The sequence below is a fragment of the Nipponia nippon genome, unplaced genomic scaffold, assembly GCF_047370975.1.
Source record: "Nipponia nippon isolate SJK-2023a ecotype South Korea unplaced genomic scaffold, ASM4737097v1 scaffold_62, whole genome shotgun sequence".
Lineage (NCBI taxonomy): Eukaryota > Metazoa > Chordata > Aves > Pelecaniformes > Threskiornithidae > Nipponia > Nipponia nippon.
Window position 1 is genome coordinate 144,156 of NW_028262383.1, and position 104,574 is coordinate 248,729.

The following is a 104,574-nucleotide window of genomic DNA, read 5'->3' on the forward strand; positions in this document are numbered from 1 at the left end:
CTATGTTTGGCAAGCTATTAGTCACTTACTGAGGATCTGTTGCGGCAAGGAATCTCTCAGTACTGAGGAGTAAGGGACCTCTGCAGCACGCGTAAACTTGAGAGGCGTCCCTACTCGAGGGGAGATCCTGTCGTGCAGGCCGCTGCCGTGCAGGAGAGCTCAAAGGGCTCTTGGGCAGCTCACTAAATATGGGGGTAAGATGATTGACTCAGTCGTATTTGCATACTGACCACAGATTTTAGTTTCTTCCAAATTTGACTTGAGTTGGACATTGACCAGCACTGTGGTTAGGTGGGCACATTGTTCAAATTAGCCCTTGGCTATTGTGTTGTTATCTGTTTCCCAAATCCACTTTGAGCCAGACGCGGCCATCACGACCAGATGCATCCATTACGACCACCACTGGTGGTTCTCGCTTGAGCAGGGTTACAGGAGATAAAGTCAGGTTGGGGGCGGGGGGCGCACAGTCATGCTCCACCCCGTGACTATGGTCAATTCATCATATTCTCACAGAGTGGTCGTACCGGTCACCTCTTGCCTCTGTGCCATAAATAGCATATTGAAAATTTATGCACTTACAGGTCCATCTACAGGTAAGTAGATAGTGAAGTATTGCTATTTGCTGGGTATTAGCTTGTATGTTTTGGGTGGCTGGAGCTGGGTTTTTTGTTTTATCGTGTACCACACCTTTATATACAATATGATCATAAGCAATAGACATATTAATGTTAGAGTTAGTAAAATCACAACTGGGTGAAGCATGAGACTAAAAACTCCCCTTGCTGTTGGTGACCATCCAAGAAGAGTTTCCCACCAATGGTGTTCTCCATCCTTCTTCACTCTTTCCAAGACATGGTGTCTCTCTTCTGTATCATGACGAACGGTGATTAGAGTTTTGTGTACATTGTTTCAGACACGTTCTAGCAGTCGACACGGGTCATCATGTTGTAGTGGTTTTTTCACCAATGTAAGATTCATTCCAATGGGGGTAGGCAATAAATCTTGACTCAATGTAGAATTAGATTGTAACAACTGATAAGACCTAACAGGAGCTGAATAATTAAAGTTGCATCCCACAACTTTAGCAAAGTTACAAACACAAATACTTGAGTGATTGCTTGTATCTACAGTAATGGTATCTACAAATATAAAATCACAAAGGGTTCTCATACAAACACATCCTTTCCCAAGATCTACCAGTACAGTTTCAGGGGTTTCATCAGGATGTATTTTAAGGTGACAAACATTTTGTTCAGTGTCAAGACTGTCTTGGGCTTTGATGGTGTTACTCTCACAAATAAATCCTTGTTGTACCTGTACAATGTACGCATTAACATCAAACAGTTTGCCACTTGTTTCTGTTTTGTTGGGCCCATGCTCTGTGTTCTAATGGATAGAGTATAACTCCATTGTGATTTAATCCTAGCGCAATGATTGGGTATACGGTGTAAATACCCACTTAATTCCTTCTTGTTTTGCCCAGTCTTGCACTTCCTTACATGAGAAGTGTGAGCCATTATCACTTCGGATAACATCAGGAGTAGGTAGATTTGAGAACCAAAATGATAGCCCTAGTGCTGTATTTTACCCATCAGCTTTCAGACACTTAGTTGCCATAAGCAAGCCAGAGACTACTTCCCGGCCCACACAGCATTAGAGTCTACATATATGATTTTTCCTCCATTCTGTGTTGCCAAAACGACTGCTCTTATTTCTCCTACTTGTGCACTGCCTTCACCTTCTTCTATTACTTGTTTGCCAGTGGTAATACCTAATGCAATGGCCTTATATTGCCATTTACCATTTATACTTTTTGCTGAAGCAGCCATAAACCAAATGTTTTCTGTTGGTGTACCCACAGTGAGGGGTGGTGCATCCAGAATGGGTGAAGATTTAAAAGGTCGTTGTAACACTAAAGGGTCTGTGTTTATGGGCATCTGTAGTTTGGAAACCTTAGTGTGTCCTTCAGTTAATTGCGTATTTTCTGCAACTCCTGTTAGGTAGGCATACCATTTTCTGATAGTGGGTTTTTGTCCCCTCTAGGATTGCTTCTAGTAAATTAAAAGGTCCTCTAGCTTGCACAGGTTGTCCCTGATTTATTTTCCCAACTTCTTTAACTGCTTGAACTAAAAATAAAATTCCCTTTTCCCATTCAGAGTATCTTTGTTCTATTTCTTTAAATGCAGTTGAGCTAAACAATAAAGGTCTTTTTTGGCCCATTGGGGCCAGTTTGGAACAGGTTATAGTAAGTAGCGTGTTCAGTGAAACCCCATTCAGCTATAATAGGGTCACGGGAATGTACTGGTCCCAGGGACTGATAAGTTTTTAATTCTTCAGTTAGAGTTTTGACCACCTCTTTATGTTCTAACTTCCACTCCCAGAGTTTGTCTTTCTGTAAGAGTGAGTATAATGGACAGGAAATGATAGAAAATCCAGATACGTGCTTCCTCCAACACCCTAAAGTTCCCATTAGTTGTTTTAACTCCTTCCTTGATTGGGGCATTTTCAGCTCTTCGATTTTTCTTAAGGTATCTGGAGGAATCACTGCACTGCCTGCTATCCACCAAATATACCTAAAAATTTTACCTCTCTACTTGGCCCTGGCATTTTCTGAGTGGGTTCTCAATTTCTGCTTTATCTAAAAAAAAACCAAAACACCAAATCACCAAGCCCTTCAGTTTCCTTTATATTTAGAAGATTTTGGTTTCTTTTGCAACAGCTGTGAACAGTTGCTCCATCATCCTCACCTGAGCCTCAAGGGCTCCTAGCCTCTGCTTGCCTCTTCAGAGCATTCCTCCAGTGTGTTGTGTATGTATGTACATGTATGTGCGTGGGTGGGGGTTTTTTGATCAGCCACACAGGTATATTCCCTAAAGCATCTGGCAGTTTGCATGATGGAAGTGCATGAGATAATTAAGAATTATTCTTTTTAAAGTATTCTTGCTCTGTCGGAGCATGCAGAGACACAGTTATGAAAGCCAAAGTTGAAATGGAATTGAATCTGGCCAGGGATGTCAAAGAGAGAAAGAAGGGCTTCTGTACGTACACAGGTGACAAAAGGCAGACTAGGGAAAATGTGGGCCCATTGCTGAATGAGTTGGGGGACCTGGTGACATAGCACATGGAAAAGGCTGATGTACTGCTGCCTTTGCCTTGGTCTTTACTAAAAAGACCAGGCTTCCGGAATCCCAAGCCCTAGAGATCAGGGCGAGAGTCGAGCAAGGATGGTGTATCCTTGGTGAAAGAAGATCAGGTCAGGGAATACCAGACATACATAAGTCCATGAACCCTGATGGGATGCCCCCATGAGGGCTGAGGGAGTTGGCTGATGTCATTGTGAAGCCACTCTCAATAATCTTTGAACGATCATGGTGATTGGGAGAGATGCTTGAGGACTGAAGGAAAGCAAATGCCCTCCTGCAAGAAGGAGGGCCCAGAGAACTACAGGCTGGTCAGCCTCACCTTGGTTCCTGGGAAGGTGATGGAGCAACTAAACCTGTGAACCATTTCCAGATACATGAAGAACATGAATGTGATCATCAGAAGTAGTCAGCATAGCTTCACCAAGAGGAAATCATGCTTCACCAACCTAATAATCTTCTGTGATAAAAGGACTGGTTTGGTAGATGAAGGAAGAGAAGTTAGACACGTCTTTCTTTGCCCTTGCTGCAAGGAAGGTGAATGGTATCCTGGGCTGCATTAGGAGAAGTATTGCCAGCAGGTCGAGGGATATGATCCTTCCCTCTACTCAGCACTGGTGAGGCTGCATCTGGAGAGCTGTGTCCAGTTCTGGGCTCCTCAGTGCAAGAGAGACATGGAGATACTGGAGAGAGTCCAGCAAATGACTACCAAGATGGTGAAGGGACTGGAGCACCTCACATATGAGGAAAGAGTGGGAGAGCTGGGACTGTTCAGCCTGGAGAAGAGAAGGCTCAGGGTGATCTTATCAATGCGTATCAACACCTGATGGAAGGAGTAAAGAAGATGGAGCCAGGCTCTTTCCAGTCGTGCCCAGTGCCAGGACCAGAGGCCATGGGCACAACCTGAAACACAGGAGGTTCTCTCTGAACACTAGGAAATGCTTTTTTACTGTGAGGGTGACTAAGCACTGGCACAGGTTGCCTTATGGATTCTCCCTCCCTAGAGGTATTCAAAAGCAGTCTGAACACAGTCCTGGGTAACTGGCTTTAGGTGATCCTACTTGAGCAGGGGACGGTTGGACCAGTTGACCTCCAGACGTCCCTTCCAACCCCAACTGTTTTGTGATTCTGTAATATTGTCTACCTTGATTTCAGAATGGCTTTTGATGCGGTCTTCCATAGGATCCTCATAGAGAAGCTGATTAAGTATTGGCTGGATGAGCAGACGGTGAGGTGGCTTGAAAACCGGCTGAACAGTCAGGCCCAGAAGGTGGTGATACATGGCACAAAGTCTAGTTGGAGGCCAATAACTAGAGATGTACCCCAGGGGTCAGTACTGGGTCCAGTCCTGTTCAACACTCACTATTTATCTGTATGATGGGGCCTCAGCAATTTTGCTGTTAACACAAAACTGGGAGGAGTGGCTGATACACCATAGAGTCATGAGGCCATCCAGAGGGACCTCAACAAACTAGAGAAATGGGCCAAATGGAACCTCATGAAGTTCAACAAGGGGAAGTGCAAAGTCCTGCACCTGGGGAGAAACAACCCCATCAAGGATGGGGGGATTAAGGCTGTGAATTGTTAAATAGATTAATAGATTAACTCAAAGCCAAATTCTATTCCACTGCTTGTTTTTCAACAAATCTTTCAAGATTGAGGACCTATCACCAAAGCTTAGACATCTGAAAGTTAGAGATCCACTGTAAGTTGTTCTTCAACTGATTCATCAGTGAATAGAAATCAAGGACCCTCTAGCCAGAGGGAGACCCCTTGCTGATGTCCTTTAGCTTGGTGTTAGTAGAGAAGGCAGCCTGTACATGACAAATTATTGTTTCTGCACAGCTTCAAAGCACAAACATGTGAGTTACTTATACCTGGTGGTACACTTTGAGGAGAAGTCATATCTGGCCCATTAAGAACCACATTTCTTCAAGAAAGAAGACTCAAAAGAGAAAAAGATGGAAAGAAACCATTAGCAATGCACAGCTCCAAGCAAATCCCAACCTAACATACCAACTCCTGAATGTTATGCAAACTCTGACATAACTTGCAAAGAACCTGACATCACTTTAAATGTCCTGAAAAAATCATGTTACAAGCACCTCCAGATAGCAATCATCCTGTATGAAGTAGTTAGTGAGACAACCGGGATGGCAGCGGGAAGTGCCTATGTTTTTCCTTCTTTTACAGAGGCAGTCTAGGACTGGTATTCAGTTATCTATACATAGCTGTAGAGAAACATTTTAGGCCCTATGGAGTGTCCCAGCTGGGCTCTAAATAGCATTCCAGAAGGATAAGAGATTATCTTAAGTTCTGGGTCACATCCACCATCCTGTGTTACAAGTAAGGTACTTTATATTGTAAAGCATTGCACTACAGACCTGTTTAGGCAATTGAATCCAGTCCCTATGCTGAAGACATGTAAGTTTGGAGGTCTCAGTGTGGAGTAAAATTCAAACTTAACTGCTTTTGCTAAGTGGAAAGATACACTGGCTACCCTCTGTTTTCTTTTTAGTGTTCATGCATAATAACAGGTCATAAATTGGGACTTTTCAATTGGCAGCAAAGGTATCTACATATATGGATCAAGTTTCACGTATAAAAGTTTGGCACCCATGTTCCTGACTGCTTCACTATGTTTTAGTTTAGCATGGTACGAAGAATTTAATTCAGCCCTTCTATCCATTTATCATAATCCTGTCATTTTATTTCCTCATCTTTTTTGCACTTTTTTTTTTTTTTTTGGTAAAGTGGTATGTGATGCACATGTTCTACCTTGCACACGCTCTAGCTGCACGATGGTTTTGGGATAAATTATACATTCTAACTGGAATATTGCTCTTCTAAAAGACTAGTGTAATATAGAGAACTCTTTCCCCTCACCCCTGCAATCATAGCACTACTTTTTGGTAAACAGCTATAGTATCCCATTACAATCTGTGCATCCCATTTCTGAGGTTTTTAACCTTTACCTTTTATGCCTAATCACATGAAAAATTAACAATTTTTGTTGATACCATCTTTCAGTAACACCTGCATCATATACTATTTTTAAAAGAACTGGGATTATGTATTCTGGAAATCTTGAAATTCTCAAGTAAATTACTTCCTCTCCTCTCCTCTCCTCTCCTCTCCTCTCCTCTCCTCTCCTCTCCTCTCCTCTCCTCTCCTCTCCTCTCCTCTCCTCTCCTCTCCTCTCCTCTCCTCTCCTCTCCTCTCCTCTCCTCTCCTCTCCTCTCCTCTCCTCTCCTCTCCTCTCCTCTCCTTGTGCTCTATCCTTTCAGGTCTTACCAGTGAAATTCAAGTCACAGCACTCAGTCTTACCTGTAAGGCCTGCCTGTCAGTCTCAGCTATTTTCAGTGGCATGCAGCCTCTCTGGATCCCACTGCTATTGGGATTCTAAGTGTGAAAGGACCGTAAAGACCTGGCCCGCTGTTCACAAATGGCCTGTGTACTTATCTCATGCATATAGCCCATCGATCTTCATCCTCTCAACCCTGATTTTCTCTCTGTTGACAGTAACAGGATTACCCCAGTTCTTTCAGTTGCTGATGTTGGCAGACATGGGCATATCCATGTAGGCTTGCGGGGGACACCTGTGCCTTACCTCTGTTGCTCCCTAGGGCTCTCAGCACCCTCAGTGGTTTTGGGTACTGTGGTGTCTCTCTGAGCCTCTGTCAAGTGGAATTGGAAAACTGGTCTCTGTTTTTATGGGCAGAGTACACCTTACATAAAAAAATCATAACGGTCTAATATAAGAATCATTATTACTCCAGATCTAATTATTACAGAAAAGGAAATAATCTATGCAGAAAAGGTTTCAATAATAGTAATAGACAGTATAGTTGAAATATATCCACACTTCCTAGATTTTGATCTTTTTTCTGGTGCTATGCTCACCTTCACACTGCTCCACTGGGTCCTCAGGTCAGTGGTTTCAGTCTGATGTTGTTGGTGAGGGTGTTACAGTAGGTCATCAGCATCTGGAATCCTTCTCCTGGAGGAGTGATGTTGATATTGTTAGTTTCTTCCTTCCTGTAGGAGTCATCTGGAGTCATTTTTCTATGTTTACTAACATGCTTTTAAGCTGTTCTCTTTCTTCACTTATCTGCAGCCTCCATGTTACATACAGATTTTCTGTATGTGTTCTGTTTTATGGATACTTGTTCTTTGTTCTCTTTGTTACCCCTGAAACCAGTTTTCTCGAGCTCTAGGTCTGCATTTCTTTATCTGGCCATTGGTGAATAGTTTATTACTGTCAGGTCTCATGTATCAAGCCTGTACCTCATCTCTTACCATCCTATGCCTATATTCCTCTACCCTTTCATGGGTCTTTCTACTTTCTGGCTCTCATACCCTTGGTCTATATAGTAGCTGTCTCCTAAGCTCTTGGTCCCTTCAGTTGCTAGTTCCCTGATGATCCTCAGTCACTCCAGTAGCCCATTTATACATTGTTTATCTTCCTTCTCTTCATTTTCCCATGCTTTTCCTCCCTGATCCACCCAGATCCCTCCCTTTACTCCACCTGTGGCCCTTTCCCTAAACAACCCTGTACAGAGCTCAAATTTTCTTTTTCATTCTCCAAATTTCTCCCCATGTGCACACATCCATAATAAGTTTTATACCCCTTTATTCAATAGTTCTTTGTTTGTATAGCACTTGGGAGATAGTTTCACCTGTGGAATCACCTCTGATGGTTTTTGGGTGGCTGAGTCAGATGAATGAGGTTGGTTGTATTCCACATATCATCATTGCTCCTCTCATCACTGCCTGTCTAAGTGAGTAACTGTTAGCCAGATATCCTAACACAAAACATCATACTGCCATGCAGTAACAGATTTTCATAAATCTTTTTAGAAAACTCTGATTTCAGTAAAATGATCGCCCCTAGTGGGATGGGGGGAGAATTCGAAGGGTAAAAATGCAAAAATCAAAAGATAAAACTTAAGGAAAACAGGCAGGTGTACCACAGTGAGATATACCAGGTACAAAAATCTCCTGTAGGGTGAGGAGTGTAGAGGTACCACTGTACAAGTCACTGGTTAGAAGTGGCTGGGATGACTATGTGTAGTGTCTGGTCATGCATGCTCAAGAAAGGTAATTCAGTAGGCCCTCCAGAGAAGGAGTGCTGGTTAAATAGTGTCAGTCCAGACAATCTCTGCTCTCAGTCTCTCAGTCTAGCAAATTTCTGCTCTCAATCTCTTGTCTACTAGCCTGATGGGAAGATAATGTTCAGTTATAATGTTCAGTTTCATCTCACCTAACATGACAAATGTTAGAATTGTCTCCCCAGCTCCATAAATACTTGACGTAGTCATTTACATAATTTTTACTTATCAATCCCAGATAACACAAAAGGGGCAAATGGAAACACTTGTAGATTGAAAAATAACGCGAGCATAACAGCAAGGAGGATCTATGATGCATCACATGTTGCCCCTTCTCTGTGAATGATGACTGTGCAGCCATTTATGTGGGTGAAGGTCCACGAATAATATTTTAACTCAGTTCAAGTGTTCTGTTCCTCTTCTTTGTTCCGGTTGCACACCAGGCTACCCTTGCTGACACCAATGTACTTATGATGTGCTCATGATTTACACCTTTTTATTTAATATTTTTACAGAGCCGTTTGTGATTGCCCCTAAATAGATATTGTGAGGTATCGAGAGAAATATACTTTTAACTGTCTATGTGCAGATGACCAGGGTTTTTTTTTTTGCCTGGTGAATAAAAAAGCCACAGCAAGGAGCAGTGGGAAGTTCTGATCCAGCTAGAACACATTTAACCAACAAGTACAATAAAAAAAAATAGTGAAGAAAGGATTTTTGGTAAAATCAAAACATTTTATTTAACTCATCATTAATGTTTTGATTTTATTTTTATATTTTTAATATTATTAGAATATTTTCTGGGTATTTTTTCCCTTTAAGGGAAGTAACTTTCAAAATAATAAAGAAAGGCCTTTCAAGAAGCAGAGGTAGGTTCATTTGGAAAATAAATCATAGAATCATAGAATATCTCAAGTCAGAAGGGAGCCATAAGTATAATGAAATCCAACTCCCTGCTCCTTGCAGGACCACCTAAAACTAAACCATATGACTGAGAGTTTTGTCCAGATGCTCCTTGAACTCTGACAAGCTTGGTGTTGTGACCACTTCTGTGGGGAGCCTGTTCCAGTGGCTGACCAGCCTCTCAGTGAAGAACCTTTTCCTAATGTCCTAATATTCCTGAACTTCCTCTGATGCAACTTCATTTTGTTTCCAGATGTCCTGTCACTAGCCACCAGAGAGAGGAGATCAGCACTACCCCTCTGTTGCCCACCTTGAGGAAGCTGTAGACTGTGATGAGGTCAACCCTCAACCTTCGCTTCTCTGGGCTGAACAAACCAAGTGACCTCAGCTGCTCCTTGTAAGTCTTGCCCTTGAGGCCTTTCACCATCTTGGTCACCCTCCTCTGCACACACTCTAGCAGTTTGATATCCTTCTTATACTGAGGCACCCAAAACTGCACGCAGTCCTTGAGGAGGGCCTGCTCCAATGCAGTGTAGAGTGGGACAATCACCTCCTTCAAATGGCTAGCTATGCTGTGCTTGATGCACCCCAGGCCGTGGCTGGCTCTTCTGGCTGCCAGGGCACACTGTTGACTCATACTCAACTTGCCATCAACTCAGCTCCCAGATCTCTTTCCGCAGGGCTGCTCTCCAGCCTCTCGTACCCCAGTCTGTATGTATAACCAGGATTACATCGTCGCAGTTTGTGATGGTGTGCTCCCCGCCCCCAACCTGACTTTTATTTCCCGTAACCCTGCTCAAGCGAGAACCACCAGTGGCGGTTGTAATGGATGTATCTGGTTATATATAAAAATATTTTAGGTTTCGATGTTTTAAACGGACGAACCTGGCACCTGACAAATAGCAGTGTGTGGTCCTTTGGCTTAAACATTGATCCCAACCCTGACAGAAATAGGGAGGCTACAGTGCATGTACTTCATGCAGCCCCTGCCCTCCCTGATTCAAAAATTACTAATGTACTGCAATATCCGATTTCTGCTGCAGCACGAAATGGAATTTCTGAAGTCATAGCTGATTTGGGGAAATGACACATTATTTCCAGAACCCGCTCAGTCACCTCTCTGGCCAGTGTGGAAACCAGATGGGAGGTCGTGTTTAACAATTGATTATTGGCACCTGAATGCTAATACAGCTCTGCTAACAGCTGCTGTCCCAAACACTGCAGACTTAACAGCTATTTTGCAAGCAGCTGCACACCCATGGATGGATGCACTAGATGTAAAAGGTATGTTATTTATGGTTCCCTTAAAGGAGGAGGATAAAGAGAAGTCTGCTTTCATTTTGGAGGGAGTACAATATACCTTTAACAGATTCCCACAGCAGTATAAACATTCACCAACAATTGCTTATGCTGCACTTGCTGAACTTTTGATTGTATCACTCCCTCAAGATGTGAAACTGTACCAATATATAGATGTTATTCTGATTGGAGGAACTTCCCCTGAGAGGGTGGGGGAAGCAGCACCAGCAGTATGACAAGCACTAGATAAAGCAGAAATTGAGAACCCACTCAGAAAATGCCAGGGCCAAGTAGAGAGGTAAAATTTTTAGGTATATTTGGTGGATAGCAGGCAGTGCAGTGATTCCTCCAGATACCTTAAGAAAAATCGAAGAGCTGAAAATGCCCCAATCAAGGAAGGAGTTAAAACAACTAATGGGAACTTTAGGGTGTTGGAGGAAGCACGTATCTGGATTTTCTATCATTTCCTGTCCATTATACTCACTCTTACAGAAAGACAAACTCTGGGAGTGGAAGTTAGAACATAAAGAGGTGGTCAAAACTCTAACTGAAGAATTAAAAACTTATCAGTCCCTGGGACCAGTACATTCCCGTGACCCTATTATAGCTGAATGGGGTTTCACTGAACACGCTACTTACTATAACCTGTTCCAAACTGGCCCCAATGGGCCAAAAAAGACCTTTATTGTTTAGCTCAACTGCATTTAAAGAAATAGAACAAAGATACTCTGAATGGGAAAAGGGAATTTTATTTTTAGTTCAAGCAGTTAAAGAAGTTGGGAAAATAAATCAGGGACAACCTGTGCAAGCTAGAGGACCTTTTAATTTACTAGAAGCAATCCTAGAGGGGACAAAAACCCACTATCAGAAAATGGTATGCCTACCTAACAGGAGTTGCAGAAAATACGCAATTAACTGAAGGACACACTAAGGTTTCCAAACTACAGATGCCCATAAACACAGACCCTTTAGTGTTACAACGACCTTTTAAATCTTCACCCATTCTGGATGCACCACCCCTCACTGTGGGTACACCAACAGAAAACATTTGGTTTATGGCTGCTTCAGCAAAAAGTATAAATGGTAAATGGCAATATAAGGCCATTGCATTAGGTATTACCACTGGCAAACAAGTAATAGAAGAAGGTGAAGGCAGTGCACAAGTAGGAGAAATAAGAGCAGTCGTTTTGGCAACACAGAATGGAGGAAAAATCATATATGTAGACTCTAATGCTGTGTGGGCCGGGAAGTAGTCTCTGGCTTGCTTATGGCAACTAAGTGTCTGAAAGCTGATGGGTAAAATACAGCACTAGGGCTATCATTTTGGTTCTCAAATCTACCTACTCCTGATGTTATCCGAAGTGATAATGGCTCACACTTCTCATGTAAGGAAGTGCAAGACTGGGCAAAACAAGAAGGAATTAAGTGGGTATTTACACCGTATACCCAATCATTGCGCTAGGATTAAATCACAATGGAGTTATACTCTATCCATTAGAACACAGAGCATGGGCCCAACAAAACAGAAACAAGTGGCAAACTGTTTGATGTTAATGCGTACATTGTACAGGTACAACAAGGATTTATTTGTGAGAGTAACACCATCAAAGCCCAAGACAGTCTTGACACTGAACAAAATGTTTGTCACCTTAAAATACATCCTGATGAAACCCCTGAAACTGTACTGGTAGATCTTGGGAAAGGATGTGTTTGTATGAGAACCCTTTGTGATTTTATATTTGTAGATACCATTACTGTAGATACAAGCAATCACTCAAGTATTTGTGTTTGTAACTTTGCTAAAGTTGTGGGATGCAACTTTAATTATTCAGCTCCTGTTAGGTCTTATCAGTTGTTACAATCTAATTCTACATTGAGTCAAGATTTATTGCCTACCCCCATTGGAATGAATCTTACATTGGTGAAAAAACCACTACAACATGATGACCCGTGTCGACTGCTAGAACGTGTCTGAAACAATGTACACAAAACTCTAATCACCGTTCGTCATGATACAGAAGAGAGACACCATGTCTTGGAAAGAGTGAAGAAGGATGGAGAACACCATTGGTGGGAAACTCTTCTTGGATGGTCACCAACAGCAAGGGGAGTTTTTAGTCTCATGCTTCACCCAGTTGTGATTTTACTAACTCTAACATTAATATGTCTATTGCTTATGATCATATTGTATATAAAGGTGTGGTACACGATAAAACAAAAAACCCAGCTCCAGCCACCCAAAACATACAAGCTAATACCCAGCAAATAGCAATACTTCACTATCTACTTACCTGTAGATGGACCTGTAAGTGCATAAATTTTCAATATGCTATTTATGGCACAGAGGCAAGAGGTGACCGGTACGACCACTCTGTGAGAATATGATGAATTGACCATAGTCACGGGGTGGAGCATGACTGTGCGCCCCCCGCCCCCAACCTGACTTTATCTCCTGTAACCCTGCTCAAGCGAGAACCACCAGTGGTGGTCGTAATGGATGCATCTGGTCGTGATGGCCGCGTCTGGCTCAAAGTGGATTTGGGAAACAGATAACAACACAATAGCCAAGGGCTAATTTGAACAATGTGCCCACCTAACCACAGTGCTGGTCAATGTCCAACTCAAGTCAAATTTGGAAGAAACTAAAATCTGTGGTCAGTATGCAAATACGACTGAGTCAATCATCTTACCCCCATATTTAGTGAGCTGCCCAAGAGCCCTTTGAGCTCTCCTGCACGGCAGCGGCCTGCACGACAGGATCTCCCCTCGAGTAGGGACGCCTCTCAAGTTTACGCGTGCTGCAGAGGTCCCTTACTCCTCAGTACTGAGAGATTCCTTGCCGCAACAGATCCTCAGTAAGTGACTAATAGCTTGCCAAACATAGTAAGCTTCACTAAGATTGTATCTTAGATTGATTGTGCACATATAATCCTTTAGACATAAACTGTTGACCAAGTCTGGGATTAGGACTGGATTCAGCCACACCTAGACTCCTCTGAGTAGGAGTTTAGAAAGCAAAGGGGTCCTCTCTGAACCTTGTGACTCAACGGGAGGGTCTCCCCGATGCGTCTGACTTACTTACCCTGTCCTCTATGCAGTAAATAATCAAGTGTACCTTATCATAGAATCGTAGAATAGTTTGGGTTGGAAGGGACCTTTAGAGGTCATCTAGTCCAACCCCCTGCAATGAGCAGGGACATCTTCAAGTAGATCAGGTTGCTCAGAGCCCCATCCAACCTGACCTTGAGTGTTTCCAGGGATGGGATATCTACCACCTCTCTGGGCGACCTGTTCCAGTGTTTCAGCACCTTCATCGTAAAAAATTTCTTCCTTGTATCTAGTCTAAATCTACACTCTTTCAGTTTAAAACCATTACCCCTTGTCCTGTCACAACAGGCTCTGCTAAAAAGTTTGTCCCCATCTTGCTTATAAGCCTCCTTTAAGTACTGAAAGGCTGCAATAAGGTCTCCCCAGAGCCTTCTCTTCTCCAGGCAGAATAACCCCAGCTCTCTCAGCCTTCCTAAATAGGAGAGGTGTTCCATCCCTCCATCCCAAATGGTCAGAGACCATTTTTTGTGGCCCTCCTCTGGACCTGCTCCAACAGGTCCATGTCTTTCCTGTGCTGAGGGCTCCAGAGCTGGACGCAGTACTCCAGGGCAGGTCTCATGACAGCAGAGTAGAGGGGGAGAATCACCTCCCTTGACCCGCTGGCCACGCTTCTTTTGATGCAGTCCAAGATACGGTTGGCCTTCTGGGATGCAAACGCACATTGTCGGCTCACATCCAGCTTTTCATCCACCAGTACCCCCAAGTCCTTCTCCACAGGGCTGCTCTCAATCCCTTCATTCCCCAGCCTGTATTGATACTGGGGATTGCCCCGACCCAGGTGCAGGACCTTTCACTTGGCCTTGTTAAACCTCATGAGGTTCTTGCAACTGAATCTTGTTAAACCACTGTCGCATTTACTATTAAACTTTGTTAAATCACTGGTTTATGTCAATAAACATATTGCTGCTTCTCTCTTATGAGTAAAGTGCATCACTCCATCCACGACACAGGTGGAGAATCCTGACCTTGCTCTTGCTAAATTTCATACGGTTGGTGATTGCCCACAGCTCTCTAGCCTATCCAGATCTCTCTGTAAGGCCTCTGTACCCTTGAGGGAGTCCACAGCTCCTCCTAGTTTTGTATCAATGAATGACCTAAATATTTATCTGGAAAAAAAGCTAGGATAAAATACTTAGTTTTTCTAACATCATTTAAGGAGAAGGAGACAAGCAAATAGTTGCCTCATTTGCTCGCAATTTGCTAATTTATTTATGTTAATGTATTTATCTCCCTCTTTACAACTCCATACTTTCTTGGTGATTTTGCTGCTCATAAAAAATAATATCTCAGTCCCTCCTCCACGAAGGAGGCATTCAGACAGAAATAAATAATGAAAACTGTTTAATTTAATATTAAAACAACCACATCATGTCTGAAAATCTAGAGCACAGAAATCCACCTCTTACCTAGTAAGGATTAATCTGTAACTAGTGGAGAGAAATAGATATTTTCTTGGCATTTATCTCATGGATGAGATGATAGATAATTCCTTTGGAATTTCTGTTTCTCTCCGTAATGACTACAAACAGTCAACAATTAATTAAAATATAAATGGCTACTCGTTAAGCATTTAAATCTTAACACATTAGTACCTCCAAAGGTGGAATGATTATACTAGCTCAGTAAGAAACAGATAACAATAGTTAAAGGGTAACAATGTCAAAAATTAAAACTCACTCATCAGTTGCTGGTCACTTCTAGTACAAGGCTGTTGTCCCCTCCTACAGGCTCCAAACAGCATCAGCTTCTTAGGTTAGCTGTGAAGGGCCAGTGAGTTACTGAAGCTTCAAACAAGAAAATTGCTTGAGAGAAAAACAGTGGGGTGGGCTCCTTGCAACACTTGCTCTGCTGATACTGCTGTCTTAGGTAGTTCCTGGCCTCGGGGTATAGGGTCTGAAGCTCTTGCTGCTGGGGTGATTCTCTTTTTTCTGTAGCAATGCTCTTTCACTACAGTAATTCACCAAGTAATGAAAGAGTTTCAGCTTTATACTTGCAGCACAGGTGAAGTCTGAGGTTAAGCTATTCGCTTTAGCTGGTTGTGTAAGAAGGCTTCATCTGCAGTGGACAGAAAGATGTTCCTTCATGGGCAATTTCATCTAAAGCATCTTAGACATTCATATTAGGCTGCACTGTGCCACTCCAAACAGGTAAGAAAGGGATTGGTGCCTATTGATGAAGGTAACTCAGCTATGGGGTTCTGTTAGTCCATCATCCTAAAGGCAGGAATCTAAATTTGAGCCTGCCTTTATAGTCAGCGGAGAGAATATACATCCAGGCTCTTAGACAAGAAAGAGGTCACTACAGCATTTAGATCTTAGAAAAGTAGGTCAGGTTGGTAGACAACTTAACTCCACGACACAGAGAGACAAAGATGTGTATTACCTGTAGTTTCTTTATGCACATGCTGCAGAAGGACAGCTGCCAAAGTAACTCAATGTGGCAGGATATTTTTACCCTTTAAATGCCAAAGGTCAGACTTAAAAAGATTGAAAAGAAGATTAAAAAGAAAAAGGCACTCTACTACAAATATAAAAGGACAATTATACAATTCCTGGTGTATTGGGTGTACGTGGCAAGGTTTCAGTAGCGGGGAACTGAAGCTCATGGAAAGCCCACGCTAGAGCAGGTTTATCCTGAGAGGCTGCAGACCCCAGAGAAGACCCACGCTGGAGCAAAGGTAAAGTGTGAGGAGGAAGGAGCAGCAGAGGTAAACTGTTATGAACTGATGGTAACCCCCCATTCCTGGTTGAGCCCAGGAAAAAGGGGAAGGTGTTTTAGTTTTGTCTTTGTTTCTCACCAGCCAATCTATTTTAACTGGCAATAAATTAAATTAATTTTCCACCATTGCTACTCAAGTATTTTTTAATGATCTCTTGAAAGTCTCTTCGGCTACTGGGAAATCAACATATGTCAAATTCCATTTTTTTCCCTAATATTGGTAAACTAGATAAGAAAAAAAAAAGATATTAAGAATAAGATAAAGTTATTACTGTTAACAGTTATATCACTTACTTGTACAACACTGAACATGTGGAAGGAAACTTTGCTTATACTATACTTAGACTGCTAGTATGTCCTAAAACATACTGCATATTTATATAGACCATGGATAACAAAAGATCACTTAACATATGATTTCATCATACCAAAAAGTATCTGCCTGGAGACCTGATCCTACTGGGAGCACATGAAAATTCAAATACCTCCACCCATTAGTTGTAGGAGCCTTTGGAAGCAGAGAGGAGATGCTGCCTCTTGCAGAGGAAAACAAAGGGATTTTTTTTTTCTTTTTTTCTCTCTATTCATAATTTCTCTTCCTCTCTGCCTTTCGAATTATTGCCCCTACTGAAGAGAGAGAGAGAAAACTCTCCAGTTTTAGTAACATAAGGTAACATTTCAATTTCTATTCCTCATTCTTAGTTGGTTCCTAAGGCAAAACCAAAACATAAGTGTGTTTCCATGGTTTATTTTTCTAATTGGAGCCTGGAGCTCCAATTATGATATATAAGAGGAATCTATCCCACCTACCTTTAGGCACTGGCAATGCAGATTTTTACATCTGAATTACTCACTCACCCCTCCGAGAGAAATAGGAGCCTCTGCGGCATCAGCGATTCGTATTATTTTAGATGTCTATGGTGGAGAAACATGAATGATACTGACAGTAGACTTGCTTATTTCTATTTTCTGTAGAAAACTTTGGCAACTGTAGCTGCCTATTTTGCTGATAAATATGTTGAGCAAATGAATCACAGTGTCTGTACTTTCTCCTCTCCTCATTTCTCTTTTGTCATTGCCAAGGAAAAGAAAAAAGGCATTTTCAGAAATCCTGAAATGCCAAAGACTCCAAAATCTTAAGCTACTTTATCATTATTAGTGACAAGGTTTGACTGCTGCCTAGGTAGCAAGAGTCTTCCTTCATCTGTGGATGGAAACCACAATTCCACTGGACATACGGCTATCTTCATGGGACTCTAAGCAATTTATTTCTCATTATTAGTTTGGAATTTTTGTTACACACATATATATATATATATATATATATATATACACGTATTTTCTCATCTCATGCACGTGAACCCTGAAGACAAAATGTTAATCTTTAGTTCTCTAAGAGTAAAACTGAACTCCATGATCTTGCGGGCCACATTATCTCAATCCCAATGGTGTAAACACAGAAAAAAAAAAAAAAAAAAGATTCTATTGTTCTCTTTATGTGTCTTTCAAAAATCAGCCAAGTATGTTTTGGCTGAAACAGTCCAGGAAGTTTCCCAGACACGTAATTCTGTTAGCAGATCTGATGAGACGATAAATTCCCAGAAAAAGGCGTAGATGCTGGCGAACACTTTTATGTGGGCAGCTGTTTGTATGCTGAGCATCTTTTTACTCTGCAGAGCTTGTCTTAAATGAAAACTCAGAATATGGGCTTTATACGATTTGATGAAACAAACGTAAGTGCATGAACGCTTTTATGAATTTAAACTTGTTTAGGTTTGGATTGTACTTTTGCAGGGTTAACAATGAAAAGAACATAGGTAGATCACTGCTGCTTGAGTCAAACCAGTAGGTGGAAAGCCACACGATCTCCGTATCACCTAGCTTAGAGCACCAGCAATTAAATGAATTTCAGTTAATTCCAGCTATCCAAAGATTTGGTCATTGTATACTCACTTCATTATTAATGATACCACCAAGCCTGGCATCCTTGGACGTCCATCTTAGAAGGAAAGAAATTGTGCTTCTGTCTTGTGCTGCGTTTCTCATCATTAAATATAAAGTGATTCTAAGATGACTGGCTCAAATTTAGATGTCTATAGACATTTAGATGCTGAAGTTAACTGGCAGACATCTGGCCCATCCAAAGTGAAATTCTCCTGTCTCATCATAGATGCCACTGTTACGCTAAGGTGACCTGCCCTTTGGAGGTATCCATTTCTTTCTGTATAAAATAAACACAGAATGGTTATTTGAAATTTGTATGTCTATCTTCTGTTCACCTAATTTAGAGAAGATGAATCCCAGCCTGTGACTGTTAAAGATGATCTTGTACAGATTCCCCAGCTGAGATTTTTTACACTGGGGTCACTCTCATATCCAATCCAAGTTTCGCCTCGTGTTTTAAACCCCATTTTACTTGCAACTGTAGCTATTTCTGAGACCACAAGTCTGTCCCAAGCTACTAATCCTTTTGTAGTGTAGGGGTTTTTTTTTTTTCCTCTCTTTTAGGATGGGACCCGTTGAGGAAATGAAGCCAGGAAACCAAACCGCCACTACTCACATCTTACTTTGGGGGTTTGCCTTCCATGGCAAGATGCAACTCCTGTTTTTCACGCTGATTTCCATCATGTTCCTGGCCATCTTGATAGGGAACTTTCTCATTGTTGTGATCACAACCATTGACCCTGTCCTACACATGCCCATGTACCACTTCCTAAAGAATCCTGCCTTGACAGAGACCTGCTACAGCCTGAGCATTGTCCCCAAGATGCTTGTGATTCTACTGGTGGAGACAAAAATTATTTCCTTCACAGCTTGTGCCTTGCAGCTCAACTGCATTGTTCTTTTTGTCACCTGTGAGTGTTTCCTCTTAGGTGCAATGGCTTATGACCGGCAAGCGGCAATATGCCATCCATTGCATGATGAACAGGGATCGCTGCTTCAAGATGGCCATTGGGTCTTGGCTGTGTGGTGTCCCTGTGACTCTGGACTTCACGACATGGTTATTCACCCTGCCCTTCTGTGGGAGAAATAAGGTCGATCATTTCTTTTGTGATGTTTCTCCTGTGTTGAAGCTGGCGGGTGCAGACACAGCCTTGCTTGAACTACTGATTTTTATTGCTATTGTCATAATAGTGATGATTCCCTCTTCTCTGATAGCCATCTCTTACCTTCGCATTATCCATGCTGTTCTTCAGATACCCTCGGCTGTGGGCCAGAGGCGAGCCTTTTCCACCTGTGCAGCTCACCTGGTGGTAGTGACTCTTTTCTACAGCACAGCTGGCATCACTCACCTGCGACCCAAGTCCAGCCTCTCATCCAGCATGAAGAAAACGGTTTCCCTGTCTCACGCAGTTGTCACCCCCATGCTCAACCCCATCATCTACGGCTTGAGGAATCAGGAAGTCAAGCAAAGCCTGAGCAGATGCATTGACAAGTGGTTACTTAGGAAGCAGATGGCCGGTTTTTGTCCATCCAGGTGATGGATCCCTTGTAGCTGCACAGAGCATAAGTGTTTCTCTAGTAAAAATATTAAATGGAATTTATGAATGAAGTGAAATGCCTTTCAAAAAGACCCACGCTACTTTAGCAATCCTTTGCTGTTAAATCCATAAAATATCTGGCCTTTTTTACTCGGTGTATTAGAACAAATTGTTGTTGTTGTACCTCTGGCCTCACAAACAAATAAGTAAACCTGACTCAGCGTAGGAATATTACAAAAGTGGATTATAAAATTCTTATCCTCCCCCATCATTCTACCTCTATGTCCACAAGTATATGATGTCTCTGGCTTGGGAAAAAAGAAGTTTGCTTTCCTCTCCATGAAAGCAAAAGTGATAGCCTGCAACTTCCCCCCTCAAAAAAAAAAAACAAACCCACAAACCACCTCAAAAATGAGTTGAGAAACGAGCTAGTACCTTGCGATTGGAGGGGAGGAGCTGTGTCTCCTGGAAGTGTCCTTCCTACTGATGGGAGAGACTGGGTTCAAGTCTAGACTTGATCTGACTTTTTTTCCTCTCAGAACAAAGATCTCTCCCAAACTAGCTAGTAACTTGCTCAGTTCAAAACAGAAAGGGTAAACTGAAACATTGCCAGCCAGCTGCAGTAGCTTTGTTGTAATTCATTCCCTTCTCATGTTGACTGAAAGAAAGCTATGGGAGAGGATTGTTTCTTAACTCATTGAACCTGATACTTTCTGTCTGATTCCTTTTCTGGCTTGCCAGATGGAGTGTTCATCAAAGCGAAATGTGACTTGCACTTTTTTTTCCTCTCTGCCTATTTCGATCTAACTTCAACCCCAATTCTGGTCTTGCTTGTATCTGAGCAGCATTTTCTCTTCCAATTTGTGTGATTAATACCTAATTTGCACAACTGTCTCTTAGACCAGAAGTAACAAAGGCACTCTACCACAAATACAAAAGGACAATTACACAACTCCTGGTGTATTGGGTGTATGTGGCGAGGTTTTGGTAGTGGGGAACAGCAGCTCATGGAAAGCCCACACTAGAGCAGGTTTATCCTGAAGGACTGCAGCCCCCAGAGAAGGCCCACACTGGAGCAGGGGAAAAGCGTGAGGAGGAAGGAGCAGCAGAGGCAAATGGTTATGAACTGACCACAACCCTCCATTCCTCATACCGCCTGCGCAGCTTGGGGCTGGGAGGAGGTAGAAGATTTGGGAATGAAGGAGTGAAGTTGAGCCTATGAAGAATAATGAGGGGTAGGGGGAAGGTGCTTTAGTTTTGTCTTTGTTTCTCACCATCCAATCTATTTTAATGGGCAATAAATTAAATTAGTTTTCCCCAAGTCAGTCTGTTTTGCCCGTGACGGTAATCAGTCAATGGTCTCCCAGTTCTTACCTCAGTTCAAGAGCTTTTTCATCTTATTTTCTCCTCCTGTCCTGTCCTGTGGAGGAGGGGGCATGAGAGAACAGCTAGGTGGGAGTCTGGCTGCAGTCCACGGTCGACCCACCACAGTAGTATGAGTTACAAGTGTTGGTAAGAGGGGATTTTGGGAATAAGAAACAGATAAAATGGGAAATAAAAAGAAAGGTATGGGGTAGAAGGATGAAATATTTTAATGCAGTGTGGGTTAGGTAGGCGGAAAGGTTTGAGTAGGCTATAGAGATGAAACAACGTGTGAATGGGATGGTCAGAGGATACTTCGACGTATCAGGTAATGTTGGACCTGAGCACGACGCAGATGGTATGGAATAAGGGGTGGAGATTGTACTGTGTCTGGCTGGGACGGAGCCAACTTTCTTCATAGCAGCCCCTATGGTGTGTGCTTTGCCTTTGTGGCTCAAACACACACATTTTGGCTGTTGCTGAATAGTGCTTGTACAGAGTCAAGTCTTGCTCTTCAGTCCCACCCCCCACAAAGACCAGTGGGGTGGGGGTAGGGAAGAGGCTGGTAGGGGGACACAGCCAGGACAGCTGACCCAAACTGCCCAAGGGGATATTCCGTACCATATGTTGTTTTGCTCAGCAATAAAAGCTCAGGGAATGCAGGAGGAAGGGGAAATGTTCATGGTTAAGGTGTTTGTCTTCACAAGCAACAGCTAGGCATGCTGAGCCCCTGCTTCCTAGGAAGTGGCTGGACATCTGCCTGACGACGGGAAATAGTGAATTAGTTCATTTTTTGCTTGTGTGTACAGCTTTTGCTCTCCTTATTGAACCTTATTATTATTACCTTGATCCACGAGTCTTTTCACTTCCCTTTGATTTTCTCCCCATGGGAGAGGGGAGTGGGCAAGAGGTAGGAGGCTTATACAGTTGCAGAAAAGAACAAACTGAGTCACTTGGCCTTTTGCAGTTAACCCACTCCCTCATACAAACAGTTTTCCACTTTTACTTCTGCGTTCAGTAAATACCTTGTGCTTGTATAAACACGTCTTCAGTTGAAACATATCCTCCCAATGCTCCTCCTTGTGGTGTTATGCTGGCATGGAGCCTGAAGTCACCGCATCCTGACACTTTGGTTCTCATTTGGACAGCGTGAATCTCTCCTCTGAACATATCGAGTAGTCATAGCCTATATGGTGAAAAAGTTTGAAGGCCTTTGGATATGTGGAAGGGCAGTGCCTGCTCCTTTAGAACTACGTGGTCAAGGACCTTTTTCGATGCAACAAGGGATGATGAGAAAGGGAGGAAGCAATGAACAAGAACTTACAGGGACACAAATCTGACCGACAAATGATAAGGGAGACAGTGCGGAGAACCCAACCTGGTCAATCAATGACCCAATGAAGGGGAAACAGGGAGGAACAAAGGGAAGGTAGACTGAAGAGGGTGTAAAATGGGCTGGTCACATGTAAAACGGGGCCAGTCAGAGCACTTGTCTGGCTGAGCCCCGTGCCTCATCTCCACAGTCTGTCCCATCATCTTATATCTTCTTTTTAAATCTTTTCTCAGCTACCGCTGGGCCCTGTGTGTCTGTGAGTGAAAATTTGTACCAGCTACTGGAGTCAGACTGGGGGTGTGGATGCCCTGCAGCCTGTGGTGTCAGCTACCGGAGCGAGTGAGGTCACAGAAGGAGAATAACCAAAACTGTCTTACTATTCGAGTGGTATGTAGGGCAGCCAAATCTCTGTATTGCTCCTACATTTTTGTGTGGGAGGCAGTTTTGCTTCAGAAAGGTGGTATCCTGGTATGGACCCCTTGGGGTGACTCCTGACTCCCCTGGCTCAAACAAGAAAGGAAGTACATAGAAGGCCTGATCAATCTGACTGACATCTATGATGAGATAACTGTCTGGACAGACATGGGAGGGCAGTTGATGTTGTATACCTTACTTTGAGCAAGGCCTTCAGTACAGTCTCCTACAGACGCCTTACATCTAAATTTGGAAGATATGCACTGGGCAAGTGGGTAATAATGTCAACGGTCAGGATTGCCAGGCTCAAATGGCTATGTGGTAAGAAGTCCTGCTAGCAGCTAGTTACTAGTGGTATTTCTCAGGGATCAGTACTGTGGCTACTACAGAGTTTAATTTCTTTATTGACAATCAGAATGATGGAATAGAGTGCACTCTCAGCATGTTTGCTGATGCTTCCAAACTGGAGGGAGTGGTGATGCATTGGAGGGAAGAGCTGTCTTCAGGAGGACATTGACAGGCCAGAAAAATGGTCTGACTGGAACCTCCTGAGGTTCGACAAAAGCAAATGAAAACTTGCACATCTGGGAAGAAAGGAACAATCCCATGTCACAGGGCAGGCCAGGGGATGTCGGGTCCTGCACTTGTGCCACAACAACCCCATGCAACGCTAACAGGCTTGGGGAAGAGTGGCTGGAGAGCTGCCTGGCGGAAAAGGACCTGGGGGTGTTGGTCGACAGCCGGCTGAATATGAGCCGGCAGTGTGCCCAGGTGGCCAAGGAGGCCAATGGCATCCTGGCTTGTATCAGGAATAGTGTGGCCAGCAGAACTAGGGAAGTGATCGTCCCCCTGTACTCGGTACTGGTGAGGCCGCACCTTCCATACTGTGTTCAGTTTTGGGCCCCTCACTACAAGAAGGACATCGAGGTGCTGGAGCGCGTCCAGAGGAGGGCAACGAAGCTGGTGAAGCGTCTAGAGCACATGTCTTATGAGGAGAGGCTGAGGGAACTGGGGTTGTTTAGTCTGGAGAAGAGGAAGCTGAGGGGAGACCTTATCGCTCTCTACAACTACCTGAAAGGAGGTTGTAGCGAGGTGGGGGTCGGTCTCTTCTCCCAAGTAACAAGCGATAGGACTAGAGGAAACAGCCTCAAGTTGCACCAGGGGAGGCTGAGATCGGATATTAGGAAAAACTTCTTCGCCGAAAGGGTGGTCAAGCATTGGAACAGGCTACCCAGGGAAGTGGTTGAGTCCCCATCCCTGGAGGTATTTCAAAGATGTGTAAATGTGGTGCTTAGGGACATGGTTTAGTGGTGGATTTGGCAGTGTTAGGTTAACAGTTGGACTTGATCTTAAAGGTCTTTTTCAACCTAAACGATTCTATGATTCTATGACTGCGTAGAAAGCAGGTTTGCAGAAAAAGCAGCTTTTGGGGGGTTTGGTGGGCAAGGAGTCAAATGTGTGCCAGCAGCATGTTCTTGCTTCAAGGAAGTCCAAGTGCATCTTGGGCTGCACTGGCAAGAGCACAGACAGCCGGTGGAGAGGATCAATCCTTCCCCTCTCTATGGCACTTCTGAGATCACATCTGGAAGAATGTACCCAACCTTGGACTGCCCAGTACTGGAAAGACATTGCCTAGTGGAGCAAGTCCAGTGGGGGAAAACAGGGACACCAGGGTGAGTAGTGGTCTGACACACTTCGAGGACCAGGAGGGGCTGGGAGACTGGGTTTCTTCATCCTTGTCCCTCCCTAGGGGAAGGAGATCATATTGCTATCTGCAACTACTTAGTGTGGGTGTGGATTTTTTTAGAGACAATGGGAGCAAGTATTTCTCAAAGGAGCGCAGTGATAAGACGCAAGGTGATGAGCCTAAGTCGGAACATGGGAAATTTGGATTAGATACTAGGGAATACTTTTTCACCTTTAGGGTATTCAGACTTGGAACAGGCCGCCCAGATTTGCCTAAATATTGTTGAAATTGTTGAAAACTTTACTGAACGAGACCCTATCCAGGTGGCCTGCTTTGAGCGGGGGAAGGACTGGAGACTGCAGAGGTTTCTTCCAACCTACCGTATTCTGTGTGTCTACAAAACTATGCTGAACATACTGGGTTTTCAAACCCGAGATCAGCCTGGAGCTGAGCTTCCAGGAGCTTTATAGAGGAAATGTTAAAGCCACCTTCCTAGAAAGAGGCATCTGTGTGATTCAAAAGTTCCTGTGGGATTTACACACCGACATCTGAACTACTTCGAGTAGAACTGGACATGTTACTTCTGTAAACAGTTATGGAAATTTTTCCACAGGATTGAAAATTAAGCTTGAGATGCAAATTTGGGATGTTTTTGACTACAAAGAGGCCAGAAACTCCTCCTTATCTGTGAAATGCCAACAAAAAAAACCCAACCAAAAACCAAACATCAGAAATCCTAACAGATCAGAATGGATGGAACACATACTTGGCTTCTCAAATTCTAATATTTGAAAGAGATTTAGGAAACGTTGCCTAAACGCTGCTCCAGTTCAGCTGAGGTTGCACGATTCATGCCTCTATTGCCAGGAGACTTTTTAGCCATCTCTGTGCACTGAGATGGAGATCTTTGTGTTTGCTTTTTTGTATGTGTGTTTTTTTGGACTTGTGGTTGTTGTTATTAGCTAGTCTCTGTGGGCTGCTTCATCCTGCTTGTCTTTGTTTGTCATGTTTTGCATGTGGCTCATCTATGCATTATGTTTAGGGAACACTTTGTTTGTTGCTCTGCAACTCACCATTGATTCGCAAATCTCATCTCAGGAGACTGACCAAAACAATAGGAAATTTACTTCCGGCATGATGTTGTTGGTATTTTGCACATTCTGGGCATGCTAAAAAGACTTTTTTCCCTCCTCTAACTAGGTCATCAGAGATTTATGGTATAGTTTGCAAAGCTTCCTGCTTACATCCTACCTGAATAACTACAAGCTCCTGAGAACTTGCGGGAGTCATTATCATCACAGGTGCAGATTAATCTCTCAGCTGGAAGCATGCCAGGTAGATATGGAAGAAAAACGGAGAACAGAAATTCTCAGTCTTTTAACTCTACAAAATAAGTTGTTTTGTCCTCAGCTTTGCTTTCTGGCTCACTATCAGAGCGCCCTACTACAATGAGAAAAGTGCCGGTTGATAGTGAGGTGAGGTTTGTGCAGGATTATCTTTTTTTTTTATTATGTAACTTAGTTGGAAAAATAGGCAAGCTTCAGCATGCAGTCTTTTCTTTGCATTTGTATTTAAGCAAGAGTCTTAAAATAAAAAAAAAGAAGATAGGGAGAACTATTTTCCTCGGACTGGATGTGTTAATCAGTTAATTGGAGAAACATTAGTCAGCATCTGTGAAACAGAAGGGGAGTGTTAGAAAGAGAAGGAATAGAAGAAAGGGATTAGATCACCTATGGTTGACTGAGAAAAACAGGCCAAATCAGAGGAGGTTGCGGAACACACCATAACGGGGTGATGTCTTTCCGCAGATGGATTTCAGTGAGGAGGACTTCGGTGCTTAAAGGTGGCAAATAACGTGTAAGAAACTGAAGCAGTTGTATTTCTCAGAGAATTGCATCTATACCTCTTCAAGTGCAGGTGACTGACTAAAATTTTGATAAGTCTATAATATTATCAAATCTAGTGTTTCCAATAGAGCTTGTTCAAAGATCAGAGTAAAAGTATTTTCAGAGAAATATGACCAGTTTTTTAGAGCAGACGCATATGTGTGTAAATTACCTTTAGGCTACATGCTCATGTTCTTTTATTATGAAACCAGTTTAGAAGTTGCCTGTTTGTTTACTGTTTTCATGCTGAAATAATAAGCTAAAGAAGTATGAGAAGAGAGTGACTGGGCTGGAGATATATCATAATGACTTTCAAAAATCACCTATTTTCAATAACATTATATGGTAAAGTGGAATGGACAAGAACAGCTGTGAAACTTATCTATATGTGTTTTAACCTCTTTACAAGAAATATTTTGGGAGTAATTATTATTTCATCAGTTGTATTCATCAATATTCATCATCACTGCATTGAATGTACAGAGAAAACTACTCATCTTGTAGAATTTGCAGTCTATATTGTAAGCTAGAAATACCTGTGCCTACCTGCCCTAGTGAAATAATCTCAGGACTTTGTTCTCTATGGGATATGGTTGGGACTTACCCATAGCAATAAACAAACTTACCTGAAACAGAAAAAAGTGAAAGCATGTGCTTAGTCATTTGCATTTTAGAAGACTAGCGATACTGACAGAACTGATCGTATTGTCTCAGTGGGGCAGTGTGATCAGCTTTCAGTGGGATGAGCCAATTTGTCTGGAACTTGCATCAGCTAACTCTCCTCCTGCAAATTCAGTCTTGCTCCATCACAGTGTTGTAGGAGGTGAAATGCTGGCTTTTGTCCCATTCATCTGCTGCTGCTCAACAGAAAGACATTCTTTAGGCGAAGTATACAGTCCAGTAACAAAAACAGTTTGTGACCACATGCTAAGGCATCCTTTTCCTTTATTCTCAGCAACACACAAAAGAAATGCTGATGATGGTATGGTACCTTGGAGCACCTTCTGGTGACTGTTGATAAAAACATGGAAGTTGTGCAATTTTTAAGATCAAAGAACTGTCTGGAAGACATGGTAACCATTAGAAATGTGAAAGTTGAAATTGGCTTAATGAAATGTAGGCACAATAGTAGAAAGAAAGCGTCAGGAGTGATTCACATTATGAGTTAGAAGTTTTATTGATGAGATCAAAGGTTGTAGCAGGAAGTTACAGATGAGCAGAATTGAAATATGAATGTGGCTGAAGGTGAAGAAGCAGCAATGTTTTACGTCTTACATATTCTGCTGTTATGCATAGATAGAAGTTTTTATTTTAATATTTTCCCCTTGGTAATATTTTACTCTTTTCTTTGTTCTAGACAGAAAGTAGAAGACTACATTAAAGTTCTCCTTGTCCATGCTAATTTCTTGAGTTTCTATGCAGCTTTTACATTTGATTACATGTGTTATGTTTTGCCCTTTTCTGCATTTGTTTGTATTAAAATAGCACAGAAGCAAACGAGTTTTGTAATGCTGTTACTCCTCACAACTGTGGAACCTTGATGTTTTGCCTTTGCTTCTTATTGTTCTAGCAATGCTGAACCAGACAGAGGTCAGTGAGTTCATCCTTTTGGGCCTCACCGATATCCAGGGGCTGCAGCACTTTTTCTTCATCTCCTTTCTGTTGCTCTACTTGACTGGTCTTCTGGGAAATGGTGCCATTGTGACCATGGTGATAGCTGAGCCCCGGCTCCACACCCCGATGTACTTCTTCCTGGGGAACTTGTCCTGCCTGGATACTTTCTACTGCACAGTCACTGTTCCCAAGATGTTGACTGGCTTTCTCTTTGGGCATCAGCCCATCTCTTTTGGTGGGTGCTTGGCCCAGCTCCACTTCTTCCACTTCCTGGGCAGTACTGAGGCTGTGCTCCTGGCCACCATGGCCTACGACCGCTATGTGGCCATTTGCAACCCTTTGCGCTACACCCTTGTCATGAGCCCACGGACTTGTCTGCTGCTGGCTGTGGCCAGCTGGTCCACTGGTTTTGTACATGCCATGGTGCACTCAGTCATGACCTCTCAACTGAGCTTCTGTGGCCACAACCACATTCATCACTTCTTCTGTGACATCAAGCCACTGTTGAACTTGGCTTGCAGTAGTACCAGCCTCAACATGGCCCTCCTCAATGTTGTCACCACGTCTATTGCTCTAGGCCCCTTCACTCTCATAGTCCTCTCCTATCTCTATATTATCTCCTTCCTCTTCTATGAAGTCCGGTCCCAGGAAGAAAGATGGAAGCCCTTCTCCACCTGCGCCTCCCACCTCACCGTTGTGGCACTGCTTTACATACCAGTGACCTTCAACTATACACCACCTGCCTCAGGAAGCTTCCCTAAGAGGGATGTGCAAGTGTCTCTCATGTACAGTGCTGTCACCCCAGCTCTGAACGCCTTGAATTACACTCTTAGGAACCAGCAGGTGAGATCTGCCCTGGAAAAAATGTTAGGGAGAAAACGCTTTCCTGGAGGAAAGTGACTAAAACAAGGACAAGGCTCAGAATGTGGTTACTCCACCTCTCGTATTTATAAGGAAAGAGGTCAAAAGGACACTGTATTGCAAGAGACTGAAGAACTACTGATTATCTCGTGTAGTTTAACACATTTAGAATTTAATTCCGTAGATCTAAATCAGAGGAGATATTCAAGGACTTGAGTCTTCTTCCATCATTTTAAGGTGCCTTATGGTACCCCATCTGGTCTCCATCTTCCAAGACAGAAGCATGTGTGTCTCTTGCACAATTTGAGGCATAGCTGACAGCCCCATGCAGTTGTCCTGGATAATCTATGGTATTAAATGACTACTTGACGGCTATGTTGAGGCAGCTGAATGACTCTCCTGTCATTCAGACCTTCTGTAGAGCTGAAGGGAGCTAGCATGTGTCACATTTTGGGTGGGCATAGCCTGAGAATGATATTGTCAACATTTGACTTGAGTCAGCCCTCTGGAGGAATCTGTTTCTTTCCATTAAGTATAAGGGGACCGTAGATTTAAATGTGAACTTAAAAATGGATGTGAGCTTGACCTCTACTAGCTTTAGCAGTGTGGCTTATCTTGCCTAGATTTATATACTTAAATGTATTTATGTGTCTAGCTACTTTTCCAGATTCACATTATGGTCAATGATGAAGCAATTGATTTGCATTTACACAGACTGCTGCAGACATGCTGAATGTCCTCAAAGCATCCTACCCAGACTTTGCCTGTGGATCCAGAACAGAACAGGCCTGTTGCAGGTCCTTTGTCGTACTTCATGCCTGTGAAGTATGGACATTTCTAGTAACACCAGATATCTACTTATACTTAGGCACTAAATCCCAATTTTAATGTGGGGTGCAGCGGTTTATAAGTGCTTCATTTTTAGGTGCTGTGGTTCTTTACACAGACATTCACCACCTTCAGTCGTAGCCTGGACTGCAGTTCCATGTTGAGTTAGATGAAAGGCATATGACATTCTCGGGCACTAGATGTGCTGTGTCTGCCTTTTGGATTAGTGAGGACAGAATAAAGGGGTGCTCTGAATTGTCTGCATAATGGCCTAGATGCAGAGAATGGGGGGCAAACTCCTGGCTGTAGGTATGATTTCTAGAGATGATACCTTGACCCAGTTGGCTATGCCTTTGCAATGCACAGATTTGAGAAAGCTTGACAATTCAGATCCATGCAATAGCATTAAGCATCTGACAGTGAGGCACTTAAAACAGTACTCACTATAAGAGCACAAATGTGATTTGGTTGCCTAAGAAAAGGCATCTATAGACATCATATAAGAGACTTGTGCGTCTTCCACCTGATGCTCTGGAAAGACACAGGAATCCCCTTGGTTCTGCTTCATATGTGCCAATCCTGTGGAACATGCAAGGTGTCAATATAAGATGTGAACAGGCTCCTGGATGTTGGCAACAGACCCTGAAGAGATCCAGGCTTAGATGACGGAAGCATCAAGTGAGGGAGAGGTTCCCCTGCCCTCATGCCGTCAGGCAGAGGGAGGGGACCCAAGAGAAGGAGAAGGATGGATGCGGATCCCAGCCCGGCGCAGCAGGCAAATCCTCTCCCGGCCAACCTCACCCCTTCAGGTGCCCTTACACAACAGGTATGAGGCTCTGGAACCTGAGGGCCCCGAGGATGAAGATACAGACAGGGATCCATCCAAAGGGTTGACTGGGGGAAAGCAGTCAGCCCCGCGCATTACAACGGCCATTGGCGAGAAAAAAAAGAAGGGTAATTGTCGTAGGTGACTCCCTTCTGAGGGGAACAGAGGGCCCGATATGCCGACTGGACCCATCCCATAGGGAAGTCTGTTGCCTCCCTGGGGCAAGGATAAGAACTATTACCAGGAAGCTCCCCAGGCTGGTGAGATCTTCTGATTATTATCCACTAGTGGTTGTTCAAGCCGGCAGTGATGAGGTAGCTGATAGTGGCATCAAGACAATCAAAAGGGACTTTAGAGAACTAGGGCGATTGCTTGAAGGATCAGGAGCACAGGTGGTGTTTTCCTCCATCCCATCAGTAGCCGAGAAGCATATGGAAAGGAACAGGAAGACCCACCTCATCAACACGTGGCTTGGAGGCTGGTGCCAGCGGCGGAACTTTGGGTTTTTCGACCATGGGGCAGTTTACATGGCACCAGGCCTGCTGGAGACAGATGGGGTTCACCTGTCGCAAAGGGGAAAAAGGATCCTGGCCCAGGAGTTAGCTGGCCTCATTGAGAGAGCTTTAAACTAGATGCGAAGGTGGAAGGGGATAAAACCAGGCTTGCTAGGGATGAGCCTAGGGGTAGCATGCCTGTGTTGGTGAAGAGATCTATAGCCCAACTGAAGTGCATTTACACCAATGCATGCAGCATGGGCAAGAAACAGGAGGCGCTGGAAGCCACTGTGCGGCAGGAAAACTATGATGTGGTCACCATCACGGAAACATGGTGGGATGACGCACATAACTGGAGTGCTGCAATGGATGGCTACAAGCTCTTTAGAAGGGACAGGCTAGGAAGGAGAGGTGGAGGGGTAGCCCTGTACGTTAGGGAGTGTTTTGACTGTCTAGAGCTCAACGACAGTAATGATAAGGTTGAGTGCTTATGTGTTAAGATCAGGGGGAAGGCTAACAAGGCAGATATCCTGGTGGGAGTCTGTTACAGACCACCCAACCAGGATGAGGAAACAGATGAAGTATTTTACAAGCGGTTGGCTGAAGTCTCACAACCCCTAGCCCCTGTTCTTGTGGGAGACTTCAATTTACCAGATATCTGCTGGAAATACAACACAGCAGAGAGGAAGCAGTCTAGGAGGTTCCTGGAGTGTGTCGGAGATAACTTCCTGACGCAGCTGGTAAGTGAGCCAACCAGGGGAGGTGCCGCGCTGGACCTGCTGTTTGCGAACAGAGAAGGCCTGGTGGGCGATGTGGTGGTCGGAGGCTGTCTTGGGCTCAGCGACCATGAAATGATAGAGTGTTCAATTCTAGGAGAGGTAAGGAAGGGGGTCAGCAAGACCGCTACCCTGAAATTTAGAAGGGCGGACTTTGGGCTGTTCAGGAGTCTGGTTAGCAGAGTCCCTTGGGAGCCCGTCCTGAAGGGCAAAGGAGTCCAAGAAGGCTGGACGTTATTCAAGGAGGAAATCTCAAAGGCGCAGGAGCAGGCCGTCCCCATGTGCCGCAAGTTGAGCAGATGGGGGAGAAGACCAACCTGGCTGAACAGAGAGCTTTGGCTAGAACTCAGGAAAAAAAGGAGAGCTTACCGCCTTTGGAAGAAGGGGCAGGCGACTCAGAGGGACTACAAGGATGTTGTGAGGATATGCAGGGAGAAGATCAGAAAGGCGAAGGCGCAGCTGGAACTTAAACTGGCCACCGCCGTTAAAGACTACAAAAAAAGTTTTTATAAATATTTTAGTGACAAAAGGAGGGCCAGGGAGAATCTCCCTCCTTTGTTGGATGCAGAAGGTAACCTTGCCACGAAGGATGAGGAGAAGGCAGAGGTACTTAATGCCTTCTTTGCCTCAGTCTTTAATAGTCAAGCTAGTCATCCTTGGGTTTTTCAGGCCCCTGAGCTGGGAGATGGAGATAGGATGCAGAGTGAAGTCCCAGTTGTCGAAGAGGTGGCAGTCACTGACCTGCTCCTCCACCTGCATGCGCACAAGTCCATGGGGCCAGATGGGATCCATGCAAGGATACTGAGGGAGCTGGCAGAGGAGCTGGCCAAGCGACTCTCCATCATTTATCAGCAGTCCTGGTCAACCGGGGAGGTCCCGGATGACTGGAAGCTAGTAAATGTGACGCCCCTCTACAAGAAGGGTCGGAAGGAGGATCCCGGGAACTACAGGCCTGTGAGCCTGACCTGGGTGCCGGGGAAGGTCATGGAGCAGGTCATCTTGAGTGCCATTATGCAGCAAGTGCGGGACAATTGGGGGATCAGACCCAGCCAGCATGGGTTTATGAAAGCAGTCCCTGGCCCTGTTTCACTAACCTGGTCTCCTTCTATGACAAGGTGACCCGCTTAGTGGATGAGGGGAAGGCTGTGGATGTTGTCTACGTGGACTTTAGTAAGGCCTTTGACACTGTCTCCCACAGCATTCTCCTGGAGAAGCTGGCTGCACACGGCTTGGATGGGTGCTCCCTGCGCGGGGTTAAAAACTGGCTGGACGGCCGAGCCCAGAGAGTGGTGGTGAATGGAGTCAAATCCAGTTGGCGGCCGGTCACGAGCGGTGTTCCCCAGGGCTCAGTACTGGGGCTGGTCCTGTTCAATATCTTCATTGATGATCTGGATGAGGGTATTGAGTGCACCCTCAGTAAGTTTGCAGATGACACCAAGCTGGGTGGAAGTGTCGATCTGCTGGAGGATAGGAAGGCCCTGCAGAGGGACCTGGACAGGCTGGACTGATGAGCCAGGGCCAACTGCATGAGATTCAACAAGGCTAAGTGCCGGGTCACTTCGGTGCACTTCGGTCACAACAATCCCATGCAATGCTACAGGCCAGGGGAGGAGTGGCTGGAGAGCTGCCTGGTAGAAAAGGACCTGGGGGTGCTGGTCGACAGCTGCCTAAACATGAGCCAGCAGTGTGCCCAGGTGGCCAAGAGGGCCAATGGCATCCTGGCCTGTATCAAGAATAGCGTGGCCAGCAGGACCAGGGAGGTGATAGTGCCCCTGTACTCGGCATTGGTGAGGCCGCACCTCGAGTACTGTGTTCCGTTTTGGGCCCCTCACTGCCAGAAGGATATCGAGGTGCTGGAGCGTGTCCAGAGAAGGGCAACAAAGTTGGTGAAGGGTCTAGAGCACATGTCTTATGAGGAGCGGCTGAGGGAACTGGGGTTGTTTAGTCTGGAGAAGAGGAGGCTGAGGGGAGACCTTCTCGCTCTCTACAACTACCTGAAAGGAGGTTGTAGCGAGGTGGGGGTCGGTCTCTTCTCCCTAGTAACAAGTGATAGGACCAGAGGAAACGGCCTCAAGCTGCGCCAGGGGAGGTTTAGGTTAGACATTAGGAAAAACTTCTTCACCGAAAGGGTGGTCAAGCATTGGAACAGGCTACCCAGGGAAGTGGTTGAGTCTCCATCCCTAGATGTATTTAAAGAACGGATAGATACGGTGCTTGAAGACATGGTATAGATGGACTTGGCAGTGAAAGGTTGACGGTTGGACTCGATGATCGTAAGGGTCTTTTCCAACCTTGACGATTCTATGATTCTATGATTCCTTCCTGGTGATGGTGGTGGCTTTGCCCGGGAGAGGCGGTTGGTGCCAGGCCTGTACTTGGCTCCTGGCACAGCATCTGGTCTGGTCACTACATGGTGGGAAGGAAGGGCTCGGCGCTGCTGAGCTCCTCCAAAGCCCTGCAACACCCAGGGCTCCTAACGGGCTGCAGGAGGCCCCTGCAGGAGTGCTATGCCTTCCTGCAAATGTTGCTGGAGATGAGAGTGGGTAGTTTTTGCCCATCTACCCTGTGCCTCTCCCCTGTGGGCATGCAAAGGAAGCCCTGGAAGTTTTCCCAGGCTTTGGCTCCCAGCAGACACCTTCATCTGACTCACATCTCAGCCCAGTGGGGCTCCCAACAGCCTGCAAGGCCAGAGGCATATGGACAAGCCACTCTTTTGCTTCCCAAGGCCTGCCCTCAGCCAGAATGACCTGAGGAAGGGCTTTCCAACTTCTGCAGAGAACAACAGCCCCGCTGGTCCCATACCGCAAAACCAGAACCTGCAGAAAGGCCAAGGAGGAAGGAGGCAAATGTCTGGACAGGAAGGACTCAGCCCAGTGGAGCTTCCAGCATCTTTGAGATTTATTGCTGCCTGTAACCCACGTGTGCACAGCCATCCAGGGGAGCAGCCCTGCTGGAAACCATCTAGTAGGGGCTGGACCCCTGACAAGGAGAACTGGGGGCATGGGGCAGATCTGGTCTTCAGGGCCAACCCCGGCATGTTCTGATACCACCTTTTGCATGTTCCCTCTTCTTGATAAACATGTGCACAGGAAGACCCCTTCTGTGGCTCATACTTCCTGATCACGGTCCTTCTGGAAAAAGCCACCAGTTCCTGCGCAATCTGCAGTGGGATGACATAGGGATGTCTCTCTCTTGGAGAGACATGGCTGGGCTGTTCTGCTGGATTATCTCAGGAAAAGGACTGACACCTGCCCGATGACACCATGGCGGTGACATCCTTACTCCCAATTGCCCCTCTTCCCACTGGTGCTGGTTGTATTTGCAGGTGAGGAACTGCCAGTTCAGGTAAAATTTCTTGGTCGAAATCCTGCTGGTCAATGCCACATCCTAGATTGGCACCTACAGAATGTGCCACTGGGCCTGAAAGAGGGAAGGATGCATCTCAGGAGCTCTCCAGCTTCGGGAGCAGAGGGCAGAGGGGCTCCCAGGTGACTAACGAGAGGGAAAAGTTGCCGCAGTCTCCAAAAAAGGGGAAAAAGGACTACCTGGGGAACGAAGGAAAGGTGATGATAAACTGGAGCAAGTTCAGCGGAGGATCCGTAGGATAGTCAGGGGGCGGGGGCTCTGGCCTTGTGAGGAGAAGCTGAGGACCCAAGGTGTGCTTAGCTGGGAGAAGAAAAGGCTTTGCGGGGATCTAATAGGAGCCTCCCAGTGCCTACAAGGAGGCTATTGAGATGGCTGGGGGATGAGAGCCGACGGTCAGAAATTGAACGGGCAGTTTGTGACTGGCTAGAGGAACAAAAAGGATCACCCAGAGGGTGCCTAAGCAAGGGAACAGGGGTCCAGAGAGGCTGTGAAATGTCTGTCCTCAAGGTATTTTACGACCCGAGAGGACAAAGCGCCCATCAGCTGGTGTGAGCCCGCTTGAAGCACTCTCTGGCTCCCTGAAAGGCCTTCCCAGGCAGAAGGGTTGATTGGAGTGTAAAGTGGTGACAGGGAGAGAGAGGATTTTGTGGGTGCATGTTTGAAGATTATCCAAGAGCATGCAGAAGATTATCCAAGGCATGCAGAATGCGAGTTCAGTAGGGGAGAGTGGAAATGTGGGAAGCCTCCAGCCATGTTTCATCTTCTAAGCCTCCCTAGCTAGGGGTGGCAGCTGGGGCATGCAGCAAGAGAGAACAGGCTGTCAGGAGTGGGACTCGAACCCACGCCTCCCTGTGAGACTGCAACCTGAATGCAGCGCCTTAGACCGCTCGGCCATCCTGACGTGCTGCTGCTCTTGGCGTTGCCGTTGCCGTTGCCGTTGCCGCTGCTGCTGCCGCTGCCGCTGCTGCCTCTGCCACTCCTCCCCCCGCAGCTGCCAGAGCCAGCCCAGCTCAGCCAGCCTCCTCCGGGCACTGCTGCAGGGGGAGCTGGCTCCAGGGAGCACCCTTGCCCTGCTCCCACCAAGGGCTGCTGACAGGCAACCGCAGCTCCTACACGCACTTCCGACCACCCAGTACCCAGCACTCTTTTTGTTCCTTCCTCCTCTCTCTGTCTGGTGCTTTCTGCCCTTTCTGGAATATGTTTTCACAGAGGGGCCACAGCCGTTGCTGATGGCTCAGCTGTGTTGTGCGGTGGGTCCACTGTGGAGCTGGAACTGGCTGTGTCCGACACAGGGCAGCCCCTTACCTTGTCTCACAGAGGCCAACCTGCAGCACCCCCTAACCCCTCCACTTCCAAAACCTTGCCATATGGAGCCGACACAACGTCCACTGGGAATACCATAGGGCATAACACTGAGCTAGCACAGGTCTCCCTGTGCCCCAGACGGAGGCGCATTCACGCTGTCCCAGGCTAACGTGTGCTGGCATAATGTGCCCTTTGGTCGAATTTAAAAGGCACAGCAACTAGCCTGGATTTCTTCTTAGGCACCGGATATGTCCATATCTTGTACACTTGCCTAGTGTACATCAGCTCGGCAATCGGTGAGTGAAAAGCAGGCAATGCTAGGGTAACGATTCTCTACCCTGTCGTATAATGTGCAAGTAGGCCAGGTGGATCATTTCTAGCAGAGGTTTCTTGGCCTATATAACTTGGTTGGATATGAGCATCTGCCACATGCCATGCTGCATGCCCACAAGTAATTTGCTTTGCAGGACTCTAGCCGTTACCCGTTCCTGGGCTGACAGCCGTTTCTTGACCCCGTCATACCCGCCTGCTCTCAGGCAGACCTGTGGCTGGCTGTCAGGACCAGCCAACCCTACCCGTGTGCCCAGAAGCACATCTGGAAAGGCAGCCCCCACTCACCACATACAGGGAAGAGGCAGCTTTTGACAGCGTCATTCCCCGTGGGTTCTCGTATTGCTCTGTGATTGCCTGACGACCATTTTGGACACCGTCATGCCCGCATGTTCTCAGTTCTCCCTCCGATGGGCTGTCCACTTCCTTTGGACCAAGAAGTGTTCGGATATAAAAAGATACACCATGCAGCGGTATCCACTATGGAATGAACGGAAGCACCTAGCGCAACCTATGTTCTTGTGGACGGCCCATCGCCTGCAGAGCCAGAGGTGACCTCACAGTCGACATCCAAGCCATCTTCTGGCCTCTGGCCCATCAGGTACTCAGATAGCAGGGAGCTCCCTTGCAGATAGATACCCATGCCGTCCTCCTGCCGCCAGCTCGTGAAGCACTCAGACAAGGAGGACTTCTGGAAGAGGCCACTCTCGATCGTCTTTGAAGGGTCATGGCAATTGAAAGGTCATGGCCTGGCAAGAGAAGGAGCAATTCATTCTGGAGCTCCATCACGGGTGCTCTCCATGCCACAAACTTCACAGACGGCTCGGTGTTGTGGAGGCAGCTGGAACCAGCTCTGTCTGACACAGGGCAGCCCCTTACCTCTTCTCACAGAGGCCACCCTGCAGCACCCCCTCTCCCCTCCACTACCAGCACCTAGCCACATGTAGCCAATACGGTGCCCATTGGGCATACCTGCTCAGCCCTGCTCCTGGCTGGACCTGCGCGTGGGCAAGGCAGCAAAGAGACTAGGATGGAGAAAACCCCCAGGTGGTCAAGCTGATCGCACTGGTGTTTGCCAAAATAGCACCAGCCTTGTCCTTCTCCCCACCTGCAGATCCCTGGAGGTTGTGCTTGTGGCTGGGAAGTTGGGATTGAGCTGCCTGATGGGAAGGGAGAAACACCTGTGTCTCCAGGCCGCTCACTGCCTTTTGGGGAGAGCTCCGCCTGCTGCTCCACACCCACCCGCCTGCCTTGCTGAGGGGCACTTTGGGAGTGCTGGCTCCTCAGAAGGCAAAGGAGAAAGAAGGCAGCAGCGGCAGAGAGAAGGAGCTGAGGGAACAGGAGGCCTATGGGCATGGGTGCCCAGAGGGCTGCAGCAGTGCAGGTTAAAACTTGCTGGGAGAGGCAGCAGCTGCCAGGCGCAGGGGAAAAAGAGCAATTAGCAGAGGATGGTTTCGATCCATCGACTTCTGGGTTATGGGCCCAGCACGCTTCCGCTGCGCCACTCTGCTCCCCCCAGCGCCTTGGCTGGGACCTCCCGCAGCCCTGCCTGATGCTCCCTGGCACTGCCAGCACTCCTGCCTCCTTCCCTTCCTCTTACCTGTGACCTCACCTGCGCAGGAAAATTGTCTCCCTGGAAACTTTGCCTGCTTGGGGCCTGTGGTGGGTAGCTCAAGGGTCTTGCTTTGTCCTTCTCCCCACACCTCCTGCGCAGAACCCTGCAGGGGGACTTCCTCTTTGACCACCCGGGCTGGCTCTGCAGGCGCTGAAGGGAACCGCCGGCGCGAGAGGGCAGCCCTGTTGCTTTGCAGGGCGGAGAGGAGCTGCTCTCCAGCGAGCTCATGAGGGCTGCAACCTGTCACGTCCCACCTGGGGGAAGAGGGCGAGTGACTAAGATTCGCAAATCCTCTCGGTGTGGATTAAGGTGAGCCAACACTCAAGGTCCGTACGCAAACACCAGCTTTAATGGAAAGCTTCTACAGAAACAAGTATCGAGTACGAATATTGGATGCTCGCCAGCCCTCTCGCAATTATATCTACCCCGGCTATGCGGCTAAGCTATGCAGCTTTATGGAAAATTGAGGTAGGCCGTGCAGTACTTCACGACAATTTAACCACCTTAACAGCTTAACAACCTTAGGAGAGGTGAAAGAGAGAGGGGGAGAGAGAGAGAGAAAGAGGAAAGAAGAGGAGAATCACCGGTCCTGGATGCAGCGCTGGACCTGCCAACGGGGGTATTCGCTCCCTATTTATAGATTTCCGTCTCGGGACCTCTGGAACCTTCTCTCGTCCCAGTTCCAGGAGTGGTAGAGATACCAGTCGAATTCAGAGGGGCAACCAGTCAAACCAAGAGGAGTGATACCGGGTCCCTCCCCCAGGCCCCATGTGTGGGGAGAAATAAGACACTTCATAGACCGCGGGGGGTGGGGCCGAGGCAAGACCGTCCCACCTTCGCAGGACTCCCTCCCTCAGCCCCACTCCTGGTACTGTCCGGTCCTGCAGTCCTAGCGACCGCTGCTCTACGTTGTGGTTTTAGCAGCCGTTGAGCACCAAGGCTGTTTGAGACATCTCGTTGTTTTGCACTAGCGGATCTCTACACCACCCTGCTTGGCAATTCAGCTACTAAGAAGAAATGGATCAAACAACATCCTGTTTCTGACTTTCTGACTTTTCTGCCCCTGCCACAGAATCATAGAATCATCACAGATCATCAATGAAGATGTTGAACAGGACTGGCCCCAGTACTCGTCTTCATGTCCTGCTAGCAGTGAGCCTGAGCATGAATTCCCAACTGGTGCATGTGTACACACACGCACACACACACAGACACACAGAGCCACAAATGGATCAATACGGACAGAAGGACACTATCTTTACAGGTCTCCATGTAACACAGACAGCATGAACGTGGATCTCCACCAACAGAAAAATCCTCTTCGTGAGTTTCTCTGTCTACCAGACCTTTTGTCTCCCCAGTTTTGGTCTGCCAGGACCTTGGTCTTTTCACTGTCTGCCATCCAGAGTCCCAGTCCGTCCAGTAGCTGGATTGCAGACTTCCGGTCTCTCCAGTATCTTGCTCCCTGACACAAGTCTCTATAATTTTGGCCCCTAAACTTCCGTCACTCCAGAATCTGGCTTTCAGGCCTCTTGTCCTCCAGAGGCTCGTTACCAAACTACTCACATATATGCCCATGCACACACAGAAGGGACAATCTTGAGGCAGGACACAGAAAGGAAAATAGTTTAATAAAAAGGTGGGACAGATTGTGGTAACCAGGTGCGGTGGTTGGCCAGACAAGTGTACTGACCAACAGCCTGCTTATGCATGAGCAGTCCCTTTTATCTCCTTTTCTCTTCATTTTCCCATGCTTGATATCTTTCTTTATCTTCCTTTGGCCTTTTCCCTAAAAACCCTGCAACATCTCAAATTCTTTTGTTTAAGCCCAAATTTTCCCTCCACCCCAGGCTTCCTACAGTAAAGTCTATACTACTTTATGCAGTAGACCCTTTTATTTTGCCTAGCACTTGATAGAGATTAATCTGTTGAATCCCCTTAGTAGGTTTCTGTACCAGTGACAACGGCTCAGTCATTCACCTTTTAGGGGTGACTGATTTGGATGGATCAGGTTGTCAGCATTCGCCACCCTGTCATTGTTCCTCTGATCACTGTCTGCGTCCATTCTGAACAGTCGTTAGCCAGATATCCTCACGGTGTGCTTATCAGTTCCAGTTTATCATAGCTTGTCCTTGCACTTGGAGAGAACAGATGGATCTGGAGACCTTAGAGATACCAATTTTTTTCACAGAGGAGAGCTTTTTTCAGTGCTCTTTTCACTTCCTGGTTCCTCAGACAGTAAATGAAGGGGTTTAGGATGGGCGTGACAATAGTATACACAGCTGACACAAGCCGATTCAGGTCAAAAGGGTCGATCTTCTTGGGCCGGGCATGCATGAAGAGGGTGGCTGAGAAGAAAATGGTGACCACAGTTAGGTGGGAAGAACACGTGGAGGAGGCTTTCTTCTTACTCTGGGTATTGGGGATGTGCAGGATTGTCATGATGATTACTAGGTAGGCGACAATAGTGATGAAGAGGGGAACAAGCAGTACGAATAAGGCCAACACAAAGTCCACCAGCTCTGCCAGTGGCACATCAGTGCAGGCGAGGTTCAGCACAGGGCTAATAGCACAGAAAAAACGGTTGACAACATGGGGACCACAAAACTTCAACTGAGAGGTGAAGGAAATCTTGATCAAAGACACAGTGAACCCGCTGAACCAGGAGACAACTACCAGCTATGTGCACATTTGGTAAGTCATCGTGACCGGATAGTACAATGGTTGACAGATGGCCACATAGCGATTGTACGCCATTGCAGAGAGAAGGACACGCTCAGTGCACATGAAGGAGCTGAAGAAAAACAGTTGGGTCATGCGTCCTACAAAGGAAATACTCCTGATACTGGAGAGACCGGAAGTCTGCAATCCAGCTACTGGACGGACTGGGACTCTGGATGGCAGACAGTGAAAAGACCAAGGTCCTGGCAGACCAAAACTGGGGAGACAAAAGGTCTGGTAGACAGAGAAACTCACGAAGAGGATTTTTCTGTTGGTGGAGATCCACGTTCATGCTGTCTGTGTTACATGGAGACCTGTAAAGATAGTGTCCTTCTGTCCGTATTGATCCATTTGTGGCTCTGTGTGTCTGTGTGTGTGTGCGTGTGTGTACACATGCACCAGTTGGGAATTCATGCTCAGGCTCACTGCTAGCAGGACATGAAGACGAGTACTGGGGCCAGTCCTGTTCAACATCTTCATTGATGATCTGGATGAGGGGATCGCGGGCACCCTCAGTAAGTTTGCAGATGACACCAAGCTGGGTGGAAGTGTCGACCTGCTGGAGGATAGGAAGGCCCTGCAGAGGGACCTGGACAGGCTTGAGGGTTGGGCCGGGGCCAACCGTATGAGGTTCAACAAGGCTGAGTGCCAGGTCCTGCACTTCGGTCACAACAATCCCATGCAACGCTACAGGCCAGGGGAGGAGTGGCTGGAGAGCTGCCTGGCGGAAAAGGACCTGGGGGTGCTGGTCGACAGCCGCCTGAACATGAGCCAGCAGTGTGCCCAGGTGGCCAAGAGGGCCAATGGCATCCTGGCCTGTATCAGGAATAGTGTGACCAGCAGGACCAGGGAAGTGATAGTGCCCCTGTACTCGGCATTGGTGAGGCCGCACCTCGAGTACTGTGTTCCGTTTTGGGCCCCTCACTACAAGAAGGACATCGAGGTGCTGGAGCGTGTCCAGAGGAGGGCAACGAAGCTGGTGAAGCGTCTAGAGCACATGTCTTATGAGGAGAGGCTGAGGGAACCGGGGTTGTTTAGTCTGGAGAAGAGGAGGCTGAGGGGAGACCTTCTCGCTCTCTACAACTACCTGAAAGGAGGTTGTAGCGAGGTGGGGGTCGGTCTCTTCTCCCTAGTAACGAGTGATAGGACGAGAAGAAACGGCCTCAAGCTGCGCCAGGGGAGGTTTAGGTTAGACATTAGGAAAAACTTCTTCACCGAAAGGGTGGTCAAGCATTGGAACAGGCTACCCAGGGAAGTGGTTGAGTCTCCATCCCTGGAGGTATTTAAAGACCGGATAGACGTGGTGCTCGAGGACACGGTATAGTGATGGACTTGGCAGTGACAGGTTAACGGTTAGACTCGATGATCGTAAGGGTCTTTTCCAACCTTAACGATTCTATGATTCTGTGGCAGGGATTGCAACAGAAAGTCAGAAACAGGATGTTGTTTGATCCGTTTCTTCTTATTACTATTCTTTCCTGAAAAAACTCTTTTAATGCTTACTTTGATGTGATTATGCAGATTGCCTAAGCTAACAGAAGTTGATAAGAATATTGCCCTAAGTGAAAGAGCAAGAGTGGAATTCAGGTGTCCACATGAGAACCACTACATCTGAGTCAGTGCTCTACAACAAAACAGCAACAAAATAACAAGGCTAACATAAACATCACCAGTAATAGAAAAATCTCTTGCTTTCATCTGTCACGATGGCAAAATCATAGAAAGGCTGGCTGTTGAGGACCATAGGGAGCTGGCTGTCCAGATCTTATTGCAGTTAAATGAGAGTAAATTATCCCGGAGAGGATCCTTCTTTCGTAGCGTCTGGTGACTAATATCTAGTCAGTTCAGTTGTCTGTGATTAATGACGGAGTTGGGCACCTCTTGATAATGAGTCAGCCCGTCTCAAGACAGATGTGTCAAGCAGTTGGAAGAGAACACACCAAGCAAGGGTCTGCTTCTGGATGATTTAAGGAAAATCCTGGATTTAATCCAGGATATGGTCATGTTAGGTGGCATGTAAACCCCGTTCATGAACTTCTCAACTATTTCAATGGTGTTTTATAAAGGAATGTTTAAGAAGTCAGCCACCTGTGGTCAATATCCAGGCACTAGAATTTCTGTGACGTTATTTAATTTTTTCTTCGCAAGCTGAAATAAATTATTTGACTTTCTCCTTTCCCTAGGAAATGGTCCATCAGTATAGTTTTAACATTACCTTATAACAATCTACCAATTCTTGTAAATTTTCCCACTTCAAAAAAAAAAAAAAATAGTATGGTCCACATTCAAACTGTTTCAACGGGCAAAAATAGCGATAGAGGATGAGCAGCTCTTACTTTCCAACAACTTCAGGATCACAGTTCCGAGACACCTGAATCCAAAAGGCTAGATGCTTAGCTTATCTAGCTCTCACTAATGCCGTTGAAAATTTAACCAAAGATTTAGTAAGCAACTAGAATGAAGACGAGCATAGGAATTAGGGTTGTGATTCATCAGAATGTCCTATAAATGGCTTCTACTTGTATGCCTATTCCTGTACTAGTCATCTACGTTTCCCTTGTTATTACTGGACCTGCACCCTTGATGCAGCGTATGTCATCCTAAGGCAGGTGTCAGTAGGTCAGATGAACTGCCTGTTTCTTTGCATTGACTGAAAGGGCAACATCCAAGGCAAGCATCTAAAGCTTAGTCAGACAAATCCTATCTAGGGATTGGAATTTTTGTTTAACTTTTAACTGTCCCGTGTTCTGCTTTCTTTTTGCCTGGTCTGTTTAATCTCCGAGGCTCAGCTCTACACTTCTCCGCGTGGAGGAGAACACCACTCAGGTCCACATGTTCCTCTTGCTAGGATTCCCAGCCCTAATGGATTTGCATGTATTGTTCTCCATAATATTTCTGCTGACCTACATTGTAACTCTTTTGGAGAACGTGGTCATCATTGCCCTGATCAAGACAAACTGTGCGCGCTACAAACCCATGTATTTTTTTCCTTGGTCCCCTCTCCTTCATTGAGGGCTGGTGCCCCTCAATCACTATCCCTAAACTCTTGGCAAATTTCATTGCTGAAGACAGGAGTATTTCCTTTGTAGGACGCATGACCCAACTGTTTTTCTTCAGCTCCTTCATGTGCACTGAGCGTGTCCTTCTCTCTGCAATGGCGTACAATCGCTATGTGGCCATCTGTCAACCATTGTACTATCCGGTCACGATGACTTACCAAATGTGCACATAGTTGTCTCCTGGTTCAGCGGGTTCACTGTGTCTTTGATCAAGATTTCCTTCACCTCTCAGTTGAAGTTTTGTGGTCCCCATGTTGTCAACCGTTTTTTCTGTGCTATTAGCCCTGTGCTGAACCTCGCCTGCACTGATGTGCCACTGGCAGAGCTGGTGGACTTTGTGTTGGCCTTATTCGTACTGCTTGTTCCCCTCTTCATCACTATTGTCGCCTACCTAGTAATCATCATGACAATCCTGCACATCCCCAATACCCAGAGTAAGAAGAAAGCCTCCTCCACGTGTTCTTCCCACCTAACTGTGGTCACCATTTTCTTCTCAGCCACCCTCTTCATGCATGCCCGGCCCAAGAAGATCGACCCTTTTGACCTGAATCGGCTTGTGTCAGCTGTGTATACTATTGTCACGCCCATCCTAAACCCCTTCATTTACTGTCTGAGGAACCAGGAAGTGAAAAGAGCACTGAAAAAAGCTCTCCTCTGTGAAAAAAATTGGTATCTCTAAGGTCTCCAGATCCATCTGTTCTCTCCAAGTGCAAGGACAAGCTATGATAAACTGGAACTGATAAGCACACCGTGAGGATATCTGGCTAACGACTGTTCAGAATGGACGCAGACAGTGATCAGAGGAACAATGACAGGGTGGCGAATGCTGACAACCTGATCCATCCAAATCAGTCACCCCTAAAAGGTGAATGACTGAGCCGTTGTCACTGGTACAGAAACCTACTAAGGGGATTCAACAGATTAATCTCTATCAAGTGCTAGGCAAAATAAAAGGGTCTACTGCATAAAGTAGTATAGACTTTACTGTAGGAAGCCTGGGGTGGAGGGAAAATTTGGGCTTAAACAAAAGAATTTGAGATGTTGCAGGGTTTTTAGGGAAAAGGCCAAAGGAAGATAAAGAAAGATATCAAGCATGGGAAAATGAAGAGAAAAGGAGATAAAAGGGACTGGTCATGCATAAGCAGGCTGTTGGTCAGTACACTTGTCTGGCCAACCACCGCACCTGGTTACCACAATCTGTCCCACCTTTTTATTAAACTATTTTCCTTTCTGTGTCCTGCCTCAAGATTGTCCCTTCTGTGTGTGCATGGGCATATATGTGAGTAGTTTGGTAACGAGCCTCTGGAGGACAAGAGGCCTGAAAGCCAGATTCTGGAGTGACGGAAGTTTAGGGGCCAAAATTATAGAGACTTGTGTCAGGGAGCAAGATACTGGAGAGACCGGAAGTCTGCAATCCAGCTACTGGACGGACTGGGACTCTGGATGGCAGACAGTGAAAAGACCAAGGTCCTGGCAGACCAAAACTGGGGAGACAAAAGGTCTGGTAGACAGAGAAACTCACGAAGAGGATTTTTCTGTTGGTGGAGATCCACGTTCATGCTGTCTGTGTTACATGGAGACCTGTAAAGATAGTGTCCTTCTGTCCGTATTGATCCATTTGTGGCTCTGTGTGTCTGTGTGTGTGTGCGTGTGTGTACACATGCACCAGTTGGGAATTCATGCTCAGGCTCACTGCTAGCAGGACATGAAGACGAGTACTGGGGCCAGTCCTGTTCAACATCTTCATTGATGATCTGGATGAGGGGATCGCGGGCACCCTCAGTAAGTTTGCAGATGACACCAAGCTGGGTGGAAGTGTCGACCTGCTGGAGGATAGGAAGGCCCTGCAGAGGGACCTGGACAGGCTTGAGGGTTGGGCCGGGGCCAACCGTATGAGGTTCAACAAGGCTGAGTGCCAGGTCCTGCACTTCGGTCACAACAATCCCATGCAACGCTACAGGCCAGGGGAGGAGTGGCTGGAGAGCTGCCTGGCGGAAAAGGACCTGGGGGTGCTGGTCGACAGCCGCCTGAACATGAGCCAGCAGTGTGCCCAGGTGGCCAAGAGGGCCAATGGCATCCTGGCCTGTATCAGGAATAGTGTGACCAGCAGGACCAGGGAAGTGATAGTGCCCCTGTACTCGGCATTGGTGAGGCCGCACCTCGAGTACTGTGTTCCGTTTTGGGCCCCTCACTACAAGAAGGACATCGAGGTGCTGGAGCGTGTCCAGAGGAGGGCAACGAAGCTGGTGAAGCGTCTAGAGCACATGTCTTATGAGGAGAGGCTGAGGGAACCGGGGTTGTTTAGTCTGGAGAAGAGGAGGCTGAGGGGAGACCTTCTCGCTCTCTACAACTACCTGAAAGGAGGTTGTAGCGAGGTGGGGGTCGGTCTCTTCTCCCTAGTAACGAGTGATAGGACGAGAAGAAACGGCCTCAAGCTGCGCCAGGGGAGGTTTAGGTTAGACATTAGGAAAAACTTCTTCACCGAAAGGGTGGTCAAGCATTGGAACAGGCTACCCAGGGAAGTGGTTGAGTCTCCATCCCTGGAGGTATTTAAAGACCGGATAGACGTGGTGCTCGAGGACACGGTATAGTGATGGACTTGGCAGTGACAGGTTAACGGTTAGACTCGATGATCGTAAGGGTCTTTTCCAACCTTAACGATTCTATGATTCTGTGGCAGGGATTGCAACAGAAAGTCAGAAACAGGATGTTGTTTGATCCGTTTCTTCTTATTACTATTCTTTCCTGAAAAAACTCTTTTAATGCTTACTTTGATGTGATTATGCAGATTGCCTAAGCTAACAGAAGTTGATAAGAATATTGCCCTAAGTGAAAGAGCAAGAGTGGAATTCAGGTGTCCACATGAGAACCACTACATCTGAGTCAGTGCTCTACAACAAAACAGCAACAAAATAACAAGGCTAACATAAACATCACCAGTAATAGAAAAATCTCTTGCTTTCATCTGTCACGATGGCAAAATCATAGAAAGGCTGGCTGTTGAGGACCATAGGGAGCTGGCTGTCCAGATCTTATTGCAGTTAAATGAGAGTAAATTATCCCGGAGAGGATCCTTCTTTCGTAGCGTCTGGTGACTAATATCTAGTCAGTTCAGTTGTCTGTGATTAATGACGGAGTTGGGCACCTCTTGATAATGAGTCAGCCCGTCTCAAGACAGATGTGTCAAGCAGTTGGAAGAGAACACACCAAGCAAGGGTCTGCTTCTGGATGATTTAAGGAAAATCCTGGATTTAATCCAGGATATGGTCATGTTAGGTGGCATGTAAACCCCGTTCATGAACTTCTCAACTATTTCAATGGTGTTTTATAAAGGAATGTTTAAGAAGTCAGCCACCTGTGGTCAATATCCAGGCACTAGAATTTCTGTGACGTTATTTAATTTTTTCTTCGCAAGCTGAAATAAATTATTTGACTTTCTCCTTTCCCTAGGAAATGGTCCATCAGTATAGTTTTAACATTACCTTATAACAATCTACCAATTCTTGTAAATTTTCCCACTTCAAAAAAAAAAAATAGTATGGTCCACATTCAAACTGTTTCAACGGGCAAAAATAGCGATAGAGGATGAGCAGCTCTTACTTTCCAACAACTTCAGGATCACAGTTCCGAGACACCTGAATCCAAAAGGCTAGATGCTTAGCTTATCTAGCTCTCACTAATGCCGTTGAAAATTTAACCAAAGATTTAGTAAGCAACTAGAATGAAGACGAGCATAGGAATTAGGGTTGTGATTCATCAGAATGTCCTATAAATGGCTTCTACTTGTATGCCTATTCCTGTACTAGTCATCTACGTTTCCCTTGTTATTACTGGACCTGCACCCTTGATGCAGCGTATGTCATCCTAAGGCAGGTGTCAGTAGGTCAGATGAACTGCCTGTTTCTTTGCATTGACTGAAAGGGCAACATCCAAGGCAAGCATCTAAAGCTTAGTCAGACAAATCCTATCTAGGGATTGGAATTTTTGTTTAACTTTTAACTGTCCCGTGTTCTGCTTTCTTTTTGCCTGGTCTGTTTAATCTCCGAGGCTCAGCTCTACACTTCTCCGCGTGGAGGAGAACACCACTCAGGTCCACATGTTCCTCTTGCTAGGATTCCCAGCCCTAATGGATTTGCATGTATTGTTCTCCATAATATTTCTGCTGACCTACATTGTAACTCTTTTGGAGAACGTGGTCATCATTGCCCTGATCAAGACAAACTGTGCGCGCTACAAACCCATGTATTTTTTTCCTTGGTCCCCTCTCCTTCATTGAGGGCTGGTGCCCCTCAATCACTATCCCTAAACTCTTGGCAAATTTCATTGCTGAAGACAGGAGTATTTCCTTTGTAGGACGCATGACCCAACTGTTTTTCTTCAGCTCCTTCATGTGCACTGAGCGTGTCCTTCTCTCTGCAATGGCGTACAATCGCTATGTGGCCATCTGTCAACCATTGTACTATCCGGTCACGATGACTTACCAAATGTGCACATAGTTGTCTCCTGGTTCAGCGGGTTCACTGTGTCTTTGATCAAGATTTCCTTCACCTCTCAGTTGAAGTTTTGTGGTCCCCATGTTGTCAACCGTTTTTTCTGTGCTATTAGCCCTGTGCTGAACCTCGCCTGCACTGATGTGCCACTGGCAGAGCTGGTGGACTTTGTGTTGGCCTTATTCGTACTGCTTGTTCCCCTCTTCATCACTATTGTCGCCTACCTAGTAATCATCATGACAATCCTGCACATCCCCAATACCCAGAGTAAGAAGAAAGCCTCCTCCACGTGTTCTTCCCACCTAACTGTGGTCACCATTTTCTTCTCAGCCACCCTCTTCATGCATGCCCGGCCCAAGAAGATCGACCCTTTTGACCTGAATCGGCTTGTGTCAGCTGTGTATACTATTGTCACGCCCATCCTAAACCCCTTCATTTACTGTCTGAGGAACCAGGAAGTGAAAAGAGCACTGAAAAAAGCTCTCCTCTGTGAAAAAAATTGGTATCTCTAAGGTCTCCAGATCCATCTGTTCTCTCCAAGTGCAAGGACAAGCTATGATAAACTGGAACTGATAAGCACACCGTGAGGATATCTGGCTAACGACTGTTCAGAATGGACGCAGACAGTGATCAGAGGAACAATGACAGGGTGGCGAATGCTGACAACCTGATCCATCCAAATCAGTCACCCCTAAAAGGTGAATGACTGAGCCGTTGTCACTGGTACAGAAACCTACTAAGGGGATTCAACAGATTAATCTCTATCAAGTGCTAGGCAAAATAAAAGGGTCTACTGCATAAAGTAGTATAGACTTTACTGTAGGAAGCCTGGGGTGGAGGGAAAATTTGGGCTTAAACAAAAGAATTTGAGATGTTGCAGGGTTTTTAGGGAAAAGGCCAAAGGAAGATAAAGAAAGATATCAAGCATGGGAAAATGAAGAGAAAAGGAGATAAAAGGGACTGCTCATGCATAAGCAGGCTGTTGGTCAGTACACTTGTCTGGCCAACCACCGCACCTGGTTACCACAATCTGTCCCACCTTTTTATTAAACTATTTTCCTTTCTGTGTCCTGCCTCAAGATTGTCCCTTCTGTGTGTGCATGGGCATATATGTGAGTAGTTTGGTAACGAGCCTCTGGAGGACAAGAGGCCTGAAAGCCAGATTCTGGAGTGACGGAAGTTTAGGGGCCAAAATTATAGAGACTTGTGTCAGGGAGCAAGATACTGGAGAGACCGGAAGTCTGCAATCCAGCTACTGGACGGACTGGGACTCTGGATGGCAGACAGTGAAAAGACCAAGGTCCTGGCAGACCAAAACTGGGGAGACAAAAGGTCTGGTAGACAGAGAAACTCACGAAGAGGATTTTTCTGTTGGTGGAGATCCACGTTCATGCTGTCTGTGTTACATGGAGACCTGTAAAGATAGTGTCCTTCTGTCCGTATTGATCCATTTGTGGCTCTGTGTGTCTGTGTGTGTGTGCGTGTGTGTACACATGCACCAGTTGGGAATTCATGCTCAGGCTCACTGCTAGCAGGACATGAAGACGAGTACTGGGGCCAGTCCTGTTCAACATCTTCATTGATGATCTGGATGAGGGGATCGCGGGCACCCTCAGTAAGTTTGCAGATGACACCAAGCTGGGTGGAAGTGTCGACCTGCTGGAGGATAGGAAGGCCCTGCAGAGGGACCTGGACAGGCTTGAGGGTTGGGCCGGGGCCAACCGTATGAGGTTCAACAAGGCTGAGTGCCAGGTCCTGCACTTCGGTCACAACAATCCCATGCAACGCTACAGGCCAGGGGAGGAGTGGCTGGAGAGCTGCCTGGCGGAAAAGGACCTGGGGGTGCTGGTCGACAGCCGCCTGAACATGAGCCAGCAGTGTGCCCAGGTGGCCAAGAGGGCCAATGGCATCCTGGCCTGTATCAGGAATAGTGTGACCAGCAGGACCAGGGAAGTGATAGTGCCCCTGTACTCGGCATTGGTGAGGCCGCACCTCGAGTACTGTGTTCCGTTTTGGGCCCCTCACTACAAGAAGGACATCGAGGTGCTGGAGCGTGTCCAGAGGAGGGCAACGAAGCTGGTGAAGCGTCTAGAGCACATGTCTTATGAGGAGAGGCTGAGGGAACCGGGGTTGTTTAGTCTGGAGAAGAGGAGGCTGAGGGGAGACCTTCTCGCTCTCTACAACTACCTGAAAGGAGGTTGTAGCGAGGTGGGGGTCGGTCTCTTCTCCCTAGTAACGAGTGATAGGACGAGAAGAAACGGCCTCAAGCTGCGCCAGGGGAGGTTTAGGTTAGACATTAGGAAAAACTTCTTCACCGAAAGGGTGGTCAAGCATTGGAACAGGCTACCCAGGGAAGTGGTTGAGTCTCCATCCCTGGAGGTATTTAAAGACCGGATAGACGTGGTGCTCGAGGACACGGTATAGTGATGGACTTGGCAGTGACAGGTTAACGGTTAGACTCGATGATCGTAAGGGTCTTTTCCAACCTTAACGATTCTATGATTCTGTGGCAGGGATTGCAACAGAAAGTCAGAAACAGGATGTTGTTTGATCCGTTTCTTCTTATTACTATTCTTTCCTGAAAAAACTCTTTTAATGCTTACTTTGATGTGATTATGCAGATTGCCTAAGCTAACAGAAGTTGATAAGAATATTGCCCTAAGTGAAAGAGCAAGAGTGGAATTCAGGTGTCCACATGAGAACCACTACATCTGAGTCAGTGCTCTACAACAAAACAGCAACAAAATAACAAGGCTAACATAAACATCACCAGTAATAGAAAAATCTCTTGCTTTCATCTGTCACGATGGCAAAATCATAGAAAGGCTGGCTGTTGAGGACCATAGGGAGCTGGCTGTCCAGATCTTATTGCAGTTAAATGAGAGTAAATTATCCCGGAGAGGATCCTTCTTTCGTAGCGTCTGGTGACTAATATCTAGTCAGTTCAGTTGTCTGTGATTAATGACGGAGTTGGGCACCTCTTGATAATGAGTCAGCCCGTCTCAAGACAGATGTGTCAAGCAGTTGGAAGAGAACACACCAAGCAAGGGTCTGCTTCTGGATGATTTAAGGAAAATCCTGGATTTAATCCAGGATATGGTCATGTTAGGTGGCATGTAAACCCCGTTCATGAACTTCTCAACTATTTCAATGGTGTTTTATAAAGGAATGTTTAAGAAGTCAGCCACCTGTGGTCAATATCCAGGCACTAGAATTTCTGTGACGTTATTTAATTTTTTCTTCGCAAGCTGAAATAAATTATTTGACTTTCTCCTTTCCCTAGGAAATGGTCCATCAGTATAGTTTTAACATTACCTTATAACAATCTACCAATTCTTGTAAATTTTCCCACTTCAAAAAAAAAAATAGTATGGTCCACATTCAAACTGTTTCAACGGGCAAAAATAGCGATAGAGGATGAGCAGCTCTTACTTTCCAACAACTTCAGGATCACAGTTCCGAGACACCTGAATCCAAAAGGCTAGATGCTTAGCTTATCTAGCTCTCACTAATGCCGTTGAAAATTTAACCAAAGATTTAGTAAGCAACTAGAATGAAGACGAGCATAGGAATTAGGGTTGTGATTCATCAGAATGTCCTATAAATGGCTTCTACTTGTATGCCTATTCCTGTACTAGTCATCTACGTTTCCCTTGTTATTACTGGACCTGCACCCTTGATGCAGCGTATGTCATCCTAAGGCAGGTGTCAGTAGGTCAGATGAACTGCCTGTTTCTTTGCATTGACTGAAAGGGCAACATCCAAGGCAAGCATCTAAAGCTTAGTCAGACAAATCCTATCTAGGGATTGGAATTTTTGTTTAACTTTTAACTGTCCCGTGTTCTGCTTTCTTTTTGCCTGGTCTGTTTAATCTCCGAGGCTCAGCTCTACACTTCTCCGCGTGGAGGAGAACACCACTCAGGTCCACATGTTCCTCTTGCTAGGATTCCCAGCCCTAATGGATTTGCATGTATTGTTCTCCATAATATTTCTGCTGACCTACATTGTAACTCTTTTGGAGAACGTGGTCATCATTGCCCTGATCAAGACAAACTGTGCGCGCTACAAACCCATGTATTTTTTTCCTTGGTCCCCTCTCCTTCATTGAGGGCTGGTGCCCCTCAATCACTATCCCTAAACTCTTGGCAAATTTCATTGCTGAAGACAGGAGTATTTCCTTTGTAGGACGCATGACCCAACTGTTTTTCTTCAGCTCCTTCATGTGCACTGAGCGTGTCCTTCTCTCTGCAATGGCGTACAATCGCTATGTGGCCATCTGTCAACCATTGTACTATCCGGTCACGATGACTTACCAAATGTGCACATAGTTGTCTCCTGGTTCAGCGGGTTCACTGTGTCTTTGATCAAGATTTCCTTCACCTCTCAGTTGAAGTTTTGTGGTCCCCATGTTGTCAACCGTTTTTTCTGTGCTATTAGCCCTGTGCTGAACCTCGCCTGCACTGATGTGCCACTGGCAGAGCTGGTGGACTTTGTGTTGGCCTTATTCGTACTGCTTGTTCCCCTCTTCATCACTATTGTCGCCTACCTAGTAATCATCATGACAATCCTGCACATCCCCAATACCCAGAGTAAGAAGAAAGCCTCCTCCACGTGTTCTTCCCACCTAACTGTGGTCACCATTTTCTTCTCAGCCACCCTCTTCATGCATGCCCGGCCCAAGAAGATCGACCCTTTTGACCTGAATCGGCTTGTGTCAGCTGTGTATACTATTGTCACGCCCATCCTAAACCCCTTCATTTACTGTCTGAGGAACCAGGAAGTGAAAAGAGCACTGAAAAAAGCTCTCCTCTGTGAAAAAAATTGGTATCTCTAAGGTCTCCAGATCCATCTGTTCTCTCCAAGTGCAAGGACAAGCTATGATAAACTGGAACTGATAAGCACACCGTGAGGATATCTGGCTAACGACTGTTCAGAATGGACGCAGACAGTGATCAGAGGAACAATGACAGGGTGGCGAATGCTGACAACCTGATCCATCCAAATCAGTCACCCCTAAAAGGTGAATGACTGAGCCGTTGTCACTGGTACAGAAACCTACTAAGGGGATTCAACAGATTAATCTCTATCAAGTGCTAGGCAAAATAAAAGGGTCTACTGCATAAAGTAGTATAGACTTTACTGTAGGAAGCCTGGGGTGGAGGGAAAATTTGGGCTTAAACAAAAGAATTTGAGATGTTGCAGGGTTTTTAGGGAAAAGGCCAAAGGAAGATAAAGAAAGATATCAAGCATGGGAAAATGAAGAGAAAAGGAGATAAAAGGGACTGGTCATGCATAAGCAGGCTGTTGGTCAGTACACTTGTCTGGCCAACCACCGCACCTGGTTACCACAATCTGTCCCACCTTTTTATTAAACTATTTTCCTTTCTGTGTCCTGCCTCAAGATTGTCCCTTCTGTGTGTGCATGGGCATATATGTGAGTAGTTTGGTAACGAGCCTCTGGAGGACAAGAGGCCTGAAAGCCAGATTCTGGAGTGACGGAAGTTTAGGGGCCAAAATTATAGAGACTTGTGTCAGGGAGCAAGATACTGGAGAGACCGGAAGTCTGCAATCCAGCTACTGGACGGACTGGGACTCTGGATGGCAGACAGTGAAAAGACCAAGGTCCTGGCAGACCAAAACTGGGGAGACAAAAGGTCTGGTAGACAGAGAAACTCACGAAGAGGATTTTTCTGTTGGTGGAGATCCACGTTCATGCTGTCTGTGTTACATGGAGACCTGTAAAGATAGTGTCCTTCTGTCCGTATTGATCCATTTGTGGCTCTGTGTGTCTGTGTGTGTGTGCGTGTGTGTACACATGCACCAGTTGGGAATTCATGCTCAGGCTCACTGCTAGCAGGACATGAAGACGAGTACTGGGGCCAGTCCTGTTCAACATCTTCATTGATGATCTGGATGAGGGGATCGCGGGCACCCTCAGTAAGTTTGCAGATGACACCAAGCTGGGTGGAAGTGTCGACCTGCTGGAGGATAGGAAGGCCCTGCAGAGGGACCTGGACAGGCTTGAGGGTTGGGCCGGGGCCAACCGTATGAGGTTCAACAAGGCTGAGTGCCAGGTCCTGCACTTCGGTCACAACAATCCCATGCAACGCTACAGGCCAGGGGAGGAGTGGCTGGAGAGCTGCCTGGCGGAAAAGGACCTGGGGGTGCTGGTCGACAGCCGCCTGAACATGAGCCAGCAGTGTGCCCAGGTGGCCAAGAGGGCCAATGGCATCCTGGCCTGTATCAGGAATAGTGTGACCAGCAGGACCAGGGAAGTGATAGTGCCCCTGTACTCGGCATTGGTGAGGCCGCACCTCGAGTACTGTGTTCCGTTTTGGGCCCCTCACTACAAGAAGGACATCGAGGTGCTGGAGCGTGTCCAGAGGAGGGCAACGAAGCTGGTGAAGCGTCTAGAGCACATGTCTTATGAGGAGAGGCTGAGGGAACCGGGGTTGTTTAGTCTGGAGAAGAGGAGGCTGAGGGGAGACCTTCTCGCTCTCTACAACTACCTGAAAGGAGGTTGTAGCGAGGTGGGGGTCGGTCTCTTCTCCCTAGTAACGAGTGATAGGACGAGAAGAAACGGCCTCAAGCTGCGCCAGGGGAGGTTTAGGTTAGACATTAGGAAAAACTTCTTCACCGAAAGGGTGGTCAAGCATTGGAACAGGCTACCCAGGGAAGTGGTTGAGTCTCCATCCCTGGAGGTATTTAAAGACCGGATAGACGTGGTGCTCGAGGACACGGTATAGTGATGGACTTGGCAGTGACAGGTTAACGGTTAGACTCGATGATCGTAAGGGTCTTTTCCAACCTTAACGATTCTATGATTCTGTGGCAGGGATTGCAACAGAAAGTCAGAAACAGGATGTTGTTTGATCCGTTTCTTCTTATTACTATTCTTTCCTGAAAAAACTCTTTTAATGCTTACTTTGATGTGATTATGCAGATTGCCTAAGCTAACAGAAGTTGATAAGAATATTGCCCTAAGTGAAAGAGCAAGAGTGGAATTCAGGTGTCCACATGAGAACCACTACATCTGAGTCAGTGCTCTACAACAAAACAGCAACAAAATAACAAGGCTAACATAAACATCACCAGTAATAGAAAAATCTCTTGCTTTCATCTGTCACGATGGCAAAATCATAGAAAGGCTGGCTGTTGAGGACCATAGGGAGCTGGCTGTCCAGATCTTATTGCAGTTAAATGAGAGTAAATTATCCCGGAGAGGATCCTTCTTTCGTAGCGTCTGGTGACTAATATCTAGTCAGTTCAGTTGTCTGTGATTAATGACGGAGTTGGGCACCTCTTGATAATGAGTCAGCCCGTCTCAAGACAGATGTGTCAAGCAGTTGGAAGAGAACACACCAAGCAAGGGTCTGCTTCTGGATGATTTAAGGAAAATCCTGGATTTAATCCAGGATATGGTCATGTTAGGTGGCATGTAAACCCCGTTCATGAACTTCTCAACTATTTCAATGGTGTTTTATAAAGGAATGTTTAAGAAGTCAGCCACCTGTGGTCAATATCCAGGCACTAGAATTTCTGTGACGTTATTTAATTTTTCTTCGCAAGCTGAAATAAATTATTTGACTTTCTCCTTTCCCTAGGAAATGGTCCATCAGTATAGTTTTAACATTACCTTATAACAATCTACCAATTCTTGTAAATTTTCCCACTTCAAAAAAAAAAAAATAGTATGGTCCACATTCAAACTGTTTCAACGGGCAAAAATAGCGATAGAGGATGAGCAGCTCTTACTTTCCAACAACTTCAGGATCACAGTTCCGAGACACCTGAATCCAAAAGGCTAGATGCTTAGCTTATCTAGCTCTCACTAATGCCGTTGAAAATTTAACCAAAGATTTAGTAAGCAACTAGAATGAAGACGAGCATAGGAATTAGGGTTGTGATTCATCAGAATGTCCTATAAATGGCTTCTACTTGTATGCCTATTCCTGTACTAGTCATCTACGTTTCCCTTGTTATTACTGGACCTGCACCCTTGATGCAGCGTATGTCATCCTAAGGCAGGTGTCAGTAGGTCAGATGAACTGCCTGTTTCTTTGCATTGACTGAAAGGGCAACATCCAAGGCAAGCATCTAAAGCTTAGTCAGACAAATCCTATCTAGGGATTGGAATTTTTGTTTAACTTTTAACTGTCCCGTGTTCTGCTTTCTTTTTGCCTGGTCTGTTTAATCTCCGAGGCTCAGCTCTACACTTCTCCGCGTGGAGGAGAACACCACTCAGGTCCACATGTTCCTCTTGCTAGGATTCCCAGCCCTAATGGATTTGCATGTATTGTTCTCCATAATATTTCTGCTGACCTACATTGTAACTCTTTTGGAGAACGTGGTCATCATTGCCCTGATCAAGACAAACTGTGCGCGCTACAAACCCATGTATTTTTTTCCTTGGTCCCCTCTCCTTCATTGAGGGCTGGTGCCCCTCAATCACTATCCCTAAACTCTTGGCAAATTTCATTGCTGAAGACAGGAGTATTTCCTTTGTAGGACGCATGACCCAACTGTTTTTCTTCAGCTCCTTCATGTGCACTGAGCGTGTCCTTCTCTCTGCAATGGCGTACAATCGCTATGTGGCCATCTGTCAACCATTGTACTATCCGGTCACGATGACTTACCAAATGTGCACATAGTTGTCTCCTGGTTCAGCGGGTTCACTGTGTCTTTGATCAAGATTTCCTTCACCTCTCAGTTGAAGTTTTGTGGTCCCCATGTTGTCAACCGTTTTTTCTGTGCTATTAGCCCTGTGCTGAACCTCGCCTGCACTGATGTGCCACTGGCAGAGCTGGTGGACTTTGTGTTGGCCTTATTCGTACTGCTTGTTCCCCTCTTCATCACTATTGTCGCCTACCTAGTAATCATCATGACAATCCTGCACATCCCCAATACCCAGAGTAAGAAGAAAGCCTCCTCCACGTGTTCTTCCCACCTAACTGTGGTCACCATTTTCTTCTCAGCCACCCTCTTCATGCATGCCCGGCCCAAGAAGATCGACCCTTTTGACCTGAATCGGCTTGTGTCAGCTGTGTATACTATTGTCACGCCCATCCTAAACCCCTTCATTTACTGTCTGAGGAACCAGGAAGTGAAAAGAGCACTGAAAAAAGCTCTCCTCTGTGAAAAAAATTGGTATCTCTAAGGTCTCCAGATCCATCTGTTCTCTCCAAGTGCAAGGACAAGCTATGATAAACTGGAACTGATAAGCACACCGTGAGGATATCTGGCTAACGACTGTTCAGAATGGACGCAGACAGTGATCAGAGGAACAATGACAGGGTGGCGAATGCTGACAACCTGATCCATCCAAATCAGTCACCCCTAAAAGGTGAATGACTGAGCCGTTGTCACTGGTACAGAAACCTACTAAGGGGATTCAACAGATTAATCTCTATCAAGTGCTAGGCAAAATAAAAGGGTCTACTGCATAAAGTAGTATAGACTTTACTGTAGGAAGCCTGGGGTGGAGGGAAAATTTGGGCTTAAACAAAAGAATTTGAGATGTTGCAGGGTTTTTAGGGAAAAGGCCAAAGGAAGATAAAGAAAGATATCAAGCATGGGAAAATGAAGAGAAAAGGAGATAAAAGGGACTGCTCATGCATAAGCAGGCTGTTGGTCAGTACACTTGTCTGGCCAACCACCGCACCTGGTTACCACAATCTGTCCCACCTTTTTATTAAACTATTTTCCTTTCTGTGTCCTGCCTCAAGATTGTCCCTTCTGTGTGTGCATGGGCATATATGTGAGTAGTTTGGTAACGAGCCTCTGGAGGACAAGAGGCCTGAAAGCCAGATTCTGGAGTGACGGAAGTTTAGGGGCCAAAATTATAGAGACTTGTGTCAGGGAGCAAGATACTGGAGAGACCGGAAGTCTGCAATCCAGCTACTGGACGGACTGGGACTCTGGATGGCAGACAGTGAAAAGACCAAGGTCCTGGCAGACCAAAACTGGGGAGACAAAAGGTCTGGTAGACAGAGAAACTCACGAAGAGGATTTTTCTGTTGGTGGAGATCCACGTTCATGCTGTCTGTGTTACATGGAGACCTGTAAAGATAGTGTCCTTCTGTCCGTATTGATCCATTTGTGGCTCTGTGTGTCTGTGTGTGTGTGCGTGTGTGTACACATGCACCAGTTGGGAATTCATGCTCAGGCTCACTGCTAGCAGGACATGAAGACGAGTACTGGGGCCAGTCCTGTTCAACATCTTCATTGATGATCTGGATGAGGGGATCGCGGGCACCCTCAGTAAGTTTGCAGATGACACCAAGCTGGGTGGAAGTGTCGACCTGCTGGAGGATAGGAAGGCCCTGCAGAGGGACCTGGACAGGCTTGAGGGTTGGGCCGGGGCCAACCGTATGAGGTTCAACAAGGCTGAGTGCCAGGTCCTGCACTTCGGTCACAACAATCCCATGCAACGCTACAGGCCAGGGGAGGAGTGGCTGGAGAGCTGCCTGGCGGAAAAGGACCTGGGGGTGCTGGTCGACAGCCGCCTGAACATGAGCCAGCAGTGTGCCCAGGTGGCCAAGAGGGCCAATGGCATCCTGGCCTGTATCAGGAATAGTGTGACCAGCAGGACCAGGGAAGTGATAGTGCCCCTGTACTCGGCATTGGTGAGGCCGCACCTCGAGTACTGTGTTCCGTTTTGGGCCCCTCACTACAAGAAGGACATCGAGGTGCTGGAGCGTGTCCAGAGGAGGGCAACGAAGCTGGTGAAGCGTCTAGAGCACATGTCTTATGAGGAGAGGCTGAGGGAACCGGGGTTGTTTAGTCTGGAGAAGAGGAGGCTGAGGGGAGACCTTCTCGCTCTCTACAACTACCTGAAAGGAGGTTGTAGCGAGGTGGGGGTCGGTCTCTTCTCCCTAGTAACGAGTGATAGGACGAGAAGAAACGGCCTCAAGCTGCGCCAGGGGAGGTTTAGGTTAGACATTAGGAAAAACTTCTTCACCGAAAGGGTGGTCAAGCATTGGAACAGGCTACCCAGGGAAGTGGTTGAGTCTCCATCCCTGGAGGTATTTAAAGACCGGATAGACGTGGTGCTCGAGGACACGGTATAGTGATGGACTTGGCAGTGACAGGTTAACGGTTAGACTCGATGATCGTAAGGGTCTTTTCCAACCTTAACGATTCTATGATTCTGTGGCAGGGATTGCAACAGAAAGTCAGAAACAGGATGTTGTTTGATCCGTTTCTTCTTATTACTATTCTTTCCTGAAAAAACTCTTTTAATGCTTACTTTGATGTGATTATGCAGATTGCCTAAGCTAACAGAAGTTGATAAGAATATTGCCCTAAGTGAAAGAGCAAGAGTGGAATTCAGGTGTCCACATGAGAACCACTACATCTGAGTCAGTGCTCTACAACAAAACAGCAACAAAATAACAAGGCTAACATAAACATCACCAGTAATAGAAAAATCTCTTGCTTTCATCTGTCACGATGGCAAAATCATAGAAAGGCTGGCTGTTGAGGACCATAGGGAGCTGGCTGTCCAGATCTTATTGCAGTTAAATGAGAGTAAATTATCCCGGAGAGGATCCTTCTTTCGTAGCGTCTGGTGACTAATATCTAGTCAGTTCAGTTGTCTGTGATTAATGACGGAGTTGGGCACCTCTTGATAATGAGTCAGCCCGTCTCAAGACAGATGTGTCAAGCAGTTGGAAGAGAACACACCAAGCAAGGGTCTGCTTCTGGATGATTTAAGGAAAATCCTGGATTTAATCCAGGATATGGTCATGTTAGGTGGCATGTAAACCCCGTTCATGAACTTCTCAACTATTTCAATGGTGTTTTATAAAGGAATGTTTAAGAAGTCAGCCACCTGTGGTCAATATCCAGGCACTAGAATTTCTGTGACGTTATTTAATTTTTTCTTCGCAAGCTGAAATAAATTATTTGACTTTCTCCTTTCCCTAGGAAATGGTCCATCAGTATAGTTTTAACATTACCTTATAACAATCTACCAATTCTTGTAAATTTTCCCACTTCAAAAAAAAAAAAATAGTATGGTCCACATTCAAACTGTTTCAACGGGCAAAAATAGCGATAGAGGATGAGCAGCTCTTACTTTCCAACAACTTCAGGATCACAGTTCCGAGACACCTGAATCCAAAAGGCTAGATGCTTAGCTTATCTAGCTCTCACTAATGCCGTTGAAAATTTAACCAAAGATTTAGTAAGCAACTAGAATGAAGACGAGCATAGGAATTAGGGTTGTGATTCATCAGAATGTCCTATAAATGGCTTCTACTTGTATGCCTATTCCTGTACTAGTCATCTACGTTTCCCTTGTTATTACTGGACCTGCACCCTTGATGCAGCGTATGTCATCCTAAGGCAGGTGTCAGTAGGTCAGATGAACTGCCTGTTTCTTTGCATTGACTGAAAGGGCAACATCCAAGGCAAGCATCTAAAGCTTAGTCAGACAAATCCTATCTAGGGATTGGAATTTTTGTTTAACTTTTAACTGTCCCGTGTTCTGCTTTCTTTTTGCCTGGTCTGTTTAATCTCCGAGGCTCAGCTCTACACTTCTCCGCGTGGAGGAGAACACCACTCAGGTCCACATGTTCCTCTTGCTAGGATTCCCAGCCCTAATGGATTTGCATGTATTGTTCTCCATAATATTTCTGCTGACCTACATTGTAACTCTTTTGGAGAACGTGGTCATCATTGCCCTGATCAAGACAAACTGTGCGCGCTACAAACCCATGTATTTTTTTCCTTGGTCCCCTCTCCTTCATTGAGGGCTGGTGCCCCTCAATCACTATCCCTAAACTCTTGGCAAATTTCATTGCTGAAGACAGGAGTATTTCCTTTGTAGGACGCATGACCCAACTGTTTTTCTTCAGCTCCTTCATGTGCACTGAGCGTGTCCTTCTCTCTGCAATGGCGTACAATCGCTATGTGGCCATCTGTCAACCATTGTACTATCCGGTCACGATGACTTACCAAATGTGCACATAGTTGTCTCCTGGTTCAGCGGGTTCACTGTGTCTTTGATCAAGATTTCCTTCACCTCTCAGTTGAAGTTTTGTGGTCCCCATGTTGTCAACCGTTTTTTCTGTGCTATTAGCCCTGTGCTGAACCTCGCCTGCACTGATGTGCCACTGGCAGAGCTGGTGGACTTTGTGTTGGCCTTATTCGTACTGCTTGTTCCCCTCTTCATCACTATTGTCGCCTACCTAGTAATCATCATGACAATCCTGCACATCCCCAATACCCAGAGTAAGAAGAAAGCCTCCTCCACGTGTTCTTCCCACCTAACTGTGGTCACCATTTTCTTCTCAGCCACCCTCTTCATGCATGCCCGGCCCAAGAAGATCGACCCTTTTGACCTGAATCGGCTTGTGTCAGCTGTGTATACTATTGTCACGCCCATCCTAAACCCCTTCATTTACTGTCTGAGGAACCAGGAAGTGAAAAGAGCACTGAAAAAAGCTCTCCTCTGTGAAAAAAATTGGTATCTCTAAGGTCTCCAGATCCATCTGTTCTCTCCAAGTGCAAGGACAAGCTATGATAAACTGGAACTGATAAGCACACCGTGAGGATATCTGGCTAACGACTGTTCAGAATGGACGCAGACAGTGATCAGAGGAACAATGACAGGGTGGCGAATGCTGACAACCTGATCCATCCAAATCAGTCACCCCTAAAAGGTGAATGACTGAGCCGTTGTCACTGGTACAGAAACCTACTAAGGGGATTCAACAGATTAATCTCTATCAAGTGCTAGGCAAAATAAAAGGGTCTACTGCATAAAGTAGTATAGACTTTACTGTAGGAAGCCTGGGGTGGAGGGAAAATTTGGGCTTAAACAAAAGAATTTGAGATGTTGCAGGGTTTTTAGGGAAAAGGCCAAAGGAAGATAAAGAAAGATATCAAGCATGGGAAAATGAAGAGAAAAGGAGATAAAAGGGACTGCTCATGCATAAGCAGGCTGTTGGTCAGTACACTTGTCTGGCCAACCACCGCACCTGGTTACCACAATCTGTCCCACCTTTTTATTAAACTATTTTCCTTTCTGTGTCCTGCCTCAAGATTGTCCCTTCTGTGTGTGCATGGGCATATATGTGAGTAGTTTGGTAACGAGCCTCTGGAGGACAAGAGGCCTGAAAGCCAGATTCTGGAGTGACGGAAGTTTAGGGGCCAAAATTATAGAGACTTGTGTCAGGGAGCAAGATACTGGAGAGACCGGAAGTCTGCAATCCAGCTACTGGACGGACTGGGACTCTGGATGGCAGACAGTGAAAAGACCAAGGTCCTGGCAGACCAAAACTGGGGAGACAAAAGGTCTGGTAGACAGAGAAACTCACGAAGAGGATTTTTCTGTTGGTGGAGATCCACGTTCATGCTGTCTGTGTTACATGGAGACCTGTAAAGATAGTGTCCTTCTGTCCGTATTGATCCATTTGTGGCTCTGTGTGTCTGTGTGTGTGTGCGTGTGTGTACACATGCACCAGTTGGGAATTCATGCTCAGGCTCACTGCTAGCAGGACATGAAGACGAGTACTGGGGCCAGTCCTGTTCAACATCTTCATTGATGATCTGGATGAGGGGATCGCGGGCACCCTCAGTAAGTTTGCAGATGACACCAAGCTGGGTGGAAGTGTCGACCTGCTGGAGGATAGGAAGGCCCTGCAGAGGGACCTGGACAGGCTTGAGGGTTGGGCCGGGGCCAACCGTATGAGGTTCAACAAGGCTGAGTGCCAGGTCCTGCACTTCGGTCACAACAATCCCATGCAACGCTACAGGCCAGGGGAGGAGTGGCTGGAGAGCTGCCTGGCGGAAAAGGACCTGGGGGTGCTGGTCGACAGCCGCCTGAACATGAGCCAGCAGTGTGCCCAGGTGGCCAAGAGGGCCAATGGCATCCTGGCCTGTATCAGGAATAGTGTGACCAGCAGGACCAGGGAAGTGATAGTGCCCCTGTACTCGGCATTGGTGAGGCCGCACCTCGAGTACTGTGTTCCGTTTTGGGCCCCTCACTACAAGAAGGACATCGAGGTGCTGGAGCGTGTCCAGAGGAGGGCAACGAAGCTGGTGAAGCGTCTAGAGCACATGTCTTATGAGGAGAGGCTGAGGGAACCGGGGTTGTTTAGTCTGGAGAAGAGGAGGCTGAGGGGAGACCTTCTCGCTCTCTACAACTACCTGAAAGGAGGTTGTAGCGAGGTGGGGGTCGGTCTCTTCTCCCTAGTAACGAGTGATAGGACGAGAAGAAACGGCCTCAAGCTGCGCCAGGGGAGGTTTAGGTTAGACATTAGGAAAAACTTCTTCACCGAAAGGGTGGTCAAGCATTGGAACAGGCTACCCAGGGAAGTGGTTGAGTCTCCATCCCTGGAGGTATTTAAAGACCGGATAGACGTGGTGCTCGAGGACACGGTATAGTGATGGACTTGGCAGTGACAGGTTAACGGTTAGACTCGATGATCGTAAGGGTCTTTTCCAACCTTAACGATTCTATGATTCTGTGGCAGGGATTGCAACAGAAAGTCAGAAACAGGATGTTGTTTGATCCGTTTCTTCTTATTACTATTCTTTCCTGAAAAAACTCTTTTAATGCTTACTTTGATGTGATTATGCAGATTGCCTAAGCTAACAGAAGTTGATAAGAATATTGCCCTAAGTGAAAGAGCAAGAGTGGAATTCAGGTGTCCACATGAGAACCACTACATCTGAGTCAGTGCTCTACAACAAAACAGCAACAAAATAACAAGGCTAACATAAACATCACCAGTAATAGAAAAATCTCTTGCTTTCATCTGTCACGATGGCAAAATCATAGAAAGGCTGGCTGTTGAGGACCATAGGGAGCTGGCTGTCCAGATCTTATTGCAGTTAAATGAGAGTAAATTATCCCGGAGAGGATCCTTCTTTCGTAGCGTCTGGTGACTAATATCTAGTCAGTTCAGTTGTCTGTGATTAATGACGGAGTTGGGCACCTCTTGATAATGAGTCAGCCCGTCTCAAGACAGATGTGTCAAGCAGTTGGAAGAGAACACACCAAGCAAGGGTCTGCTTCTGGATGATTTAAGGAAAATCCTGGATTTAATCCAGGATATGGTCATGTTAGGTGGCATGTAAACCCCGTTCATGAACTTCTCAACTATTTCAATGGTGTTTTATAAAGGAATGTTTAAGAAGTCAGCCACCTGTGGTCAATATCCAGGCACTAGAATTTCTGTGACGTTATTTAATTTTTCTTCGCAAGCTGAAATAAATTATTTGACTTTCTCCTTTCCCTAGGAAATGGTCCATCAGTATAGTTTTAACATTACCTTATAACAATCTACCAATTCTTGTAAATTTTCCCACTTCAAAAAAAAAAAAAGTAGTATGGTCCACATTCAAACTGTTTCAACGGGCAAAAATAGCGATAGAGGATGAGCAGCTCTTACTTTCCAACAACTTCAGGATCACAGTTCCGAGACACCTGAATCCAAAAGGCTAGATGCTTAGCTTATCTAGCTCTCACTAATGCCGTTGAAAATTTAACCAAAGATTTAGTAAGCAACTAGAATGAAGACGAGCATAGGAATTAGGGTTGTGATTCATCAGAATGTCCTATAAATGGCTTCTACTTGTATGCCTATTCCTGTACTAGTCATCTACGTTTCCCTTGTTATTACTGGACCTGCACCCTTGATGCAGCGTATGTCATCCTAAGGCAGGTGTCAGTAGGTCAGATGAACTGCCTGTTTCTTTGCATTGACTGAAAGGGCAACATCCAAGGCAAGCATCTAAAGCTTAGTCAGACAAATCCTATCTAGGGATTGGAATTTTTGTTTAACTTTTAACTGTCCCGTGTTCTGCTTTCTTTTTGCCTGGTCTGTTTAATCTCCGAGGCTCAGCTCTACACTTCTCCGCGTGGAGGAGAACACCACTCAGGTCCACATGTTCCTCTTGCTAGGATTCCCAGCCCTAATGGATTTGCATGTATTGTTCTCCATAATATTTCTGCTGACCTACATTGTAACTCTTTTGGAGAACGTGGTCATCATTGCCCTGATCAAGACAAACTGTGCGCGCTACAAACCCATGTATTTTTTTCCTTGGTCCCCTCTCCTTCATTGAGGGCTGGTGCCCCTCAATCACTATCCCTAAACTCTTGGCAAATTTCATTGCTGAAGACAGGAGTATTTCCTTTGTAGGACGCATGACCCAACTGTTTTTCTTCAGCTCCTTCATGTGCACTGAGCGTGTCCTTCTCTCTGCAATGGCGTACAATCGCTATGTGGCCATCTGTCAACCATTGTACTATCCGGTCACGATGACTTACCAAATGTGCACATAGTTGTCTCCTGGTTCAGCGGGTTCACTGTGTCTTTGATCAAGATTTCCTTCACCTCTCAGTTGAAGTTTTGTGGTCCCCATGTTGTCAACCGTTTTTTCTGTGCTATTAGCCCTGTGCTGAACCTCGCCTGCACTGATGTGCCACTGGCAGAGCTGGTGGACTTTGTGTTGGCCTTATTCGTACTGCTTGTTCCCCTCTTCATCACTATTGTCGCCTACCTAGTAATCATCATGACAATCCTGCACATCCCCAATACCCAGAGTAAGAAGAAAGCCTCCTCCACGTGTTCTTCCCACCTAACTGTGGTCACCATTTTCTTCTCAGCCACCCTCTTCATGCATGCCCGGCCCAAGAAGATCGACCCTTTTGACCTGAATCGGCTTGTGTCAGCTGTGTATACTATTGTCACGCCCATCCTAAACCCCTTCATTTACTGTCTGAGGAACCAGGAAGTGAAAAGAGCACTGAAAAAAGCTCTCCTCTGTGAAAAAAATTGGTATCTCTAAGGTCTCCAGATCCATCTGTTCTCTCCAAGTGCAAGGACAAGCTATGATAAACTGGAACTGATAAGCACACCGTGAGGATATCTGGCTAACGACTGTTCAGAATGGACGCAGACAGTGATCAGAGGAACAATGACAGGGTGGCGAATGCTGACAACCTGATCCATCCAAATCAGTCACCCCTAAAAGGTGAATGACTGAGCCGTTGTCACTGGTACAGAAACCTACTAAGGGGATTCAACAGATTAATCTCTATCAAGTGCTAGGCAAAATAAAAGGGTCTACTGCATAAAGTAGTATAGACTTTACTGTAGGAAGCCTGGGGTGGAGGGAAAATTTGGGCTTAAACAAAAGAATTTGAGATGTTGCAGGGTTTTTAGGGAAAAGGCCAAAGGAAGATAAAGAAAGATATCAAGCATGGGAAAATGAAGAGAAAAGGAGATAAAAGGGACTGGTCATGCATAAGCAGGCTGTTGGTCAGTACACTTGTCTGGCCAACCACCGCACCTGGTTACCACAATCTGTCCCACCTTTTTATTAAACTATTTTCCTTTCTGTGTCCTGCCTCAAGATTGTCCCTTCTGTGTGTGCATGGGCATATATGTGAGTAGTTTGGTAACGAGCCTCTGGAGGACAAGAGGCCTGAAAGCCAGATTCTGGAGTGACGGAAGTTTAGGGGCCAAAATTATAGAGACTTGTGTCAGGGAGCAAGATACTGGAGAGACCGGAAGTCTGCAATCCAGCTACTGGACGGACTGGGACTCTGGATGGCAGACAGTGAAAAGACCAAGGTCCTGGCAGACCAAAACTGGGGAGACAAAAGGTCTGGTAGACAGAGAAACTCACGAAGAGGATTTTTCTGTTGGTGGAGATCCACGTTCATGCTGTCTGTGTTACATGGAGACCTGTAAAGATAGTGTCCTTCTGTCCGTATTGATCCATTTGTGGCTCTGTGTGTCTGTGTGTGTGTGCGTGTGTGTACACATGCACCAGTTGGGAATTCATGCTCAGGCTCACTGCTAGCAGGACATGAAGACGAGTACTGGGGCCAGTCCTGTTCAACATCTTCATTGATGATCTGGATGAGGGGATCGCGGGCACCCTCAGTAAGTTTGCAGATGACACCAAGCTGGGTGGAAGTGTCGACCTGCTGGAGGATAGGAAGGCCCTGCAGAGGGACCTGGACAGGCTTGAGGGTTGGGCCGGGGCCAACCGTATGAGGTTCAACAAGGCTGAGTGCCAGGTCCTGCACTTCGGTCACAACAATCCCATGCAACGCTACAGGCCAGGGGAGGAGTGGCTGGAGAGCTGCCTGGCGGAAAAGGACCTGGGGGTGCTGGTCGACAGCCGCCTGAACATGAGCCAGCAGTGTGCCCAGGTGGCCAAGAGGGCCAATGGCATCCTGGCCTGTATCAGGAATAGTGTGACCAGCAGGACCAGGGAAGTGATAGTGCCCCTGTACTCGGCATTGGTGAGGCCGCACCTCGAGTACTGTGTTCCATTTTGGGCCCCTCACTACAAGAAGGACATCGAGGTGCTGGAGCGTGTCCAGAGGAGGGCAACGAAGCTGGTGAAGCGTCTAGAGCACATGTCTTATGAGGAGAGGCTGAGGGAACCGGGGTTGTTTAGTCTGGAGAAGAGGAGGCTGAGGGGAGACCTTCTCGCTCTCTACAACTACCTGAAAGGAGGTTGTAGCGAGGTGGGGGTCGGTCTCTTCTCCCTAGTAACGAGTGATAGGACGAGAAGAAACGGCCTCAAGCTGCGCCAGGGGAGGTTTAGGTTAGACATTAGGAAAAACTTCTTCACCGAAAGGGTGGTCAAGCATTGGAACAGGCTACCCAGGGAAGTGGTTGAGTCTCCATCCCTGGAGGTATTTAAAGACCGGATAGACGTGGTGCTCGAGGACACGGTATAGTGATGGACTTGGCAGTGACAGGTTAACGGTTAGACTCGATGATCGTAAGGGTCTTTTCCAACCTTAACGATTCTATGATTCTGTGGCAGGGATTGCAACAGAAAGTCAGAAACAGGATGTTGTTTGATCCGTTTCTTCTTATTACTATTCTTTCCTGAAAAAACTCTTTTAATGCTTACTTTGATGTGATTATGCAGATTGCCTAAGCTAACAGAAGTTGATAAGAATATTGCCCTAAGTGAAAGAGCAAGAGTGGAATTCAGGTGTCCACATGAGAACCACTACATCTGAGTCAGTGCTCTACAACAAAACAGCAACAAAATAACAAGGCTAACATAAACATCACCAGTAATAGAAAAATCTCTTGCTTTCATCTGTCACGATGGCAAAATCATAGAAAGGCTGGCTGTTGAGGACCATAGGGAGCTGGCTGTCCAGATCTTATTGCAGTTAAATGAGAGTAAATTATCCCGGAGAGGATCCTTCTTTCGTAGCGTCTGGTGACTAATATCTAGTCAGTTCAGTTGTCTGTGATTAATGACGGAGTTGGGCACCTCTTGATAATGAGTCAGCCCGTCTCAAGACAGATGTGTCAAGCAGTTGGAAGAGAACACACCAAGCAAGGGTCTGCTTCTGGATGATTTAAGGAAAATCCTGGATTTAATCCAGGATATGGTCATGTTAGGTGGCATGTAAACCCCGTTCATGAACTTCTCAACTATTTCAATGGTGTTTTATAAAGGAATGTTTAAGAAGTCAGCCACCTGTGGTCAATATCCAGGCACTAGAATTTCTGTGACGTTATTTAATTTTCCTTCGCAAGCTGAAATAAATTATTTGACTTTCTCCTTTCCCTAGGAAATGGTCCATCAGTATAGTTTTAACATTACCTTATAACAATCTACCAATTCTTGTAAATTTTCCCACTTCAAAAAAAAAAAATAGTATGGTCCACATTCAAACTGTTTCAACGGGCAAAAATAGCGATAGAGGATGAGCAGCTCTTACTTTCCAACAACTTCAGGATCACAGTTCCGAGACACCTGAATCCAAAAGGCTAGATGCTTAGCTTATCTAGCTCTCACTAATGCCGTTGAAAATTTAACCAAAGATTTAGTAAGCAACTAGAATGAAGACGAGCATAGGAATTAGGGTTGTGATTCATCAGAATGTCCTATAAATGGCTTCTACTTGTATGCCTATTCCTGTACTAGTCATCTACGTTTCCCTTGTTATTACTGGACCTGCACCCTTGATGCAGCGTATGTCATCCTAAGGCAGGTGTCAGTAGGTCAGATGAACTGCCTGTTTCTTTGCATTGACTGAAAGGGCAACATCCAAGGCAAGCATCTAAAGCTTAGTCAGACAAATCCTATCTAGGGATTGGAATTTTTGTTTAACTTTTAACTGTCCCGTGTTCTGCTTTCTTTTTGCCTGGTCTGTTTAATCTCCGAGGCTCAGCTCTACACTTCTCCGCGTGGAGGAGAACACCACTCAGGTCCACATGTTCCTCTTGCTAGGATTCCCAGCCCTAATGGATTTGCATGTATTGTTCTCCATAATATTTCTGCTGACCTACATTGTAACTCTTTTGGAGAACGTGGTCATCATTGCCCTGATCAAGACAAACTGTGCGCGCTACAAACCCATGTATTTTTTTCCTTGGTCCCCTCTCCTTCATTGAGGGCTGGTGCCCCTCAATCACTATCCCTAAACTCTTGGCAAATTTCATTGCTGAAGACAGGAGTATTTCCTTTGTAGGACGCATGACCCAACTGTTTTTCTTCAGCTCCTTCATGTGCACTGAGCGTGTCCTTCTCTCTGCAATGGCGTACAATCGCTATGTGGCCATCTGTCAACCATTGTACTATCCGGTCACGATGACTTACCAAATGTGCACATAGTTGTCTCCTGGTTCAGCGGGTTCACTGTGTCTTTGATCAAGATTTCCTTCACCTCTCAGTTGAAGTTTTGTGGTCCCCATGTTGTCAACCGTTTTTTCTGTGCTATTAGCCCTGTGCTGAACCTCGCCTGCACTGATGTGCCACTGGCAGAGCTGGTGGACTTTGTGTTGGCCTTATTCGTACTGCTTGTTCCCCTCTTCATCACTATTGTCGCCTACCTAGTAATCATCATGACAATCCTGCACATCCCCAATACCCAGAGTAAGAAGAAAGCCTCCTCCACGTGTTCTTCCCACCTAACTGTGGTCACCATTTTCTTCTCAGCCACCCTCTTCATGCATGCCCGGCCCAAGAAGATCGACCCTTTTGACCTGAATCGGCTTGTGTCAGCTGTGTATACTATTGTCACGCCCATCCTAAACCCCTTCATTTACTGTCTGAGGAACCAGGAAGTGAAAAGAGCACTGAAAAAAGCTCTCCTCTGTGAAAAAAATTGGTATCTCTAAGGTCTCCAGATCCATCTGTTCTCTCCAAGTGCAAGGACAAGCTATGATAAACTGGAACTGATAAGCACACCGTGAGGATATCTGGCTAACGACTGTTCAGAATGGACGCAGACAGTGATCAGAGGAACAATGACAGGGTGGCGAATGCTGACAACCTGATCCATCCAAATCAGTCACCCCTAAAAGGTGAATGACTGAGCCGTTGTCACTGGTACAGAAACCTACTAAGGGGATTCAACAGATTAATCTCTATCAAGTGCTAGGCAAAATAAAAGGGTCTACTGCATAAAGTAGTATAGACTTTACTGTAGGAAGCCTGGGGTGGAGGGAAAATTTGGGCTTAAACAAAAGAATTTGAGATGTTGCAGGGTTTTTAGGGAAAAGGCCAAAGGAAGATAAAGAAAGATATCAAGCATGGGAAAATGAAGAGAAAAGGAGATAAAAGGGACTGGTCATGCATAAGCAGGCTGTTGGTCAGTACACTTGTCTGGCCAACCACCGCACCTGGTTACCACAATCTGTCCCACCTTTTTATTAAACTATTTTCCTTTCTGTGTCCTGCCTCAAGATTGTCCCTTCTGTGTGTGCATGGGCATATATGTGAGTAGTTTGGTAACGAGCCTCTGGAGGACAAGAGGCCTGAAAGCCAGATTCTGGAGTGACGGAAGTTTAGGGGCCAAAATTATAGAGACTTGTGTCAGGGAGCAAGATACTGGAGAGACCGGAAGTCTGCAATCCAGCTACTGGACGGACTGGGACTCTGGATGGCAGACAGTGAAAAGACCAAGGTCCTGGCAGACCAAAACTGGGGAGACAAAAGGTCTGGTAGACAGAGAAACTCACGAAGAGGATTTTTCTGTTGGTGGAGATCCACGTTCATGCTGTCTGTGTTACATGGAGACCTGTAAAGATAGTGTCCTTCTGTCCGTATTGATCCATTTGTGGCTCTGTGTGTCTGTGTGTGTGTGCGTGTGTGTACACATGCACCAGTTGGGAATTCATGCTCAGGCTCACTGCTAGCAGGACATGAAGACGAGTACTGGGGCCAGTCCTGTTCAACATCTTCATTGATGATCTGGATGAGGGGATCGCGGGCACCCTCAGTAAGTTTGCAGATGACACCAAGCTGGGTGGAAGTGTCGACCTGCTGGAGGATAGGAAGGCCCTGCAGAGGGACCTGGACAGGCTTGAGGGTTGGGCCGGGGCCAACCGTATGAGGTTCAACAAGGCTGAGTGCCAGGTCCTGCACTTCGGTCACAACAATCCCATGCAACGCTACAGGCCAGGGGAGGAGTGGCTGGAGAGCTGCCTGGCGGAAAAGGACCTGGGGGTGCTGGTCGACAGCCGCCTGAACATGAGCCAGCAGTGTGCCCAGGTGGCCAAGAGGGCCAATGGCATCCTGGCCTGTATCAGGAATAGTGTGACCAGCAGGACCAGGGAAGTGATAGTGCCCCTGTACTCGGCATTGGTGAGGCCGCACCTCGAGTACTGTGTTCCATTTTGGGCCCCTCACTACAAGAAGGACATCGAGGTGCTGGAGCGTGTCCAGAGGAGGGCAACGAAGCTGGTGAAGCGTCTAGAGCACATGTCTTATGAGGAGAGGCTGAGGGAACCGGGGTTGTTTAGTCTGGAGAAGAGGAGGCTGAGGGGAGACCTTCTCGCTCTCTACAACTACCTGAAAGGAGGTTGTAGCGAGGTGGGGGTCGGTCTCTTCTCCCTAGTAACGAGTGATAGGACGAGAAGAAACGGCCTCAAGCTGCGCCAGGGGAGGTTTAGGTTAGACATTAGGAAAAACTTCTTCACCGAAAGGGTGGTCAAGCATTGGAACAGGCTACCCAGGGAAGTGGTTGAGTCTCCATCCCTGGAGGTATTTAAAGACCGGATAGACGTGGTGCTCGAGGACACGGTATAGTGATGGACTTGGCAGTGACAGGTTAACGGTTAGACTCGATGATCGTAAGGGTCTTTTCCAACCTTAACGATTCTATGATTCTGTGGCAGGGATTGCAACAGAAAGTCAGAAACAGGATGTTGTTTGATCCGTTTCTTCTTATTACTATTCTTTCCTGAAAAAACTCTTTTAATGCTTACTTTGATGTGATTATGCAGATTGCCTAAGCTAACAGAAGTTGATAAGAATATTGCCCTAAGTGAAAGAGCAAGAGTGGAATTCAGGTGTCCACATGAGAACCACTACATCTGAGTCAGTGCTCTACAACAAAACAGCAACAAAATAACAAGGCTAACATAAACATCACCAGTAATAGAAAAATCTCTTGCTTTCATCTGTCACGATGGCAAAATCATAGAAAGGCTGGCTGTTGAGGACCATAGGGAGCTGGCTGTCCAGATCTTATTGCAGTTAAATGAGAGTAAATTATCCCGGAGAGGATCCTTCTTTCGTAGCGTCTGGTGACTAATATCTAGTCAGTTCAGTTGTCTGTGATTAATGACGGAGTTGGGCACCTCTTGATAATGAGTCAGCCCGTCTCAAGACAGATGTGTCAAGCAGTTGGAAGAGAACACACCAAGCAAGGGTCTGCTTCTGGATGATTTAAGGAAAATCCTGGATTTAATCCAGGATATGGTCATGTTAGGTGGCATGTAAACCCCGTTCATGAACTTCTCAACTATTTCAATGGTGTTTTATAAAGGAATGTTTAAGAAGTCAGCCACCTGTGGTCAATATCCAGGCACTAGAATTTCTGTGACGTTATTTAATTTTTTTTCGCCAGCTGAACTAAATTATTTGACTTTCTCCCTTCCCTAGGAAATGGTCCATCAGTATAGTTTTAACATTACCTTATAACAATCTACCAATTCTTGTAAATTTTCCCACTTCAAAAAAAAAAAAAATAGTATGGTCCACATTCAAACTGTTTCAACGGGCAAAAATAGCGATAGAGGATGAGCAGCTCTTACTTTCCAACAACTTCAGGATCACAGTTCCGAGACACCTGAATCCAAAAGGCTAGATGCTTAGCTTATCTAGCTCTCACTAATGCCGTTGAAAATTTAACCAAAGATTTAGTAAGCAACTAGAATGAAGACGAGCATAGGAATTAGGGTTGTGATTCATCAGAATGTCCTATAAATGGCTTCTACTTGTATGCCTATTCCTGTACTAGTCATCTACGTTTCCCTTGTTATTACTGGACCTGCACCCTTGATGCAGCGTATGTCATCCTAAGGCAGGTGTCAGTAGGTCAGATGAACTGCCTGTTTCTTTGCATTGACTGAAAGGGCAACATCCAAGGCAAGCATCTAAAGCTTAGTCAGACAAATCCTATCTAGGGATTGGAATTTTTGTTTAACTTTTAACTGTCCCGTGTTCTGCTTTCTTTTTGCCTGGTCTGTTTAATCTCCGAGGCTCAGCTCTACACTTCTCCGCGTGGAGGAGAACACCACTCAGGTCCACATGTTCCTCTTGCTAGGATTCCCAGCCCTAATGGATTTGCATGTATTGTTCTCCATAATATTTCTGCTGACCTACATTGTAACTCTTTTGGAGAACGTGGTCATCATTGCCCTGATCAAGACAAACTGTGCGCGCTACAAACCCATGTATTTTTTTCCTTGGTCCCCTCTCCTTCATTGAGGGCTGGTGCCCCTCAATCACTATCCCTAAACTCTTGGCAAATTTCATTGCTGAAGACAGGAGTATTTCCTTTGTAGGACGCATGACCCAACTGTTTTTCTTCAGCTCCTTCATGTGCACTGAGCGTGTCCTTCTCTCTGCAATGGCGTACAATCGCTATGTGGCCATCTGTCAACCATTGTACTATCCGGTCACGATGACTTACCAAATGTGCACATAGTTGTCTCCTGGTTCAGCGGGTTCACTGTGTCTTTGATCAAGATTTCCTTCACCTCTCAGTTGAAGTTTTGTGGTCCCCATGTTGTCAACCGTTTTTTCTGTGCTATTAGCCCTGTGCTGAACCTCGCCTGCACTGATGTGCCACTGGCAGAGCTGGTGGACTTTGTGTTGGCCTTATTCGTACTGCTTGTTCCCCTCTTCATCACTATTGTCGCCTACCTAGTAATCATCATGACAATCCTGCACATCCCCAATACCCAGAGTAAGAAGAAAGCCTCCTCCACGTGTTCTTCCCACCTAACTGTGGTCACCATTTTCTTCTCAGCCACCCTCTTCATGCATGCCCGGCCCAAGAAGATCGACCCTTTTGACCTGAATCGGCTTGTGTCAGCTGTGTATACTATTGTCACGCCCATCCTAAACCCCTTCATTTACTGTCTGAGGAACCAGGAAGTGAAAAGAGCACTGAAAAAAGCTCTCCTCTGTGAAAAAAATTGGTATCTCTAAGGTCTCCAGATCCATCTGTTCTCTCCAAGTGCAAGGACAAGCTATGATAAACTGGAACTGATAAGCACACCGTGAGGATATCTGGCTAACGACTGTTCAGAATGGACGCAGACAGTGATCAGAGGAACAATGACAGGGTGGCGAATGCTGACAACCTGATCCATCCAAATCAGTCACCCCTAAAAGGTGAATGACTGAGCCGTTGTCACTGGTACAGAAACCTACTAAGGGGATTCAACAGATTAATCTCTATCAAGTGCTAGGCAAAATAAAAGGGTCTACTGCATAAAGTAGTATAGACTTTACTGTAGGAAGCCTGGGGTGGAGGGAAAATTTGGGCTTAAACAAAAGAATTTGAGATGTTGCAGGGTTTTTAGGGAAAAGGCCAAAGGAAGATAAAGAAAGATATCAAGCATGGGAAAATGAAGAGAAAAGGAGATAAAAGGGACTGGTCATGCATAAGCAGGCTGTTGGTCAGTACACTTGTCTGGCCAACCACCGCACCTGGTTACCACAATCTGTCCCACCTTTTTATTAAACTATTTTCCTTTCTGTGTCCTGCCTCAAGATTGTCCCTTCTGTGTGTGCATGGGCATATATGTGAGTAGTTTGGTAACGAGCCTCTGGAGGACAAGAGGCCTGAAAGCCAGATTCTGGAGTGACGGAAGTTTAGGGGCCAAAATTATAGAGACTTGTGTCAGGGAGCAAGATACTGGAGAGACCGGAAGTCTGCAATCCAGCTACTGGACGGACTGGGACTCTGGATGGCAGACAGTGAAAAGACCAAGGTCCTGGCAGACCAAAACTGGGGAGACAAAAGGTCTGGTAGACAGAGAAACTCACGAAGAGGATTTTTCTGTTGGTGGAGATCCACGTTCATGCTGTCTGTGTTACATGGAGACCTGTAAAGATAGTGTCCTTCTGTCCGTATTGATCCATTTGTGGCTCTGTGTGTCTGTGTGTGTGTGCGTGTGTGTACACATGCACCAGTTGGGAATTCATGCTCAGGCTCACTGCTAGCAGGACATGAAGACGAGTACTGGGGCCAGTCCTGTTCAACATCTTCATTGATGATCTGGATGAGGGGATCGCGGGCACCCTCAGTAAGTTTGCAGATGACACCAAGCTGGGTGGAAGTGTCGACCTGCTGGAGGATAGGAAGGCCCTGCAGAGGGACCTGGACAGGCTTGAGGGTTGGGCCGGGGCCAACCGTATGAGGTTCAACAAGGCTGAGTGCCAGGTCCTGCACTTCGGTCACAACAATCCCATGCAACGCTACAGGCCAGGGGAGGAGTGGCTGGAGAGCTGCCTGGCGGAAAAGGACCTGGGGGTGCTGGTCGACAGCCGCCTGAACATGAGCCAGCAGTGTGCCCAGGTGGCCAAGAGGGCCAATGGCATCCTGGCCTGTATCAGGAATAGTGTGACCAGCAGGACCAGGGAAGTGATAGTGCCCCTGTACTCGGCATTGGTGAGGCCGCACCTCGAGTACTGTGTTCCGTTTTGGGCCCCTCACTACAAGAAGGACATCGAGGTGCTGGAGCGTGTCCAGAGGAGGGCAACGAAGCTGGTGAAGCGTCTAGAGCACATGTCTTATGAGGAGAGGCTGAGGGAACCGGGGTTGTTTAGTCTGGAGAAGAGGAGGCTGAGGGGAGACCTTCTCGCTCTCTACAACTACCTGAAAGGAGGTTGCAGAGAGGTGGGGGTCGGTCTCTTCTCCCTAGTAACGAGTGATAGGACGAGAAGAAATGGCCTCAAGCTGCGCCAGGGGAGGTTTAGGTTAGACATTAGGAAAAACTTCTTCACCGAAAGGGTGGTCAAGCATTGGAACAGGCTACCCAGGGAAGTGGTTGAGTCTCCATCCCTGGAGGTATTTAAAGACCGGATAGACGTGGTGCTCGAGGACACGGTATAGTGATGGACTTGGCAGTGACAGGTTAACGGTTAGACTCGATGATCGTAAGGGTCTTTTCCAACCTTAACGATTCTATGATTCTGTGGCAGGGATTGCAACAGAAAGTCAGAAACAGGATGTTGTTTGATCCGTTTCTTCTTATTACTATTCTTTCCTGAAAAAACTCTTTTAATGCTTACTTTGATGTGATTATGCAGATTGCCTAAGCTAACAGAAGTTGATAAGAATATTGCCCTAAGTGAAAGAGCAAGAGTGGAATTCAGGTGTCCACATGAGAACCACTACATCTGAGTCAGTGCTCTACAACAAAACAGCAACAAAATAACAAGGCTAACATAAACATCACCAGTAATAGAAAAATCTCTTGCTTTCATCTGTCACGATGGCAAAATCATAGAAAGGCTGGCTGTTGAGGACCATAGGGAGCTGGCTGTCCAGATCTTATTGCAGTTAAATGAGAGTAAATTATCCCGGAGAGGATCCTTCTTTCGTAGCGTCTGGTGACTAATATCTAGTCAGTTCAGTTGTCTGTGATTAATGACGGAGTTGGGCACCTCTTGATAATGAGTCAGCCCGTCTCAAGACAGATGTGTCAAGCAGTTGGAAGAGAACACACCAAGCAAGGGTCTGCTTCTGGATGATTTAAGGAAAATCCTGGATTTAATCCAGGATATGGTCATGTTAGGTGGCATGTAAACCCCGTTCATGAACTTCTCAACTATTTCAATGGTGTTTTATAAAGGAATGTTTAAGAAGTCAGCCACCTGTGGTCAATATCCAGGCACTAGAATTTCTGTGACGTTATTTAATTTTTTCTTCGCAAGCTGAAATAAATTATTTGACTTTCTCCTTTCCCTAGGAAATGGTCCATCAGTATAGTTTTAACATTACCTTATAACAATCTACCAATTCTTGTAAATTTTCCCACTTCAAAAAAAAAAAATAGTATGGTCCACATTCAAACTGTTTCAACGGGCAAAAATAGCGATAGAGGATGAGCAGCTCTTACTTTCCAACAACTTCAGGATCACAGTTCCGAGACACCTGAATCCAAAAGGCTAGATGCTTAGCTTATCTAGCTCTCACTAATGCCGTTGAAAATTTAACCAAAGATTTAGTAAGCAACTAGAATGAAGACGAGCATAGGAATTAGGGTTGTGATTCATCAGAATGTCCTATAAATGGCTTCTACTTGTATGCCTATTCCTGTACTAGTCATCTACGTTTCCCTTGTTATTACTGGACCTGCACCCTTGATGCAGCGTATGTCATCCTAAGGCAGGTGTCAGTAGGTCAGATGAACTGCCTGTTTCTTTGCATTGACTGAAAGGGCAACATCCAAGGCAAGCATCTAAAGCTTAGTCAGACAAATCCTATCTAGGGATTGGAATTTTTGTTTAACTTTTAACTGTCCCGTGTTCTGCTTTCTTTTTGCCTGGTCTGTTTAATCTCCGAGGCTCAGCTCTACACTTCTCCGCGTGGAGGAGAACACCACTCAGGTCCACATGTTCCTCTTGCTAGGATTCCCAGCCCTAATGGATTTGCATGTATTGTTCTCCATAATATTTCTGCTGACCTACATTGTAACTCTTTTGGAGAACGTGGTCATCATTGCCCTGATCAAGACAAACTGTGCGCGCTACAAACCCATGTATTTTTTTCCTTGGTCCCCTCTCCTTCATTGAGGGCTGGTGCCCCTCAATCACTATCCCTAAACTCTTGGCAAATTTCATTGCTGAAGACAGGAGTATTTCCTTTGTAGGACGCATGACCCAACTGTTTTTCTTCAGCTCCTTCATGTGCACTGAGCGTGTCCTTCTCTCTGCAATGGCGTACAATCGCTATGTGGCCATCTGTCAACCATTGTACTATCCGGTCACGATGACTTACCAAATGTGCACATAGTTGTCTCCTGGTTCAGCGGGTTCACTGTGTCTTTGATCAAGATTTCCTTCACCTCTCAGTTGAAGTTTTGTGGTCCCCATGTTGTCAACCGTTTTTTCTGTGCTATTAGCCCTGTGCTGAACCTCGCCTGCACTGATGTGCCACTGGCAGAGCTGGTGGACTTTGTGTTGGCCTTATTCGTACTGCTTGTTCCCCTCTTCATCACTATTGTCGCCTACCTAGTAATCATCATGACAATCCTGCACATCCCCAATACCCAGAGTAAGAAGAAAGCCTCCTCCACGTGTTCTTCCCACCTAACTGTGGTCACCATTTTCTTCTCAGCCACCCTCTTCATGCATGCCCGGCCCAAGAAGATCGACCCTTTTGACCTGAATCGGCTTGTGTCAGCTGTGTATACTATTGTCACGCCCATCCTAAACCCCTTCATTTACTGTCTGAGGAACCAGGAAGTGAAAAGAGCACTGAAAAAAGCTCTCCTCTGTGAAAAAAATTGGTATCTCTAAGGTCTCCAGATCCATCTGTTCTCTCCAAGTGCAAGGACAAGCTATGATAAACTGGAACTGATAAGCACACCGTGAGGATATCTGGCTAACGACTGTTCAGAATGGACGCAGACAGTGATCAGAGGAACAATGACAGGGTGGCGAATGCTGACAACCTGATCCATCCAAATCAGTCACCCCTAAAAGGTGAATGACTGAGCCGTTGTCACTGGTACAGAAACCTACTAAGGGGATTCAACAGATTAATCTCTATCAAGTGCTAGGCAAAATAAAAGGGTCTACTGCATAAAGTAGTATAGACTTTACTGTAGGAAGCCTGGGGTGGAGGGAAAATTTGGGCTTAAACAAAAGAATTTGAGATGTTGCAGGGTTTTTAGGGAAAAGGCCAAAGGAAGATAAAGAAAGATATCAAGCATGGGAAAATGAAGAGAAAAGGAGATAAAAGGGACTGGTCATGCATAAGCAGGCTGTTGGTCAGTACACTTGTCTGGCCAACCACCGCACCTGGTTACCACAATCTGTCCCACCTTTTTATTAAACTATTTTCCTTTCTGTGTCCTGCCTCAAGATTGTCCCTTCTGTGTGTGCATGGGCATATATGTGAGTAGTTTGGTAACGAGCCTCTGGAGGACAAGAGGCCTGAAAGCCAGATTCTGGAGTGACGGAAGTTTAGGGGCCAAAATTATAGAGACTTGTGTCAGGGAGCAAGATACTGGAGAGACCGGAAGTCTGCAATCCAGCTACTGGACGGACTGGGACTCTGGATGGCAGACAGTGAAAAGACCAAGGTCCTGGCAGACCAAAACTGGGGAGACAAAAGGTCTGGTAGACAGAGAAACTCACGAAGAGGATTTTTCTGTTGGTGGAGATCCACGTTCATGCTGTCTGTGTTACATGGAGACCTGTAAAGATAGTGTCCTTCTGTCCGTATTGATCCATTTGTGGCTCTGTGTGTCTGTGTGTGTGTGCGTGTGTGTACACATGCACCAGTTGGGAATTCATGCTCAGGCTCACTGCTAGCAGGACATGAAGACGAGTACTGGGGCCAGTCCTGTTCAACATCTTCATTGATGATCTGGATGAGGGGATCGCGGGCACCCTCAGTAAGTTTGCAGATGACACCAAGCTGGGTGGAAGTGTCGACCTGCTGGAGGATAGGAAGGCCCTGCAGAGGGACCTGGACAGGCTTGAGGGTTGGGCCGGGGCCAACCGTATGAGGTTCAACAAGGCTGAGTGCCAGGTCCTGCACTTCGGTCACAACAATCCCATGCAACGCTACAGGCCAGGGGAGGAGTGGCTGGAGAGCTGCCTGGCGGAAAAGGACCTGGGGGTGCTGGTCGACAGCCGCCTGAACATGAGCCAGCAGTGTGCCCAGGTGGCCAAGAGGGCCAATGGCATCCTGGCCTGTATCAGGAATAGTGTGACCAGCAGGACCAGGGAAGTGATAGTGCCCCTGTACTCGGCATTGGTGAGGCCGCACCTCGAGTACTGTGTTCCATTTTGGGCCCCTCACTACAAGAAGGACATCGAGGTGCTGGAGCGTGTCCAGAGGAGGGCAACGAAGCTGGTGAAGCGTCTAGAGCACATGTCTTATGAGGAGAGGCTGAGGGAACCGGGGTTGTTTAGTCTGGAGAAGAGGAGGCTGAGGGGAGACCTTCTCGCTCTCTACAACTACCTGAAAGGAGGTTGCAGAGAGGTGGGGATGGGTCTCTTCTCCCTAGTAACGAGTGATAGGACGAGAAGAAATGGCCTCAAGCTGCGCCAGGGGAGGCTGAGATCGGATATTAGGAAAAACTTCTTTGCCAAAAGGGTGGTCAAGCATTGGAACAGTCTGCCCAGGGAAGTGGTTGAGTCCCCATCCCTGGACGTATTTCAAAGATGTGTAGATGTGGTGCTTAGGGACAGGGTTTAGTGGTGGATTTAGCAGTGTTAGGTTAACGGTTGGACTTGATGATCTTAAAGCTCTTTTTCTACCTAAGTAATTCTATGATTCTATGAACATGACTTGTCTATTCCAGAGGCAGCTAGTTGTAAAGAACTTTGCCAAAGTGCGTCTTGCATATCCACCAAAAACTTTGGTATTTAATTTAGACAGCTGTGTAGTGTATCTCTAAAGCCAATGAGCAGCCACAACAAAATAGGAAAGTACTTTGGAGAATTCATTACACTGAATTCCAGATGTAGGCTTCAAATCAGTATGAAAATCAGGGCTTTAAGATATGTTTCCACCTGTGACTCTGTCTGCAGTTGCTTGTCAACTCTTTCAAGCTACCTGAAAGTTACAATGGGATCAGTCTTCCGTGAGACTTCTGTTGCTTACCAAGGGGATGAGAGGCAAAGTCTAGTTTACTAATTCAGAAAAGTTTATTTAATTCACTTGGGCTATCTATGGCATAGGTGTTCGTATCCGGCCCTCAACCCCCATTTTTTTGGACTAGATAAAGTCAGTACAATGAGCACAACCTGGAATAAGATTCATCTCCTCCTAGAGAAGACATGATTTGATCATCTAATTTCACCCTAAAAGTACTTTTTTCTGACAGTTGCATATTAAGAGATATTAACTTAGATGTAAACATCTACACAGCGAATATTTAAAGTTTTTTGATATCAGTGCCACTGCTAATTTTAATCTAGCTAAAAACAGCCCAAATAACCCTTTTTTAGTCTAAACCAAGCATACAATTTATGCCTTGACCCATCTCATTGTAATACGGGGAGAAGAGAAATTCCTTAGAAATGCCTCTCCATTCACTATAAAAGACGATGGGTACTTTAGATAATGATATCCAAGCAGTGATTCTGGTGCCCAAGGGGAGTCATCTTGTGCCATTCAGAGTGCCCTAGGGCATCACTGACATCAGTACAGGGTTGATAAACATGACACAGATCCTAGAAGACATCTGCAGGATCCCTTAATGTATCTGAACTAGCACCACACACCTGTGTTTAGGCAGTTATTTCTGCCTTTTTGTAGAGATGCCTACACTCTAGATGGTAAGAATTTCATAAGGGGTAGCTAAAACTTAAGGGTTGAAGTGTAAGCTGCTCATGAATATTGGCTTGTATTCTCAGCTACAAATACTGGATATGCAAGCTCTGAGCTAGTCATCTTGTCTGCCTTTACAGTCAGTGGATATAAAGAGTAGCTCTGACCTGTATGGTGTATGGAGCAGCAGAACAGACCAGAGAAGCCTGTTTCTCACCAATGGTCATAAAGGGAGCCCAGGGAACCAGCATAGCTCAGAGGCTGAACTTTTAGATGTAAGGCTAGGCCTTGTGAACCCTGGTTTCAGTCACCTTTCTGTTGACACGGGAAAACAATGCAGTGGATTGAATATTTCACACCACTTAAGTATATAATGGGATATGTTAGGAAGGAGGAAGAACTGTTATAGTGTAAAATGTGAAATGAAGGAGGGCAGTGAGGACTGGGAAAGGTGTGACTGTAGTACACAATGGCAACATAGGGTACCAGCATCTAAGGAGGGCAGAATGGGCACCTTTTCTGTAGAAAACAACAGCATACTAAACTTAGATTATTAGGATTATTAGGTAGCACAGTAAGTGGTGAGGAATATTAGTGCAGTGGGCTAAGGGGCCAAACTAGCACCCAGCTGCTCCCTCACTTCCCCACCCTCAGTGAGAGGGGAAGGGGAGAAAAATAGGATGAGAAAACAGATGAGAAAAGTCATGGGTGGAGATAAATACAGGGAGATGGCTTATCAATTAACAGTGTGGGCAAAACAGGCTCAGGCTGGGGAAAATTAATTAATTATTGCCAAAGAAAATAGATTCAGGTAGTGAGAAACAAAGATAACCGTTAAACACCACATTTCATCCCTACTTTCTCAGGCTCAACTTCACTTCTTCACTGCAGGCTCCTCTACTCCTGGCCTCAAGCAGTGCTAGGGAGCTGGCAGGCTAGGGTCAGTACATAACAACTTCGCTCTGCTGCTCGTTCCCTCTCATTTTTCCTCTTCTCTGGCTTGGGTCCTCCATGGGCTGCAGTTCCTTCAGGAATATTCATCTGCTTTGATGTGGGTCCTCCATGTGTTGCAGGGAATATCTGCTTGGGTATCATGGAGCACCTTCTCCTTCCACCTCTGATCTTGGTGTTCCCTCTGTTCTCTCTCATTCTTTTGTTCATGCCTTTTCTCTCTGTCTGGCATTTTCTGCTCTTTCTGGAACATGTTTTCACAAAGGCACACTCAGTTGTGTCCTGCGGTGGATCCACAGCGCAGCCCCGGCCTCTCCTCAGAGGAGACCCTGCAACCAAAACCTGGACATGTATTCCCAATACTGTTAGAAATAACGATGATCTGCAGGCAATATAGGAGGGAATTTAGTTTAAATTAATATTTCTCATACTAATTTTACCGTACCTAAGGAGATCACAAGTCAGCTTTCTAAGTTTATGACTCATACCTAGGATCTTTCTGCAGCCCTTGGAAAGAAATAAGCACCTCCAAAGAGTGACTTACCCATCCTTTGCTCAGGAGCTTGCAGGGCTCATTGACAGGGCTTTAAACTAGATTTGAAGGGGGAGGGGGGGTTTGATATAAGGTTTGCCTGTGACAAGGGGTGGGATGGCATGCCATGGTTAGAAGGTAGTGGGGGATGAGATGCTAGCGGGGGCCCTTAGCCTGTTGATCTGAGGTGTGCTGGAGACACTGCAGCACAGTCGAATTCTTACGGGGATGAGTGTGGCGCTCTTGAGGTAATAGGAGCCAAGACGGAAATATCAGAGAAATTCCTCAAGGGAACAAAGGGGCGTTCCTTGTTGAAGAATTTTCACCAGAAATTGGATATCTCTGGATTTGCTTTATTAACAACTCAGAGTTGGGCCATCACCTCAGTGAGTGGCAACTAAGTGTTACAGTTGTCACCTTATATATATTTCTATAACAATTACATGATTATCAAAGTCCACCTAAGGTTTCCACTGCGTTCTCAATTCTTAATTCTTCTGGGCAGCAGAAATTTCTTGATTTTCCATCAGTAAACCAGTTCTTTGCGTTCCGTTTCAGTACTTGTTCATTGACCACGTAGACCACTTCAACCACTGGTCCAATGCAAGTTCATAAAAGTCATTTATTTCCCTTCTATGTCTAGTTTCACAATTTTCTATTTAAAACAGTCTTTAAATTCTAAGAATCTGACCTCTTAACTTATATTATAAATGCTCACCTTAATCTTATTCTTATCTAATGTCTACATCAGTTAAAATGTCTTAATCAGGTGTTCAACTATTCATCTTTTCTTACTACATCTATCTTTATCTACTGATTAACTCAGCTGGTGATTAATCCAGTCATGGGATAGGGCTATACAGGGACAAAATGAGCAGTATAGCATGGGCTTAGATTAATATAAAACACCTGCAGTTATACAATTCATGTAATTTATCTTTTCTAAATTACCCTGTGCAATAATATTAAAGGCCTCAATTAACTATTTGCTAACATTCCTCTAAGAAGGTGACACAGACGACAGCCCAGCTGAAGAGCCTCTCTACCAATGCATGCAGCATGGGCAACAAACAGGAGGAGCTGGAAGCTACCATGCTGCTAGAAAGTTATGACCTAGTTGCCATCACTGAAACTTGGTGGGATGAATCCCATGACTGGAGTTCAGCTACCAAAGGCTACAGGCTGCTCAGAAGGGACAGGCGAGGTGGGAGGGGTGGAGGCGTTGCCCTCTATGTCAAGAAATGGCTAGAGTGTGAAGAAGTGTCCCTGAAGAATAGCCGTGAGCAGGTTGAAAGTTTATGGGTAAGAATTAGAGATCGAGGCAACACAGGGAACCTTGCGGTTGGGGTCTACCACAGGCCACCTGATCAAGGGGAGCCTATTGATGAAGACCTTTTTCTTCAGCTACAGGAAGCTTTGCGCTCACAAGCTCTTGTCCTGATGGGGGATTTCAACCACCCTGACATCTGCTGGGAAAGTAACATGGCAGGTGGCAAGCAATCTAGGGGACTCCTAGAGTGCATGGAGGACAACTTCCTAAGCCAGGTAATAGATAGCCCTACCAGAGGGGGGTTGCAGTACTGGACGTGGTGGTCACCAATGTAACTGAGCTCATTGATAACATCAGGATTGGAGGCAACCTTGGCTACAGTGATCATGCACTGGTAGAGTTCACAGTCTAGAGAGATAAGAGTTGGGTGAAGAGTATAGTCAGGACTGTGAATTTTAGGAAAGCAAACTTCCAGCTTTTCAAGGAGTTAATCAACAGGACCCCCTGGGAAATGGCCCTCAGGAAGAAGGGAGCAGAACAGAGATGGCAGGTCTTCAAGGATGCTTTCCATAGGGCACAAGAGCTCTCAATCCCTAGGTGCAGGAAATCGGGCAAGAAAGGGAAGAGGCTGGCATGGCTGAGCCATGACCTGTGGGTCAAACTAAAGGGCAAGAAGAGAATGCACAGGCAGTGGAAGAAGGGACTGGTATCTTGGGAAGAGTACAGGGACACTGCCCAGTTGTGTAAGGATGGGATCAGGAAGGCTAAACCTCGGCTGGACCTGAACCTGACGAGGGATGCAAAGAATAATAAGAAGGGCTTCTACAGACATGTTAACCAGAAAAGGAAGGTTAAAGAAAGCGTACCCCCTCTGATAAGCAAAAGTGGTGAGCTGGTAACAATGGATGAGGAGAAGGCCGAGGTACTCAACAACTTTTTTGCCCCAGTCTTCACTGGCAACTTCTCTTCCCACACCTCTTGAGTGGATGCACCACAAGGCAGGGACTGGGGGAGCAAAGTCCCTCCCAGTGTAAGGGAAGATCAGGTTCACAACCACCTGAGGAGCCTGAACGTACATAAGTCCATGAGTCCCGATAAGATGCATCCCAGAGTCCTGAGGGAATTAGCCAATGTAGTTGCTAAGACACTCTCTGTGATATTTGAAAAGTCATGGCAGTCAGGTGAAGTCCTGGGGACTGGAAAAAGGGAAATATTGCAGCCATTTTTAAAAAGGGTAAAAAGGAGGAGCCTGGGAGCCACCGACCTGTCAGCCTCACTTATGCCTGGGAAGATCATGAAACAGATCCTCCTAGAAGCTATGGTAAGGCACATGGAGGACAGGGAGGTGATTTGGGACAGCCAGCATGGTTTCACCAAGGGCAAGTCCTGCCTGACTAACCTAGTGGCCTTCTATGATGGAGTAACTACATCAGTGGATGAAGGAAGACCTAAAGATGTCATCTATCTGGACATGTGTGAGGCCTTTGACACGGTCCCCCACAATATCCTTCTCTCTAAATTGGAAGGATATGGATTTGATGGGGCGGCTGTTTGGTGGATAAGGAATTGGCTAGATTGTCACATCCAGAGTGTAGTGGTCAATGGCTTGATGTCCAGATGGAGACCAGTGATGAGTGGTGTCCCTCAGGGTTCCATACTGGTGCCAGTGCTGTTCAATATCTTCATTAATGACATAGACAGTGGGATTGAGTGCACCCTCAGCAATTTTGCAGATGGCACCAAGCTGAGTGGTGTGGTTGATACTCTAGAGGGAAGAGAAGCCATCCAGAGGGACCTTGACAGTCTAGAGAGGTGGGCCCATGTGAACTTCATGAGGTTCAACAAGGCCAAGTGCAAGGTCCTGCACTTGGGTCAGGGCAATCCCAAACATGGATACAGGCTGGGCCATGAGTGGATTGAGAGCAGCCCTGAGGAGAAGGACTTGGGGTACTGAGAGATGAAAAGCTGGACATGAGCCAGCAATGTGCTCTCACGGCCCAGAAAGCCAATCATATCCTGGGCTGCATCAAAAGAAGTGTGGCCAGCAGATCAAGGGAGGTAATTCTCCCACTCTGCTCTGTTCTGGTGAGACTACACCTGGAGTACTGTGTCCAGCTCTGGGGTCCTCAGTACAGGAAGGACATGGACCTGTTGGAGCAGGTCCAGAGGAGGGCCACAAAAATGATCAGAGGGATGGAACACCTCTGCTATGAGGAAAGGCTGAAAGAGCTAGGGTTGTTCAGCCTGGAGAAGAGAAGGCTGCAGGGAGACCTTATTGTAGCCTTTCAATACTTAAAGGGGGCTTATAAGAAAGATGGGGACAAACTTTTTAGCAGGGCCAATAGCAATAGGACAAGGGGTAATGGTTTTAAACTAAAAGAGGGTAGATTCAGACTAGATATAAGGAAGAAGTTTTTTATACTGAAGATGCTGAAACGCTGGAACAGGTCGCCCAGAGAGGTGGTAGATGCTCCATCCTTGGAAACATTCAAGGATAGGATGGATGGGGCTCTGAGCAACCTGATCTAGTTGTAGATGTCCCTGCCAGTTGCGGGGGGGGATGGACCAGATGACCTTTAAAGGTCCCTTCCATCCCATTCTATGATTCTATGATTCTATGATCCTGACTGAGTCACATATCTGGGAACTGGATAAATCACATATGGAAGAGGTGTTTGTGGCTTTCCACTGACTTCTGAGGAACCCCATGCTCCTGGCTTTGGCACTACTTTCCTTTCTCAGGTGACTAAACTTAGCAGAAAAGGTGGCCACACCTGGCACCTATAGTGCTCAGGTTGCTTCTGATCCCCAACTAATTGGTGAAGGGACAGTGGCACTACTGATGGGTTTAGAATGAGGAGCTCCCTATCTCTGTCCACAAGGGACCCAAAACACCTGCCACAGATTACATTACAAACTTTTAGCTCTCAAATTTAGGTGAAGTTTGACCCATGTTGTACTATAGTGAGTAAAGTTTCATGTCACTAATTTAGACACACAAGTGATGCCTGAAAGTCTAATTCATACTATCAATCTTCAGAAGAGATGAATGTTCTCTTCTTGGAAAAGCCCTTTTCTTTCCATGAGCTTTAAAGGTAGCCCTAGCTACTGTTGTGAACACAGACACCAACCCTTAATTTTCAGATTCCTCTCTGAACCACTACAGCGGTACACATGTCCTTATTATCTTTGTCCCAAGGGAAGCATTGCCAGCATCGACACTGCTAAAGGAAGCTCCTAAGGAAGCAGTACCCGACCTCTGGACTTGTAGTGCAGCCTGGCTCTCACCTACACTGCCACAAACTCCCTCTGGCATGGGCAGACAGAGCACAAGCATTCCATGACACAGGAGAAGCACTGGGACATTCATGACATCTTCACAAGGAAGGCAGAAATGACCTGTGCCCTAGGAGACACCTACAGGCTTTCAGAGCAGTAGTAGGCACAGTCCAGGGAAGCATCCCCACAGCACCTAAACGACACTGTAGCATCATTCCTGCCTACATTCAGGCAGCTGAATCCTGCCACACCACATGAGAATTGGCCAGGGTCCTCTTCTGTGCCCCATGTGGCCATTTGCCCCATGTGTCTGTAGCCATAAGACATATTTTTTTCTTCTTGTGGCTTTTGATTTCTAAGTGGCTGAAATAATATGAAAACATGACAAAGCTGTTTTGAGTTTAATCAATATTATTTTGAGGTGTTTACATTTTGGTTTTACAGGGTTTTTTGAGGAAGTCCAAAAAAACATATTTTTTTTCCCCAAGCAACCACGCAGCTCCACTTGTGACTAGGCAAATTGCTACATCAGTGACCATCAGTGCTGTGGAAACCACCTCCGATGCTTTATATTTTTATAGTCTGGCCCCCAAAAAAAGCCCCACAAAGCATAGCTCTTGATATGTCATTTATATTAACCCATAAATTCCTGGACTTCTTTCCCCAGGGCTCTTCTGACCTCTTTTTTTCTTAAGGTGTAGATAAATGGATTCACCATGGGTGTCACCACAGTGTAGAAGACAGAGAACAACTTGTTAAAAGCTGTGAGGTTGTAAGTTTTTGGTAATATGTAGACAAGGATGAGAGTTGAATAGAAAACAGTGACCACAGGGAGGTGAGAGAAGCATGTGGAAAATGCCTTTTGCCTCTCTGTAGCTGAAGGGATTCTCAGGGTGGTGATGGTGATTAAAATATAGGATGCTCCAGTGACAAGAAAGGGCAGCATAGTACATGTAGCAGACATCAAAGATGTTACAGCTTCTATCAGAAAAGTGTCACTGCAGGAGTATTTTATCACAGAGGTGAATTCACAGAAGAAATGGTCAATCTCACTGAGATCACAGTACACCATTTGTGACATCAACAGTGTGATAACAAAGCTGATCATAAAAACACTTACCCAGGCTCCTACAGCCAGTGCTATGCAAAGCTTATGATTCATTAAGGTAACATAATGTAAAGGTTTGCATACTGCTAAGTATCAATCATAAGACATCACTGCCAGGAGATAACACTCTGCCTCAACTAGAAAAGCAAATATGAAAAACTGTGTCATGCAGCTGCTGTAGGAAATACTTCTGCTGCCTGTCAGAAAGCTGGCCAGCAGCCTGGGCAGGATGTTGGAGCTATAGCGTGTCTCCAAGCAGATCAAGTTACTGAGGAAGAAGTACATTGGGGTGTGGAGATGCTGATTAGCCACCACCGACACAAGGATGAGCATGTTCCCCATCTTTGTGACCATGTAGATCACCAGGAAGAGCAGGAAGAGAGCAACCTGAAGGTCAGGTAAATAGCCAAATCCCAGGAGGATTAATTCTGTAATATAGGTTTGGGTTTGCTTTTCTGTAGCTGACATCATGCTGAACCTTGGCGAAAGCAAATACTAAAATGTAGTATAAAAATTAAAAAATTGTTTTCCATGCGTGGCTGTAAAGATACACTATTCAACTTAATTCTTGGATCCAATCTGTATGTCCTGATAACTTATTTGAAATTCCAACTCTTAAAGCATTTAAGCAATATTTTCTATGAAAAAACAGATCATCTTATCTCAGTTTCAATCACTGTGGGTATGCCTCAGGGACAAGACAGTTTTCTTCTTTTCTAAGAAGTATGGATGATTACATGCCTTTTTTTTGACTCAGTGACCTGGCTTGTTTCCCTGTCTTGTAGAAGCATACCCTAATTCTTAATTTTTTTGCTGTAGATATACATTTATATACTTATGCTCCTTTGCAGATCACCCAGCTACGCTAACATGGGGAAAGATGTTCAAAACTACCTACACCTAAACTATGGAATTAGCTTGCGGTCACATGAGATTATTTTCTGCAACCAGACACTCTTCACACAAGTTTTCTTATGTTCTGCATCTTGGGTGACCCCGTGGATTCACAAGGTAGGGAAATTTTAAGCATAGGGAAGACTGTCTATGCAGTTTGTTCAATGTCTCATCACTTAATATTGGGACATTCGGATAAAGCTGTGACTGGCATAATAAAAATCATGTCAGTAACTGATGAGCCTTACAGTTCAGCACACAGGCAATTATTTCCAATGACAGAAAAACACAGAAAGCCAGAAATTAATCTTATCATCATTTCTTCATTCACTTTCTTCCCAAGTCTGCGCACACTACTTTGTCAGGCTTACCTCCATGGTAGCCCATTACAGACTTGGGTCTCTCAGACACCTGCCCACATCACGTTGTGGGATGCAGCACAGATTCTGCAGGCTGTCTTCTCTTTTCATCATCTTTATATGAAAGCCAAGAGCTTTCCAGGTGTTTGCTTTGTCTTTAATAAATCTCCATATGTACTGGAGCCAAGATGAACTCAGAAGTCCCTTGTAAGTCATTATATGCTCTTGAGTATGAACACAAAATCTCCTTTGATAGTTTTACTAATGGAAATTTTAAATAGTTTATTGATTGGGTGGAACCTTCCCAATAACATTCTTGATTAAAGTTTATAATATGTTAATACTGCACTGAAATTTACTAATAAATTTTGCTTTCTCCATCCCACACACATATCATTTCCAATTATATTCCATTTTCCAAAGGCACCTAGATACCTCATGAGCATGCTGTGAGTTGGGTATCTGTTATACTGAATAAGAGGGGACTGTACCACAATCCACTTGAATGGTGTCTTTACAACATGTGTTTATGCAGGCACTCATGTATGGCATGAAGGCATGCAGTACCATTTCAGAGAACAACTTCTGCTGGGCCAAACCAAAACTGGTGCTTTCCACAGCTGGATTTCTGATCTGAAGCAGATGATGAGGCTAACTACTGTGTCAATATTGCCTGAGTTCCCTCACAGGAGGACCTGAAGCAAAGCTCCAGAAAGAAGAAGAGAAACATGGAAATAGGTGTGCTATGAGGATTATAAGAGGGACCAGCACCTGAGATTCTGACTATTTCTGGATATCTAGAATCAAGTAGATACTCAGTGTAGCATTCTCAGTGAAGAGAAACAGACACTTTTGAGAGTTTCCACAGGCTTTTCAGGTGACAGTTTTGCTATTGGAAGACTGACACTGCCCCTTCCCTCTTCACTTTCCAGATGGAATTTGTAAATAACCACCTGAGGCTAGGTACAAATTAATAGTGTGTGAATTGATTTTATGAAGGCATTCTGGCACCAAGAACAGATATCTGTCTTCTAGTGTGTCCTGTCCTCCAAACTAAAGCCTCTAGATAACACTCACACACAGAGACCACGGCAATGATGTAGCTGAGACTATCTCGTTAAACATAAGCATTTTATTTCTATTGTGGAACTGACAGAGCAGCTACTTGGTGGGAAACTAAGGGTATCCCATGTGAAAGCCAACAGGTAGATTTTGTATTTTTGAGACAAATTTATTCCATCTCATGTTAGCAATCAAAATGGATGACATTCAGTCTCTGCAGTTCAGCTAGGGCCAGCTCTGCACCTGCACAGGCCAACGTCACTGTGATAGAAATTGATATTTCAGGTTGTTTTGACTACACTCCCACCTAGCGGTGTTTGCATAATACAACTTCCCCTTCTACTTTTTTGGGCCTTCACTTTTTTCATGTTGTCTTTGAATTTCTCTATGATGTTCTTATTTTTTTTTCTTTTTGAGGCTCACCAAGCTGATGCAAAGTTGTGCCTTGCCAAGACATATTTATTCATCAAGCTGTTTCTGTCTGGTCTTGGACACTAAGAAGTCTGAACCTTGACTAACATATTACAACCTACCTGGCCTTGTTAAATGCAAGCTAGGAAGCTGAGATTAAAAAACAGGATCTGGAACAATCATCTCACTTATTTGTGATACCACAGCTAGGAACACCATCAACCTGGAGAAAAAGAAGATCAAGCAGCATCTCCAGAGGATGACTAAAATAGCTGGCACTCGTTTAGCTGCCTGGCATTGAATCCAAGCCCTAATCAGTTTTTGACTTCAACACATCTTTAGAATCCAGTGCTGACTTGATAGCAATGATGATCATCATAGTAATCTTTTACTCAGTTGTCATCCTATCTATCCATCTATTATATCCTATATAATTCCATCCAGGCCCAAAAGTAATCATAACGTAGGCTAAGAAAATAATGGTGATGATGATGATGATGATGATGATGATGATGACAACAACAACAACAACAACAACAACAACAACAACAACAATAATAATAATAATAATAATAATAATAATTCCAATCAGAGTGTGCAGGAAAACAACAGTTATTTATATGCATATGAGGTTGATGACAAGAACTTCTCCAAGGCTTTTTTTTGCTTGATTATACCCTGGGGTGTTTCACAAATCTCAGCTCTGAAAAGGATTTTAAGGGTTGAGGTGAAGAGAGGAACACTCTCTACCTGACAGAATGAAAAAGAATAGTTGGTCTATTCAGTTGCCTAAAAAAAAAAAAAAGGAAAATATGGAAATTACTGGGGGGAAAGGTCTTTGCCAAAAAAGGAGCTGTTATTCTTGTTTTTTTTTCATGAGAAAAATCAAGCTTTTAAAGAAAATAAAGATGGATACAAAACCTTGAGAAGTGAAAGATTTTTTAATTGAATTTCAATATTCTTGTGGTTTCAGGTAAGAAAGACTGTTGGTCCAAAAGGTTTGTTGATTGACACAGAAATAAAAACACTTCCAACATTTTCAGTTGTCAAATATTGGCAAATTGGCTAAAAATTGGGGTTTTCAATGAACAAGATTTTAAAGGAAAATTTAAAATTAGATCCGTGGGAAGAAATGTGTAAGTCTTATAAAGTTATGCTATCTTAAGTGGTCCAGATATAAATTATTGGATGGATGTCCTTATATGGCCTTCACTGCTATAGTGTCTGGTCACCTCTCTATAGTGCCTAAATGTGGTTAGCAACACCAAAAAAGGGGTGCAGTCTGCATGGCAGAAGCTGACTTCTGAGCTAATATCCAAACTCCTGCTATTGACAATGGAAAGAAACAGTTTCCTTAGAAGATTTAGCTCATACAAAGTAGATTTATAAAGCATATTGGATGGATTACAGCCCAAAGCACTCACTTCTCTTTGTAGACTATAAGAGGTGTCTGAGGTGAGTGTTTTAGATGCAGATGTTCCAAGTTAGGTGGCATTAATCCCACTGAAGATGGTTCAAATATGTGCTGTTAAATTGGAGTGCTAGGTCTGGGAAGACATTGGGCTGGGAAAAAAACCACCAAAGTTGTGTTTGTAATGGAGGATGTGTTTAGGGAACCCCAGGGGTGAAGACTGTCCCTCCCTATCTGTGAAGGGTCATGGGTGGAATTTGTGTTGCCAGGTGCATGGGCTTGAAAAATGCACTGCCAATACGTCTCCCAACTCCATGCACATCTGGATAAAAACAGACGTGACAAGAAGAGTCTATAGAGAAGAAAAAAGAAGTGGATTTTCTGTTCAGTTCCTTTGCTGGTATAGCCTTACCCACAGTATTGTGTCTAGCTTTGGACACTGATTTTTTTTTTTTAATATATTTTTCTACTAAACAAATCCAGAAAAGATCAGCCAAAGCCTCAGGAGTTTTGGAAAACGGGATTTGTAAGTGTCGAGGACTGTTATGGAACCAGAATTGTCTCGACATTGCCGTTCTACCGCCATCTTCTGGCTTCGTCATCCAGGCCCTGACGAAACCACCACAGGACGCTTGCGCAAAGACCAGGGCATGAAAGGCAGGACCATGAACTGCACGTACGGCTGCGCAGAGACCAGGGCGCAAAAAGCAGAAGCGCAAACTGCACGTACGCAGACCTGTTCTGCGCATGTGCGTGGCCCGATAAAAGGACCGTGTGCGCCTTTTGAGGCCCTCTTTTTTTTCTTCTCCTCCTACCTTGCGTGCTCCTTGGAAGCTGCTCCTGCGGACACAGAGGCTGGACTGACTGGACCTTTGATCAACAGGATAACGCCGGACTTGGAGTGGCGGTAGCTATTTCCCCTATGTGGCCCTCACCTGCCTGAGCACACTCTCTCTTTTTTCTCTCACCTGCTCTTTCACTCATTTTTTTCTCTCTCTCTTTCTCTCTTTTTTTCCCCCTGGCTCCCTACCCGGTCCTCACCCGTTCGTTCACCAAAATAAAGTCAAAAGGTTGTATGGCATTTGACCTCGTTTGTGTCTTAATCTCGTCCTTGGGATCGTATCGAAACCTGACCCGACATTGGATCGGGATGGTAAGGAAACCTAAAGAATAAGGTGATTCAGTACACCTTAGAGGAAAACAAAAAAAAGAGCACTATGACAAGCAGTAGGATTTACCTAATCTGTATTTTTCTGATTAAGGGTCTGGCAATTAAACTCTCTCTGAGTTTTCAGTGATAAGAAATAGGTACTTCCACAAGATGATTCATCCTGCCTGTTTTAGGTGAATTAAACTCCTTAAATCTGGAATCCTTCATTCTACCCATTGACAAGACTGAAGGATGAGATAACTGGAAGGTGTTTTTGTGTATGTTTGGGGGTTTTTTTGGCAGGGCGAACATATGCTGAGGATGGTATAGATGTTCTTCATACTTATTTTCATTGGTGGAAGTTAGCTTCTTTTTCAGCCTCTTTCAATTAAGAAAAATGTCTGCATTAATGGTCATGCTACATACTTATATATAGTGAATATAAAATATGCATCAGTACATATTAGCAATCGAAATATGGCTATATTACTATTGGAGCAATCAGACTAAATACTTCTTTTTTTCACAACAGAAGGGAATATGGCAAAACTTGTGATGGCATCTAATGAAAGAAGTTGATTTTTGAATTTGCTTGCACAGATTGGAAACATGTTAGAAAGTACCCTTGTGCCAGAGAAGCAGCACAGGAATTACTTCAGTTTCAAGTGCTCTTCTCAGTATGTGGAGTAATAAGTAATGTCACTCTTAGCATGTGAGAAATCTTTACAGAAATCAGGTGACAGGTCTGATAATGCAAAGACTTTTTTACTCTTTCCTTCTCTAAGCGAAGAAACTTTCATCATTTCAGTGTGTCCTGGTTTCAGCCGGGATAGAGTTGATTTTTTTCTTCCTAGCAGCTGGTATAGTGCTGTGTTTTGGATTTAGGATGAGAATAATGTTGGTAACACAGTGACATTTTAGTTGTTGCTAAGTAGTGCTTACACTAGTCAAGGACTTTTTAGCTTCCCATGCTCTGCCCAGTGCACAAGAAGCTGGGAGGGGGCACAGCCAGGACAGCTGACCCAGAGTGGCCAAAGGGCTATTCCATACCATATGACATCATGCTCAGTATATAAACTGGGGGGAGTTGGCCGGGGGGCAGCGATCACTGCTCAGGAACGGGCTGGGCATCGGTCGGCAGGTAGTGAGCAATTGCATCGTGTATCACTTGCTTTGCATATTATTATTATTACTACTACTACTATTACTATTCTACTTCATTTTACTTCAATTATTAAATTGTTCTTATCTCAACCCATGAGCTTTCTGACTTTCACCCTTCTAATTCTCTCCCCCATCCCACTGGGGTGGGGGGAGTGAGCGAGTGGCTGTGTGGTGCTTAGTTGCCAGCTGCAGTTAAACCACAACAGAGTCTTAACTGTTGAGGTCTTCACTGATGCTAACATTTACTGTTTTATCACTAGAACAAAAGTTATGACAAAGCAAGAGTGGAAAAACAAAACGGTGGTTATGGCGTTCGTCCTCCTGGGATTTGGGAATGGCCCTCAACTGGATTCTCTTCTCTTCCTGATGTTTCTGTCAATCTACATTGTGACCATAACTGGAAACTTCTTCATCATTGTCCTGATGGTGGCTAATCAGCACCTTCACACCCCAATGTACTTCTTCCTGGGCAATTTGGCCTGCTTGGAAATTTGCTACAGCTCAAATATCTTGCCAAGGATGTTGCTTCTCTACCTGGGTGGAGACAGAAGTATTTCAGTCAACAGATGTTTTACACAATACTATTTCTTTGGTTGCTTGGCAGCTGCAGAGTGCTATCTCCTTGCCGTGATGTCCTATGATAGGTACCTAGCAGTGTGCAAACCCCTGCACTATCCATCCGATATGAACAGCAAGCTCTGTCTCCAGCTGGGTGCTGCATCTTGGATAAGTGGCTTTCTATCTAATGCTATACTAACATTCCTGATTGAAAATTTAGATTTCTGTGGGCCTAATGAAATTGAACATTTTTTTCTGTGACTCATTCCCAGTGATAAAACTCTCCTGTAGTGACACTCCTGTGGTGGACTTGTCACTTCTGTTGTGGCAGGTGTGTGCTCACTGCCTCCATTTCTGTTGACCTTCTCGTCCTATCTCTACATCATTATCATGGTCATGAGAATTCCTTCTGCCACTGGAAGAAAAAAGGCCTTTTCCACTTGCTCCTCACATCTTATTGTGGTGATTCTTTTTTATTAGTCAATATTAACTGCTTATGTACTTCCTTGTCACGATACCCAAATACCTCCAAACAAAGCCTTCTCTGTTTTTTATACCATTCTCACTCCCTTGGTCAATCCTCTTATCTACAGTCTGCGAAACAAAGAAGTCAAGGAAGCTCTGTGAAAACAGACAAGTAAATTGCTGGCTTTCAGAAGGCTGCTTTCTATTAAAAAAAAGGGGGTAATAATCCTTAATGAGTTGCAGGTTCAGACACAATTACATGGCATGTGAATATAGTTAGTTTGTATAAAGCTTAGAAATCTGTAAATCTTAAAAACAAATAAGCAGAAAAACTAAACAGGTAAATAATCTTGCTATTAGTTGGGGAGTGGTATGGAGAAAGAACATGAATATATAGTGAACACTGTAAAGTAAGCAAAGTAAATCCATTAATGTCATTGTATATGTATTATCGCATATGGTATCTTCTTGCCTGCCTGCTTGCTTTCTTTTTTGTCACTACAGCCAAAATTCAGTTCAGAATCAGTTGAAATTCAATTTATAGCAGATAGACCATTTCTTTATTAATGTTATGTTCTGGATTACTCTTAGTTTTTACACCTATGGTGTAGATGTCTACATCCAAGATAGTTATCTGGACTCCCTTGATTGCAAATGAAGAGTGAGAAACATTGCTTGAACATGGTTCCTCTGATCTATTTTGAATGTCTGGTTTTGGATAATATAAACCATGTTCTAGAAGGGCTCAGTTCAATACACTAAAGAACTGCTAGCTCATACAGAAGAACACACAATGTAGACATCCACTCTAAAATTAATTAAATACTATCCATATTTGGACTGACAATTAAAACCTTAAAGTGAAAGCAAAACTCCCACAACAACTTCCAAAGAGGAATGCCCACTCTGTTGACATTTGGTGGAGAGGAGGGGAGATAAATGGAAAGCATCATCTTTACCAAGCTGAAATTAGTTCATTTTGCGTGTGTACTTTTATTTTCCTTGATAACAATTAGTAAATAGGACAAGCTGTTTAGAAATCTTCTGTAGGTTCTGGAATTGTGATTACTATGTGTGTTCTTATATTTAGCATGGTTAAAAAAATAGAAGAAATAGTGGTTAGCAAAGCTTCACATTTCACTAAAGTGTCTAGCAGTGCAATAAGCAGCGGAGAAGAGACAGCATAGGAACAGGGGTGGCCATTCACAGTAAGGAAATACAGCTTTTGAAAGAGGTTAGCAGAGCAAGAAATGGCTAACGGGAAACATCCCTGGAGTCTGGAGGAGGGAACGACTGGAGAGGGGATTAGCAAAAATAGGAAGGAATAGGTACCACTAGCCACACAAAGCTGTATGAGACAGGAAAAGCTTTCTCATGCCTTGGCTAAGTTTAGGCAGTTAGAGCTCCAAACTCAAGAATACACATCTATTTGTCCCATAGCATATATCTACAACAGGCCAAATTAACCAGGCCCAGAAATGTCTGAAGTGCTTTATTTACTATAATGGATATCCATTAACACTTTGCAATACAAACTGTCCATGTGTGTTAGTCACCTAGTTTCCCAACATAATCACTAAATGGCAAAAAGCATTTCTACATTGTGACTTACCTGGACATTTTGGACTTTTGAGGCTCCAGTGAATTACACCTTGGAAGTGTCTGTTCCTCTCCTTTGATTGTAGGGCAAGTGACTCTACAACAAGCTCGGATGTAGAAATTTAGGACTCAAACCACTTGACAAACACAGGCCTTCAGTGCCATTTGAGACACCCATCTTAGCTGGGCTCCAGTAATGTTCCAGAAAGACAGGTCACCTGTGGATCTTGATCATATTTGCCTGTCTTAAGCAGATATCTTGGATACTCTAGAGCATTTTAAAAGTCACTTGATATGTCAACAACAATTAAACCACTGGATTACAGATGTCTGAAGTTAGCTATGGTGCATCTCTCTTTGACTTGCTACCAGGTTTCCTTTATCTTGCATAAAATACTTTGTTCAATGTGGGTATAGGACACTTTTCAAAAACACTAGTTTTGGAAACCTCACACTGAATTTCTAATTTTTCTGAAGAGCTGTAGTTCAAGTAGGATCCATTTCACCTGAATTTGTCCATTCATCTACAGAGTTTTTAGCGAAATGACATGCTGCTACTACCTGCCTGATAATAAAAAGAGATAGACATCTTCAGAAAGTGATATACCCATCCTCAGATAGATGTCTAAAACAAATGGTCTGATTTGGTTTGGGGTTTCTTTCTCTCCATCAAGACAGACTTGATTAATAATTCAAACAAGGCATCTAGTAAATGGTGTTTTCCTCCTCCCATTACCTTCAAATGGAGAATCACACTTTGCTTCTTAAACTTTATTGTAAATTTAAATTTTAACCTAATTATACTTAACTTGATTGCTACTATTCATGTAAGATTAAAAAAAAATAAAGACGTTAAATTTCATTCATTTAGATTGTTCACAGTCTGCTACAATCCTAAGGGAGATATTTTGTCTTCTGAGTATACTTGGTAATGAATCCAGAGAGGGGTTCCTATCTCAGAGAGCAATGTAAGACAGCATGTCGTTCAGAACAGCTGAACCTCACTCTTTCTTGAGGATCCTACAGGAAACTATTCACAGTCCTGAAGTGTTGCCCAAAAGGCAGAAAAAGGTATCCCAGTATCTGAAATCATGAACAAAGGCATCATATCAGAAACTCTGGATTGCTTCTCATGAAAATTGAGGTATACCAATATTTTCTATACTATTTGGTAATGAAAATTGGCAAGAAAAATGCTTGTTAGTATAGATAGCTCAAGAAAAAGAAGTAATTTAATGTTTTTAAAAGGTAGAAGAGAATGCATCTGAGAATTCCAGATGTATGCCATGTACACAGTGATGTCTGAGCTATATGTTAAGACTTTCATGGAAATGTAAGAGATTTAAGTACTTCTAGCAATTAGCTTATTTTAGATTACTTCTGAAGAATGAACAAAAATAACATTTGAGAGTTGTTGTTTCTATTCATAGATTGTAAGGGAAATGTAAATTAATATCTCAGCTGCTGATGTTTGCCATATGGCTGTTTGCAGAAACAATACAAAAGCTTTTCTTGATCATTCAAGAAAATATTTCACCTGTAAAAATACGGATTTTTTTTTTTTTTAAAACTCCTCCTTGCTCTGAAATGGGTCTTTTTTTAAAGAAACAAAGTAGTTGCACAGTTTGGGAAAGGCAGGTGCTACCCACAACAGAGGCCAAGCAAGTTACAGAGTACTTCAGTAAACTGAACCCACCCAAACCCATGGATGCATCGTAAGGTACTGAGGGAAGTGGCTGATGCCATTGCAAGACTGCTATTTGTCAACTTTGACAAACCGGAGTAGGTTCTCAGTGACAGAGAAAAAGCAAATATGCCTGTCTTCAAGAAGGCCAAGAAGATTTGAGGAATGTCAGCCTTACCTCAGCCTCGAGGAAGAATATGGAGCAAACCCTCCTGGAAGCCACGTCCAGGCACATGAAGGGCAGGAAAAGTTGTGTAACAGCAGAGATTTACTGAAAACACATCATGCCTGACTGACCTGACACCTTTCCATGATGAGATGACTGGCTCAGAGTGGGTGAGGGCAGTGTGGTGGATGTCATTTAATGACTTCAGCAATTCTTGACATAGTAGCCTTGTAGCCAAACTAGGAAGATCTAATCTGGATGGGACAACATTAGGACAGTCTGGACCATCAAGGCTTTACCATGTAGTGGTCAACAATCTGAGTCTAGCTGGTAGCTGGTTATAAGAGAGATTCTTCATGGGCTGATACTGGGACTAATGCTGTTTCACATATACATCAGTGACTGGGAACATGTGATGGAGACCATTCTCAGGAGTTTCCAGATGACAGAAATTTGGGGACAGGGGAAGAGGGCCATACACAGGAGCTTCATGAAGTTCAAGACTTTATGGCTACGGTACAAAAGGTAGCATAGGTATAGACTGGGACTGACCATCTGAGGAGCAGCTCTGCAGAAAAGAATTTGGGATTCCTGGTGAATGGCAAGCTGGACATGAGCCAGCAGTGTGTCCCTGCATTGGAGAGGAGTAACCATCTAGCCAGCCATGTTAGCAAGAGCTAGCCAGTTGGTCAAAGGAACACACCCATTCCCCTCTGCTTGGCACTTGTGAGGCCATCTATGGAGAAAGGTGTCCCATTTCGGGATCCCTCTATACAAGAGATTGATAAATAGAAGAGGGTCCAGAAGAGGACCACTAAGATGATCAGAGGGAACACAGGTCAAGATGGTAACATATATAACAATGCAGACTTGTAACTTCACTTTACTGTGAAGGAACACAGGAAGGCCAACCAGTGTTGATAATCAAAGTGCAGGTTGGAGGGTGCCTTAACTGCAAACTGTCAGGGAGGACCTTTCCCAGCTAATACTGCTTTCTGCAATGCATGTAGCTGCTCCTTTCTGTGCTAATGAATGGCGCCCCCACATAGTGACACCAATAAAGATAACTGAATTAAGTGAGAAATACAATCAAGATTTCTGACTTACTTTTGTAGCTAGTGTAAAGACATGTAAACTGAGATGGCAATTCAACTGTTTACCTCAAATATGGTTATCTACATCATGAATATCTAAATACAGACAGGTAGATTGCAGATGGTCTACAAGAGGAAAGTCTATTACAATACTGAATTCATAAGCAGTTGTCCAGTGACACTGAATAAAGAACAATAGTTTAAAAAAAATATTTAAAAATACAAGCTGTGTTGTTTCTCTTTCACATTGAAGCTGTTGAAGCACCGGGCTCAGAAACGAGACTTACTTCACCTTTCAGGGGTTCTCCCACCTCACCGCTCTTCAGGTCTTCCTCTTTGAGGGAATTCTTCTGATGTTCCTAATCACGATGACAGGGAACTTTCTCATCATCGTAGTTGCAACCACTGACCCTGCCTTGCACACCCCCATGTACTATTTTCTCAAAAACCTGGCTTTAGTTGAAATTTGCTTTACACTAAACATAGTGCCCAAGATGCTTGTTGATTTGTTGTTGGAGAGAAAGGTCATCACCTTCTCTGCCTGTGCCCTACAACTTTACTTTGTCGTATTCTTCATCACTTCTGAGTGTTTCCTCTTGGGTGCCATGGCATATGACTGATATGTGGCTATATGTCATCACTTGCACTACACCATAACAATGAACAGGAGAGTGTGTCTTCATATGGTGGTAGCATGCTGGATTGCTGGTATTCCACTTTCTGTAGGACTCACTGGTTGGCTATTTAGCTACCCTTTTTGTGGCTCAAAGGAGAGTGAACATTTCTTTTGTGATATCACTCCTGTTCTGGATCTGGTCTGTTCAGACACATAGTTATTCAAGCTTCTTGTGTTCATTGCTACTGTTGTAATTGTTTTGATCCCATTTATCTTGATAGCAGCCTCTTATATCTGGATAATCCATACCATCCTCCAAATGCAATCTGCCGAAGGAAGATGCAAAGCTTTTTTCACCTGCATTGCTCACCTGGCAGTGGTGACGCTGTTTTACTGCACAACTGGCTTGATACATTTAAAGCCAAAGTCCAGTTTCTTGGCAAGCAGCAGGAAATTGGTGGCTCTTTTTTACACAGTAGTAACTCCTATGCTGAACCCAATTATCTACAGCTTATGAAACAAAGAAGTAAAGCATGCTCTGAGATGGACATTTGGGAGAAGACAATTCTTCAGCAAGGTGCCTCTGCCTAGATAGTCTCACTGATTTTCTGAAAATTGTTCATACTTGAAAGGTTAAAAAATCAAAGAATTAATGCATTCCTCAAAGTCTGTAAATGGTTTGGACATTTTAGCTTTTGTTGGAAAATACTGAGAAATGTCCATAATCTGTATAATGAATAAATGAATATATTTAATGTAACTGTCCAAAATATTACAGAAACTACAGAAATAAGCCATAAAATCTGTACATTAACTACAAAATGTTTAGGCCTTTTTCCCTTCTTCTACCCAATGCTTAGCTTTTAAGCAAGTCTAAAATAAATCACGGCCATAGGAACACATGACTCCAGCATACATACACCTAACTTGTAGCAAAATTCCAGAAAAGTTAGGAAAAAAAAGTTGCGCATATTTTCAGGAAAAATACAACAGCAGATTTCTGGCATATTGATATAGTTCATCCCATGTTAATCAGTTCCTCCCACCAGAACGTAAAAAGTAAGGAGAGAGGTTCAGTTGACTGGATATAGGAATGGGATTCAGTTCAAGATTATAACACCTGACTGTAGGTATCTATACATAAGTCAGCACCTACATGCCCAGCAAAGTCAATGACAATGTAGTCAATACAATCAGCAGCATTTAAGGAGTGAACAACTGAGAGGAGCTTTCTTTGGCTGCTTGAACACAGATAACTAGCGCTGCTGGAAATGTCCTACATCATCTTATTTTGGTTCCAGTGCAAAAAGGTTTGATTTTCCTGTAAGCCTGTGTTATATCTGCCAACTCAAATGCAACAGATAACCCAAGGGACTGCAGGCAGCCAAGGATGTTTCAAGTCACACCTATATTGCAGCTTAGTCAAGATGTGCACAGTGGTGTACCCAGAGACCCTCCAGCCATACCAGAAGAGTGTCAGGAAGCTGAATCCAGGGTCCCTGGCCCTGTATCCATTATTTTTCTGGACAGATGAGCATGATACATCTCCAGCTGTGTGTTAGGGATCCCACCGCATGATGTCACAGAATCACAGAATGCTTGAGGTTGGAAGGGACCTCTGGATGCCATCTTGTCCAATCCCCCTGCTCAAGCAGGGCCACCTAAAGCCAGTTGCACAGGATCATGTCCAGAAGGCTTTCAAATATCTCCAAGATGATCCCACAGGCTGTCAGAAGTGAGTATTGCCATTTGCAACTCTTTGCAAACCAGTACCAGGAAGAATTAGTCTATTACAGCTCAAAAACATATCTGAGCGGTACAAATCCAGACCCATTTCTGCAGTATGGGAACATGGGTATGAAAGAAGACAGTATTTCAGGATGCAGCAGTGGAGTGATAAAACATGACTCACCTCCAGGAAGACTTGCCTTAAAAAGGACTCCTTGAGAAGGAGGATTTCCCTGGGCCATCAGGCTGTGCCATGGCAAGGCACTGCGGGGGCGGGGTGAAGGACTGCTGGTCGGTGGACACTTGTGCTGGAAATGTGAGTACGTACCCACTTTCTGCATCCTTGTCTCTGTATTGCCTGGGCTCTTTCTAATGAGCCTGACCTCAACAGTGTAAGGGAAAGGAGGGGAGGGAGTGCTAGGAAAAGCCCAAGACTGGGCAAAAAAAGAAAGCTTAGGAGAAATCATCTTTTGAGGTGGCTGCGTAGGTAAGTAGGTGTCAGGATGTGCTGAGTGGCCAGAACATTAAGCAGGGACATTTGGGGCGAAGTAAGTTTTAGGTATGGAACTGGCAGGGGCTTTT

At 45.2% G+C, this 104,574-nt stretch overlaps 2 protein-coding genes, 1 non-coding gene and 13 pseudogenes across 3 annotated transcripts; 13 read left to right on the top strand and 3 right to left on the bottom strand.

Moving 5' to 3' along the window:
- Positions 1-18,806: 18,806 nt before the first annotated feature.
- On the top strand, positions 18,807-19,761 carry LOC148051239 (olfactory receptor 10A7-like; annotated as a pseudogene).
- Positions 19,762-28,015: 8,254 nt separating this feature from the next.
- Positions 28,016-28,868, top strand: LOC148051240 (olfactory receptor 12D1-like). Its single transcript, XM_087738227.1, is given in 2 exon segments — positions 28,016-28,822; positions 28,824-28,868. Coding segments are annotated over 2 exon segments (852 nt in total).
- Positions 28,869-36,026: 7,158 nt separating this feature from the next.
- On the bottom strand, positions 36,027-36,109 carry TRNAL-CAG (transfer RNA leucine (anticodon CAG)). Its single transcript has one exon. It is a non-coding gene; the product is annotated as a tRNA-Leu (tRNA).
- Positions 36,110-40,624: 4,515 nt separating this feature from the next.
- Positions 40,625-41,275, bottom strand: LOC148051242 (olfactory receptor 6B1-like; annotated as a pseudogene).
- An 80-nt stretch (positions 41,276-41,355) lies between these two features.
- On the top strand, positions 41,356-44,978 carry LOC104016084 (olfactory receptor 6B1-like; annotated as a pseudogene).
- A 703-nt stretch (positions 44,979-45,681) lies between these two features.
- On the top strand, positions 45,682-49,301 carry LOC104016083 (olfactory receptor 6B1-like; annotated as a pseudogene).
- Positions 49,302-50,004: 703 nt separating this feature from the next.
- LOC148051243 (olfactory receptor 6B1-like) lies at positions 50,005-53,623 on the top strand (annotated as a pseudogene).
- Positions 53,624-54,326: 703 nt separating this feature from the next.
- Positions 54,327-57,946, top strand: LOC148051244 (olfactory receptor 6B1-like; annotated as a pseudogene).
- A 703-nt stretch (positions 57,947-58,649) lies between these two features.
- LOC148051245 (olfactory receptor 6B1-like) lies at positions 58,650-62,270 on the top strand (annotated as a pseudogene).
- A 703-nt stretch (positions 62,271-62,973) lies between these two features.
- On the top strand, positions 62,974-66,594 carry LOC148051246 (olfactory receptor 6B1-like; annotated as a pseudogene).
- Positions 66,595-67,297: 703 nt separating this feature from the next.
- On the top strand, positions 67,298-70,916 carry LOC148051247 (olfactory receptor 6B1-like; annotated as a pseudogene).
- A 703-nt stretch (positions 70,917-71,619) lies between these two features.
- LOC148051248 (olfactory receptor 6B1-like) lies at positions 71,620-75,240 on the top strand (annotated as a pseudogene).
- Positions 75,241-75,943: 703 nt separating this feature from the next.
- Positions 75,944-79,563, top strand: LOC148051249 (olfactory receptor 6B1-like; annotated as a pseudogene).
- Positions 79,564-89,157: 9,594 nt separating this feature from the next.
- On the bottom strand, positions 89,158-90,099 carry LOC104011687 (olfactory receptor 11A1-like; annotated as a pseudogene).
- A 6,092-nt stretch (positions 90,100-96,191) lies between these two features.
- LOC104011698 (olfactory receptor 10A4-like) lies at positions 96,192-97,267 on the top strand (annotated as a pseudogene).
- A 4,626-nt stretch (positions 97,268-101,893) lies between these two features.
- Positions 101,894-102,859, top strand: LOC104011709 (olfactory receptor 10A7-like). Its single transcript, XM_087738228.1, is given in 1 exon segment — positions 101,894-102,859. A coding segment is annotated over 1 exon segment (858 nt). The 5' UTR covers positions 101,894-102,001.
- The last annotated feature ends 1,715 nt before the right edge of the window (positions 102,860-104,574 follow it).